The sequence below is a fragment of the Lepisma saccharinum genome, unplaced genomic scaffold (genome assembly GCF_977018435.1).
Source record: "Lepisma saccharinum unplaced genomic scaffold, izLepSacc3.1 HAP1_SCAFFOLD_654, whole genome shotgun sequence".
NCBI lineage: Eukaryota > Metazoa > Arthropoda > Insecta > Zygentoma > Lepismatidae > Lepisma > Lepisma saccharinum.
This window is the reverse complement of record NW_028143325.1, coordinates 1-131,880: the sequence shown is the minus strand read 5'-3', so window position 1 is coordinate 131,880 and position 131,880 is coordinate 1. Positions and strand designations below refer to the sequence as shown.

Sequence of the window (131,880 nt, the reverse complement as noted above, 5' to 3'; positions counted from 1 at the left end):
TATTGTATTTTGAAACTGGCAATATTTACCCAGTTTATTATTATGAAAATAGACAATAATGTGTTGAATATTTATGCAATATTAGAGTACACACATAAAGTTATTTTCTAAACTTTTCAAATTAGCAATCGTGTACACTTGTTTCCCTTCATCCAATACAACATGCAGATATTTTCAAAGTCATTAAGATCCTTGAGGAAGCCCATCTACAGTATAACGTGATTGCGTCCCGAACGTGGCTGAAGGTCACTCATGCGAGCGTACAAGACGTGGCCAAAGGCCACGTCGAAAGTACGCGAGTCCAATATACGAGGCGCATCCAGAAAGTAAGTTTCCCTATTTTTTTCCCGTGAAAGTAAACATCATGAGCCGTGTAAATTGCGCATGCGCAGCAGAGCTAAGACGTATCAATCATATGCCAGGCGGACAGATCCCGCCCGGCGCCAGTAGTGAGGCAGCAGTGGTCCGAAGTGGAAGCTCGTATTCCTTCTCACGCCGCATGCCAGTAGCGAGGCAGCAGTGGTCCGAAATGGAAGCTCGTATTCGTTCTCCCGCCGCATGCGAGGTTCGGTCGGTGATAAAGTTCCTGAATGCACAAAGCATTGCGCCAATTGACATTCATCGTCAGCTCTGTGAGGTCTATGGGCCGAACATTATGAGTAAGCAGATGGTGCGTCGCTGATGTCGGCAGTTTTCGGAAGGTCGTCAAAGTGTCCATGATGAAGAGCGCAGTGGGCGTCCGTCTCTCATCACTGATGATCTGGTTTAGCTGGTGCGGCAGCGCATCGTAGAGAACCGTCGCTTCACGATTACGGAGTTGAGTAGCCTTTTTCCGCAGATATCGCGACCGTGTTGCATGAGATTGTCACGCAGCGCCTGCTGTTCAAAAAATTGTGTGCCAGGTGGGTGTCGAAAAACCTGACACCCGAACACAAAATGAAACGTTCAGGAGCAGCACTGACATTCCTGCAACGGTACCATGATGACGACGATGATTTCCTCGACAAGATCGTCACGGGCGATTAGACGTGGATTTCGCACTTCACCCCGGAAACCAAGCAGCAGTCAATGCATTGGCGGCGTAGTGGATCTCCGGTCAAGAAGAAATTCAAACAGACGCTGTCGGTACAGAAAGTGATGTGCACCGTGTTTTGGGACAGGAAGGGCATTTTGCTCATTGACTTCCTCCCCAGAGGTGAAACGGTGAACGCTGACCATTACTGTGAAACATTAAGGAAATTGCGACGTGCCATTCAAAACAAGAGGCGTGGCATGCTTACTGCAGGTGTTGTGCTCCTCCACATACGGCTCGGCGCACAGCAGCTGTTTTGACGGAATTTGGCTTGGAGTTGTTTGATCATCCACCTTACAGTCCTGATCTGGCTCCCAGCGATTTTCACGTTTTCTTGCACCTCAAGAAATACCTGTCCTCCGGTGAGCGTTTTGGCAACGAAGACGTCTGTCACACGCTGGTTCCATTCACAGGCGGCAGAGTTCTACGACAGTGGGATCCAAAAGTTGATACCACGATACGACAAGTGTCTCAATTCTGGTGGTTGCTATGTTGAAAAATAGCTGAACCTTTGCTGTATCTGTTGCCAATAAATCGTTTCCTGAAACTGTGTCGTTTTTTTTAAAAAAAAATAGGGAAACTTACTTTCTGGATGCGCCTCGTATATAAAGCCCCAATCCCACCACTGACTCACTGACATAAATGTTCTCCATGAAGGAAACCCCGGAGGAAGAAAGTGCCCGATTACGACCCCCCATGAAATCGTCCCAAAAGACCGAGAAAATTCAAAAATCACTCAATTAGCCTTTTTTTAAGGGTGAAAATGCCCTTTTTTATGTCCTTAGCAACCGTTTCCACGGACTTTTTTTTTTTGCAGCACACATTGTTTCCTTCAATTCTTAATTGGGGAGATTGAGTCTGTGGTTACAGATGTGATTGTGTAAGTGATTTGTTGCAAAGATAATTTTGTGTTCTAAGTTAGAATTTGAGACTTTATAGTTTACTGTTTGAATATTAGTGTCGTTCTAAATATATGTGCGACAATGTGAACATTAATTCATGAAAAAATCTAAAGGCCGTAAAGCCAAATTTGCTGGTAGAAAACCAGCTGAATCCAACATGGACACGGACATTAGTGCCATGGAACTTTCCAGCAACGTGGAAATCATAACTTCTGTAGAAGAAGTTAATAAGTTGAATTCTCAGTGTAATAATATAGATTACACCCAACAAATAACTAAATCAAGTTCCAAAAAAGTTTATGAGCAACAGGTATTGAAGTACAGAAGTAATCATTTAGGTCCGTATGAAATATTTGTGAAATCTAAACATCAGGATGCCTCAGGTGGAAATGGCAAAGGAAACATTGGTCAACTTCACATTTTAAAATTAGGCCAAATAGTCAGCAAAGAAAATATTAGAGGTTTGAAAGAGATAGATAGCCTTGGGAAAAATCTAGATAGACTTACATTTACGACATCTAATTATGAAAATGATTTCCTTTCGAATCCATTACTGTTACAGAATAATTGGGAAGGTTTTGTTCCATCACACCGAGTACGAAGAATGGGAATTATGAAAGATGTACATCAGTCAATAAGTGAAGATGAAATATTGCAAAATATAAATTCATCAACAGCTAAAGTAATAAAGGTAAAACGCATTGTGAAGTATAAGTACGAGGAGGGTACTCGCGTTGCTGTTCCAACTCGAACGGTAATTGTAACATTCGACTCGCAATCCTTACCACAATATGTCACACTGTTTTACAAAAAGTTTGATATTGATAGGTACATTCCCTTGATTAAACAGTGCACTAATTGTTTTTATTATGGGCACTTCAGGGCTAATTGCAAAAGTAAATTAAAATGCAAACGCTGTGGTGAGAATCACGAATCGTCCTCTTGCACAAATAAGATCAAGTGTTTCCATTGTAATCAGGAGCACACTGCAATTGACAAAAACTGTCCTGAAAAACAACGCCAAAAGGAAATAATCAAAATTATGACAGTTCAGAATGTTACGTTTAACGAAGCTATGAAGAAAGTCCCAAAAATTAACTATATGTATGGATATGAACAGATATCTACTGGCCATGTTCAGGAAATAGAAAAGACAGTAATGCCATTTACATATCCTTCGATATCTAACAATTCGAGTAGCACCTCATATCATAATAATATAACACAAGATCAATACAGTGTATCTAATAAAAGGCCATTGTACAGTTCAAAGAAAGCTGGAAAATATTTGGAAGAGACTGAGTCTTCTCAAGGAAAACGCCAGAAATCTTCTCAAACATTGAAACCATTTGGACAAAATGAATATAAAAAGAGAATGACAAACCCTGATTATTCTTTGTCAGGATCTCGAAAAGACAATGCTCCGGATTTGTCGACAACATGCCAACAAATAAATTATTTGTTCTTGCAGAGGCGGCTCAAGCTATCCAGCCAAATCGGTCACAAGAACAAAATTCTACAAAATTCCTAAATAATTTTTCATTATTTATAGAACAATTATGTAGCCTAGCAGGGACTTTGATAACATTGCCAAGGCATCTGTACACCCCATACCCTTCCTAAATCCAACTTGAAGCCTTGAAAATAATTCCTGTCCCTCTATATGCCAACTTATTCTCTTTAGAATTAATTTTTCAAAAATTTTCCCCAGTACTGAAGACAAAGCTATCGGTCTATAAGATTCTCCTTTATGTGGACTTTTGCCAGGTTTCAATATTGGTAAAATCATTTGAGTGTACCACGATTGCGGTACATTTCCTGAATTCATTATATAATTGTAGATGTTACAAAGATATATTATACCACACTCCGGTAAATTTTGAATCATCGAGTATGTTATTCCATCTTTTCCTGGAGTTGTGTCCTTGGCTCTAATTATTATGTCTCTTATTTCATCGATCATGATATTGGTGTATAATCCTTGTGAATGTCTATCTTTAGGACTGAAAGAGAAAATTTCATCAGGGGCATCTGCAGGTTCGTGTTTATTATTACATGTTACCTTCATAATAAATTCATCTTTCCAGGTTTCTTTGAGTGGTATTAATCGAGGGGTATGTGGTTTGCGGATTGATTTAAATTTAGCCCACACGGTACTGATACTCTCTTTGTTATTTATGTCTTCACAATACTTTGCCCACGATTGTCTTTTTGCACTGATATAACTTTTCTTGGCCTGCGCTATTGCTTTCTTATAATTAATCCAAGTTTCCTGATTTGGTATTGTTTTATAAATTTTAGTAGCTTCAATTCTCTGTATTTTAAAATTTTGGCAATCTTTATTCCACCAGTGTACTATTGGGTACTTTTTTACAACTTCCTCTTTTGCCCTTGTACATGATCTGTCCATAACAATACTAACAGAATCTACAAAATAATCATATGTACTCTTATCAATATTATTTAAATCTGTATTTTTAAATAAGATTGTAAGTAATTTAGAATATTTATTCCAATCAGCTTCGTTAACTTTCCATTTTCTGAGCGGAATAGTGAAAGATCTCACTGAATTAGTATCAGTATAAAAGAAACATGGATAATGGTCACTGGTTCTTTGATCACTGTCTGTTTCCCACTGAAATTGACCACATATATCATCTGACATTAACGTTAAATCTATAGCTGTTGGCCGAGTACCTAATCTTCCTATATACGTAGCAGACCCGTCATTAATTACAGTAAAGTTGTACAAATCCATACATTCTACTAACACTTTCCCCAACTTATCTTCATCCTGATCTCCCCATATTGTGTGATGGCAATTGAAATCCCCTGCTATAATAAAAGGCTTTTCTATGCATTGAAACATTTGCGATAATGTATTTGTCGTTAATTTCTGTGACTGCACCTGTAGGAATATATATAGATATAATACTAACTTTTTGATTCATAAAAGCAATTTTAATTCCTACGACTTCAATTTTGTATGTGTCGTATATAGACAATGTATAATCAAAAGATATAGGTTCAAATGGAATGCTTTCATGAATCATAATTGCAACTCCTTTACTATCATCTTTAATCTTTTCATACATTATGAGATAATGATTTACTTTAAAATAATTTATGTTTGATGGATTCACAGAGATTTCCGATAAACATAAAAGTTCAGGTCTATATTCATCTATTAATTTTACCAGATTTTGCTTTCTTGCTTTCAGTGATCTTACATTCCAGTGTACCCCCACGAATGTTTTCCATTATTTTTCCTTCCACACCCTAAGGTGTCTCTCCAAAAATTTCCAAATCCTCAATAATTTTCTGCACCTGGCCATTTATTTGTGAGCATTCTGTTAGTATTTCTCTTATGCTTAATAATTCGGAATTTTTAGTTAATGTCGCCATAAGTTTCGCCATTAATTGTAACAAATTATACATAAGATCCTTCTGAGATGTTATGTGAGGAAAGTACACGATTTTTTTCTGTTCTTCATTGTTGTAGATTCCGATGTTCACCTCCTGCATGCTTCTATTTGTACTATCCACATCTTCCTCATTATTCCTTGTCTTAATAACAGTTCCTGTAGACTTTCCATTTAATTGTTTTTGATTACTTTGTAATTTCTTTAGAGAACCTTTACTTGATTCTCCTTCAGAATTTCCATTATAATTATTTGTTTGTGAATAGGAATTTAGTCTGAAATTATTTCCATATTTATTTTCAAATTTGGAATAGTCTCTATGATGTTCTGGAGGAACTCTTTTCCATGAAACATTTTCCAGGTATGTATCTGATTTTCTTTCACCCCAATCACTTAAGGCTTCAAATCTGTTTTGTATTGTTATGCTATTTCCTACAACACCAGTCTTTCTTGTGTTAATTTCACTTATTTGACTTTTGTTTATATGGTTTTTTATTTGATCAGCATATGAGTTGCCTTGAACAACATAATTGCTTGGAACATTACCTGTTATTACTTTCTCTCTTGCATCTTGCCGGGATAAATTATCATATGCCATAACTCTCATGATTTCTCTTTCCATTTCCCATTTTACACATGACTTATCAGTAGCTACATGTTCTCCTCCGCAATTTAAACACTTCGGAGTTTCATTACAATTTTCATGTTCCTCTCTTCCACATCTAGCACACTTAGCTTTATCCTTGCATATGGCTGCTGAATGTGCGAATCTGTAACATTTCTTACATTGCATCACATTTCTAACTTTAGGAGTAACATCGAAAATGTGACTAACCACTATAATCTGTTTAGGCATTTCTTGAGATCTAAACGTGATTGATATTAGCTTAGTAGGAACAAAATAATATGAACCATCATCTTTTCGAATTCTCTTTTTCATTCTTTCCACTGATATTACTGTCGGGTCTTCAATACTTTCCTTAATTTCCTCCTCTTCAAATTCAGTGGGTACACCATATATCAATCCTTCCTTCACCAATAAGGATTCTGGGATGAACACATCAATATTATTTTCTTTATGAAAATGCATATTTTTCATGAAATTGTTAGCTTCATTCCTGGTGTAAAAATAAATCTTTGCTCTATATAAACCACTTGGTTGGATATATCTGACCCTTATATCTTTCTTTCGCAATTCATTGCCTATTTTCATACAGTTAAATTTCTTTTCTGCACCTTTTGTACTAGTCATTATTACTAAATATGGCCCATTATGTGTATCATAATACATTTTACACTTGTCTACATTATTTTCTCTTCGACCTTCTCCAAACGTATATGGGTTTAACTCAATTCCAGTCACAAAATTCTCTCTTTATAAACAGTACTCACTTAATTAACAACTATTAATATTACCACAATATTACACAAACAGCTCAGTTTCCATCAACCACAGGCTATCCCTCATGTTGTTTAAAAGTAATTCGTGTGCACAATAAGAGATTCTAACAATATACCGTAGAAAATTATGGGCTGTATCTAACAAGTGAAGATAACATATATTTCCTTAATTTTTATGTAGGAAACACAAATGAACACTGATGTATAGTATGTTAGATATAACTAGAATTACCTTCACCGTAAGTTTGGTTTTAGGTTTTGTGCAGAATATATTTATTGTGTTATCTTAAAAATCGATACTAGGGAACTTAAAGAACATTTATTTTCACCCCGGAAACTACTGTAAGTGAATTATGCTAGACTTTTCGAATTTCAAAATATGAGCATCAGAATTTATTACAGAGGATAGATAGGAATTTAAGGGGAATGACGGAAAACAATTATTTTTCATTTACGTTCAAAAATGTGAAAATGACAAGAGACTTAAAATATTGCTTTTCCGATTTAGTGTCGCTATTGAATTCGTTTATACAAAATATCTAACTATCTTGAAGTGGATATTGCTTACCCAGTTTATTATTAAGAAAATAGAAAATACTATTTTGAATGCTAGTAGATACCATATTAGAGCTCGTACACACATAACTATGTTCAAAACTTTCCAAATCTGGAACCACATCGGCGAGCGCACGGAATGACGGAAGACAATTATTTTTAAATTATGTTTAAAAATGTAAAAATGACAAAAGACGTAAATACTGCTGTTCCAATATAGTGTTGCTATTCATTTCGATTATATGAAATATCTAAATATTTTGAAACGGACAATATTTACCCAGTTTATTATTATGAAAATAGACAAAAATATGTTGAATATTTGTATTATACTAGAGCACTTCCACACATAAAGTTACCTTCTAAGCTTTTCAAATAACCGAACTTATACACATGTTCCTCTTCATCCAATACAACATGCAGACATTTTCAAAGTCATTAAGATCTATGAAGAACCCCATTTATAACATGATGGCGCCCACAACGTGGCCGAAGGTCACGCATGCGAGCGTACAAGACGTGGCCAAGGGCCACGTCGAAAGTGCGCTGGTCAATGAGAATATGATCTATCTGATTATGAGTTTTACCATCTGGAGAAGACCAGGTATATTTATGGATATCTTTATGTTTAAAAGTGGTACTTTTCACAATTAAATTCTTTGAGGTTGCAAAAGTAATCAATCCTATACCATTATCATTACTTAATTCATGAAGACTTTCTTTACCAATCGTGGGTTTAAATGTTTCTTCTTTGCCAATCTGTGCATTACAGTCACCTAACAGAATTTTCATATCATACTGAGAAAATTTATCAAAGACCTGTTCTAACTCTGTATAAAAATCATCTTTAGTATTATCATCTTTATCTTTCGTTGGAGCATGTATGTTTATTAAAATAATTTTACACCACCTACCCTGTAAAACTGCATATGATATCCTATCATTAATAAATTCTACTATTATTTATGAAAAAGCCTGTTCCAAAATTATGATTTTCAGTACCACCATAGAAAAAAGTATAATTTTTAGTTTTACAATTCCCTTCTTCTGGCCACCTAACTTCCTGGACAGCTACTACATCTAATTTATACTTAACTATCTCATTAACTGTACACTGAAATGCCCCAGGCCGGTAAAGACTCAGAACATTCCAGGTGCCTAATTTGATCCTAATGTAGATCTTATCCTTAGTCCAGGGACCTCCCAAAGTAGTCCCCACCCGAGATCCGAATGGGGGACTATTTTACCTCCGGAATATTTTACCTTGGGAACATCCATGGCCTTATATTGCTGTTTCTTGACATGTCTTTTTACAGTGCAGAGTTGTCAGCTCTACGCCTAACCCCCAATATGAATGGAGGACCGCACCTGTCGTTGGTCAGCGGATCCCTCGGATCTAGCTGGGAGGATCACATTGTAGTCCACCAACCATACCCCACTTCTGTCGATTGTGGGACGCTCATAGAGCCATGACAGGACAGCTCTGTAAATCCCAACAGAGCAAAATGTTGACCATTTCACTCTGTTGGTTGACTAACTGCAGTGAACAAGTCAATGGGCGATGAGGTCGTCACATCCCTACGCCAGAACACGCTTACATAATACTGCTAACTCCAAAAAAATTAATGGATACAAACAATAAAACACTACTTGACAGAGGAAGCTCTCTAGTGTCTCTCAGAATTCATGCAAGTTGACAATGCAACTTAGAAACATGCACAACCGGCATGCTCAGTCTGGTTACACTAATTCCAATGTAACAATCAATGTGTTGTTTTATTTTTATTCTTAGTTTAAAGATGTAATGCCAATATAATAAAAAATGTGTTTTGTATTTTTGTTTTGTTTTAATGATGCAAGAACTATATACTATTTTGTATCTTGACGTTTTCCATTCCCTCTTAATCAAGGATGAACAGAAGAAAAATAAATAAATAACAGTGGCGTGCGGTGCTAAATCAGGCAGGGGAACAGGTCTCCGTTCTCGTCCTCAACTTTATGTTCTTCCTCCATTTTGGCTTTCTCTCTCTTTGCTTTCTTATTCACAATTCTCGTGCCCCACGTTGGGCGCCACTTGTGCTACGTCCCTCTAGTTCACTTCTTAAAATAAAATTATACCACGGCTACAGATATCTTAATCAGGGGATAGGTTCTTTGTTCTAGAATTCCAAATAAGAAAGCGTTTTATAGCCAAGAGGATATAGTTAAATGCGGATCTATATTCTGAAAACTATACACAATACAGAGAAAATATATAGCGAAGCTTATATATATATATGCATTCCAAATTTACGGCGGTTATATTCTTCTTAATTATATATGAATAATTGAAGGGAAATCTTCTTCTTCTTTCTTCTCGTAATTTCTGGTAAAAGGCTTCTTCTTCCTTCCTAACTTTGATTTGGGAAAAGGCTTCTTCTTCTTTCTAATTTTTTAGAAGGCTTATTCTTCTTTTCTTTCTTCTAATTTATTGTCTTTCCTTTTAAAGCGTAATCTTATTTATTACATATATGCGCTCGCTTTCCCCGTTTCTTTGGCTAACGATACAAGCTATACTTATAGAAAGAGTAGGGTCGACTAAACTGACAGTAACGCCACCTCCTATGTAACGACCAAAAGGGGAATAGATCAGGATCGCTAACAGCAAGCGCTGCCTATGGCCCAGTGCGTCTAATGAGAAGCGTCTAATTGAACACAGAGCCACCGAGGGACGGACAAATACAAAAACTGACGATGTTCTCCTCGTCAGAAGATCAAAAAGGAGAGAGATACAATTTCTGAATTCATTTGCTCACTTCTTAACTTTCCTAATTGTTTCATATATGAGCATTTTCTTATTTATCTTAATTTGCTATTTACAACATTTTATTCACTCCTTCTATAATTTTTATACTCTTCCTTTACATGTTTTGCATTTGCTATAATATATATAATCGCCCTTCTCCGCTCCAAATTTCTACAGTGAACTCTGCTTTTCTTTATATGGCTTGCTGCCATCTATCATCGCTCTCGGGAAACATTTATTCCTTGTGTTTTTCATTGTGTCGTCGGAACTGGCACGTGACATACTATAATGCACTACGGACAAAATCAAATTAATGATTTTATCTATAATCCAAATTAAATGGTTTTAAAATGTTCCAGATATTTAGAATAGAGTATAATTTGTAGTGTACCGTCAAACGGGGTAACTTTTGTTTTCAAACACGTTGTAAGATTTCAATGTTTAAAAACCAATTACAATAAAATAAGAATAAAAGAGGCACAAACGTTACTTTGGCAAGAGGATGTATTTTGCAATTCATACCATTTTGCGTGACGATCTTACCTCTTCATGGGGGTAATTTTGACCTGCTAGGAACGATAAGCAGAGATGACGAAGTTACCCCATTATCTGGGGTAACTTCGTCACGAAAATGCTGACGTTTTTGCCCCCCCCCAATATTTTGGAATTTCTTTGGGATTCCTTCAATACATTTGTAAAGGACAAAGTGTTCCTCGCGTATAATTTTCGTGTTGTCACTCGCCACGGATTCTGCAGGGCAAATTAGAATATGCCAAAATCTGTACGAAGTTACCCCGTTTGACGGTAATTTTATTTTACTACATAGTATATTAGTGCACAGCAAAAATGTACTTTACTGCAGTTACTATTATTGTTGTACTACATCATATCAACCTATTCAGTGTTATTTTACTTTGACAAGTACTCTGGCAAGTTGACTGTTCAACGAAAATAGCGAAAGGGCAATTTGTCTACTCCCAGAGAGGAAACATTTACGTCCTTCAAAATATTCAGCGAAAGGGGATTCGACAAAACGGGAATTCCCCTTTTACCGAAAATTTTGCTTGTGTCAGATATTTGTCTCTGAGGCATTCGTCCAAAGGGGATTCGGCGAAACGGGAGTAAACCAGTTTAATTACACCAAGATAGCCTAGAGGTTACAACTACATCCTCGGAAAGAGGACTTCCCAAGTTCTATATGCACGAGAGAAGAAAGTGGACGAATTCCTAGATTCGAATGGGAAGCAAAACTCTAGGACAGCTCCCGAAAATAAACCTGCTTAAAGGTAATCAAATTTGTCAAAAAACTTTCACATTCCCTATGTAGCCAACCCTTCGATTCATGGGCGTCCGCAGGATTTTTTCCAGGGAGGGGCAAGGAAGGTATTTTTTTCCAGGGGGGGGGGGCAAACGAAGGCAAATTTTCCCCAAAAATAGTGTTGTTCCCTAAAAAACATTGCTTTAATTTGAATTTATGGTGTTAATGCAATAATTAACACATATTATTGTGGCTAAAATGAATTTATATGTGTGAAATACATATTTTTTGTTGACTTTCATTTTCCAGGGGGGGGGGGCCACGGCCCCCCCTTGCCCCCCCCTTCCGGACGCCCATGCTTCGATTGCCTTCTACCAGCTACGTAAATCTTTTTAGGGCAAAAGGAGAGGGAGAGGTGCACTTCCTCATTCAGGAGAGATGATGCACCACTCGAGGGCGACTCCTGGATTATTTTGGGTGCAGGAAGTTAAGATAAACAGACCGAGGAAAATTTTCGAAGGCTCTCTCTGTCTGCCGTGTGTGAAATGATGACAGTTTTGCCAATTCTAACCTTCCTGATAAAAAAAGTACTGTTTTAACTCTTAAATTACGCTAAATACGATAAAATTATGCTAGTGTCTATTATTATTATTATACAGGGTGTCTCAAAAAGTCACTTAACACCCCCGATACAAGGCCACTGCAGCGCGGAACATGGAAATGGTGATGACCAATCGTTATCAGGCCAAGGGAGAACCACAGTGACGCCACCCGAGCGGTCGGCGGCCATCTTGATGTCCGCCATCTTGAATTCAACTTCAGAATTTTAAATGGGAAGGGGGTGATATGATATATCAAATCAGGCTATAATTTAACGAGAAATGCAATGGTGAAGGTTTTTCCGACGTATCTTTAACCAGTAAAAAGTTATGACTGAATTCTTGTACCAATTTGCTCCTTTTCGAGGTGTTAGAAAAATAACTTAAAATTTGTTTAGCGCATCGGTAATGCATCGAGATCAAAGTGATGTCTAGGGAGAGAAGTTCACATGCCATTGCACAAGATTTTAATCGGATACATCCACGAAGAGCTGCGCATTATGAATGGTTGTTGCAAACAATTTACAGTGTGACGCTTCCATTGAATGCACAGTGCTTGAAAAAAGTTGAAGAAAATTCGACGACGAGTAACGGCATCCGTTTGTTTTTATTTGTGACCCCGTACTTTCTAACGATTTCCTTTCATAAAACATTCCTCACTTGTTAAATCGGAGAGGATAAAGAAAATATTAAAAGAAGAGGATGTACCAGGGACTGTAAAAGCTTGTCCCTTGGTCGGCATACTCCTATTATTTAAAACAAGTTCGCTAGAAAAGTACAAACAAGATCTGGAGATTTATAAAAAGGATCATAAACCTTTTCCTGCAATAATTAGGCTGGAGAGTTCAATGAACAAACCGATCTCTAACTACGCACTGGTTCATGACTACAGATTTATAAAAAGATAAAAATATTTCCAAAAAGAAAAAAATATTTCCTCAAAATATCTTCATTATAATTCAATATCTCTGCTTCCCAGTTACGTCCGATTTCAAGATTCGAGTTCATTCAATTTTCATGCCAATGTGTGACATGAAGATGGAAGGTGGACTAAATGCACACAATTCTACATGCAATTATAGTTCAAAATTGGAGTATTTGTATTGTAGAAAATCAATATTTGAGGACTGAAAGTGGTAAATGTTGTAAGTGCCGAAAGCGAAAGTGTTGGGGAATCGCATCGTTCCGCACATCAACCCGTAAGAACGTGCACACTAGTGACCTCTCTACACACCCTTTGAACTACTTAGAGGGCTACCAGCCACATTTCAAGTTTACCACATTATAAAGCATGGCACATTTCACAGTTTAACCTTGTAAACGGAATTTGAATTATTGTGGCACTTACAGCTTTTACCAATTTTAGTCTTCATTTTATCACCATCTAAACGGAGCCATCTGTTGGGAAAATAATGAAATTACACATATTATGTGAAATTAAGGCAGTTAATATATTTCTGTTTTCCGAAGAAGAAAATAAAAGAACAAAAACTAGACGCGATGGGTAAAAATTCATTTCATTCTTGGAATCAGCATGCTGAAATTATTCAGAGACAACAGTCATTTCGAGACATTTATTTAATTTAATTTATTTATTTAATTTAATTGAAACACAACAGGCGCATGCCCAATTACAGTGTTCAATATGGGATGACACCATTACATAAACAAGAACATAACTAAGAAAATTAACAAGAAATATGAATGACGCAATATACATTTTACATTTAAAAACAATTGTGAGAAGAAATTAATTACTAGATTATAGAAGCAAAGGGAACACAGAGACAATACAATAATAAATGAAGCTAAACTGTTGGATATAACCTTACAAGCTGAATGAAAACCAAAATTCAATGAACAAAACAAAACAAAACATACAGAAATTCAGCGATTAGATCTTATGTTACAATTACATTTAAATAGGTCTACGCTTGGATTATTCTTAGAAACTGAATTAAATAACTTGCACATTCTCCTCATGGGTTCAGCTTCGGTCATTTTGGTTCTTCCAAGGGGGATTTGAAAGAGATCAGTTCTGGGCCTTAACATACAGTTTGGCACATAAAAATTTAAATTCGACAACAGATTAAAAGAATCTATTTTAGCATTGATAAGCTTGGAGAGAAAAGTTATTTGACTTGTTTGCCTCCTTTCGTCGAGTGACGGAATATTAAAGATTTCGCGTAATATGTTGCTAGGAGTGAGTTTTGGATATGTACCATCAAGTTTAAATAGTAGATATCTGAGAAATTTATTTTGAAGCTTTTCTAATTTTTCGATATCTTTCTTGAATTGCGGGTTCCAAACAAGAGAAGCATATTCGAGTTTAGATCTGACGAGCGTATAATATAGCAAGAGAAATGTTTCCTTTTTTCTAAATTGATGACCCATTCTCATTATAAATCCCAAATTTCTGTGAGCTTCGCTTAAAATGCGGGCAATATGTGATTGGAATGTTAACTTTTGGTCAAAAGTGACCCCTAGGTCGGTAACTAAATTCTCACTTTGTACTAACACATTAGAAATAGTGTATGAATGTTGAATAGGGTGTCTGTTGTGGGTGAATGATACAAGTTTACATTTCTTTAGGTTTAGGCTGACTTTATTAATTTCACACCACTGAAGCAAGTTATTCAGCTCTTCATGTAATATCGTACAGTCATCAGCGTTTTCGATATTTGTGTATATTTTAACATCATCAGCAAAGATTAATGTCTCACATTTTGTGAGTAGTTCTGGCAAATCGTTTATAAAAATTAAATATAGCAAGGGACCAAGGTTCGACCCCTGTGGGACTCCCGAACTGGCCACGAATTCGGTTGATCTGCAGCCTTGATACACGACATATTGTCGGCGGTTCTGCAGATAGGAAGAAAGAAGGGTGATAAGTGGAGGAGAAAGGCTAATGTTGGCAAATTTCTGTATTAATATATCGTGGTGAACTGTATCAAATGCCTTTGAAAAGTCTGTATATAAAACGTCAACTTGCCCTTTATTAGCTATACTGGGTGCAATGTAGCTTGTCAGTTCGACAAGATTGGTTACGGTTGAGCGTTTTTGGACAAATCCGTGCTGTTTGGGGGAAAGAATGGGTTTAATATGAAAATATATGTGTTTGTATATTATCTGCTCGAAGAGTTTTGCTGGTACTGACAATTTTGCAATAGGCCTGTAGTTACATATGTCAGCCTTATCAGCGGCTTTGGGAATCGGACAGATTTCTGTTGTTTTCCATATTGCTGGAAATCTCGAAGTTCTGACAGCCAAGTTGAAAAGGGTGTGAAGAGGGTACTTAAGAATTTCCGAACATCCTTTAATTACATAAGGGGGGATTGAATCAGGGCCGGCGGATTTTTTAGGTTTCAGTTTTTTAATGGCTTCCTCAATTTCATTTAGCGATATTTCAGAGATATTTAAGATACTAGGAAGTGAGTTCATGTTTACATTAGGATGCGGATCTTTGTAGATAGATGGTTCCTTGGAATATACGGATTCAAAATACTTTGCAAAGAGATCTTGGACACTTTCATCATCGTCAATGGTTTTATCATTATACTTAGTTGGCTGCACGGGTGGATTTTTTCTTTGATTTTTAATGAAGGACCAAAACTGGTTAGTATCGTGAGCAAGATTGACCTCTGAAGCCTCAATATAGTTTTGGTAAGCTTTACTGATCTCCCATTTTAATTTCGTTCTTAAGGTTTTATACTTAATTTCGTGATGCGTTACATTTCCCATTCTTTGTTTCCATTTTTTGTGGTGACGTGATTTTGCTTTCAGATTTTTAATAATTTCCCGCGTGAACCAACATGGGTAAGATTTTTTTACAGAGGAGCGAGAGCGTGGAACACATTCATTAAAAATGCTTTCGATTATTTCATAAAATTTATCAACGGCAATATCTACGTCTTCGCATTCTTTTATTTGGTCCCAGTCAGCTAATTCGAGTTTCCGATTATCGAAACCTATGTCGACCAGTGTTAGTTTTCATGCTAATGTAGAACTCTTGTCACCAACATTCAGAGAACTCGAAGCGCTTGTTTTTATTGAATACTACAGCTCTTGTGTGGTCTTACGGCGGACGGCCTACATACTGGCAAGGGAAGTGGGGAGCGGGAAATACGCCGCAGACCAACCAGGCAACAGCGGTGACGTCACCGGAGGAGGTGCTGCGCGTACATCGTTCTGCAAGTTGCTGTGTTTCTCATCACGCTGAATTGGTCGCTTCCCCACTCTACACTTTCCTTGCAGCATGTAGGCCGCCCGCCGTAAGATCAGACAAGAGCTATAAAAATTACTAAGTGCGGAAACACAATAAAGCCTTTATATTTCCTTCAATCGCGAGCGTATAAAGAAAAACCTTATCATATCAAACCTTGATAACATGTCACACTAATCTATAGTTCAAATGCAATCACTGAACGGTAAATTCCCCCGTCCAAGTTCATTCAGTGACAGACTAGCAGAAGCAAGAAATAAATATCTTCCTTCCAAGTTGAAATCAAAGAAGGTACAGGGTGACCTTAAGATGCATTACATTTCATTTAGACCCATAAAGAAAAAAAACACAAGTTAAAACGTATTCTGAGATCCATAGGAGTAACCTAACTTTAGTGCCACAGAATCGAACTCGGAGCTTAACTTTGGGGGCGGGGTGGAAGGGGGGTGCAGAATCAAAAAGTTTTCAAAACCATACAAATATCATTCAGGGCTATTTGAATAAATAATTGATTGATTGATTTGGTGCTTTAAGTTCACTTTGTGCATAGAAAGGCTAATCGGGACTAGACCTACAGTGGGATCGAAACCATTACGTGTCTCCACCGAGTATCGAACCCGGGACCCCTTGATTACAAAGCGACGACATTACCGCACTATGCTGCTTTTGTGATGGGTCCTGTTTAAAATTGAACACCCTATTTATGTATATTTGAATGTTGGATTTTTATTTTTACGTCGCTTTCTTGGCTCTTTAGAATAATCTCAACGATGAGGGTCAACGATGTACTTGCCCACAGCAGTACTCTATGTGGTCGTCAGTCGTGAGTCCAGTACTAAACCTCAAATTTATGAACAGGTTTAAAATTCACGACCACTAGGCCAAGGTACATATCACCTTTCCCACATTTCCTTCTGTGAAATTCCGTCGCATTGCTGCCCTTTTCTCAAGGGAGGCCCTTTTGTAGATGGAGGTTTGGAGCTCTAGCCCCCTTCCCTAAACTCGAGTCTCAATTTAGCTGCTGGCATTTCTACGACAAAAATATTGAGCCCTCGATTTACGCGCTTGTAAAATTGTACTCCGTGGGACGAAAAAAGTCAAATATACCTCATTGGGAAGCTTCAAGTATCTACTTTTTAATAAGCGTTATTTGAAAATTAATCTTAACTTTGTTTTCTTACTACTGAAAAGTGTAGTTTCTCTTCCAATTTTCACGAAGGGGGACTTAACACTATACAGTTCATAATCGACTGTATATATAGTTTTGAGATTTTGTGTACTTGAAGTTTGATTATTTTTACACTCTGTAGAAAATATCAAATTCATAATTTTACTAGTTACTTCAAAAATTGAAATTTTAGGGAAACGTGCAAACTTGAAAAAAACTGTTGATATAACGCATTTGATCAAATTCAAGAAGTTTGCCGTGTGTACCTCAAATATGGTTCCAGATATTAATTATTCTTTCGCACTCCTAATATGGTAAACGGGTGCATGACGTAGGCCGGGTACGGCCAATCTCAGACTCCGCGGGCTGCAGGCGACTTCCACAGCGTTGCCGTTTCGCTGCACTTAGCTGCGAGAATCGCGCAAGTGCGTTCCGTCCAGCCGATCCAAAGTATTGTCGCAGCATAAAATAATGAATGAAATATTTCTCATATTGCAACTGGAGTACTGCCGTACTGCAGTTTTTTTTTTTGGGGGGGGGGATTTCCTCTAGCTGTTAACTTCATATGAACGTCTTCTCCTTCGATACTTTGTGGAGGTACATAGTGGTTCGGATCCCTTTTTAAACTGTAAGTCCAGTCCCGATTAGGTTACCTATGCATAAAGTGGACTTAAAGAAAGAGAAAACAACTCCACTCAGCTTTATATGAACGTCATTTTCCCAGTATTATTTTATGTCGCACATTTAAACAGATATATTGAGTGCAACGATGTTCGATGGGAGATCCAGTCTTCTTTGTATACAATAATAACGCACCTGCTGTGTACAGCGATTTCATAAGAAAGGAAAACAGAGCGAGGTCGTACTAGTGATAGCAACGCATAAAACTCGTATTAAAAAAAAAATGCCAATTTGAAGACTTCACGCCATCTAACATTTTAAAATATATTTCGAGTAAAAACGCGTGTAACTTGTGTTTATCTCGCAAAATTCACTTAATCATTGTATTGATCACTAGTGGTGGTGGTTTCAGCATTTAACGTGTTGTTATACATTCCACCTGAAATGCTTTTATATTTTGGTCTGTTTCACAGCTGCAACTCTTGTAATAAGCAAGGCATTGTGCGTTCATTAAGAGAGACAGAAGGGCTAAAAACTAATAAATTTTCAATAAATATAATGAGTGAAAGGTAAAAGCATAAAATGCTGTTGAGAATGCATTCTGTTAAACTGGATAATTAAAATAAAAGTCGTGTATATTTCTTCTCACCACATGTTGCAGAACTCGCCCAGTAAAATATTGGCTCGATGCAAATTTTTTGTTGTTCCCTTTTTCTTTACATATGTACCTTTTTCACTGTGCTGACGTAACCCTCAAACACTCCGCCGTGCACTTGACACCTTGCTTTATGTCGTGAGATGAGCCCATTCGTTTCTCGAGCCCCCTCCGAAATTTTTCGATTTACACTAGATAAAATTAGGTTTTTGGCTTGTGTGTGTGTGTGAAATAAAATATTCTGATTATAATTTAAGGAGAAATATAATTATCGAGGAAAGGCGGAGAATGTTCTAGAACCCTGAAGGATAACCCTGTTATTGATAATATTGTATGTAAACTTTTCTTGCTCTTTCGGTGTTGTTGCAACGAACTTTAGCATTATATAAAGATTTGTCAGCATTTGGAAGTTGCACAACAAAGTACTGTTGAAGGCAGCGCCATGAGTCGGGCGATTCGTTGCATTACTACAAAAAAAAGTGCGGAACATTCCAGAATATAATATAGATGTAAATACGCGGATTCAATTTCACAGTTGGTCTGTACAACAGAATAATTCAATAAGACTTCACGTGTAAGTGTGACAGTCGATTAGTGATCAGTCAGTGTCCATTGACAGTTTTATAAGATGTAGAGATTCGGGGAGGGGGGGGGGAGAGGACTAGTGACACATTTTCCTGGAAAGTGCTGAAATCTACCACTATTAGTACAAGTTCGGATCCAAAGCTGAAAACATTGCCGACAGTGTAGTGCTAGTTTCGGGTCATGAGCAGAAGAGATCGAAGGTCTCTAAAGTAAATATTTCAGCAGTAATGGGAAATTGGAGCATCATTTCTTTTTTAAAAAAAAAGGAAATAAGCTGCACAGATCGACTGAAAATCTAAGTTTTGAGTGACGATTTATTAGTGACCGGACCAAGTTTCCTGTATGCAGTCCGAGAGTTTCGTGTGTTAAAAAAGGACTTTTAAGTCAACTGTTTTGGAAAAACACTCAAACACTAACTACCACAAAGGGGCAGCCATGAAGGCCGAAAATTTTATGAATGTCGAGAAGAGAAAGCAAGAAGATGTTGCATATGTGGAAATTTTAGCGGAAAAAGCAAGCTCGACCATGACTCGAAAACCAGGGTCTCTGGCATATACCGTGCCATTCTTTGTTCTACCGACTCACCCTTGGCTTCGCTTGATCTTTTGCTCTCGCTGTAGAGCAATGGAACAGTATGCATGGTGGAGTCAGCATTTTCCGCTAAAATTTCTGCATAGCACATCTCTTGTGTATGCCAAACCGTGAGATGTTGCCTGTTTAATTAACAAGCGCAGAAAAAAGAGATAGAATAAAACTAAGGGACATTCCCACCGGTTGACAAGACATTTTTCTTCTGTGGTCAACACGAGCTGCCGTTTCAAGGTGACAATGAGATTGACCCACCAGGTTTCACACCGAAGCTACAAGCTATACGTGTCACTTGAGGATTTCACAAATCGAACACAGGCTTGTGCAGCGTGTCGTGCCGCTACAGTGTGAAAAATTTCTGTTGATTGGGTCACCCATTGCAAACGGCGTGTATGTGCCTTCGGTCTGAATTTTCCTAAATCTTGAAGATCCAAATCACAAGGATAGAAATTTAGGATTTTTGTTAAGGTTATGTTTCGAAGGCAGGCGACAACACCATAAACGATCATATCCAAACCAATGGATTGTCCATTGCATAACAGCTTCGTAAAACGGACACACATACTGGGATCGTTTCGGCACAAACACAACGTTTGTACATTGAAACAGAGGAGTCGAGTGATAAAAAATGTCCCGATATCATGTTCTGAAAGGGAAAAAAAAGAAAAGAGAAAAAACAGCAGCTTAAACAGTGGCAGATTTAGGAGAGAGTTGCTCTCCAATTTTGGCCCCGCACTATGGCTCTAAATGCTAACCTTTGTGTACCAAGAGAAAGTAAACTTTTCTTGCCCCCTCCACCGTTTTGGAACTGAATCACCACCATCGACCTTAAACCCTGCGATGTTCTATCTATACCCCTGTAAAAAAAATGATGTTCAGCCCCCCCCTCCCCCCCGAAAAGAATTTCTGGATAGGTGCCTGCTTGGCACTGACTATCATTTCTTGTGCACCACTATGGTATTGCCGTCTTGCCATTTTCATGCAACAAACAAATCACTTCACAGAACCGCCATCACTCAATACTGTGTGTACGAACAAACACTCGAACTTGTGAGAGACCGACTGCCTGGATAATACACTTAAGAATTATTATGGATATGTGGGAGTTCAAGCAATAATTCATGGAAGGAATGTAAACACATAAGTGATAAAATAAAATTTCGGCATCTCTACAATGCTTTCCTTTGCGCAACACATTGTTTCGGCTCATTTCCCGTGTCAAAGCTGCTTGGACGAGGAGTTTAAAGGGCAAGCGGCAACGCTTGGCAACAAAGCTACGTGCGTTCTTAGCAAGGATGTGAATTGCGCGGGAACTGGTTGCCAAGAAAAACAATTATCTCTGTTGTTTTCAATTTGCACAGTGTGAAAGATAGAGATATGGAAATTTGTTTTTTTTTTCCCACGGCCATTATTTTGATATGCATTTCATGACCATTGGACTGACCATTTCCGAGATTGCAACATCATAATTAATTATTAATTGTGGCTGTTCCACAGATGATAGTACCATTATATTTGACTGAGATATTGCCACATAAACGAGCTTCAATCACAAAAAAATATATTTTTTTTTACTACGGATTTACACTAAGCTACACACAAATGAATTCGACATATGTAAAAAATACATGGAAAAATGACACTTTTACAAACATTTTTGTCTAAATAGAAAACAGACAGAGTTAAAATCACTTTGTCTTACTTTTGTCTAAAAGCAGACACTTGTAGCTTTCAAATGAGGTATATTTGACTTTCTTCCTCCCACGGAGTACAATTTTACAAGCACGCAAACAGAGGGCTCAATATTTTTGTCACGGATAGCAGTTAAGTTTATAATTCGAAATTTTCCACGACTAATATTCAAGCACGAAGCTTGATGTGATGAAAATCAACCTATTTCTGATAAAGCTCATTATAAAAATATTAAGTCTGATGTTTGTCAGATACAAACGATCTAACTCTAACTCTCTAGCCTTCTTAAACCCGAAGGTTCATGGCTGCAGCAACACAGGCCTTCCATCTGTCCCTATCTTGAGCAAGATCTATATACTCTTACCCATCCCTACCGATTGCCTTTAGGTCCATCTCAACGTTGTCCCTCCATCTTCGTCTTGGTCTTCCTACAGGTCTCTTACCATCAGGTTTCCCAACAAGAATCCTGTAAACTCCCCTTTCCTCTCCCATTCGTGCCACATGGCCTGCCCACCTAAGTATTCTTAAGGGTCACGTTGCAGTTGTGCTATAGCCCACTCACAAAACTTCAAACGCCTGTCTGGATCGTCCTCACTAAGGTGCTGCTGCAGCTGTATCTTATACGGATGCCAGTGGTGGTCACGTACAATCCTTTGAATTAAACCCCTGCTGACACCGCTTTCCAGCGCCAGTCTCCGTGTGCTACGGGTTGGGGACTTTGCAAATGATGCCAACACCGCTACAGCAGTACCCTCATCCGTGGCTGTTTTCGGACGTCCATGTCGCGGCTTGTCATCCACAGATCCAGTATCTTGGAACTTTGCCAGCAACTGGCTGACGGCCACATGTGACACCGGTTGTCTTGCAGGATTGCGGTTATTGAAGTCTGCGGCAATGTCACGCGTACTTCTCTCCCCTGACATCAATATGATGGCAATCCGTTCCTCACGTGTTAGTGGCATTTTCGTTCAGATCAGTGAAAAAGGAAATATGCTACTCTTGACACGATCAATTCACATCATCACTCTTTTAAACTTTTATGTAAAGACAAAACACAATCGTAATTCCCATGCCAACCAATACTACAAGATATGTACATACCGGTAAGTCAATATCCGGACATTTTCAGTGATTGGTCTAACAATAAATACCACATAATCACATACTAACGATTATTTGAACAATAAACATTTAAGCAAAAAGGAAAGGACGTGTCACTCTCCCATGCGGAAATCGCCCTTAAATTTAAAGTTAGGTGAAAACAAATGTCACAGTTGTTTTCCTGGTGAAATTCTAACCCATTTTGATATGTCGCACGACCCCCTTCCCATTTAAATTTCTGAAGTTGAATTCAAGATGGCGGACATCAAGATGGCTGCCGACCATGCGGGTGACGTCAATGTGGTTCCCCCTTGGCCTGATAACGATTGGTCATCGCCATTTTCACGTTCCATGCCGCAGTGGCCTTGTACTGGGGGTGTTAAGTGACTTATTGAGACATAACTTTGTGGTATTGTTAACTCTGCAACAATTAACGTTAGGTGAAAACAAATGTCACAGTTGTTTTCCTGGTAAAATTCTAGCCCATTTTGATATGTCGCACGACCCCCTTCCCATTTAAATTTCTGAAGTTGAATTCAAGATGGCGGACATCAAGATAGCTGCCGACCATGCGGGTGACGTCAATGTGGTTCCCCCTTGGCCTCATAACGATTGGTCATCGCCATTTTCACGTCCCATGCCGCAGTGGCCTTGTACTGGGGGTGTTAAGTGACTTTTTGAGCCACCCTGTATAATTTATCTCTTTTGACCGAATCATATGCATTTTTTAAATCAATGAGTAGCTGATGGACATTTTGATTATATTCCCACTTTTTTCCAAGTGTCTATCTGATGTGAAAAATTTGATCTGTAGTTGATCTGTTACGTTTAAATCCACATTGATAATCACCTATAATTTCATTAGCATTTGGGGCTAGTCTTGTTAAAAGAATGTCAGATAATATTTTATATGCTGTTGAGAGTAGAGGAATTCCACGGTAATTATTGCAGTTAATTTTATCATCTTTCTTAAACACAGGAACAATTATGGATTCTTTCCACTGTTGAGGGATATCTTCTTTATTCCATATTAAACAAATTAATTTATGAATTTGACATATTAACTGATAGAAGTTAAGAAAAAGATAAAATATTTTAGAAGAGATACTGTGAACAAGTCGAGTTGGAGAGAGATTGTCTTTTGTCTTTTGTCTTTGTTAAATGTATTTCATGTAGTTTATATAACATGAAGCTATAATTTAAATAAATGTTGTTTTGTTCGTTAACTTTTGGCCTAAATGAAGATCATTACAATTGGCGACGAGGATAAAAATGAAACGAAGGTAACAAGAATAATGTGTATAAGAAGATTAGTCTTATTATGAATAAGAAGCTATGAATAATGGAGGTTAGTAATCATGTACAGTTTTTTGAACAGTTGGATGTGGAACGTGGCAATATTCAAACATACATTGAAAGGTTTGGCCAATTCTGTTTGGCAAATAATATTGCAGCAGATAAAAGAGTTTGTACATTGATTTCTGTAGCTGGCGGAAGAGTGTACGATATACTAAGCGATTTAGTGGCACCAGCAAAAGTTTCACAAAAGTCATATGAAGATTTATGTTCTTTATTGCTAAACCATTTCAGGCCTAAAAGAAATGTCATAGCTGATAGGTGTAAGTTTCATTTGTTGAGACAACAGGAAGGGCAAACGTTATCTGAATTTGTAATATGTTTGAAGCATCAAGCAGCTAATTGTTCATTTGGTACGTTTCTTAATGAAATGATGAGAGACCAATTAGTTTTTTGCATACGTAGGGGAACCTGTCCTAAAATGACATACTCAGATAAAATGACATACCTTGAGTTTCTCGTTACTGCCGCAAGGGGCAGTACTTTTCAGTCTCTGATTGTGTACTGTAGTAGACAACAAAGAACCTGTGTGAGTGGCGGTGCCATTGTGTAAAGGATTTCTGAACAGGAGCGTAATCCTTAAATACTGAGTTGTAAAAGTTTGAGGTGATCATTGTTTGATGCCAGATTTCTACAATTACAATAAGCGGGCCAACATTTGTATAAATAAGGTAAGGAATTAGTTATATTGTGCATATTATAAACCCATTGTAAAATCTTGCAAGTATTCATAAACGCGAGAATTTACACCCCTGTTTGAAGTTATGACAGAGGGTAAAATGGCATACTCTTAACGCGGATAAAATGACATAGTATGTCATTTTACCAGAGTAAATATTTTTGTGGACCTACACATTTAATAGGAATTCTTTTATTGCCAAGGCGTAAAATATGTAAGTGTTGAAAGTTGTTCAATGTGTAAATAATATCAGTGATGGCTACAGTTAATTAAATAAATCACTTTTGCAACTGAATTATTGTAGATATTATTTATTTATTTATTTATTTAATTGTAGTTGTCTCCAACAGAGAAAGCTTCTCCAATTATGGGAGACTTGCATACAGTTTAAATATACATACATAATTAATAATATATAAAAACACACATACACACAAATAAAGAGATACTTCACACAAATAGATATTTACAAGACAAAACAATACAAAGCCATACCTACACTCATAGTAAATGGTAACAATATACCTATCACCCATGATATATATACATGTTTAGAAATCCCTAAATGTCTGCACTTACAAGACAATAATTTCTATAATTTCTTGCGCAAACCATAATGATTGAAATTTTGTCTTGCAAACATTCAGGGAATACAAAACAATACAAAGCCCTACATACACTCATAGTAAATGATAACAAATAAATATCTCACCTATAACATATATTTATATTCAGAAGTCCTAAATATTTGCACTTATAAGACAATAATTTCTATAATTTCTTGTGTAAAACATAATGATTGCAACTTTGTTCTATAAATATTCAGGGAATACGAAAAGTCTAACTCATTATCTATCATTGATAACTTATTGTACAAATCTAACATTTGCTGTAACGGAGAGTTTTGATACTTCTTAGTTTTAGCCATTTGACAATTCAGCAAGTTTCTATTTCGAAGATGACAACATGTAGTATTAAAAGATATTTTGCTTAAAATTTGAGCATTATCAATAAGGCCATTAATTATTTTATACAAAAATAGCTGTTGCATAAAAATTCTCCTTGACCTTAATGATGGCATGTCGATTTCTTTTTGAAGTGTATTGGTAGATAACATTTTAACATTACAATTCTTACCATGTTTTTTGGAATACAAATAACGTTGAAAGCGTTTTTGTATTTGTTCTATTTTTTATATATATATTTTAGCTATTGGTGACCAGATTATAGATGCATATTCCAAGGTACTCCTAACCATTGCATTGTATAATAATGTGATTGCATCCAAATCCTTTAAATATTTTGACATTCTAATTACAAAACCTAATTTTTTGTATGCAATATTTACCATTTGTATTATATGAGTGGAGTACGAGAGATCCTTGTCAATTATTATACCAAGATCCTTCATAGTATTGACTCTTTCCAATTTTTGGTTGTTTATGAAGTATTCACATTGCACGTTCGATTTATTTGCAGATAATACCATGTAATAACATTTTTTTATATTGAGATCAAGTTTATTTTGAATACTCCATTGATAAACACGCTTTAAATCTTCCTGCAATTGACAAGTATCTTGCAACTTTGTAATTTCTTTATATATTTTGATGTCATCTGCATACATTAGACAACTAGATTTATTAATACTTAATGGTAGGTCATTCACATACAGTACAAAAAAAAGAGGCCCTAAGTTTGATCCTTGCGGTACTCCAGAGTTTACATCATATTTAAAAGATTTTGTCAACCTAAAATCTACATATTGTCTTCTATCTTTCAAATATGATTCAATCAGTGATATCCAGTCATCTGATAATCCATACCATGTTAGTTTATGAAGAAGCACTTTATGATTGATTTTATCAAATGCTTTAGTAAAATCTAAATAAATAGTATGTACTGTGGATCTATTATGTAACATTAAATGAACTTCTTGTGTATAATTTAATAGATTCGTGATGGTCGATCTTTTTGCTGTAAAACCATGTTGACAATCTGTTATCCAACATTTGACATGATTATATATTCTAGTGTAAAGAATTTGCTCAAGTACCTTCACAGGGGAGCATAAAATTGAGATTGGTCTATAATTTTCTATTTCGGATATTTTATTCGTTTTTGGTATAGGACACACCTTGGTTAGTTTCCAAATACTAGGAAATGTTTGCGTCTTCAATATTAAATTGTAAATTGTGCATAAAGGATATTCTAATATTTCCGAACACGCCTTAACGATATACGGCGGAATCCCATCTGGTCCACATGACTTCTTTGCTTTAAGATTCTTTACTGCATTATAATATTCGTCTTTATGAATTTTATTCAATGATAATGTTAGAAGTGTATTAGCTTTTGTATTTACAACTACACTAGAATTATCTTCATTTTGTTCATTTTGTCTATATACAGTGCTAAAAAAATTCGCAAATTCATCTGCGATACTTTTATTTGAATCTAATATATTCTTACCTGATTTCATTTTCTGATTATTAATTTTTTTAGTGTTCCTCTTACTTTTTGCAAATCGCCAAAAACCTTTCATATCAATCTTAATATCTTCCTCTAATTTTTTAATATAATTATTATAAGCATTTGTAATTAAAGTTTTCGATCGCTTCCGTAATTCTTTATACCTATGTTCACTATTGCTATCATGTTTCTTGCGTTTCCTATAGTATTCTTTCTCCTTTATAATATTAATAATTTCTGCATTAAACCAGTAAGGATATTTACTATTGAAGGTGTGTTCTTTTCTTGGTATGGTACTATTCAATACTATATTAAACTTATCGTAAAACCATTTTACTGCATCATCTACATTATTGTAATTCTTTAATTCTGTCCAATCTATTAAGTTGAGCATTTGATATAGTTTTAAAAAGTCAGCTTTTTGAAAATTATAAACATTCACTTTCTCCTTTGAAACTCTATCATGAATAGAACCCAGATGAAGTGTGATGTTTAAAGCTGGGTGATGTAAATCTTCCTTTACAAAGGGATATTCTTCTCTATGTATTAATATGTTATTATTGCTATTAGTAAGTACCAAGTCAAGGGTTTTATTATTCTGATTTTTAATATTATTAATGGAACATAAGTCATAGAGATTTATAAAGTTAGCTAGATTGATGCATGTGTTATCCCCATTTAATAGGTTATATGACGCATCACTTATTAAAGATAAATTGAAATCTCCTATAATGAGAATATTACTATTTTGAAGATATGTATATTGTTCGAATATATTGTAAAAAGACCGATATGTTTCCAAATTTGCTTGGGGAGTAAAATATACTGAAAAAATATAATATATATTGATACCCAGTGTCACCTTTACACATATAAACTCTACCTGGCTACATATGTCTATAATACAGGAATCTATGTATGGAAAGCATACGGAAAATGCTTTCTTTTATTATTATTTTAGGCTACAGAAATAATGGTTGGAGAGTACGTAAGAAAAACTGACAGACAGTCATGGCATAAGGACACACTGCAACGTGCTATAAATGCAATAAACAATGGAGAAAGGGATTGGCAACGTGCATCCATTGGGTCGTTACCAAACAACTTTTCCGCCGGTGGGAAGGTGGGACCCAGCCAGGAATTGATACACCTGAAACTGCAGCCGAATCATCATCATTTCCAGCTTTGACTCCTGTAACCGAAATTGCACAATCTTTTCCTCGGCCATCTGCAATGCCATCACCCTGTGGTACCACATATGTAACTGCAACTTCATTACCCTCATTGCTCAGACCAATCGAAATATCACCACTACCCTCTACATCCCAGGCCAGGTCTTCCAGAAAAAGGGAGCATGAGGGACCACAAGTCTTAACAGGTAGCCCTTATCTCGCCGAAGTGAAGACAAAAGTTGCAGAGAAGAAACTATTAGAATCAAGACGGGCAGCTCGACAAGCCAAGATTAAACTTCAGTTTGATGATAATGACGATGATGATTCTGAGCTACATGATAGTGATGACGATGCGCCATGCATGTATTGCAACTACTTATTCAGTCATTCGAAACCTAAGGAAATATGGCTGAAGTGCATACAATGTTCAATGTGGGCACACAATGAGTACACTGGTGTACCAAAGACATCATGGACATTTACTTGCGATTTATGCAAGTAAAACGTTTCAATTACGTGTTATAAATGGGTATGTCATTTTATCTAAGTACCTCAGGTAAAATGACACACTGTTGCATTTTTCAAAAAACCTTTGTAAAGAGCATATAACATAACATATATTATTTTTAACTGTACCATATAAAAGGTAATGCTTTGAGTTCTTAATATGTAAAAAATAAACATAGAGTTGCAATTAATACACTTGCTACAGCATTTTTTCCTTACCATATGTCATTTTAGGACAGGTTCCACTAGTGAAGTAACAAGAAAGAAATTATTAGCTGAACCAGAGCTTGATTTTGTGAAAGCAGTATCTTTGTCATCAACCATGGAAACGGTAGAGCAAGATGTGAGGTTGTTTTATCAAAAAGATAAGATGGTATTCAGTAATGTACATCATGTTCAAAAAGATAGAACAGTTAGTCATCAAAGTAAGAAAGCTGCTCTTAAATGTTCAAGGTGTAATAATGTACACGAAAAGTACAAATGTCCAGCTTGGAATGTACATTGTTTTAAATGTGGATAAAAAGGTCATTTTCAGCAGTGCTGTAAGAATAAAAACAGCACTGTTATTAGGAACGAAGCTTCAACTAAGGTGAGACATGATGTTGATACATCTATGAAGCACTTTGTTGTTAAACGGCGTACATGTGGAAGTTAAACAACCAGTGTACGGTAATAAGAAAAGTAGGTTAGACTTAATGAGTCTTAATGATAATTCAAGTGACCCTTCACATGAGAATAATGTACATAAGAATCAATTATATCTACAAAAATCGGATGTTGAAATGAGTAGCTCTAGAAGTGAAGCTGATAATTGTTTGGTTAGGTTGATGTGCAATGGCAAAGAGGTCCGATTCGAAGTAGATACTGGGGCAGCAGTATCAGTTTGGGATGAGGAATTCCATACAACGAATTTTAGGAACGTTCCAGTTATAAAGAGTGTTTTCACTTACGGAATGCAGATGGGAGACCACTACCAATAGTAGGGAGAGTTATGCTGGATGTGCAGTTAGAAAATGGAAGATTAAAAATGCTCTTGTACATTTCCCGAAATAAATTGAAAACACCTATTTTAGGAAGGACCTGGTTGGATGAATTATGGCCAGATTGGAAATCTTGGTTTCAGTTAACGATTTTTAGGGACACTTGTTTGTTAACAGTATCTAAGCAACTAACTTTTAATAATCAGAAAGTTGAATACTTAATAAATAAGTACAAAGATTTTTTTTCTGGTAATATTTGTGAGCCTATTAAGCAATTTAAAGCTACAATACCAATCAAGGAGGGAGCAGTTCCGATATTCAAAAAAGCATACGAAGTTCCATACAGTTTACAACCGAAAATAAAGGCTGAATTGGATAATTTAGTTCAATTAGGAGTTTTGTCACCTATTCAGTATTCTGATTGGGGTACACCTCTAGTGGTAGTAAAGAAAAATAATGGTGATCTGCGGCTGTGTTCTGATTGTAAGGTAACCGTCAATAAAGTGGTAGAAAAAGTAACATCCGTTGCCACGAGTGGAAGATTTACTTAATTCTTTAGTGAATGCAGACACGTATGTAGTGTTGGACCTGACTAAAGCATATCTTCAACTATTACTCGACGAGAGTGCTAAAAAGTTATTGGTTCTCAATACTAAATGGGGATTGTTCACTTATAACAGGTTACCAATGGGTTTAAGCTGCAGTGCACAGATTTTTCAAAGAACAATGGATCAAGTACTGCTAGATTATACATTTGCCAAATGCTACCTGGATGATTTGATTATAACAGGCCATGGAGAAGAAGAATGTTTCAATAACAAAACTAGTTTTGGATAGATTGGCATATTACAATATAAAAGTTAATCTCGAGAAATGTCAGTTCTTCAAGAAAGAGGTAGACTATTTAGGTTACAGGATATCTAGTAATGGTTTTCAACCTTTAATCAAGAATAAGACAGCAATATTGAATTGTCCAGAGCCAACAAACGTTAAAGAGTTGAAGTTATATTTAGGAATGATTTCATTTTATCATAGAAGCATGCCAAACTTTGCTATGAAGATAACACATCTTTATGAATTGCTAAAGAAAGGAGCAGTGTGGTCGTGGACAGATCGACATAAAGCTGAATTTCTTGAATCGAAAGAAGCATTGCAAAAAGCTGAGATATTAACTCCATACAATCCAGATCAAGATATTGTATTGATTGTGGATGGAAGTGGTGTAGGAGTTGGGGCTCAGTTGTGTAATAAGATTGAGGGTGAATTGAAAACAGTTGCCTGCACTTCGGCGACACTAGCGCCATCAGAGAGAAATTATAGCCAATTTGAAAGGGAAGTGTTAGCTTTAGTGACAGGCATAAAGAAATTTCATAAATATCTTTATGGAAAGCATTTCATAGTCTATAGTGATTCTTTACCTGTAAAATATATTTTTGGCGAGGCAGCAGCAATTCCATTGTTAGCATGTTCACTTTTACAGAGATGGGTCATGTTATTATCACAATACTCATACACAATTGTTTACACAAAACGTGTAGATGTAGCAGATTTTTTATCTAGATTGCCAATAGAGGAAGACACAGGGGATGCTGAGGAATCTTTAAATTATATTGACACCTTTGAAATAGAACCTCTACTGTTAGATAACATAGTAAAGAAAACAAAAGAAGATGACATTTTACAAAAAGTTGTACAATGGGTTGATGTTGGGTGGCCTAATTCACTTCCAAAAGAATTTCAAAATACTGTGATCTTACATTATTACAGAAGGAAGAATGAAATAACAATGAATAAAGGATGTCTTATGTGGGGAAGACATATAATAATTCCGAAAGAATGCAGGGAAACAGTGTTGAAGCTGTTACATGCAGAACATGTAGGTACACCTAAAATGAAGATGATGGCTAGGGAATTCTACTTAAATAGCCTTAAATAGACGAGGATCTTGACAGGTTGGGAAATGAATGTGTAGAATGCAATAGTTTTCAAAGAAATACATCCAGAAACAAATATGTCGGATGGAAACAAACAGAGATTCCTTTTCAGAGAATACATGTTGATTTTTTTGAATACGGAGGAAGGAAATTTTTGCTATTCATTGATAGTTGTTGTAGATGGACAGAAATATGGCAGGTGCGATTGACAAATGGAGAAGAAACTATAGAATGTTTAAACAGAAATTTCCAGATATTTCGTTATCCTTCTGTTATTGTGTCAGATAATGGACCGCCTTTTAGGAGTAATCAATTTGAGAAATTTTGTGAAAAGCATGGAATAAGATTGGTACATTCACCGCCTTGGAATCCGGAAAGTAATGGTTTAGCGGAAAGGTGGGTACAGACTGTTAAAGGCTTATTAAGAAAGAAATATTTTCAAAGTAGAAATGAGGGACGTAGAATTGACTGGAAAAAAAATATAGATAGTATTTTATACTATCTAAGATTTTCGAAGTGGCAACAATTAGGAATGTCTCCAGCAGAAAGAGTTATGAGTTATCAGCTGAGAAGTGTATTCAAGTTGCCAAATTGCCAAATAGATGAAAAGATAGAAAATAATAAATATGAGGCAGAATCTTGGATGCCAAGTTCAGGAGAGATAGTTTGGATAAAAAATTTCCCATCCTTAGTGCCTAAATTTATAAAAGCTCAGGTGATTAAGAGAGTAGGAGCAAGGTTTTTAGAAGTGAAACTTAGAAATGGATTGACAAAAAAGAGTGCACAGACATCAAGTGGGAAAGCTTAAGAACAACTATAAAGTTCAGAGATGGGAGGTTGAGAAGAAAGAAGAGGAGTTGGATGATTTTTGGACGTTTCCAAGGTATACAGAGGCAGCACAAGGACATGGGGAACCAGAGGCAGCTGTACCTGCAGAAGCGAGGAACATAGAAAACAGAGAATTTCGAAGATCGTCTAGATACAAGAAAGAACCAGACAGACTACAACTTACCTTTGATAACAAGACCTACGAATGATTTTCTTTTGTTAGAGGGGGAGAATTGATAGAAGTTAAGAAAAAGATAAAAGATTTTAGAAGAGATACTGTGTACAAGTCAAGTTGGAGAGAGTTTGTCTTTTGTCTTTGTTGAATGTCTTTAATGTAGTTTTTTATAACATGAAGTTATAAGTTAAATAAGTGTTGTTTTGTTGGTTAACGTTTTGCCTAATTGAAGATCATTACATTAACGAATTTCCACCATATTTAATTAACTCAGCTGGTATTAAATCAATGCCAGGTGCTTTGTTATTCTTTAGCCTTTTAATAGCATATTTAACTTCAGTCAAGTTAGGTTCTGGAACTAAAAGTTCTGCTGTGTGTACAAACAAACAGATACAAACGATCGAAAATCAATTTTACCACACTTCTTATACTTGGTTTAATTTGAGAATTGCACCACGTGGTATTTTAACACACTGATCATAACAATAATCAAGGTCACCCGAAGGGGAGGGGGTTAGTTCTTGTAATTCGAATGGTGAAATTGTATACATTTTATTACAAGTATGAATAATATTGTTTTCTGCGATTTACAGGCTCTCAGTTAAACCATTTAAACTGCCATGTAAAACAAAATAAGGAGAAAACGTTTTCACAAGAGGCATTAGAATAATGTTGACTGCCGTAACTGGGGTGCATGAAATGGAATTGGAAAAGAAATATTAATAATCATGACGTTCAAGACTAAAATAATTCTCTGTTTCCAGATCACATCTGTAAATTTTCGAAATCTCCTGATGTGGTGAAAATCTCGAATTGCATACATTATTTCCCCTTTAAGTGATTGTTTTTTTGTTTTTAAAAAACTGTTAATTTCAAGAAATTTCAGACACTTATAGTGCAGAAAATTAACCCCTTTTAAATACAATCCTTTGGAATTTCTCGCCTGTTCGGGATTACGGAAAATCGGGATATCAATTCTCAAAGATTGGATATCTGATCATGCTATTTCATACCATAAATGGGGGCCTCCCCGATGGTGCAGTGGTAGCGTCGTCGCCTTGTAATCAAGGGGTCCCGGGTTCGATACGCGATGGAGGCACATAGTGGTTCGGATCCCACTTTAAACTGTAGGTCCAGTCCCGATTAGCCTTACTGTGCATAAAGTGCACTAAAAACACCAATTCAATCAATCAATCAATAATTCATACCACGTCATTTTCAATTAATTATTACTTTTTGTTTTTTTGCAGTACATTTAAGCAACTTCAGCGCGTAAAAATATAAATCAGAGCTACTATGAAGAACAATAGATTAAGTGGTCTCTGTTTGATACCTGTGCTTTGTGAAAAAGTACAAAAAGATAAAGAACTGTTCATCAACAAAGTGATAGAAGTTTATGTAAAAAGGAAGCAAAGCGAATTCAGTTTCTATCTAAATAGTAGACTGGAGTCTGAACTTGTATACAACGCCAAGGTATTTTAAATTCAAATTGAAATTTATGATTTACAAAGCAGTAGTTAGTAGTAGTCAGTGGCAGCGATTGTGTTCCAAAACCCGGGGGTTGGGAAGCAAGGTGCCAAAATTGGGGAGGCAAAGGCAGTATACGCGTATTCCCCTTTGTAAGATAAGGTTTAGCATAGTGCGGGGGCAAAAGTGACGAAAAGTAGGGGGCAATTGTCCCCTCGCCATCACTGATAGTAGACTAGTAGCAGTAGTAGTAGTAGTAGTAATGATAATAACAATAATAGAAGTTTGTTACTGAAGGACAATATATGAAATCTTACTCTCCCCCACCCCCCGAAAAAAAATCAGTTCACTTGTTGTACGAAATACCTAGCAATTATTTGTATTGTTTCTCTCTGCATTGACAATACTTCTATTGTTGCTGTATATCGTTTCCGTGGAATTGAAATAATTTGAAACAACATATTTCACAATAACTTGTATAGTGTTCACATATTAATATTTTTGGCAACTGAATCTCTCCTTTATCAAAAGTGTGATGCTGGAAAATTCTGTATGTAAACCACATTTTACACAGGAATGGCAATTACAATGTTATGCTAATTGTGAACTATCTATCAACTAGAACGAATGTGTTGCCAGGCTTTATTTGCATAAAATTTCCTAAGTGCTGATTTAAGAAATGCTAACACATTAAAACTACATTAAAGACGGAATTGAAAGCTGAAGTAATTCAGCTAACACACGTTACTTTTCTGTTGATAAACTTGTATCCTCTCGTCTAGAAACTTGTCAAAGAATGTAAAGGTTACATGATCCTCAAAGTAGAATACATGATCTCTCAAACTGAAAAAAGGAATGTAAATTAAGAGTTTCTGAAAATAAAATACTTAGAACTAAAATCAGGTGAAGACAGAGGTAAATGCTTTATATTTGTCGCCTAATGCTATTAATTAGTTAATAATTAATTTACAATAATTAAAGAATGGACCACATGGCACAGATGGGAGAGGAAAGAATGGAAATACAACAGAGGTGATTCAGTCTCCAGAGCCTCATTAATCTGAATTAATTGCTGTGAAGATATTGATATTTCATTGACCTTTTAAAATGTTCACTCTTACATCCTACTAATCATGTTCCAGATAGTAAATGATGTATTTATTTCTATTTACAGATATCCAGCCATTCTACATGAAGAAACAGTTCTTTTTGGCCCAAGTTGCTATTGTTTTATTGCTATGTATGCAATTTTTACATGGTTTCATTTTGATTTATGTCTGTTAACACATACTGCAAAATTTTAGCGATTACTTGCTGTCTAAATATTTTCTAATGAAATGTTCTAAATTACTTCTACATTCATTCCCATTAGTCTACGAGGTTTTTTTCGAAATCCAAATAGTGCACAATACTTTAAGGAAGGTTCAAATTTCGTGTGACAGTCATTGCCAAAATTCTGTGATATCAATCAATCAATCAATCAATTAGTCTTTCTGCTAGGAGAAATTGAAAAAAAATAATCATGAAACAATCGGAACCATTACCTTCATTTCATCAAATATGTTAGATACAACCCAAAATCTATGTTGGAAATATTCTAAACACCCACAAAGTTAAGGTGGGAAGCAAATTGCCTATGTTTGCATTTGATCACTTAGCTTACTCAGTCGACTGGGTCAAGAATTGAAATCAATGTTATCAGCAGAGAAGAACATGCCAGTTTTATTGCATTAATTCTAGTAAAATAAAATTATATTCATATAATAATATAGTACAGTAGAGCGTCGATTATCCGAACGTCGGTCAACCGAACGACCGCTTAACCGAACTGTGTACTCGCTCGCACCTGTTACTCTCCCACCCTACCGTCCATCATCCCCCTCACTCCCAAACCAAGTTTCCCACAGTAGTCGCCGCACTGAGCCACCGCTGGCGGAACATTGCTTCTAATGGGGCCTTCATAAGGTGCTGCTGACCGGCCAAGCCGCCAGTCGCTGTGTTTCAACAATCAGCACACTTCTGTCGGTGTATGTATTGTTCATGCAAAATGCGTATGTAATATGTACATATTTTTGTTTAATAAACTGTACCACATACTATATATTCCTACTAAAGTTGCCTTTGTACGTTACTTTGTAATACTTAAGGAGATGCCTGTTTTTATGAATAAATTTACTGTACAGTACTTCTTTTTGGCAAATGAACATGTACAGTTCGATTATCCGAACAAACCAGTTTTCCGAACACCCATGTCCCCCAATTACTTCGGATAATCGACGCTCTACTGTACTTCAAGTTAGACTGATTAAATTTTAAGGGAGAAATGAAAAAAGTAGCACTTCTGGAAATATTTGAAAATCTATATTTATTACTATTTCACAACTGTACATTATGCATTGAGCATTATCATTAAATATTTATATTACAAGATTTCATTCTTCATTATTTCATCACAAACATTTAAAGTTTAATATTAAAAATAACACTTCTTTATTTAGAGTATTTTGACTGATTCCATCATCAACCAAGAAAAGAAATGTTCCAAAAAAATTCTTCAGCTTAAAAATAATACTGTAAGATAATCCAAAATATATTTCTAATTTGTAACAACATCACTATGAAAAAATATCTTCTTAAGTTGAAAAATATCAGTGTAAAAATGTTAGAGAGCATGAAAAGGAAACTAAAATTATTGCCGCAAACCTGAATTTATAACAAAACATGTATATTTCATTTCTGACAAGTGAAATGAAAACTTAAGAGCATGGAAATGCACAATACAATCCATAAGTTTGTGTAATTACTCTGCAAAATGCGTTAAGGGTAATCAAAACAGAGGCACTTCAACTTTATCATTACATGTCAATTTTTCAATCACTTTGGGTTTATGAAATATTATCAGTTTGACACTGAATGTTTCTTTTACTATACATATCTGTAATCAAGGTGTATACCTTTCAGTATGAAAGCTATGTGCATTGAAGAACTGATGTCATGTGTGCAGTTTATCATAACAATTATTTTATAGAATATATTTTAAATGTGTGAATTCAAAGAGTGAACATTTTGTTATGCATTTATTGGCAGTAGTACTGATTCTCTCCATCCATGATTGGTTCATAAGACATTATTACTTCCCCATTGCCAGTCCTTGTTGAGTACTAATTTTGGTACTCTGAGTTCAGTTTGTCTTCTCATATCTAGTCTATTTTTGTCAAATTGAAGAATAGTATTGTTTGCAGTATATAAATATTATTATCATTGTAAGAAAAAATATTTGGAGAGGTTACAGTGTGCACTTTATATTTATCATAATTTTTTTTAGCTGTATAAATTCCATAAATAACAATCGACTAAAACAAATAACACTAAACGACTAGATCTTACTTAATAACCTCATTCTCGAAAAAGTCATGGTTGTCTGCATGGTTAGTTGTTTGTGATGTACTTGAGCTTCCTTACAGTGTTGCTAATTTTGAGAATAAAAAAAATCATAATTTTCGTTGTCCTTGTGATTTAGACATTATCAGTCTTAAATAGGTTTAATGTTCGATTCGAGAATTTCTATAATCTCTGTCAAGTATTTTCTCAACAAAAGTTTACAGGTTATCCAAACAGGAATTATTGAATGTCGTTTGTTTTACATGTGGCTCCCTCTCCTTCCCCCTAGTTCTGGGTCTCTGAAGGAGACAGAGTTCCTCATATTTTGTAACTGTAAACCAGCATTATGGATGTCATCATCCGAGCTGCCATCATACGCTTGATTGTTCACTCCCCCACTTGCCACACTTCCAGGGCCATTGCTGAAAAGATTCTGGATGGTGGAGTTTGTTGCATTGGATATCCTGTGCCTGGGTTTTGCAGCAGGGGCATAATCATTGTTGGCACCAAGAGTCTTCATCTGAGATTTCCTGCGCTCGGCAAGGACAGAGTTCCTCCTCACTTCAAGGGCTTTGATTGTCTCTCGCCTCATTGTCAGCTTCCTCATGTTGCCCAACACAGGAGTGCCTGCAAGGATTATAAAAGTCTCGGTTAATATCGCCTGTCATGTTACCAAAGTTACATCGTTCAATTTTGTTTTCAGGATTGCCTTTAGAAGATATTTTGTAATTTCTCAATATTCTGATGTATGTGTGGTCATGGTGTGTCTGTATTATACAGGGTTAGTCAAAAGTATCGGGACAGGCCAGTAATAACGAGACCCGTGGACGGAGGAAAATCACATGTTGCAAGTGGTTATTGGTGCGGAAACTGCATTGAATGGGGGTGTGGATATCATGACAGCCATCTTGGATTCCACCATATTGGATATCAGACAATGTTTTCAAATGGAAAGGGGTATGTATGACACATCAAATTTATGCTAGAATTGTCCCACAAACGACAATCCAAACTCATTTTGGACCTATCGCCATTCATGGAAGAGATAGGGTGTACTACGTTAGACTGCAAAAAATGAGAGTTGTCTGAAAGAATTGTTTACTTTATTCTTGAGGGTAACTGTACACTGCAAGTAAACAGAGAGCATGAACAAGAAAACATGACATTGACTTACAGAATGCCTCAAAGCAAGAGTTCACACTGCTTGCCGTCGACTGTCTGACAATACTATGTCAACTGATCGGAAAAACTGCAAAGTGCACGTTGTAGTAATCCAGCATTTAGGCAGCAAAACGGGCTTTTTTGAACGACTGTAGCACCGAAACGACACTCCAACGAGAAAAATGTTACTGAAAAAAGTTGTTTGTTTTGATGTCCTGTATACGTTTCCGTGGTCCGTGGGCGCCATTAAAATGACACCCTGTATAATTACAAAGTGTAAGATTAACAAGGGAGGTTATCTAAGTGTCCCCCTCCGATTTCCATGAAACTTTGCAGGTGTATAGAGGGGCCCAAAGGAAGAAATACGTGTTTTTTTTTGTTTCGGCTAAAAAACTGTTTTAGGGGGAAAACCACCTCAAATGTCAAAATTATGAACAAATTTAAGTGGGCATTTGAACCCTGTGTCCCCCTCCAATTTTCATGAAACTTCGCAGGTGTATAGAGGGGCTCAAAGGAAGAAATACGTGTTTGTTTGTTTCAGCTAAAAAACTGTTTTAGGGGGTAAAACCCACCTCAAATATCAAGATGAGGACAAATTGACGACGTGGGGATCTGACCCCTGTGCCCCCCTCCGATTTCCATGAAATTTGGCAGCTGTATAGAGGGGCCCTATGCCCCCTGTTTCTTCCTATGCCATATTTACGTGGTTTCGGGGTCAGATCCCCACTTCAATTTCTCCTCATCTTGACATTTGAGGGGGGGGTGCCCCCTAAAACCGTTTTTTAGCTGAAACACAAAAACACGTACTTCTTCCTTTGCGCCCTTCCATACAACTGCCAAGTTTCATGGAAATCGGAGTGGCACACAAGGGTAAATTCCCACTACAATTTGTCCTCATCTTAACATTCGAGGGGGGGGGTTTGCCCCCTAAAACAGTGTTTTAGCCAGAACAAAAAAACACGTATTTTTTTCCTTTGTTCCCCTCCATACACCTGCCAAGTTTCATGGAAATCGGGAGACTTAGACCTCCCTTGTAAGTGTATTAATTACAAATCGCGCACACGCGCGCACACACACACACACTATATATATAAATGTATGTATGTATATTATATATTTATATATATATATATATATGTATGTATATGCATATGTATGTATGTATATTAGCAGGTAACAAAATGTTATAAACACATTCTTACTTTCCAAAGAAACACTCATGTGGGATGGCAAAACGGATCAACAACAACTGGCAGAGAAGTTAAATGTTGGTCGCCAAACCATATCTGATCGTCTTCATGCCATGGGAAAGATCCAGAAGGCAAGAAAATGGATCCCACATCATCTGAATGACAGACAAATGGAAAAGCAAAAAACGGTGTGTGAAGTGTTGCTTTCTTGGCATGAAAGAAAGTCTTTCTTGCATCGGATAGTAACTGGGGATGAAAAATGGATCTACTTTGAGAACCCAAAATGCAAAAAGTCATGGGTTGACCCCGGACAACCTTCAACATCGACGGCAAAACCGAATCGCTTCGGAAGGAAGACAATGCTGTGCATTTCGTGGGATCAGAAGGGTGTGGTGTACCATGAGCTTCTGAAACCAGGTGCAACAGTGAATGCCTTTCACTACCATCAACAACTCATCAATTTGAACCATGCTTTTATCGAAAAGCTTCCAGATTGAGCAAAAAGACAAGGAAAAGTGATTTTGCAGCACAATGCCTCATCACACACAGCGAAAGGCGTCAGAGACACCATTTCTGCACTTGGCTGGGAATTCTTGCCCCACCCGCCATACTCACCAGACTTAGCCCATTCCGACTACCACTTGTTTTCATCGATGTATCACTCACTTTCTCAGCAACACTTCAACAATTACGAAGATGTCGAACAATGGCTTGCTGACTGGATCACCTCAGAATGTGAACGATTTTTCTGGATTTTTCCACAATTTGACGAATAGATGGGCACAATGTATAGCTAGCGATGGTGCATACTTTGAATGAAGCATTTGTTACCTGTCCCCCCAGATACACTTGTTTTCTTTTGGATCAATTAAGAATTATTAACTGGCACACCTGGTACAACCGTAATTTGTCTGTGGTAGTGGGCCTTCAAAAATACTTTGTGAAGTAAAGACGCAGTGAAATTGAAACTAAAGTGAACATAGTCATCATTTCCATGTTAAAATGTATTTTAGCCTATCTTACCAATACATAGCAATATATGAAAATGAATAGATGACTTGGGCTGAAACTACCAGCACAAATTTTATACATATATTTGTAGGATTATTGTCACATTGAAATGATATTTGATGTTCTATATATTTGACCAAATCTCGCTCGAGCTTGAGAGATTCGATCGAGTTTGAGCGAGCGAAAGTGGTCCAATGCAGTATTCTAGTGTGTATGAAGGAAATAGGAAACACTCACTTGAAACTGGAAGACTTCAAATTTTCCCACAACCAGTCAAAATGTGTAAATGATGGTGTGGGGTGTAAGGTGAAGGGCATATAGGAGGGGTAGTGATGGGAATGAGGGCGGAAATTTAAGCTGGTTTGAGCTTGGTTTTAGGTTGGGAAAGTTACTGAGTGGCCTTGTTTAGGCCAGGGGATATGCTTACATTCATGGCAGATATGTAAGCTTTCTTCCAGACTTTTCGTACTGAGGTGTAGGACATAATTGTACAATGCTGACTTCCCAGCATGATGATGTGGCTCACTGCCAAAAATGATTGAAGTTTTCCAGCTTGTGAGTATTTCATATTTTCTTTACATTTTTTATACTATACTCTGTCCCAGGAATCTGCAGAGCAAGCAAATTAAAACGAGTCATCTGTGTACTAGTAGGGACTCAGAAGGCTTGGCCCAATGCATGAGAGGGAAAGGTGGTTAATGACAGGGGCAATATAACAGCTATTTGCAGCAACATGCACAGCTTTGCTCTGCCCACTCACTTTCGTCCCTTCTCTACTGTTATGCGCAACATTGCTCCAGAGATTCCTGAGACAGAGTATAGTGCTTGTGGCCTTTTTCCATTGATATTGAAAAATAACAGTACTGAAAGATAATTTCATATAATAGGGGAAGGGGGAGTTGGTACCCAGATAGTCTGTACCAGGATTGGTAAAGAAAAAATCCTGATACTGACTTTAGTTAATTGATTTCCTGACTTTTCAAGATCCCAGACACTTGTGAAATTACAAAACATCGTGCTTAAAAGCAGTTAATTTTCAATGTTTTCTGTACTATAAATGCTTAAAAATTCTTGGAAATGCCAGGGTTTTTTTTCTTCAGAATTTTGAAAACAACGAATTGAGGGAGAAATAGTGTGGTGAATTCGGAATTTTTACGATGTTGGGAAAATCAAACATTTCTCATTCTGAAAATTTGCCAACTTGGTCGGGATTTCTAAAACAAAATCCCATACAGATCCTTTCCTGATCAAAATAAATATTGCCCCCTCATACCTCTAGTATTTATATATGTATGTGTGTATCAATGTGGGAAAAAAATATGTAGAAACAGAAAAGGTTAGTGTAACGAGTCCTTCTTAGCTTCGCATAAAAAGAGAAAACATTACCTTCAGCAGCACCTTCTGCAGTAATTGCAAAGAATCGTTTCTTGAAGGCCACATCCAGTGTTCCAATGACCCTCTTCTTCTGCCGATGCTTGTCCAAATTGTGGATGATGCGCCGTCTGGCAAGGCGGTCAGCCCCTGACCCTGAATCGCTTTCATAGTCACCATCCAGCCCCCGTAACCGTTGCAGGTTTCTAGCTATATCAATGGCATGCTTGTCAATCAGAGCATCAGTTGAGGTTTCTTCAATCTGTAATATAATTTTAAGAGAAAGTGTTAAACGATGTACATAGCTTCCATGGATTCCATTTTGTATAATCAATGCAACATTTTTCCTCATGCACAGGTAATATGCTATAATGGTTTTGATGAAATGTAGGTGTAATTTATTTCAACTGAAAACATTTAGGAGGGGGGAGGACACAAAGTTATCAAAAGTAGGATTTGCAGCTTTCCTGCTGACGTGATTCGAACAAGTGTTCTTGGATTGTTAGCCAGGTTAAATTGGCATTAGCATCCACTTTTCTCATACTCAACTCCATGTTTTGAGTGCATACATTGCTCTCATTATCAGGGAATGTTGATTAGAAATCAAGAGTGAGGTTCTACTCTAACTTACATCCGACTCTAACATTTAAAAGCATACATTAGTATGGATAGCTTAACACTTTGTGGGTAATGTGAAGAAAATTACGTAGATGGTCAAGCATGGTGCCAGAGACTGAGTTTTTAAAATGTTTTCAATTAAAGGTGTAAAATGCAACAGCCTTAAATTATTACTATTAATCTCTTTTTAAAAACATTTGAGAATCTATAAAACCATGAAATGTACATTCTAGTTAATCAAATAAATTCACAGGACATCATAAGTAATATTGCAAATAATGAAAATTTCAATGTTACATGTATGACCATAAAATTGGAAAACATATTTTTTAAGGTCTTTGTTTTAAGTACACTTTATGCACGGAAAAGCTAACTGGGACTGGACCTACATTTTAAAGTAAGTAGAATCACTATATGCCTCTACTGGGTACCGAGCTTGGGACCTTTTGACTACAATGTGTAGTCATTACCACTGTAACATCGGGAGGCAATTTTAAGAAAATAGTTTCTTTGCATATAAAATAAGTGGTGATTGAAAATATTTTAAATTTTTCATGGCACTCTTACAATGTCCTATGCTGATAGGTCTCAATGGTCATCTGAATCAAACTGTTCATCTATTGAGTCACTTTCCCTCGGAATTGATCCACTCTTCTTCCTACATGATCATCTTATTACACCAACTATTCAGTTATTGCACAATCATCACAGTTTAATAGAAATCACAAACAAAAAAAGGCACTCTTCGTTAGTCGAGCATGGAATGGCAGACCGGATTTTCAGTAAAAACTAGGTACACCGATAGTTGTGTGCTGATTCAGAGACCGGAGTGTTTCAACGAACCCTCCCTAGTGGCTCAAAGATCTGACTAACACTGAAAACAAAGTCGTGGTGTAAAAGAGGAAGGTCAGAAACTCAACTAGACAGAGGGAGGGTGTTGACAAAACAATCATTAATAAATGGCAAATGTTAAAACCACACACCTGGAACTAGAGATCATGCACGACAACGAAGGGTTAATAGACATAACAATTTTGATTGTGGGATCACAAGCAAAAGAGCATGAACAGAATAACATGCCATGTTCATCTTATTCGCGTGTGTAGGGGAGGGGCAGAGTGCACTGGCCTTCCCCGTTTTCTGAGCTGAAGGAATGCAGGAGAAGATGCATGAAGGTACTATTGTTTGTGGTTGCTCTATACTTTCTTGTAACTACAGGCACTTCTTGGTTGCAACGATCCCTGCTGACTTTCAAAAGGGTCCATACAGCCCAAGTGCCTTGATGGCATAGTGGTGACATTGTCACTTTGTAATCAAGGGACCCCGGTTTCAATGACAAGTGGAGGCACATCCCACTTTAAACTGTAGGTTGGGTCTAAATTAAACTATATGTGCATAAAAGTGAACTCTAACAAATCTTACAACCCAAAAGTGTCTATGACTGAGATGGTGAGAGATTGATGACATACAATTCCAGCTTTTATTTGAAGTACTTGAGGAAAACTACATAAAGCTTGGCCAAGATGGCAGACCATGATGAAGATTTAAAAAATTATAACAATAGAAGAGACAAGTATCATGCTTTGGTTGGAATTCAGAATCTCTGAGTATTTATCATCGTTCATTTAATTTTTATGGTTAACCAAGTTCTAGTAATATTAATTTAATTTATTTAAATTGAATAACAACTCTTAAAGAAAAACAATGAAAAGATTCTTGAGAATTTCTTACAAATATTTCAATTTTACTTGTCTGTATTTCATACAAAATTATCATTCATAATAGGAAGCCAGTATGACCAATATTTTTTTAAAATAAGATCCATGAATTTCATATAATTGTACAATACAAAGTAATGAAGACCTACCTTTTTATTACAATAGCAAACTACTTCCGTAGATGCTAAAATGTGAGAGAGGGTTCCAAATCGATGGAAGAGCATAGCACTAAACTGGATAACTAAGATGAGTGCAAAGAAGAATACGAACACTAAACCAATTGGCTCGAGCTGTAGGTATTCTTTCGAGATCAGAACCTAGTAAAATAAATCACTGTGTTAGAAACAAAAAAATATTCAAATGCTTTACATAGTTAATGCACATTATTAAAAAAATAAAAATAAAGCAACACTGCTACAAGCTAGGTTTACATGACTGAAGAGAATATGTTTCAAATAAGATATTACTTTCTGAATTTTTTCAATCAATTAAATTACATAAATATATTTATATTCATAAAAAAGTTTGTATGTATGAATACTAAATTTTTATATGCATTAAACAAAAAATACACCTCAATTTAGTTATCAAAATGAAAGAATACTTAAAAGAAAACTTTAATATTATATGAAATATAAATGTCTACTTAACTAGTAAGTTTGTATGTACAATTACTTCCCATTCTATACATATTATAACCCTCCAAATAATAATATGTACATACACAGGCATATCACCTTCATTCACACTACATCAGTATTCAGTCACAGTGAAATTCAAGGTACACCAATATGGTTATTATAGGGGTGTAGATCCTGCCCCCTTGGAACATCATTTTTCAGAATAAAATAGAGTAATATAACTAATTTGCTCTATTTTCTTATTCATAATTGCATTGAAAGAATTTTCGCCAGTTGAATACAAATATTAAAAATAATTCTGTATGCACCTATAGTGAAATTCTCCTTAGTATGTCATTTTTTAAAAAAATAAGATTACATTTTTAAAAAAATATTACAAAGTTGTCACAAAATTGAGTAATGATCTAGCAGCACAGAATATACAGCTGTTGTTGTGCATTACTAGTGCAAATTTGTAGGATGTATATTACATTCTTCAATGTTGAAATATTGCTTTAATCTTCAAAATTAACTTCTCCAATATCAAAGTAATTCGCTATAACAGATTTTAAATTTCTTTTAGTAAACAATGATACTAATTTGATGTTTATTAAATAAAGAAAGGATGGCTAATTGAAAAGAAAAAAGGATGCTGAAGGAAACAATGACCCTTCTCTAAGATTTATAGAGTGCACATAGAAGAGAAAGCTTTATTATATTATCAGGTCAATGATTGGCCTGTTTAATGTAATAAATCTATATGACAGGTCAAATTTCTTGATCTTTAAAGAAACATCTTGCAGTGATTCACAAGCTGTGATTTAATGGTGACAAAGCTGTATGATGCTGTAAAATGAGAGTGTAATTTCCACAAAAGCTTCTTAATGATCAGTGATTGTGTTTTGTTCATGTGTTTTAGCATATATGTGTAAAATTTTCATTAAATCATATACTTGCCACTAATCAAATTTTCTAAATTGTATTGCACATTGTTTTACGATCAACTTCTACAATTTATTTAAGTTAAATATAAAACTTGTAAATAATTAAACAGAATCCACAAGGATTCACTTTACTCTATGTGCACAATTCTAATATTCACTATTCTACAAGTAACTAATTTTGTGCTCAAAAAAATAAACCAAATCATGGAAACTAAGTTGTTTTAATGGTATATTAAAGTGTAATCAAATATGTACAAGTTATGTGTTCCCATCAAATGTCTATAACTATTCTAGAGTGAGTCAAAATCATTTGGAGCTTTTTGGTAAGAAGACATTGTAATGACAATGCAAAATCACACCTGTAATTTGCTTTAGAGCTCACAATATTATATAATCTTGATGTAAATACTTTTTAACCTGGAGCTAAATTTCATATGCAAATAAAATTCTCCATTACTCACATATAAAATTCTACCAATAAATAAATTCACTCCTCAAATTTTGAGTGTAGAATCTCATTTTTAGAAAACATTTTTCTTTGCAGATAATTAAGTACCCTTTCTTTGTAGCTTTACTGCAATTAATAACTTTTCTTATAATATCTTAGCAAGTCTTGAAAGAAACATGTGAAATACAAGTGTTGATTAACCTGAAATAGCATTCCAATTTCTTCCCTAAGATTTTTAAATTCCAAAAATTTCCATGATTTTGTCAGCTGGTATTTATAATATTTGAATATTTATTCTAAGTGCAAATCATAATTTTTCAATTTTTGTAACTGAATAAATAGATCACACAAGTATACTTATGTACTGATCTATATGTAGTTTCGTATTTTATATACGGTATGTATAATGTGCTATGAAGTCAGGTTCAAATCCTGGGTAAGGCATAAATGCACCATTGTGTTGTCAATTGTTGTTATTCATTATTAAACCTCATTGTCACAATTACTCATGGAGGTAAAAAGTTATAAAGTATCACTAACCCAAATAGAAATAGAGATATCTGAATATGTTCTCTATTTTTCATTTGTCAATAAACGAACAGCATTAGCTAAGTAAAATCCCACATGGAATGTAAAGAAAATGCAATATAAATCCTCATGTAGAATAATTCATTATTATGTACAAAAGTGTTTCTATTATGTAGTCTCATTTAAGTTGTCCTAAAGATATTAAATTCAAACAAGAAAATCGTCTGTTTAGTCATCTGTTCAAACTAGAATAATGCAATGTATTATACCCAATCACAAAGCAATATCAAGTAAGTGTGTGGTCTATTTCCATTAGCTTTGCAGTATTTATATTTTTATATCATTGTATATCTGCTTTACAAATTCAATTTTGTTATATACCTGTTGTACCTGAGGATTAGTTATAGTGTTGCCAATGAACAAACACTGGGGAGTCACATATTATATCCTGTATAATATATTACAATATCCCTGTGTATTTATCATATACTTGTTGAAATAATGAAAATGAAATCTAATCTGAATAAGGTCTCATTCTACATTGATGATAATGAATGAATATGAATATGAATTGAAGAACGAAGTAGATGGTCCAAATACACCATTTTAACGAACTGTAAAGTTTGCGATGAAAGTCTAATAATTGCATTCTTTTCAATTCTAATGCACAAAGGTTCACTATAAATATTGCACATATGAAGTATTTTCATTTATTTAAAATATTACGGTATGAGTTTAAAAATTTGTGTTGCTTTAAATGATGAATATCTTTGTGATTTTCTTAAAGAAATTATCTTTGAAACTTATGATAATGAAACATCTGAAACCTGCAAAATGCCTTCTTCCAAAATGCTCCAAGTTCTATACAAAAGGGTCACTTACTCAAAGAACCCTTTCATGCATATCTTACAGAGATAGGAATGTGACATTAGCTAGTGAATATGTTACGAGAAAAATTAAATTATCCACAGCAAAAATACAGATCTCATATTAAAATGCTAATTGGCCAAAAATGAACAAGAAATTAAAACAAATTATGTGAAAAACAATCATTTTATGGCACCTAATTAGATTTAAAATTTCAGCAATGTTATGTTCATACAATGAAATATTTTTCTCTTGTTACAGTTATATATTGTGTGATTTATTAAATTGTGTGATGATATGAGGTAATATGATATGATGATTCATTTATGTAATGATGAAAATTTGAACCAAGTTATATGATTTATTTTTAATGAAATCATGACTTGAAGATGATGAAATTGAAAAACCAATACATATGAGAAGGAGTGATTGTTTTGAGTTCTGTTTTTATGCTGCAGATCTAACTCTAAATCTGAACGTTCCATCCACAACTTCCAAAAACCCCTGTAACTGACAGGTAGAAGGATGTGTTAAGTCCCGAGGAAAGGTTCTCATGCTGCTCGTTCAACTACTCTCAGGACATTTCAAGCTGAAAGGTTTACCTCAGATGTTTCCTCTATGTAGGTGATATTGGTCTTGACCCCTAGAGGCCAGTCAACATGTAAGGCGTCCTTGTTCAATTGCAGCAAGAACACAATAAGAACAAACAATGCATTGAACATGAAGAAAGCAAAAACAGATTTGTTGCGCAGCTCAATCAGATCAGCTGCTACCCTCGCCTGAAAAGACAAAGCATAAAACACAAAGCATTTACCATCGTATCACATCGCATCGAAACGCGAGTGCCTTAACCATACTCCTTACCTCCTGGGTTTCTTCTATATATGTTATATTAGTCTTCACGCCCAACGGCCACTTTATGTGTAGGTTGTCCTTATTCAGTTGCAGTAGAAAGACAATGAGCACAAAGAGGGAATTCATCATAAAGAAACCGAAAACAGAACGATCTCTCAGATCCCTAAGATCACTAGCAATTTTTGCCTAAAATGAGAGTAGCAAGGATAGCAACAAGAAATGAAAAAGATTAGTATAAACTGGAAAACATTCACAAGCAAATAGATAAGTTCCTTTAGCGGAAAGCTGAAAAGAAAGAGTAAATATGTACATAAGTAAAGAACAGACATAAGCATACTTATTACTTTGTGCAACAGATCAGGAAATTGTGCAGAGATTTAGCTACTTTTGTAGGACATCCGTTTATTATTATGGTATGTCTTCTTTGCTTCTTCGTTATGTACTTAACGTTGTGTTACTGATGTCTTGTTAATGTACTTTAATTTCAAAATTTTAAAATTTCCTTGTTTATGAGGAAAATAATTGGTCTGAAAATTTTTATTTTTAAAATTATGCTTATGTGGGTGATGCAATAAGGATGTAACAAGTGTACCATCCCTATTCCCATAACTGCATTAGTGTTTTCTTATTTCTTATATTTTGGTCTTCATGTGCCATTCACAGCTTTTCCAAAAAAAAAAAATTATTATTCTTAACCTTTCTTTTTTCTTCTTTTACTTGTAGGCTTATATATATTAATGAGTTAGCCTTTTTCCTCATTTCAAAATTTGAAGATGTATGCATCTTTTTATTAAATATTCAATAATTTTTGTTATTTGGATCCGTTATTAGTGATTGAAAGAATAAGTTACATGGCATAAGAAGATTGATTGATTGAGTTGGTGCTTTAAGTCCACTTTATGCACAGTAAGGCTAATCGGGACTGGACTTACAGTTTAAAGTGAGTTCCAAACTACTATGTGCCTCCACCGGGTATCGAACACAGGACCCCTTGATTACAAGGTGATGATGTTACCACTACTTGATCGAGGAGGCTGGCATAAGAAGAAAATATCAAGGCATGCATATACAATGTTGGTACTTGGTAGTGCAGGGGAGGTACCAAAATACAATCCTGCCTAGGGTGCCAAAATATTTAGCTGTGGGACTGGCCAGACGTACCAATTTCGAACCCTGGTCAGACATTTTGTTTGTCCCATTACTAGAGGTGCCAACTTAGGATATATTTGGGGGGCAAGGTAAATTTGGGGGAGAGGCAAGATCGACATAAACATTACTTTATATATGTAAATATACATAAAATGTGTTCTTCTGCATGAATTTTGGGAAGGCGGAAAGTGTCTTGCACATCACCCATTTCAACAGTTCATAATTCATCTTCTTATTGCAATTAACCTTAGAAACTGAAAATCAATGTAAAATAAAAGTCTAATTTACAAATACTGGAATCTGGTAATGTTCTTCAGGATCAGTGTTTCTTCTGATCCAGATAAACATGTAGGTATATTAGGTGCTCCTTTCGTGTGAAGAATAATTTCTATATCACATATTTCTAGGGGTGTTAATAATAAAAAAATGACAAATATATAAATTTTGTCATGATTTACAATTAATTATTATTAATATCAACATTTTTAAAGTATTTAATGTGATGGTCATTTGTTTTTGAAAACTTGAAATACATTTTAATTTATATGAATAAGGAACCAAAATATTTGTACTAGATAAACATTTACACTTCTGAACATCAAGTTCATTATTATTTTGCATTATGTATTATGTTAATTGGAGTTAGGCATATATATATACATACTTTACACACTCTTTCTCTATAAAAAGTGTCCACAATATGTCTTTCTCAAAATATTTGATTTAATATCATTATATATTATATTTAAAAAGCAAAGAAATATATTGTTAAGAAATAGTTAAACCAGTAATAATATGTATATTTTACACAGAAGTATGCATTACATTTAACCTAAACATGCAGTTCAATTACAATATTCATTTAATAGTAAGTTTGTATTTGTTTTACTATAAACTATAACATTCGACTTAATAAGGATGAAAGAATTTAAATTAATGAACATCATTATTTACAAAAGAAATTAATTTAAAGGAGAAACTTAAATAATTTGATAACTCCATAGTAGTTAATATGTAATAAAAAAATATTATTTGAACATAAACCAGAATACTGTTAATCATAATATAATACAATTTGGAAACTTTACATCAATCATGCGTACTGTAAGATTTGGGTAAAAAGCTGTAATTATCAAAAATGCAAGTTAATATTTATGACTGCAAAGGACATTTCAAATGTGAAGCAATACTAAGATGCAGTGAGAGTTTCAGAACAAATTTTAATAATTTGCCATTAATGTAAATTATAATTTTTTAAATATAAAAACAGAATCTGGAAATCCTCACACAGAAGGTTAAACTCTTACCTCCAAAGTGTATTTTAATGTTGCTCAAATATATGTAATTTCATAAACAGTTTTAGCACATGAAATTTACAACTGTGCAATAATAATATAAATTTAATGCAAAATTTTAGCTATTGTTCTAAATTTGAAAGCAATCAGCTACTTGGAATGTATGAGCTAATAATTACTTACTATGGCCTCTAATGCTTTCAAATATGATGAATATTAGAAATTTGTGAAGCAAGGATTGCATATCATCATGTGAGAACCAGAGCAGCGTAACTCCAATTTATCAAATTTGCAGGAGAGAGGAAACAATGTTTTCTTAGGAATATATACTACTTTTTTTTTTTTAAAAAAAAAAAAAATGATCATTAAACTGGAGATATGTGACTCAGTCTTACTGCTAAGGATTAGAAGTGGAGATATGTCGATCTAACTCAGAGGAGATACATTAAACAAAACTGAAAAATGCAGTTTTGGAGTTATGGTCCTCTACTTCTCATACAGTAACATATAAAACACGTCAAATGATGAAAATATTATTCACGTCAAAAACAAATTAAATGTAATTTTACTCCATGCAAAAAAATTAAATTATAATTCACATTTATATACTTGTAACTTAAAAATAAGACATGCAACAAACCTCTTTCTCCTTGTTGGAATCAATGGGGTAGAGATACTTATCAACCAAGTCTCTCCAGAACTGGATTTCTGGATTGGACAGATAATCCACCTCTCCACGCTTGATGTCTTTGTCCTCAATCCAGTAGGGATTAATCAAGTCATCTCGTTCCTGCTTTGGTTCTGTAAAATGACATGTACATTTCTATAATTATACAGTGTGTGTCCATAAATTTCTCAGTGAATTTCAAACAATTTTGCGGAAAATAAATGATGTGTTCAGAAATTATTGAAGTGTCATTACTCAAGAGATGTGTGTGAAACAGAATCTGTAACAGAAGAATGGATTGGCCAAGGATGTAAATTCCTGTGCTTCCACCAATTTGCCACATATTAAACCACTTGACTTGCTTTTGAGTCATGTGAAGGACACTGTTTGTAATCCACCAATTACGAGAATTTCTGTCATAAATATGAAGTGATGCATCACTGATGATAGGCCAGGCCCCGTGGCAGAGTGGTTAGCCAGGGGTTCCAGGTTCGAATCCTGGATGGGGCATGGATGTTTGTGAGTGTCCATTCATCAATTTTCGTCACATCATCACTCATCCTCATCTTTGCAAATTAGCCAAAAGTGGCACAAATGTGAAGTAAAATATAGCAATGCAATGAAATCATCACTGATGAAATCATGGTGAATGGTAATGGTATTATAGATGGATATAGTAAATATTCTAAGGTATGCACAAAGCACCTTGGTTAACCTCTGCAGTGAGGTGGTTAGCACAGCACACTATGATGCTAGGTGGCCCGGGTTTGAATTTCAGAATGGCCCGTTTGTGGTCTTTATGATTGCCCTATTATCATTTCCATTATATCATCACTCATTCTTATCCATGGGATTAGCCAAAGTGGCAGAAAAGTCACGCTAAATAACAAAAATCATCATCAACCAAGCACCATGGCAAGAACTTGGATATCAAAGTTTTTGTACGTCAAAGGAAACACCTAACGCCTTTTGACTCAAGATTGAACACATTGCAAACAGTAGATCTAGTACGCATTAAACTAGTACTTTCTTAAATTTTGGCTCAAGTAGATTCATAAAAATAAGTTGTTCTCCTTTTTATTTAAATTTAGAACCATCCTGAAGGCATAGTGATAACACTGTCACCTTGTAATCAAGGGATTCCATGTTTGATCAGCAGAGGAAGGCACATTGTACAGAGTACAGATTCAACTGCAAACTCTAAGTACTGTACTGATTAGCTAATCTGAGAATAAAGTTGACTTAAAGAAAAAAAGCAAATTAAATTAAATTCTAAATAATATTTTTCTTGTAAATATTTTTCCAACATTGAATAAAAATCAATTGATTTCTTCAATTGAATAAAAATATTAAACAAAATAAAATTAAGTTTCCATTTTAAAAATTGAGTGATTTTCAAATGAAATTCAAAATGCCCACCTATTAAAACATACACAATGGCATTCTCTTTCCCCTTAAAGTCAATGAACTTTTATTTGAAACATGTATTTCGAAAAAGCTTCGTTTGTAAGATATTTCGAGTTATCAACTTATGAGGTCCACCCTGTGTATAAAAAATTTCAATTCATGTCCAAAAATATTATAATTAAGTGAGGTAATTATCATTGCCAATCCCTAGTATGTAGGGTGTATGATGAACAAGTAGATCAGTTTAACAGGGAAAGACAACTATAAGAACTCACCAATGCTTTCGCTCTCCTCATCATCATCTCTAAGCTGATCCTCCTCTGCTCTGTCTTCAGATACAGAAGCCAGGTGATGGTCTGTCCTGCTTCCTGCAGACACTGATCTACGCCGTCCCAACATATGTCCATGAGGATCAAGTACCCTGGTAACAATGAATTTATGATTTTAATGAACAATAAGAGCATAACTGCTGTACACAGTTAAGAAAACATTCACAAAAGATATAACCAATTAATTTATGTTCTAAGTAGGGCAGTGATGATATTACTTTGAATCAATACCGATACTGATACTCTTACCTATTTCTGCTGACACTGATGCTTCAAAATTGTAGCATTTAAAACTTGTTCAAAATATTGAGTATTTGCAATGAGTGAGTATTCTATTGCAATAATAAGCACCAATTTACAAAGAATTTTGCATTAAAGTATTAAAAAATTACACCAGAATACTAAAATACACATAAATATTGGTGGAAAATAAAAATAAAGTTTGAATTTTGCATAATTTTTATGAAAATTAGGCTCTCTGAAAGTGTTTTTGCAGACCCCAATCTCGGAAAAGTATCGGCCAGCATCGGTAAATGAATTCCAACAGATACTTTTCAATCTGATACCACTGGTATCGGCCAATACTGATCTGATACATCGGCATTGGTATTGGCTCAGTCCTAGTTCTAAGATATCTCTTTCATTGATATTTTTCATTATAAAAAAATAAGGCGATTTGTAAGGAAAAGGTAATTTTCTACCAATCTGAAAGTTATTTAACATATTTCAGGGTTTGTCAATATAGCAATCATGATAACTGGTAGCTTGTGGAGATATTTTCAACAGCTCGTCAATGGCTGGCTACATCACACTTCAGTTACTGTGACTGTAATGTAGGCAGTTCTTATGTACAAAAATATTATCATAAAGGTAAAATCAACCACAGGCGCACCCAGGAATTTTCTATGGGAGGGGTTAAGAAAAGAAGTGTTTCTTATTCTCATGCTACAATTTTGGTATGGGATGAATTGAAAGTCCTATAAAAGGGTGCAACAAGTGATAAATGCTGCTGTGTTGTTCCAAACAGTGATCCTGTTTTTAGAAAATGACAGAAGAATGAGATTTTTTTTATAAAATTGTGAGGAAAAGGTAATTTTCCGTGTAACATGATGGCCCAAGGGGGATGGGGGTTCTGACCCATACAACCCCTCCTTCAGTATGACCATTAAATCAATCCTTGGTAATCAATGTATTTTAAAATCTCGGAAGTAGTTCCATGATGAGTGGAGTTTGGTAATCTATGGTCTATTTCAGTAATGATATCTTTTCTCCATATTGTGAACAACCATTCTACATCTAAATTAATTTGGTTTATTTCACATCACTATTGCCGTTGTAAAAGTTCCAATAAAAATTGTGATGGAACGGAAATATTAATGTTCTGTGTGAATATTGAATATCTTTAGAACTTTTATTCAAAGATAAAGAAAGCAATGAAAGATGAAAAAATACAATAACAATATTGATAGAGCTTGAACACAACCTTTGCAAGATTGTGAAGAGGTATGCATTTCTACATGAGGAAAATTAAAATTATTTGTTAATTATTAAATAATTATATACTATAATATAGTGAAATCAACTCTATTTTTCACACCATGCATATAGCTACCAAGAAACTATTTAAAACACAAATCATAGAACCTTTCAATAGTTTCAAGTCGTCTTCCCAGACCATCCAAGGATTCGGCTATCCTTAGCAGCTGATGCTTCTCATCTACTGATTTGGGATGTGTGCACAGCATGCATTTGAAAAGCCCAGCCAATGAAAATTCAATGGAGCCTTCATCACTGTCATCATGGCCTGCACCATTTATCCAGCTAAGTAGGTTCTTCTGTTTTGCTTTCTTCTTTGCTTCTTCGGCATCTTTTTTTTCTTGTTCCATTTCCTACAAAGAATGGAGAAACAGATGAAAGATTTATCAACAAACAATTTGTTTGTTTGTTTGTTTTTGTTTTAAGTTACTTTATGCACAGATAGAAGGTGATGAAGTTACTTACCATGCTATGGCAGGGAGGCCTGTCAACGAACAACAATAATCCACCCATCAGACACATTATGTTAATAAGGACCCTCCTGCCACCTGGTAGTAAGACAATGAACTAACTTTCAAAACAAAACCGAACATTTTCAGTGTTCAGACAATGTTACAGTCACAGTCCCAAAACTTTTCTGACAAAAGTAGCACAAATCAAGTAAGTAACAGTCAGCTGCTCTTTCCTGTACAATGGTCTTGCATAGATAATGAAATAAGTAAAATGTGACGGATCAATACAATGGAAACTTACAAAAAAATACAAATTCTTTTCATTTATGCTGTATATTAATGGTGCATATTTTGGGAAATGAGAGAGACAGTAGTAAATAGATATAAAGAGCTTGAGTACTCAGCCGCACAAACTGGGTTTTGTTCTGTTCTTTACAAGTGCTGCTCCATCTCCCCTCTTGATAACCTTGGTCTGTATGATGCAGAATGCAATTTTTTTCAAGAATAATGACTCAGATTCTGCATGGCACGTATATGTTTTACCAGCTTGGGAAATTACCTATTTTCAAATGGACTCGTCCTGTACTTGTCTTACTGTGATTCATGTCCTTCCAATAATTGTTTCAGCAGTAACAGTTGTTTGATTGATTGATTGATTTGGTGTTTTAATTCCACTTTATGCACAGTAAGGCTAACAGTTGTTTGATGACATTGTCGCTATGTGTGGAAAGTTTTTACCACACACGCACCTGTCTACTACCAGTAATTGTAGTTTCCGTTTATTCTTGCATTGTCGGATGTTAAAAAGAACAATGGGAGAAGGCTTAGGGATAAATAAATTGAGGCTGTCTTGAAGCATCAGATAATGAAATTGTTAATGGAGATACTTTTTTATCAGAGGAGGATCATGACTCTAACTCAATACAAAGTGCAGAAAGTGATCAAGATGATATCATGTCAGAAAATGAATGAATCTATATAAGTAGTTAGTGTTATTCATATTGACAAACAGTGTGTCCTACAATTAAAATAATTTAAGGGTAAAAAATTACCCAATGTAAGTCCTGTTGTAGGTCATGTAGGTGGGAGTGTTCAGACTGTCTTTCAGTGAAGTGAAAGTATGCGTAGGGTCATGTAAGGGAATACTGTCCAGATAGTTTCTAGGTGGAGATGAAAATGTTCCAAAGAGTGTAAACAAGCACTTAGTGCAATTTTTTTAAAAATAAAAGTTATTCGTAATGACAAGTAGTGTGTATTAAAAAGAAAATAATTTAGGTGTAAAAAATTACACCATATGAGTCCTAACGTAGGTCATGCAAAGGTGGTGAGTGCTCAAGGGTTAATGGCGTTCATAAGTAATCTTTCTTCATAAATCTCTCTAGATGGAAGGGCCATAAAATACTAAACGAAGTAAAAGCCTGACTGGTTCAATAAACTACCCTTACTAGAGTAACAAGAAATCTTACCTTTCAGTCACTGATATTATTACAATGCTTTCTCTTTTTCAAAATGACATCATTACTAACCTTCTTTGTCTTCTTGGTCTGCACTTCTCGAGTACCCCAGGATACCACATTCAGGTTGATGATTGAGTAGAGGATGAGGAGGAGGTACATAGAGGGGATGGAGAGCAAGTAGATGATTCCAGGGACGATGCACCAGAACTCCTGAGGGTGTAGCAAAGCTGCTATGAAGAATGACCCTGACAGCGCTATCAAGAAAATGGCTGATGGAGAGCCTATGCCGTCCTCACCTAACTGGAGTGCCGTACCCACAATCACAGCCATCATGACAAGTGCATATGCTGTCGATAGTATCTGTGCCACAAGTAGCTAGATAGAGAATGATGCAATGCATTAATTACAAAGAAATAAATACAACATAAAAAACATTAAAAATCAATAACATTATTCTTATTTTTGAAATATAATGTAAACCATTTCACAAGAGTTGCAATGTTGCATTTTGTTTTTCTTTTAGAGCTGAGAAGATACCACTTTCAACCAATACTGACGCTTATACTCTCACCGAATTCCACCGCAAAGTGTCACGCTGCACTTTTGACCCTTTGAATGATCAGTATGCCGGAAAAGTATTGGGAGGTATCGGTAAATAAATTCCAACCAATACTTTCCGACACCAGTACCACTGGCATCGGTATCACCTCATCCCTAGTTTTACTTCTTATTCTCATTTCCACATCACAATTATATCTTACATTCTCTTACTCATTACAAAATTCACAAAATAAAACTCATATTACAACACAGAAGAAAAGGGAATTCACTATTGTTGTACTATACCAAACATACATAGCTACTTTACATTCTTACATTTCTCACTAGAAAACAAAGTTGGAGGATATGAGAAAATATGTTTGGAACAAATTCTACTTAATTAGATATTTTAGACGAACTGAAAGCATTGCTTCCCTAGATTTATTTAATATACGTAGGTACTCACGTTTTCTGCGAAGCTGTTTTAAGTAATTTTCTATTAATTTTGGAATTCCAATGAGGGTGGTAGCAGTGGCTACCTAAATTAATAGAAAATTACTTAAAACAGCTTCGTGGAAAATGTTAGTACCTATATTATCTATTCTTCTCTCATTCTCATAGCAGGCATAGATATATTTGTAATAAATTCTCGGCCTTGTAATAAATTTACTGATGCAATTCTTTCAAAAGTGACAAAATGCTGGTAATGCTGTGATACATGAATTTTTTGAAAGATTAACGTTATATTATAGACTTCCTTGATTCTGTTAAAATACAAACTTGTTGTCTTTTGAATGGCAATATGTAAATAAAGAACACTTTATCAATCTCTATGTGCAGTGAATCATTGGAGAGCTTATTCATTTGCGCCATTGAATGATTATATTTTTACAATTGCTGTTGATTTGATTTGATTTAGTTTATTTTACTTCACTTTTGTACCACTTTTGGCTAATTTGCGAAGATGGGGATGAGTGATGATATGATAAAATTGATGAATGGACTCTCACAAACACCCATGCCCAGGCCTGGATTCGAACCATTACAATGTTTCCATGGCATTGTAGCATAATATGCTAACCACTCCTCCACGGGGGTTGGCAATAGCTGTGAATATAAAACAAACTTCTCTTGATGCTAGTAGATATAAGTTTTATTTTTTCGAATCAAAATAGATTATTATGTGCAGGCAGTAATCATTAATGATAGAATATCAACATATTTAAGTATTTTAAAATTTAGGTGACTAACATATTTCATATGCACATCAGAAAATTCGAAGCTACGAGTGCTGATATTCAGGAAGCATATGTACACAAGGGATATAAATAAAGTATGTCAAGTATTTCCCAAATACAACCACACTTAATTTATCAAGTGTATAGATTCTACTTACTAAACACAACAACAAAATATAATAAACAATTTATTTTAGCCCACTGTTATAATTAACATAAACCTCATATGTTAAACTTCAAGCCAGTTGCAAACTGACAATTTTCATGTCCAAGTATGTACTAAGTTATTGAAAATTGTTGCAGGTAAAATGATACATGTTAATTTTTTATTGAGACCAGGATCGACGAACTATTGAACCCAGTGTTTTGTTACCAATAATTGTTCGTCAGACCTTCAAGTTTTGGAAGGCTGCTCTTCAATTGTTTAAATGGAGATTTAGTTGGCCTCTAGTTTCTATTGCATAAAAGTCATTGCAATGATAAAAGATCAGAATAAAGAAGGTGTTCGGGTTGGATTTGTCTTTGTCAATGGTATCTGCTGCCTTTGACATGTTGAAAAGTGAAAAATGTTTGACTTGAGGACCAAGGGGGCATGTTGAATGATAAGGGTGTGCTGGATTTGTGGGGCTTGAATATTGGTTCAGAAATGAGCTGTGATCATGGGGAATTGGTGTAAAAAGAAGAAACATCAACAGAAACTACTATGCTGGTTATTCCATTCCATCTTCCATTATGCAAAACTTGGGGGACAAGGTGCCAAAACTGCGGGGGTGGGGCAAGGACAGTTTACTTTACCCTGTTAGATAAGGTTTAGCATAGTGCAGGGGCGCCCCTAATAGTACATCCCCTAATCGCCACTACTGATGCTATCATACGTATTATGTTTCCTGCATGCAGTATTTGCATTTAACCCTTTATGAGTGTGGTGCCAGATTGTAACGCGAATGGTCCTGTGAACCACCAAATTGAGTTTACTAAACATTATCGAACATTTTCACAAATTATCATGTATTTTGGACCATCTTTATATAATCATTATACACTTTTATCTACTATTTCTGTTATTGCCGTTTTTATTACTCAGTTTATCTAACGCAGCAAAACTCTGCCACATATTTGTAAACAGCTCTATTAATATATTGTCACATGACTGTAAAATACAAAAAATGATTTAGTTGTTCAATTATTACAGAACATACATGCAGTTACCCAAACAAAACAAAATCACTTAAAAAAATCACCGAAAAAAATTTCTGCACCATGTCAAATTGAGGGGAAAAGCTCATTGACCAGACACATAGTCATTCGAAATAAGTGCTTCATTATCACATTTATCAAACTCCAGATCTAATAATTCACTTCTGCTTCCAAATTCTTCAAATGTGTCAAGAATATTTCCACTAAAAGACGGATTGTTATACAGAGGTTGTTTCTGATCTATGGTGACGATTTCAAACTGCTCCTATCTTAAGAGAAACCATGTCGTCCCACTATCGAGAGTGCTCCATTTGGTGCCCGTGTAATTGCCCGACAGCAAAGTTTCCACTGTAGGAGACTGGCACGAAGTGTCATCATGTCCAGCCTCAACCACTCCTCCTGACAGGCTTTCCACAGCCCTTCAATGGTGCGGGGTCTCCTGTGAGACAAGGCTCATTTAAGTAGACTGAAGGTGCAAAAGTCCATCGGTGAGGCATCAGGTGACTTCACTGGAATGTCTGTGAAAGGAATGGAATGAATTCCAGTTTCTTCTGCCATTTGTTGGAGGAAGAGGCGGGTTGAGCGAGATGTGTGACTTGACGCCTTGTCTTGATGCACCCACACATGATTCTGATCCCTCCTGTAGAGATGGGGAATGTCATGGTGATAAACAAGTGTCGGGACGTTAGTCTGATAATAATCGGAATTAACCTTCGTATTTTTGGCAACACGATGTATGGTCAGCTTGCCATTGTACGAGTATCCAGCAATGATCATGAAACCTGTGCCAAAACTTTCCTTATATTCAGTGAACCATCTTCGAAAGTCCCTCAAACCTGTCGATTGATAAAAAATTGCAAGTGGTTTGTGACAGTCATCAAGATAATCATATGCCTCATCCAATGTAACAACGAACTTCCACTTTTCACCTGACAGGTGCTGCTCATAAAGCTTGTGACAGTTGGTGCGACGTTCCTGGATGTGTTTTGGCAAGAGCTTATGAACATGCCCCTTGCATCTCTTTTCCAAACCCAAATTGTGGTGAAAAATGGCGTGTGCTGTCTTCAGTGATATTTGTAGCCGGTTTGCGATACTTCTCTGTGTGGCTGGATTCTCCCTGGTGACCAGCATCCTGACATCACAAATTGTAGGTGGTGTGCAGCTAGTGACAGGCTGGGGGTTAGCCTGTTTCTGCCACACAGGAATCATCCCATGCCTTGTCTTACCTGTCCCTTTCAACACCCATGATATGCCATTTTGAACAGAGTGAATCCACACTCCTTGCACAGTTTATAATGACACTAAAACTGTAGTTTACGTTGGAAAGTGCAGTTACGTAACCCTCCCAATATGCACTGATTTTCTATGGCATTCTTCCCGATATGCAATGACCACACCTGTCACGCACAGTCAACGGTCCAATGAGCCCACATGACTGGCAGCTTTGATCTCTTCCCGTTTGGTAGTGCTGCACAAGGTGTGCAATTTCGTCACCATAGATTGGAAACAACCTCTGTATATGATTCTCGCACCAGGTTGTATACCGAAAGACTTACGCAAAAGGCATTATGTGGTCCGTGGGACTCATGAGTGTCTATTGCTCTGAAACTAAAATGCAGTGAGTGAGGTCATGCCAGGGGATTACGTGCTATTCCAAAATATGAAGCTACCGAAAAGGAGAGCAATGTGCATGTTATTTTTTCTGAGAATGAGAGCATTGTTCTTGGGTGTGGTTCCAGGGACTATGCCATGCCCATTACGGGTTAATAACAGCTTGGCCTTTTCTCTCGTTGTTTTCAAAACTGTCTGTATGTGTTTGCCATTCACCACAATATTGTCAGGATAAGCAATGCACTGTGTGAGTGCAGTGAAAATTATTCATCTTGGGTTTGTAATTATAGCTTATATAAATTATATACAGCTAGCTACATAATCAGAAATTGATCATAACATAATTTTAGAAACAAAATTGTCTCACACAAAACCTTAATTTATATCATATGTCATAATTAAGTTCCATACCCATTCTTACCTACATAATTTTTCCTTTATATAAATATTTTTTTTTTTTTGCTGTTATTTCTTGAGAGTTTCTCTTCCATTCAGAACTCTGATTATATATTACATTACTAATTCCATGCATAACTCTACCTTACCAACTGTTATGGGTAGCGGAAAGCGATCAAACTCTTTCCATTATGGCCCTGGTGAAAGGTCTATGTCCCAAACTCATTATTGCCACCCAATATTGCTGACACCTACCTCAGTACAACCACTCTCTATATGATGAAAACATTGATGTGAATTCCATATTGTTGAAAGCCCATATACTTCACCTGGATATACTAGACAGTTTTATTTATGATTTTGCAAACAAAGGAGATGTAATACTTAGAAATTTCAGTGAAAAATGCAGGCCAGACCAGAACTCAAACCAAGATATTTGCCATACCCTGCCATTTTTGTACCACACAGCGCCAGTGATAATTCAGGCTAAGCCAGGCTCAGTTGGTAGGGAAATGGGACAGTATTTCAGAGATCTGGGTTCGAGCCTTGGTCAAGCCTGCATTCTTCATTGAAATTACTATGTTGTTATGAGACCTTAAAGAATTGAATACTTCATTTATATACAATGAAAATAAAATTACCTGTAATTGTGATTTACATAGGAAGCAGACAGCCATGAAGAGCAGAATGGGTATAATGTTGTAGTAGAAACTAGTCCAGTTGTCTATCTTGAATGCAGCTACAAAAGCACCAACCAACATAAGAAATATAGTTCCTGGACCCAGGATCGTACCAGCCATCAACATCATCTGAAAATATACAATCATTTAAGGTAAATTTATGCTCATTTTATTTTAAAAAGGTACATTTCAATAGCATGTACAAGGGGAAGTCAGTAAATAGGTCACAGACTGATATTAGATAGCTGAAAAAATAGTAAGTAGTTTCTAAAGGTGTCATTCGATGGCACTTGATGATATTCAGTTAGCATTCGCTAGATAGCAGATGATGGCATGGCCAGTTTAGTTTTAAAATGGCGACCGTGCTCGAAGAGTGTATGTGGAGATGATTCAAGCTGACAGGTGAGTGACAATAGACAGCATAGCAACTGCGATAGGGTGTTCTCATGGTTTAGCCTACAGAATAATGCATGATGTTTGCATTTCCGAAAAGTGTGTGCATGGTGGTGGCAAACGTTTTGTGGATGATGAGGATGTTGAAAGTGAGGTGTGACTTTGGCTGGGACAGCAGCCCAAAGATTTTTATTCAGCAAGTTTTGGGGGACTGATAAAGTGATGCAATAAGTGTATCAATGTACGTGGAGAATATGTTGAAAAATAAAATGGTTTTCAAGTCACTTAGCACATTTTTAATAAACATTTGTGACCTATTTACTGTCTTACCTATGTAGGATAGGATCGTTGCCTTGTAATCAAGGGATTCCAGGTTCAATACCCGGTGGGGGCACATTGTGGTCCGGATCCCACTTTAAACTGTAGTTCCAGTCCCGTTTAGCCTTACTGTGCACAAAGTGGACTTAAAATACCAACTCAACTCAATCAGTCTGGGCCATTTTCTATAGCCCGTGCTCTATCACCTCCATACATTCGCCATGTGTGTACAGTGATAGTAATGAATGTGCCTAGTCAAGTGTGTACATTTTTTGAAGAAGTGTCACTTGCCACATATTATTTAAGTGTGAAAGCTCCAATTGGGATGTCTCTTATCATTTGTCACTTCACTGTGAAAGCCTTTAGAGATTAATATTATGATACACACTTTTTATGATGCAAAAGCGTGTGGTAAAGGAAGACAGAGCAAGCGCCATTTGGATTATTTTCTTAAAAACAATTTTGATATCTTAAATTATTGTTTTCAAAACTTGAATGCCTTTATACATCTTGGAGTGTAATATATCTACTTTTACATATTTACATATGTAGACTTCTCATTTTCTGTCATATTGGCTGCAAACATAAAGGTGCCACAGCCTTCGCGAGACTTGGCAATGCGGCACAGCTGATCCATGTTGGAAGGAAGAGGACTGCTCGCCTTTCTCCCCACTTTTCGAGTGACCTATGCAGTTCTTGCATGGTCATTGGTCACTGTCCTTTCTCCTTCATCAAAAAAAGGGTCGACTGCAAGCGGTCCGCAGCCTGCTTCGTCTTTGGCAAGGGTGTTGAAAACACCTCGTCCAAGCTGGTCACATGTGTTGCTAACTTCCAGAATTTTATATGCATCCATAGCACCACCTAACTCGGTGTGATTGTTAACGTGTGAAACTTAACAGTAATGAACAAATTAGCTTAGGAAGTTAGTCAGTGAGTACCGGTCGTATGGTATGTATGAGAAATAAAATCACCAGTCAATACTGGACATATCCGTCATATGGTCAGTAACTCTGAAAATATAGAGGGTATGTAACAATCCATATAGGGTGAGGAAGAGGGCGCATTTGGAAGCGTGGAAGTTGCAGATACGTGTTTTCTTTACTGTGACCATTGTTCTGTGTTATTCTGTTCCTTCGTGTGGTTTTTCCCTGTCTTGTATCTACATTGAAAATAACAACCAGGGTTGACAAACAAGATGAGCCATCGATTTGGGGTGGTGAATGTAAGGACTGAATTAAGGATCTTCTTGGAGGTACTGAATCATGGAAGACCATGTCCTGAACTATTCATAACCAAAACAAGTACGAAAAACAGGAAAGTTTTCATTAAGTAGTTAAAAGTGTCTCAGTAAAACACAATATTATGTTTGAATTTGTTTAAGTCCACTTTATGCACAGAAAGGCTAATTTTGACTCAACCTACAGTTTAAAGTGCGATCCAAACCACTCGACTGATTATTATCTAATCTGAGGCCCGTTCAATACAAGGACATATCCGTCATGTTGTCAGCAACGAAGTTATGTATTGTGTGGTTATTATTTTCTTGTAGTTTACGGTTATTACAAGCATAAGAAAACTGTTTTCTTATGCTTGTAATAACCGTAAACTACAAGAAAATAATTCTATAATGCAAGCAATGCGTACATACAAGAAAAACTATTGTGTGGTTATGTTGTAGCAATGCTTTTTATAAATCATTTTGTTGGAACATGGAACTTTACAGGCCAAAATGACTTCAGTAATTTCCATAATGCAGTGCAAAGATATGAACCTCCCAAAATCACACTCATGTAGTGACGTATTGGTAGGGGGTCATAACCCCTCTTTTGCACAATATTCCTTAAAAAAGGCTAAAAGTAGGAAAAATATGACAAAATACACATGGTCGGGGCTGGGTTAGCAGTGGGAAGTAAGAGCCTCCTTTACAATTTCAGACCCCTCCTGTGTGTATACCAGTGATTTATCCATGCACACCTCACCCCTCAAATTTTCTCAATACCCTCCTAAAGTTTTTGGGTAATTTTGGCTCCAAATTTACCCTTGCCCCCCTATATTACATTTGAAAATGTTGTAATTAGCTGAAATGAAAAAGTAACCCATTGCTTGCCTATCACAAAAATTCACGGCACACCCCTGTTATGATGTCACCTTGATTTCTATACACAAGCAGATTAGCACCCCCTTCCTCCCCTAACAAATTTACTTTTCATTTTATTCAAGATCAAAACAGGCCGATTTAAAGTTTACCATACTTTTAAACATTTATTGCATATATATTACCAAGCACGCAAATTTGATTCGCTAAAATTGTATGGCAATGAATGAAAGCCAACACTGCATCAAATATGGAAATATTAAAAAAGTATCACTGCTGTGAAATGATGGTATCTTGAAAACAATATGGCCTTCAAATATGTCTTCGATATAATTAAGGTGACTCACTCTCTAAGTACATTACTGGGAAGAAAGCTAGCCAATGGCGTATTCAATACAAATTGGAAGTTCCATTTGGACTGCCATAGAGTTTGTATGTGTGATTGGCAACATTGCCAGGTGATGGTTCTTATCATGAGGATGGAACTTGGTTTGTGGATAGTGTGTGTGAGGCTGTGGAATGCCCATAGAAACTCAATTGCTAGTAAATGCTTCGATGTGTAAAATAGAAATGTGCACATAGAGACAGCCATTTGTGCCATCCTACTCACAACACTGCTAGTGATAGGTGGTGTGGAGATGAATCTGGGTCCAAATTTCAGAAACGAATGGACTGCATTTTAAGCAAACTTAAAGCACTGGACAGTGTACCATCAGCTTTCTAGAAAATAAAAATAAACGACACTGCAAGAGGTGTACGAGAAGATGGCCAGCATCAAGATGAGATTAGCATCGATTGGAAGGTAGCCCAAGGAGTTCAAGAGAGAACTGTGATTTGTGTGAGGATTGGTTGATTTGGTGTTTTAAGTCCACTTTATTCACAGAAAGGCTAATTGGGACTGGACCTACAGTTTAAAGTGGGATCTGAACCTCTATGTGCCTCCACCGGGTATCGAACCTGGAACCCCTTGATTACAAGGCAATGACGCTACCGTTGTGCCATAGGGGAGGCCCTGCTTTGTGTGAGTAGAATGGAAATCTATGGCATAGGCTTTGTGCAACAGAGGCTGATGTAGACAAAATTTTTGGTCACTCGAAGAGAACAACCTTATTTTCGAGGCAACAGAGCAAGAAAAAATCAGGAAGCTGGCGAGGGAAAAGATGGAGATAGAACTGAACCAGAAGGTACTTGAGAGAGCTCACAAACTTCATTATAAAGTTGCCGGGTGCAGACCATTAATAGTGAAGCTGCACCATTACAAAAAGAAGAAGTAAATACTGTTGAATGCACAGTTAAGGGCTTGTATAAATGGCAATAAATATCATATGATATATCATAACAATATAAGCTATTATGTATTACATTTACATTAAACTGGCAGACAAACCTGATAAGCAATGTAAGGCATGGAGATGTTGTCATTGATCTTAACAGTCCTTTTGTAGTCCACAAGCAGATCCATTATGTTAGCTATTGTCGATGGAACCCATCTTCGACGTTGGTTGTAGAACTCATTGAATCCTTCTGGGCAATGTGTGTAAGCATCGCTAGCAGCAGAGTATTCTACTCGATACCCTCTCTGCAGCAGTAGAGTACAGAGCCATCTGTCTTCTCCTGTTGAAATGAAATATTCATGCATTAAATTGTCTACAACTGTGGATATACCGTATTTCTTCAAATCTAAGGTACAGGGTTTTGTCAGATTTTAGACATCCAAAATTCAGGTTCACCTTAGATTCGATGGCGTCTTCAATTCGATGTATGTACTACAATATACATATTTCATGCACATACAACATAGAATCTATTGCAGTCTCTAATACTGGCAGTTACAAAGAGTAATTTTTTTCTTAACTTTCCTTAAAATTACCGGTAGTTGCAATACAACAATCAACATTTCATGAGAGCGTGAGAGTGAGAGTGATGGTGAAAGTGAAGAGACTGATTGACAAATAAATTATAAAAACAGAAGTTACCGATGTTGCAGGGTAAAGTACCGTATACCATATTTGTAAACAAATAAACATGTACCCTATAGCAGGGGTCCCCACAGGGAAGGATTATGGTGCAGGTTGCACCATCGAGATTTTTGGGGGGATTTTTCCCTTCAAATAATATAAAATTCAACATTTATATATTTTCCAAAATATATGAAAAATTTTACACCCTTAAATTCTGAATTAAACTTTGGGGGGGGGGAAATTATCCAACTCCAGATCTTAGATTATGACGACTACTTTAGTTAGAGGGGGATTGAGCATTAAATTTAAGGGGGTATCCAATTCTTGTGTATTACTATTGTCTTAGACTGTTGCAGAAATTCTGGTGTGGAGACTGAGAATTAATTTTTTGGAGGAGGCAATATCCACTCTTCAATATCAACAGTAAGTCTCAAACTGGCATGGAAATTTTGTTAGTAGGATTGAGTATGAAATTTAAAGGGGGAGAAGATAGAAAGCTCTCCATAAAGTGTTAAATCTTAGATTGTCAAGAGATTTCTGTAGTGGAGTGAGAGTTTGAAATTTACATTTTGGAGACTGTATTTAGCGATAAGGCATCCACATGTTTTCGATCCCGAATGTGCCAAAGGAAAATACTAAATATCTCAGGATCTTAAGAAAGTATTGACACCCCATTAAATTTATATTCTTCAAATCCTGCAAAGAAATGGATGTAAAAATTTTCTTGCTCGCTTCTCTCGCAATAATTTGTTGCTACGATGTGTGTTTGGTGCTTTAATGATATGAATATGAAGTTTTTATACTAAAGCTGCATTACAAGACAAGTGATATTCTTCATTGGTTCATTAATTGATTTGGTGTTTTAAGTCCATTTTATGCACTCTAAGGCTAATCGGGACTGAACCTACAGTTTAAAGTGGGATCCACGCGATAATCTTGATTATGATGAACGATTTTAGGGGTGGTCTTTAGTGATGGTACCCCTGTTTGGGGATGAGGGGCAGATCAATTACAATGTTCAGTAAAGCTAAAGAAAAGTTACTTTCGGTAGACACGCTTTCGTAATTAAATATTTTGTGGCAATTACGATATGGTTTAAGGGCGCGAATGGTATGATTTGGAGGGGGGATGCATGACATGATTTTTGGGGGGATGTGCCATTGGCTTTGGGGGGATGGGCACCCCTGCCCTATAGATGTTTAAATAAACAAAAAAATGTAAAAACAGAAGTTACCGATGTTGCAAGGTAAAGTACCGTATACCACATTTGTAAACTAATAAACATGTATCCTATAGATGTTTAAATAAACAAGAAATTGTGAAAACAGAAGTTACCAATGTTGCAAGGTAAAGTACCGTATACCGTATTTGTAAACAAATAAACATGTACGCTATAAATGTTTAAATAAACACCACAAAGGTTAAAAGGTCTTTGTGCATATTCCTGCACCTTAAATTGGAAGATTTTTTTCTGGAAACAATGAGGCGAAAATTCAGGTGCGCCTTAGATTCGATGGCATCTTTGATTCGAGGAAATATGGTATTCTTATTTTAATCTTGTATAAATGAAGATGATAGTGTGCCTATCTTCATTCTAGTTGCGTGGAGAAACAACTGAAATCTTACATATATGATGAATTGTTTGCATTTTTCAAATAATGTTAAATATCCTTTGCCATAATGAAAAGGAACACATCATCATAATCCCTAAGGTTTTGCATTTATAAAGACATTAACACATTTAAAAATTTCAACATATTGATATTTTACTTTGCCTGTATACTTTGTTCAAAGAATGTTACAATTATAATATTTTTTGAAGTGATATTTTAAAAATATTAACATTGCAATTAATATTTTGAACTTTTAAAGTGGGATCTGAACCACTATGTGCCTCCACCAGGTATCGAACCTGGGACCCCTTTATTACAAGGTGATGAGGGTACCACTGCACCATTGGGGAGGCCAACATCATTATGATAAAATCACAACTATCTGAAGAATGACAAAAATCATACCACAGGAAAGTGAATGACACTTTCTATAGTATGCACTATATATTTTCAAACTTTGTCTTGAAAACACTTTTTTTTCATGGTTATATCTCATAATACCAAGTTGAGCATTTCATTTGGTCTAAGACTAAGCTTTCCCCTAAAGTAATGGGATATAATGAACTATGAGGTGGGGAGGGAGGGGTGATGTGATGATGTCAGATGGAGAGGGGAGTGGAATGGTCAAATGTACGAGAAAAAATTATAGTTTCAGACCAATTGAATGAGATGAGGTGGGCCAGTATTTCATACCCAACCCTGGATTATACAGTGCATCTTTGACCTTCATATTGGAGGCTTGTTTTAAATGAAAATTACTAAGAGAAGCACATAGAACAAGTTTATAAGGCTAATAATGTTTTGAGACTTAACGTAATAGAAATAATAAACAGAGTGAAGTTGAACTGTAAGTTCTCAACAACATATGTTAATAAGTACACTAAAATGAAGTACTCACTTATCAATGAATGTGTTTGTGTGTGTGGTGTGTGTTCTATTAATTTTGGTGGCACACATATATACAAAAAACAGCTTCAAGCATACTTGAATACTTCCTTTTAGTGTACTAATTTACTAGAGCATATTTCATTCCCAAAAGAATGAATGAGTCGAAAAAAATTAATAAGAAAGAATGTAGTTTTTAGTACATTAAAATGAATACTTTAAATCCTTTGAAAAAAACCCTAATTAACAAGTATTATAATTGATTACGAAAATTCTATGCAGCATAATGGAATATTATAATTAAGTTGTAAAATGCAAATACAATACATCTACTTATAAGTACTTGTACTTACCCTGATCATACTGTACGTAGTGCCTGGCTTCATCTGAACGTGCAGTGTATCTGCGCATAACATTGTCATCCATAAGGGCTTTTCCACGGAACAAGGAGAAGCAACCAGGACTACAGAGAACGCAGCCTATCATATGCTCTGTTGCCTTCTGCAGCCAATGACCAATTGCATACTCAAACATCTGATACCATACCATCGGACCTGAAGTCAGTAACAACAAATGTAAGGTGTTTGTGAAAATTATTGAATTCACAGTGAAGAAGATGCTACAAGCATCACTTGATGTGTTATTAGGACATTCTGATTGAAATATCTATTATGAATTTTACTCTGAATTTTTCAATCTCTGATAATTCTTAGTGTAAAATAGTTTTACCGGTAATTGAAACTATGTTAAATTATTAAAAGCAAGACAGGACATAGGAGTATGCATATGCAAATTCACCTTTGCTTTGAATAGTTTGACAACTAGTTTTACCTGATCCTATAGGATGAATTCTCCCGCAAGCAGCTCCCAGGTTTCTGTTCTTCTTCATGAGATCCACCAACAATTGCACAGCTACAGGTTGGAAGTCGATGTCTCCATCCAGAGTCAAAAGAAAAGTGTTTTCAGCCATTACTTCCTTCCGGTCCACAGGGATTGGCAACTCCATCAGTCGGTGCCCCAGCAAGTAGTACATGTACATTACCTGAGAGAGAGAAAGTACTCTTATAATTCTCTGAATGTTGGTGACAATGATTCTACATTAGCATGCAATGTCAATTGGACATTATTTAATTTAATAGTGCTTTAAACCAGTGGTTCCCAAAGTGTGCGACACAACACTTTGTGCCGTGGTTGGCTTACAGGGCAGCCACGAAATGTTCCAATATTTTCACTGAAATGAGACTACGTGTTAGTCTACGCATGGTTTTAGAATTGGATCATCACATCAATCCAAATATGTGTTTATTTAGTACTTTTTACATGTGAATTTGAAATAAGTGTTTATTATTTAACTCAAGGCAAGCAACCTAACCACACTAATGAAGCATTGCAAGTGCTTTGGCCACCTCGGAAAAATCTTGAAACACTAAGGGTGCCGTGAAACGAAAAAGTTTGTGAACTTCTGTTCTAAACTATACTTATTCTAACACCTCTTCTCTCATCTTCAGGTGAACAAATATATTTTTGCTGGTGGGGAAGATTGAACCTGCAACAGACCTGTGATATTTCTACAAATCCAGTGCTCTAACCAGCTACTCCATGGCACTCCCTGGTATTCTGTACTCATATTTACTCTATTTAAGCCACTATTTCTATTTTTTTTAATCATAAATGCAGCCCAAAGAAGTTATCTATCATATCTCCACACCCCTCCATTTCAGATCACTGACTTGAATTCTGTGCTTCATTGTGTCACTATTTATAAATGCTTGATCATTAGAAGGATTCCAAAACAAGGCCTTCGCAGCAAGTGCACGAAACTATTATTCCGATAATAAAATTATGTCATGTATTAATGCTTATCTGATCACTACAATGAAGATACCAACCTACTTACGAAATGTTTATAATTCAAGCATAACTTTGCTTTGAACATCTCACCTGGCTCCATCGTTTCCTGTGTCTAATTTTGGACTTGTCCTTCAGATGAGCAATCATTTTCGTTTTACCAGGCAAAGTCCACACCAAGCGACCTCCATAAGGTGTTGGGAATTTCTTGGGCGGGCGGATCCTGATGCTTGTTTCATGGACGTGTGTGGCTGCCTCGTCAATTGTCTCCACCAGCAACTTCACGAATCTGTTAACCACATTCTCATCTTCATTCTCATCACTCAGCTCAAAGGCATCGTCAAAGAATATGTGCGCTGAAAAATTAAAAAATATATTGATATGTTGATTTAAAAATATTGCTTCATGATAATATAATGGCACAAATCAAATCATCATCAATAAATATAATTAAAGGTGTATATTCTGAGGGTATTTGAGCCTTTTGCCACTTGACTTCTTTCAATTTTAGGGTGATGATTGGCAAAGCTGAAAAAAAATACCCTTACATACACGTTGTGTTTGTCGATGTCAACATTTTGTATCTCAGAAACTCCCTTAGCCATTAAAGACATATTTTGGTAGACCTACCAAATAGTAACTCAGCACTCAACTGTCTCATATATCTGGCCATGAGATACAGAAATCAATCTAAGTAACCTGCTAATATCTCAAAATCTAGCAAATATAATTTTTTTTAAATTCTACAATTGAAAAACTACCAAATATGACGTAAATTGAACAAACTATTTTGACTTGGATAATTTATAGGAGCTCAAGAATCAATATAATTGTAATATTGTGATATTTTTGAGTGACCTGTTAATATTGGGCTTTCCATTAGATTGTTCCAGTCAACAACTGAAATCAATCGATACATATACATCACAAAGACACTAGCAAAGATGGAAATACAAAATTTGTGCATGAAATACCTGAGATATACAATATTAAATGACAACTTTCAACACTCAAGTCCTGTATAATAATTGCTTTCCAGAAAAAGGAAAAGTAACCAATATAATACAGTATCATGGGCGTCGCCAGAAATTTTTGTAAAAAGTAAGGGGGAGGGATTCAGTCCATTGATAAAACTTGAATAGTAGAAATAGTAACAATAATGAATATTATTATTATGCTTATGATTATTATTAGAATATGATAACTAATTGCATTGCAATAAAAATAAACCAATTCTGTTTATTATTATTATACCATTTTAGAGACTCTTCTACTTGATACACTAGATGAGTGAATATAGAGCACAACTGTCTTTTATGTTTTCTTTTACATTTCTTACAGCTGGTGTACTGAAAAGCATAATTATTTAAATTTGTTTTTAAAATTTACACACCTCGTTCAAGAAAATACTTTAAAATTAAGGGGAAAGTTTAGTCGTAGTGTTTATGTTGTGTTACCTATCAGATAAAACTTTATTTTACTTTATTTTGAAAACTGTGAAACCATTTATTCTTTGGTTCAAATGATGAAATATGAAACATAAATTGTTCCTGTACTTTACACTCATTTTTTATTGATTTAACACATTTTTACTTTGTCAAAATACTGACTAATTGAATAATAAAAACAACAGCTCTCTAATTTTTTTTATAACTTTGCATGAACAATGCCAATTTCCAGGGGGTCAATGGACCGGTTCAATCCCCCTTCTGACATCCATGTACAGTATATGAAAAACTAGGGAATATTAGTAAATATACAAATACATTTAAACAGAATCAGGGACAAGGATGCTAATGGAGGTACCCTTCTGGTAAAGCACTGAAATCTAAATCTCTCTTCTATGCAATACAACCTGAATGGCATTTTTGTGGATTAATGAGAATGTTATGCCTCGACCCACAACCAGAATAATCCTCTAAGGATTTATATTGTGTTGTGTCCATGCATGCTTGTGATGGTGTTTTTATTTCATCTTATACTGTCTAATCATCATTCATCATCATCACAATTAGTCAAAAGTGGCATGAAAGCAATACAGAATGACCAAATATGAAAAAAATACAAGAGGATGTTAATAAGCAATAGCTTACTCTCAAATTCGTAGTAGTCAGGATCGACCACCCGGAGGTACTTCTGCGCCACTCTTCTCGCTGATTGGTCCTCATCCATCCTCAGTATGGACTTAAGCATCTCCATCATCTCCTCCTTGGTCTCGTGCCACATGGTGGCACAGGCATAGATGCGGGTGATGTGGTCGGAAGATTTCACTGTCTTTGGCGTGGAGCTGCTGGCATCTGTGTGTACGGAGATTGTTTCATAGTACTCGTCATTTGTCGGGTCTTTGTCCAGTTCCAGATCCTGCAAGAAACATGTGTTCAAAACAGGTACCACAAAATTAGCAAAAACAAAGATTATTTAGGTGTATTTTACATATAGCCACCATGGTATACTGGATGTTGCTTTCACAACCAAGAAGATAAGCTCGGTTTCAAAATGGAGCTGGAAGAAGCAGTTGTAAATGCTGTTGGTATTGCAAAGAGCAAAACTTGATGAACTGTGGTCTGAGTTGCAAGAGCAGGCAGGGCCAGATTTAGCCCCAGCAAACCAGAGCCTTGGGGTACACTAATTTGGGATAGCAAATTTATACCAGAAATTGTGAGAAGCCAGGAAAGTGTCATGCTCCTAAGTAATTTTGACTGAAACCAAAGGCTATCAGCATGAATTAGTCTGATGAATAAGTCATTCTTAATTTACATACACTTTCTGTTCATCTTCTTGTAAGATAAAAAGCTGTCCATTAGGACACTTAGGGCACCAGGGAGTATTTGCCCTCCGTGAGATATCTGGAAAGAGCTCATATAATTCAAAGGGTGAAATTCTGGCATGAAAACATGAACAAGGGGTGCCGTGAATAACAGTAGATTAAGTGCCTATGCAAATTATCCTAGTTCTGGGGATGGTTTATGAAAGTTCTCTTAACTGGGGGGGAGGGGGGAAGCATCACTCCACGTTTACCCCACTTTAAGCACTGCTGCCCTTGAGAGAAAACCTGCGGGTGGCCTCCTAGGACAAAATAATAAATAAGTAAAGAATTGAACAGCAGGGGTCCATACCTCTGTTTTAACATCTGCCTCATCGTCCCTTCTCCTGTTGAGACCAAGAGACTGGTCCACCAGAAGGGCGCTGTACATGGGAGTCACAAACAGCTTCTCTGTGGTCGCCAGTCGCTCGCACTTTGGAGTCCAGATGTGAAGGGTGATCCACGTTTGAGAGAGTAACCACAGTAGCCATACCCATGCATGCTGCAATGAAATTTAACTCCTTGAATGTACATAAAAATTTATGTGTATCGTTAATAATTTAGAATTAGAATAATGCAGTTATGAATAGATAATTTCATAAATAACATTACATATTTAGGCAACCTGCTGAAGGCGATTCTCTTGATGTGTTTCTGGCATAAGCAACAACAAATTTTGATCGAAATTTAATGCCAATTGACACAGAGGAGATTAAAGCATGGGCATGAATGACAGCATGATAACATTAACAAAGTAGTTGCCTCACCCTGGAGCAAGGAGACTGGTGGTTGGTTTTCTTCAATTTACTTATTATTAAACTTTCTTATGAATATCCACTCACCTGCTTGGAGATGAAGTCGTTGAGAAGATACACAGGTGGTGCTTCGAAGAACAGGTAGTCGGGAATGTAGCCATGGAAGAAGCAAGGGTCACCATTTCGTAACCCACAGGCGGCAATCAGGAAAGATATTGCAACAGGAATAGTGAGGTTCACAGGGAAAGCAAAGCTGAAACCCTGAATCAGAATTTTGCAAGCAAATTTTCCTGAAATGGAAAAACACAATGGCATCAAGTTACCGGCAGCCTTTAGAAAAAAGAAATAAAACAGCATATGTTCCAGTAAAAATAAACCATTGTGATAAGTACGTATATGCAAGTCATGTATTAGTGTTGGCATTTCATTAATTCATTTCTCATTTGTTAAGAAGATAAACTCCAGAAACCATTACAGCAATTTTATTGGTTTTCCTTCAGGGTTTGGAAACTGTTACATTCCAAGGGATGTAGTTAGACTGATGTGTTTTTTTTGGGGGGGAGGGGCAATATACTATTTACAATTTTTCTTACATAATATTTTAACCACACACTCACACAAGTTCTGTATCAGATTAAGTTTTCATTAATATATACTAGTAGCAGTTTTTTAAATCTATATTACATTATTATTATTATATTTCTATTTAACTTAGTTTATATCCCACCAAGGATAATAACAAGAAAAATAATAAACTGAATTGGATCTACATGCAAAGGTTTGAAAAAAATATTTTATGATTTTTTAGAAAAAAAATAGTTTTTTCTGAGCTGAGAAAAATCTGGAGGTGGGGCATGTGGAAGTTTCAGGGAGCCAATGAACACCGAATCACGTTACGACATCTATGTGTATCATATTAGTGTATCTCAGTTATTTGTCACTTGATACTGCTGGTGGTTTCTGACAAACATACAGTTGAATAATTTGAAAGTAGAAATATGTATGACAAGCACATTTGCTGGCATGTATGATATTCTTTGTAAAACCATGAATACAATGAAAAAATAATCATAACAAAAATAATATTTTGTGGTGCACAGGTATAAGTAATTAAAATCAAATAGCAACATTATTTTTCGTGGCAGGTTCTACTTCTTGAATGATGTGTAACTCATTTTTTTTAAGGAGGGGGGACATGAAAAGAGATTTGATGACTTTTTGGTCTATGTCAATATCAGATACTGATCAATACAAATGATATGAACCAGAAACCCTCACTTTGATTCACAGTAGATCTTACATGTTTTTGCATTGATGCAACTTATTGAGAGCAATTAGGAAGTTACGTGAATCTACAAAAAATACGTGACTGCAAATGTATAATGTCTGGAAAATTGATTATGAAGTATTTGATATATAAATGCTCTTGTTCCCCCTCCCACTCTTGTAATACAACAAATATTCCTCAACATATCTTTAATGACAATGAAACACCGATTTGTGAATATTTTGGGTGAAAATTTTGTTTGCATACTAAACTTTGTTGAATTCTATAATGAAAAAGTCATGGATAAGTTAATACAAAGAGCCACTATATATTACTCACAGATGGCCTTGAACAGCAATGCAACTTGGGATCTAATACCTTTGTGGGGGAGGGGAGGAGCAGAACATGAACCTTAGGTTCAGGAACCTTGAATAAGAAAAACTCCTAACATGTAACTTTTAATAATTTTAATAAACCTTGAAATTTTTGAGGATTGAGTGCTCTCCCCCCTGTCAAGTTACAGCTATGGCCTTGAACCCTCAAAGGGACTCGTGTTCAGGGATATAGTGTATGGATTTTAAAGTATTTATGCATAATCATGACTTATAATTGTGCATATGTAATCATCAATCCATAATGATAATGATTTATTGTGAGGATTCGATTTGTCATATTAGAGTTTGTTGGAATTATATATTGTACCAGTGTTTGTAATAGGTGTTTTGTGTGATTCAGGTTAAACGGGTAAATATTTGAAAATTTTTGTTGTCACAGCTAAGTAGTCAATGTGTTCTGTCACCAAGATATATAGGTATAGATTATGTATTACATGTGTATGTGTGTCTGTGTGTGTAAAGGAGGGAGAGTGTGCATGTGCGCATGTACATGTTGTAAATGTAAATGTAATATTGTAATACTATTTTCTGTAATTTGAGACTTGAATAAAGATTGAGCAGGTAAAAAATTTACATGTTCATTATTATTGTTAGCATTATATATCGTTTATTATTACTAATTGTACTTCCATTAATTCATTTAAAGTGATAAGTATTTATAATCAGCCTTACCGAATACATAGCAGAGGTAAGCTGCAACAACTTGAATGATGAGAACGTAGATAGCAGCATTGTAAGAAGCCTCAACCATGACTGTGTCGCCTGTGGAATGTGCCTCCAGAAGATCTGGAAGAATGCTTCCTCCCAGATCGGATTTCACCTGCGATACAATTGCATTCAATGATTAAACTATCCAAAGATAATTCATAGAAGCACATACCATACACTAATATGCTGAAATTGTGAATTATTTAATAACAGCCAGATTTCTTCTTAAAATTTTTTAGTTAAGTTACACATTACAAACTATAGTAATTGCAAAATTATAGCAACAAGTTTGTATTGAAGTCCAAATTGTTGTAATTTACAAAGGTAGAAATTTCTGTTTCAAATTAGCACACTTCACATGGAAACCAAATAATAAATCCATGTTAGTTGAAAATAAATATTTTGATAATTCTAATTTAGATGTTGATCTATGCACATGGACGTGTTATTATCAACTTTTTTCTACTTTCAACAAATTTACAAACATATAAAAATTATAACTACTGTACTTTGAATGGTAAGACACAATTCTAGTTGTATTTGACTCAGAACCCACTTTATAATTAGAACTTTGGTAATATTTCTTATGTCGAAATGAAATATTTGTATCTTTTTTTCAATGTAAAATAGTTATTACACATAAACACTCAGCCTCTGTGATAAATAATTACTATTTCCATCAACTGCAGGAACATTAATGTAAACATAACCACATCACTTCTAAGAAACAGTTCCATTCCCCTGAGCTAATTCCTGGACACAGGAATTATACACAGCTATCATTTGACCAACAAATAGGATTTCTCAGAAGCCATGTGTATTTGTTTTCATTTACTTCATCCTTACAGTGGACAGAGAATAGTTAAAGAGATTTTCCTTGTACCTGTGATGTCGAAATGAACAAGATTAAAATAAGTGGATAACAGAAGTAAGTATTATTCTAGTACAATGTTTACAAAATCTATAATATGTTATTATAATACACTGCTGAATAGAAGAAAGTAGTCACTACATGAAAGAAAAAGAACAGCAAGTGAAAATTTGTTTAATAATAAAAGAACAAAAATGACATTAAACTTAACTCACTCTGGGTTTCCTAACAACGCAGAACAGTGTTCACATCAATAATATCCTTCATCTTTTCTCTGTTTTGATGGATTTTGTTAATTTTACTTTGCTTTGGCTAATCGTGAAGATGAGGTTGAGTGATGATATGATGAAATTGATGAATTGGCACTCACAAAGAAGATCCATGATTTGATCCCATTTCTCCATCTTGATTATTACTGAGTACAGAGTACTCTTGAAATCAGACTACTCTTGAATACAGACTACTCTTTGTTCCATTCAGTACTGCATAAGCTATATCTTACCTCTGTCACTTCAATCTTATGGGAAGAGAATCCAATGGGGAACATGGAGAAGAGGTTGGGGATGGATTCGCCCTTAACATACACGATGAACAGGGTGGAGCTCATGAAGCAGACCATCTTCCACAGGGACACAAAAATGTAGGTGAAGTAGCGGGTTCTCTTCAAGCGCTCCTTGATTCTTCCAAGAGTCTTCACAAAACCTGGAAGAATTAATTATTTTTAGTTGATTTGTATAATTAGATTATACTGCTGAAAGAAGCATACAGCACACAAGGACAACAGATGCATTCAAAATTACACCAAAACATTTAAGTCTTCATTCCCGTGAGCAATTAGAAAGGAATTGCAATAAAGTATGGATGTTCTTAATTAGTATTCAAGGGAGCCTAGTTCCTTGCCTTAGGTGATTCCATGAAAATCCTTTCACCGTATCATCCAGAGAAGACACAAGGTTGGAAACAGAGATGCTAAGTTTAGCTTTTCCACAAGTTACAAATATTCAAGTTATCAATTTAAGTGTCGTAAAGTAACTGTTGATAATGTTACTTCTATTGCAGAAAAGTAACTCTGTTACAGATACAGCTATGCTTACTTTTAAAAGTATATGTTACAGTGAGATTTCTAAAAAAAGTAACTTATTTGTAACTGTGTTACAAGTTGTTACTTCCAAACTTACCCTCCCCCCATTCTGAATAAAATCCTGTCTGGTAATCCTAACGTAAGACAAATCACTTTTTGAAATCAGAAAAAATGTACCTACCCACTGGAGAATGCTTGGTGACGTAGTTCTCCCACCAGCCGCAAGATGTCAGCAACACCGACACAGGGATGAGCCAGAGACGAGGGTGCTTTCTCCCGTCGAGTAGGGGCCAGACGACGAAGGCCGTCGCCTGAGCAGCGATAGCTACCATGTCGACGATCACCTTAATGTACCGCTTCGCCTCTTTGTCGTTTCTAGACAGCAAGCCTGAGAAACAACGCAAGACAAATGAAAATAACGAGAAATAGTGTATTTTCCAAAGTTTTATTACTGTGGGCTATTAGTCAGTAATATGAAACGTCTTGAATGATGAAATTGATGAATGGACATTCACAAACAACCAAGCCCGAGCGGGATTCGAACCCGGGACGCTTGGCGTCACAGCGCGATGTGCTAACCACTCGGCCACAGGATCCGGCTAACTGGGTTCGAGCGCAATACCAGGTGCTATGAAAATTACTGATAAAAAGGAAACCTGATTGACTAACCAAAACATTGGTGACTTGCTCCATAATTGTCCCGCCGACCCTCCCAAACCACACAATACAAAACAATGATAATAATGTTTAAATTAAAATTATTATAAATATATTAAATTAATTAATATAGTATTAATGAAGATAATTAAATTAATTAATACTATATTTTTATTACATAAGGATAATGATATAACATCACGTATTCATTATCTAGCTTACGTATAGTTAAGGTCGGCAAAATTTGTAAAATTTGTAAAATTTGTAAAAAACACAAAAAAACAACTGCCCTGACAAGGAAATAAATTTCAAATACTTGTAAATAGAGATATTAATATTTATTGAATATCAAAAAAAGGATGTTAGACCGAGTTAACGAAAAGTGAAGTTCCTGGTAATATTTAATGCATTAATAAATCTTGCATAAGTCTTCTTTGGTACTGTTATTGAAAGTCGTATGGTCCCAATATAATTCTTGCCATCCAATAAATTTGGCGGAAATAAATAACTCTCCATTAAACAAGAAGTATATTTTCATTATTTAATTTTAGTTATGTTATTATTTCATTATTTGACTTTTGTACTTAGTAAGTCTTTCGGGGGGATCCGGACCCCTGGCCTCCCCCCTAAATACGTCCTTGGGCAAGAGAGATGGCAAGAGCCCCTGGATGTATGACTGTGACATCATATACGTATGTGACGTCAGTCGTCATCAAATAGAGGGGGCCGAGGTAAAGTAGGCACCAAAGGAAAAAATGTAAAAAGTGATCGTCGCGGAACACTGTGTAATGAAAATATTGACGGTCAGTTTAATTAATAATAATATGAATTATCAGTTTGCAAAGAAATAGTTCTAAAAAAATATTTCTCACTCCGCTCACTGTGCAGCCATTTATTTAAGAGTAACGTCAAATCTGTAATTGTTATTACTTCAGAACAGACTCTGTGTTAATAAATTGTCTGTATTATGCAAAATTGTAGTCTATGGTAAACACAAAGACATTGTAAATTAAATTATAATAATAATACCAAACGCGCATTTGGGACTTTTTATCAATGTAATTGCTTCCTATACGGAGGGAGATACTGTGGAAGAAAACACGGTCCATCGAGTACAAAAATTGGGTACACGATTCGTGTCCTGGCCTCTAAACGATTTGCTTTAGTTGATTCATTTGCTTTATTATACTTAGCTTTTTGTGCCACTTTTGTCTAATTTTCTAAGATGGCGATGAGTGATGATATAATGAAATTGACGAATGGACACTCACAAACATCCATGTCCAGGCCAGGATTCGAACCCGGACCCCTGGCGTCGTAGAGCGAGGTACTAACCACTCCGCCACGGGGGCCAGCGCCTCTAAAACGAATAACAACATTTCTTCATTTGTGATGTTTGCAAATAAACGACAGTCCAATGTTGTGTTTACTTTTCCAGCTTCAAAATTAATGTCAAGAATGCGTTTACTTGCTTATCATTTTCCATATTTCTTACACTGAAGAACTGATATTTCACATACGTTTGGAATGATTGTGGCTCTAAATGAACATACTGTCAACTTGCCACAGTATTTTTCAGTTTTGAGCCTTTGAAACACGTTCTTTCTCAATCTCTTAAACACAGGTGCGATTTGAGCTCCCTGTGGTGCGATTTAGGAGACCAGTTGCCAAAATCGCACCATTTGCAAGGGTTTGGAATTTCACATTTTTCTGGCACTTCCAATTGAAATAAAATTTTCCAAAGACATATGAAGAGAGGTAAAAGTTCCTTTACGAGCTGGTATATCAAAAACTATTTAAGTCACGTTACTTGTTTTGCAGCCACGTTCATTTATTTGAAAACTGGTGTGATTTGGGCAACTTTCCCCTGTATATATGAAATGGTTAGGAATTTCACATTTTTCTGGCACTTCCAATTGAAATAAAATTTTCCAAAGACATATGAAGAGAGGTAAAAGTTCCTTTACGAGCTGGTATATCAAAAACTATTTAAGTCACGTTACTTGTTTTGCAGCCACGTCCATTTATTTGAAAACTGGTGTGATTTGGGCAACTTTCCCCTGTATATATGAAATGCCAATGGAAATCCATTGTGTATATATGTGTATATAAATAAATGCGCACGCGCGTGTGTGTATGTAGTGTTGTTTATATCAGACATACCACCTAATAATGTAATTGAAATCAACACTATTGCACCCTACCATACACGTATATTATATGTGCGCATACAATGCATTCCCTTTGACATTTCATTAATTAACTTGGACCTCCCGAAGTTAAACTCCGAGTTATGCCTGTGAAATGATAAACGTACCAAAGTTCTTTGTATTTTCATGGTGTATCTATAATTTGATCCATCATGATTAATGGGTAAATACCAAGACAGAGTAACTTATTTAAGAAAGACGTGCACATTACATTACACATACAAAACACAAGGATACTGCACAACTTCTACAGGGAACAAAGAAGCATGCCTCACCGAAGATTCCTGGGACCGTGCACACGGCGTTGGTCAACATGGCTCCCTTGACGACATCCAGGTCCGGAAGAATGATGAACATGAGCATGGCGATGCCTACCGTGTGCAGAGTCTCCATGAAGAACACGACCATGAAGTCGCTAATTTTGGGCCTCCTCCACGACTTGAAGAAGCAGATCCTGGCGGATCGGATAAGCGTACCAACTTCTGGCACCAGGTAGGCGAAGAGAAGGCACCACATGAACACTATGCGGTCCTCTTCCGGAAGCTTGGTGACGAATTGCTTGCCTTGACCTGGAAAGAAGAGAAATAAATTAGAACATAAGGATTTTAGAATTAGTATTATAAATTCTTTATTTATGAGCTAAGTTAAGCCTGTGGCTGCTCTACCGCTTAACCCTAGCTTAGCCAAGGAAGTTGGGATGGGGGCTGTCAGGCCCACCACCTCTATTTTTTCGATTTTTGAACTATGACAGTTTTTATAAAAAATTGAAAATAAATTACATTGTTCCCTAAGGTGTTCCCACTATTTCTCTATTACTTTTGTTCATAAAAACACCAATGTAATGTAAATAGGAGGTAAAATGCACTAGATGGGCGTATCAGGCGCCAGTTTTGAATGCATTTCATTCAAGACACTCGTGCCAGTGAGAGTGTACAATTACCTGATATGATGGTAATTTTTGTAATTATTATAATTAATAAACCTCTATAAACAAATAAGCATTAATGAAAATGATTATGTTTTTTGTGAGTTTTAGTGAATGGTAAAATATGTGTGTGGCACTCATCCAATATATGGTTATTATTTCTTATTAATGATGGAAATTTTTGTAATTATTATGATTTATAAACCAACTGCACATATATAATCAACAAAGCAAGCAGTGATTCAAAAACAAAATTATTGCTTAAATTTTAATAATAAAAAAGTGTGGCCCTCCTTCTCCCTCCCCCCTTCAGGTAAGTAAGTTTCTCGTACCGCACGGGTAAGCTAGGATTAAAACGCGAAACTTGTAGTCACGGCCACTTCTGGGTTGTAATGATTCCATTGAATGTCAATAGGTTTGTTACAACCCAGAAGTGTCCGTGACTGTACAATCAAATAAATCAAAATATAATACTACTATGATAGATACAAGAATTGAATTACAGTTATCCCTACTAAATACAGTAACACTATAAAATATATTAAAAAATACGTATTAACACAAATCAAAAGTTACAGGTTTATTTTTCAAAATTGAGCATGTATTTTATTTCGATTTTAAGGAAAGCATGCTGTCATATGTACTGCAGCACACAAGGTACCTAGCATCTGGTAATAGTATGCAGAGGCAACTTCAAAGATAACAGGAACGTAGATTTTAAAAAGTTGTCCAGATGAAGTTTTGTTGAGTTTCGAGTCGTGTACTCGTAATTGTGTATTTCGTGTTTAAATTGGTGTCTGTCGACTGTCGTATAAGTATTTCCAGTGCTTCTTTTCTGCTGCCCTACCGGCACCTTTTCATAGGTGCAAATAAAGCTAACAACATTTTATTTTAACCACAGAAATGTGTGTGTGTGTGTGTGTAATTATAGAGATAAACGGTCATTTATGAACATACCACAATATTTTGAGTACATTGAGCGCAATAAGGGATCTTTCAGACCGAAGCGACAAGCGACACGCGACAAGTAACAAGTGTCACTTGGAAACGAATCTCACAAATAAATGCAACCTTTCGTACTGAAGCTACAGTAAAATAAACACGTCCCTCTTGTCGCTTCAGTCTGAAAGCGACCTTACAAACCAACTTGAAGAGTATCGGAAACTTTCTATGCAAAAAAAAAAAAGCACTGAGTATTTCAATGTCTTTGTCTGCGTAATTTTACATATTGTACAGGCCAGATGTAGTTTTCTACGACGCATCATGTTAAGTAGCGCAATATGTGTGATCCCTACTTTTAAATCAAGTGTAAAACGTTTGCAAGTATTCTATATTTTTGAACAATTTCAGCATTCATTTTTGTTAAATTTACCCCATGAACCACGTCACAATAATCAAAGATGGGCAGTAGTTGAGACTGCATAAGAAATAATAGAAAATATGTGTTTGCATATAATTTGCGATAAATGCTATATGTTTCAGAAATTTATTGAAATTTATTATGAAGAACTAATGAAAGATGCTTCGTTGTGGCACGTGTATGCATATTTGACCATTTTTGCACGACTGGGCATATTTTAACCATTTTTGGTTACATTCAGCACGTTTTCGCTCTTTTTCAAGTTACAGAGAACTTCGTTTATACAGTTTAGTTAATCCCAAAACTCATTTCGATCCTTCTTCCACGTTCGCTCAAGTTGTTCAATTTCTTAGAAGTATGTATTCTCAGCTTTGCGATGTGTCAGCTGGGAACTAGAGGAGAAGAGTGGACACGATCTGATGGGGTAAGGAAACTGCTACTGTTATTCTAATGTTAATGTGACATGAGACGGTAATTTGACTGTCTAGTCTAGTGAAAATAAAGTCATCTGGGAACCAAACGCAACATAAATTGTTTCGGTAGAAATAATCGAGAAATCTTATTCCTAAGGTTTCCCGCCATCTTGAAAAAATGGCGCTAAAATTGACATTGAAAATAAAAACAAATAATAATATCTTGAAAACGGCTCATTGTACACAAAGAAATTAGGTATAACCAAAATAAAAGAGAATAACATTTGCTAATTGATCGTTATTTTTGTAAAAGTTGGTTTCAGATACAAATAGTTGCAAATATATGTGTTATTTATAATGTACCCCTGTCTCCTCGTTCCAGTGGCCAGTGCTTTAAGCAATATTGAATTTTTACGATTTACCACATTTAAATACTTACTTATTGTTTTACTGCAATGCTCAACGACTTTATCTTTTTTGATGTGTGACGTCATGAAGAGGACAGCCAATTTGGCGACGACGCCCGATCCAAGGACCATGATGAAGGTGAAGAGGTAGGCCACAACTTTGAGCACTCGGACGGTGATCTCCATGCAGCGCTGGTTGGCCATGGACCCGGTTTCCGATTCTGGAGGAAGGACTCTGAAGACGTCCCATCCTTTCATCTCCTGGACGGTCCTTTGGCTGTAAGGAAAGAAAGCTCTGCATTAAGATCCAAGCTCATTTTCTTTGGAACACTCGATGCTATAATGACCAAGTAAAAATTAGTGACGGCGATAGAATAAATTAGTGGGAATACAAAGAGGGTATTTCGGGACAGTCTTGATTAATATACTCCTAAATACCATACCAAGATTTGAGCAAGATTGCTCTAGTCGGTAGAGCGTCTGACTGTCACGCGGGACCGAGTTCGATTCCCAAGGTGGGTGATCTAAGGTCGGATTTTTTCCGGCCTTGTCTCCGCAATAAATCGGCTGTGGGGCTCACCCAGACTCGAATCAATGGGTACCTGGGGTCAAGCCTGGAGGTAAAGGCGGCCGGACGTGGTGCTGATCACATCACCTCCAAATGGGCCCCTACCCTCACATCCTCTAAATGTGCCTTCATGCTATATGCTTCATGCTATATGCACGGGAAACTTTACCTTTTTTTTTACCATACCAAGATTGTATATTTGAACTTTTTGGCTATGGGAGGGATGTTAAGGGGCGGACAATACAATCGGGGAGACCACCTGCTATCCCCTCTTTGGTGACATCACTGAAAAACTATGATGGTTGAAAGTTACTGTAGAGACATGTAAAGACTTTAGTAAAACCATGAATTTCATGACGGGGGGGTTGTTCTTTTTCGCTCACATATTTTACTATCACGAATGGAATTTGATTAACTTAGGGATCAATTATTATCTTCAACCCCGCTCTGGACATGCTATTACACAAAGAAATATGTCTACGGCTTGTAATAAAAATAAAAGTAGCTACACTTACCTAGATGTTTTTGTAATGGTAAAATTTGAATTGACTTCTTTCAGTAGATCACAAGACTTAAAACTGTGCTCACATGTGAAAAAGATATTCTGAAGTTTACATTTCCAGTTCTTAAGTGCTTGGCGATTAATTCAAAGGAGCCATACATAACACAAGAAAAGTTAACAAAATGTTCTTACTGGTGTTTGGCATAACATATATTTAATTAACTATTAGGTGTTTATTCGCAAATAAATCATTGTTTGAAGAATGAGTTACATTTCCTCACCTTATAATACAGTGTTTGTTTCACTTTACCATTAACATTGGTACATTTTACTTCATGAAGCTAATTAATTATGCGACATTGTAAATGTTTTTTCAGTGGGCTGAAGTTAAAAATATTACTATTACAACAAATGGTGCTGCATTTTATTATAGGCTATATTGAGTATTTATACTTCTCCTTAAGATTGTATATGCTCTTAGGAGCAGTGCAAATTCACGCGTTTAACATGTTTGTGTAGTATAGACTATAACGTTGGAGCCGTAATGGGCATAATGACTTTGCAAACAGAAAACTGGAGCAGAATTCTGAAAGAAACTTAGCCTGTTTTCCAAGGTTGCTATGTATGGCAACCTTCTTCAAATGAATTGGAAAAAATATAGGTTTAATAAAAGTTGAAAGTCAACAATAGAATTATAAAGTTCACATTTTCATCGTAAAGGTTTGCACTGAGTGGTTTACAATCACGCTCTTTGATGTTCTACAAATTCGTACCAAAGGCACCGTGAGAACATTTACCATGCAGGATTTGACACTTAGCACGCAAACCTTTCTTGATTTGCAGAAAATTGACCTCCATAAGGAATTGAACAAATGCCACATATATTCGGCAGGGATTGGTGAAGTTACAGTTGATAAATAGTGAATTGTCTGGTGCTGTGTATCTAATCTTGGAGATAATCAAACTGCTTTAAAAATTTAGGACATAAAGTGTATTTATGCGAGCTGTCTATAAAGCACTTCGTATTTCTCTCTTCCTTGGACCATCTCTATGGTCGAGCATTTGAGTAATGGAATCACGATATCGTTATCGAAGGTCATCGTTGAATGTCTCTTTATCAATTTTATTTAATCATCATTCATCTTCATCGTCGTGATTAGCCAAAAGTGGCAGAAAAGTAACACAAAACAAGAAATATGTAAATACAAAATATCTTGTTACGACCGAAACTAAACAATATACGCGTCTTTTTTGTTGTCATTATAGTATCAGACATCATTCGTCTTTGACAGCTAGTTCTAATAATAAATTGTATCTTACGGTGTTTTAAGTGCAACAGACGGATGGTGCAATTTGAACTTTAAAATTCAAGGTTAGCTGTAGATTACTTGACTGTATCATTTAAAACTATGTATAATTTTTGGTTTGAAATTACTGCGATTTAGGCTTATTATAGTCACAATTTTTATTGCTGTGTAATATTACAAACTTGATAGGAGCATACCCCGTTGGCGCAGTGGTAGCGTCGTCGCTTTGTAATCAAGGGGTTCCGGGTTCGATACCTGGTGGGAGCTCATAGTGGTTCGGATCCCACTTTAAACTGTAGGTTCAGTCTCGATTAACCTTACTGTGCATAAAGTGGACTTAAAACAAACTTGATAGGCATTGCAATTGAATTACCAAGATAAAAAGTATTATGGAAATCAAGAATATAAACCCTAAGATACTGAAGGAAACAATGTGATAAATTGTGAAAGGTTACAGAGACTTTAAAATTATAAATGTTTTTTGTTTAAGGACATGTAAAGAAGGTTGATGATGAGAGATCAAGATATATATTTGATTTGAAGTACTGTTAAACTGATTCAGTAGCCTATGCAATTAGGAGCGTTACTTGAATGTCTGGGAGTTGCAGTGTGGAAGGTTAGAGGTTTAAGGTGTAAAAGAGCGAAATGGAATATAGGAATGTATTTTAATAGTTATAGTAAGACCATACGAAACATATATTTTTATATTAAGAAACTCACAACTTGCAAGATTAATGTTTGGACATAGTAAGGGGAGAAAGTGACTGAAGTGATTCTTGGAAATGATTGATGGATTGAAATACAATTTTTGGGTGTGTCAACACTTGAGTTATTTGCACCCATCACATTATATGAGACCCAACCCCTTACCTTTCACTTGTCTCTGAGGACTAAAGTCTCCTTAAAGTTGAGACTCTAAGCAGGTATTCAGCACATACAAGGACAAAACACAGAAGAAAACAGCCTTACATAGGATTATAATCACTGTGCGAATTAAGCTTTTTTGCTTTGAGAGGGCGGATGCCCACTAAGTGATTTAATTTCTGGAGGGTTTCTTCCGTATGGAAATTTGTATATGTTACCAGTTAGTACAACTAAACTCTTGCCTTGCGATTCTAAGTACCTTAGAAAATTGATTCTAAGCTAAGTTATTAAATATTATGATAACATTTATAAATAATTTAGAAACAGTATATTTACAATTTAAGAAAACTCAAGCCCAAAAAGAGTTTTCGAACTAGTAACACCCGAAAACTTGACCAAATTTATATTACCAAGTTCAAATTTAACGTCCATCTAACCTGCCTACAATTTTTTTGTGAACAGTTCAATACTTCAAAAATATCAGCACTATGCCATGAAAACTTAAATGGAAATTCTCTCGGCTCGGTAAGGTTGGTCAGAATGGTGTCCTTCTTGAATCCACAAGGCTGCCTACTTTTTGGCAGGGAAAATTTTGATGACAAGACCATTAATGGACACGATTGATTTGGTTTGTTACATAGCTAAGAAATGGTATAATATATGCTTTCAATCCTATTTTCTTTGAGAGGTAAAGGTAAAGTAAAGTGTTCCCCTGTGCATAGCACCACGCCATGAAGGCGTATAGGGGGTGTGGGGGTAACGCCCCACACTTTCTTGATCCGGTCATGAGTGGGGATGATGTGATCAGCATCACGCCCCTGACCGCCTTTACCCCCCAGGGTTTCCCCCAGGTACCCATGTTATTCGACGCTGGGTAGGCGCCGGGGCCGCTTCCACCGTTAGAAAAGTTGAACCGGCCGGGGATCGAACCCGGGACCTTTAGCATGGTAGTCAGACGCGTTACCGACTGAGCCACCCTCTTTGAGAGGGATAAAAGCAATTATCTTTTGCCGGGGGTAAAATTTTCTGTGGGGGGATCCACGGCATTCCCCCCGTTAATTCGCACACTGATTATAATGACGTATGTCCAGACGCCAGAGCCTCGTTGACCTGCAAGACTGCAATGACCGGGGCTATTCTTGAAATAATGAGATGGGAATAATTGGAGAAAGTACGAATTCCCTTGAAGACGAAGATAAACAAGAAGCCAAGGAGGAACTGCAATTTATAAATGGCTAGTTGATTGCTGGTATATTGTGTTATGAGCACGTGTGTATTCATATAGATTATAGTCTCATAAGGTATCGTTACTGTTGCATGAAATGGAAAGCAAAAAACAGTTCATTCTGCACCTACCGATTAGGTCCCAAAAAAAATCGTTAACTTTCTGTTCCACAAATAACCAGTAATTATGAGTTATAGCCTGTCCTACCCTACTATAGTTTCTGATGAGACGCCCACTAGAGAAGTGATTTACCGTTGTCACATTTGCTGTATTGATCCAAGGTCATTGACACGACAGTCAAAGATAAAGGAGGAAGCGTTGAGGCTGGCCAGCTATGAATATGCATGTCGAAATCAAAAACCGCCTACCTCACCATTCTTCATAGATTTCGCCGAAGGTGACGAACCCACTCCCCGCAGATAAATTAGTAGATAACAAGGTGCATGACACTGTAATCCGTACAGGTATTATGTAAAGACAGCTCTAGAGTACTGCACATAAACAGGGCATTCAACCCGCGAACAAAGAGAAGAAAATGTGTTTTTTATGTCTCAGAGGCTGGAGGCTTCCTTTGCCACTTTGCCTCGCCTGTTTGGAAACGCGCTTCTTCCTGCACCTATGTGGTCGCATCCGGTTTGAAGAGACCAGGTATCGGTTGCCCTTTGGTCACCCACGCAGCCGGCTTTAATTCCGAGATTGTTGTGACAATCAAGTGGTCCGTTGGGAGTCAATGACTTCCACACTGGTGAGTTGCACTGCTCAACCTTCTTCTGTTTCATCTCGTTGGGTTTTATACAGAGCAAGGACGCGCAGGAGAAGGAAAGGCTTATTTTGTATTCTGCATTTGATTTTTTCTCATTTAACATCATTTTCCTACTTATGTACAGTCACCGGCAATACAAATGGGACATGCTCATGAAATACTCATTTTCCTTAGAAGCGTTAAGTGTTTTGCCTAAGTCTACGGCGGTGGTAGAAGTTGCCATTGAAAATTTGCTATTAAAATCTACTTATGGTCATATAGTTATGCAACACACATAACACTTTGCAGGGTACTGAGTATTTCAGGATCTAAGTGTCCCATTTTTATTGACGGTGACTGTACCTTCTGTCTCTGGAATCTGTGGAGCAACGCCACGCATAACAGTAGAGAAAGGAAGAAAGCGGGTAGGCAGAGCAAAGCAGTGCCCAGCGCTGCAAACGCGTTATCCTCTCCATCTACTCACTTCCCCTCTCATGCGTTCAATAGCTACTTGCGCAGATGACTTGTTGTCGTTCGCTTCCTCCAGAGATTCCCGAGACAGGGCGTAGGTTAATTACCATGCAAACTTAAAACATGATGAAATGGGTTGGGAAAAAGAGAAACATCCAAGAAATGGAGATATATTTTTATGATCTATTTTTCTACCGGAAAAAAAAATTAAACTTCAAAATTTTCTACTAAATTGTTGAATAAATGGTCAACATGTAAGTACATATCCTCAGTGATGAAACTTACAAACTTATTCCTTGTAAAATACATATTATTTTTCTAATAAATTGTTTTGAAATTGGAAATCTTGAAAACTATGCTCACACGAAATCCATTATATCATATTAAATGTATATGTTATGATCAGAGTTAGGATTTTTAGGTGCGCACCTTCTTTTTGTAGTGAAAGTGAGACCTCTGGAAGGACTCAGTGTGGGAAATGTTGCCTCAATGTGAGAATGGAGCTAATTTTCCAGCACCTTTTCCCCCCTTTTTGATAAGCTTTCCCCTTCCCTCTCTTTTCTGGGACATTTATCTATTTTCCCCCTTTTTCGTGTTCTTAATCGCTCTTCCTCCCCTTTTTGTGTCCTTTTACTGGTGTTTTAAATATATTTCCTCAGCAAATCATTGAATTTTTCTTTTCTTTTTTCGCGACACTTTTCTCTTTAAGGTGTTTTCACATTGTTAACTGAAATTGAATGTATTTAAACTGTGCTTGATTGTTGCCTATTTGAAATCAACAATGGAAAGACCGCTACTGATATGCACCAGAGATTTAAGATAGAAGGAAGAAGGAAACGCAGTTTGGTCTTGGAAGCAGTCAAGCAACAATGTGTTTCTGAAGTGGTGGGTTTCACGTTTCATGTGTGCGCAGTGGACAGATATTGTTTGTGGATGTAAGTTCCTTGCCTGCTTTTTCACTCTGTTAGATCCTGTTAGTGCATGCACTTTACCATGCCGAAAGTGTCCAGATCCCGATTTCTCAGTCTGGCTCAAGAATTTAAGCACGAGTTAATAGTAAGTGATGGAACTGTTATTCTATGCACGGTTTATCAGCACCTTTTTTTTCCCTAATCAGCACCTTTTTTTGCCCCTTTTTGGGTCTTATTTTAGCACCTTTTCCCTTCCTTTTTCCCAATGAAATTTTCCCCTAAAAATCCTAACTCTGGTTATGATGATATTTTAATGTATTATAACCAGGCACAGTGGCAGAGTGGTTAACGTAGTGCTGCGGAGATACAGGTTTTAGGTTCTAATCCTTGTTTTGGCCCTTCTAATTTATCAATTTGTTATTCATCCTAATCGCGATGATTAACCTAGATAGGTAGAAGATCGGTATAAAGTAATAACAACATGCATTATATTGCTGCACAAACGGAATACAGAAAACTATTTGTGATTATTATTGAATGTATACGCGTTTATGAATTCCTTTCTAGCAAATTAATAGTGGACTTTTGTACACTACAATGTTAGTCTCCTTGACCTTGAGAACGAAAGTCCATGACGCTACAGTCGTTTGAAGACCCGTCGTCACCTTGTAATCAACGGAACATGAGTTCAATAACGGATGGAGTTGCATAGTGGTCCGGATTCCACTGTAAACAGTTTAGAAAAAAATGTTAAATAATAAAACATACTTTCTATGATTTTTTTAAAAAACGTGATATTCTCAGTCCTGTCCGGAAACGATTAACCTATTTGTGCATAAGGTGGATTTTGAAACAAAACTCAGCTTAAAAAAAACAACAACAACAACAACAACAACAACTTTTGAGTACCATGGAGTGTCAAGCGGCTTTTCATTGTGTGTAGCTAGATCAATTGCCGTAGTTTTTCGTAGTGTGTTCTAACCAGGGTTGTTAAAGGTGCAAGAAATTTTATATAAATTCAATTCCGGTCCAAGAGAGAAAATAAGCAAGCGTAAATGGGTTCTGGACCGTAAAGAACCTATTTATCTGTAAAGTATTTAAATTCGGTCCAGGAACCTTTTTTGCGGATGAATTTAAATCCGGTCTAAGTTTTGTTCCGAAATGAAACAAGACGGAAATTGGACCGAATTTAAATTGTGTGAGAGAAAAGGTTCCGGTCCTTTGCGGAACCCAATAGAACCTATTAGAATTTATGGGTTCTTGGACCGTTAACAACTCTGGTTCTAACTAAGAATTTTAGCTTTTCCAGAAACCGGGCCTTTACACTGTTTCTGAGAAAGTTTTTAATGTATCCTAAACTTTTTAATGTGTTGTGTATGCCCTGTGGAGGGCCCCTTGACAACCTTGCTCCTTTAACAATTCTCAAGTGGCTCTTTGCGCCCCCATTTTTTTTAACAATCGTGTAAGAATTTTAGATAAGGAGATTTCTCGCCTTATTCTTTGAAGGGTGAAAAAAAGCAGAGTGCGCTACTAATGCTGTGAAGCAGCTCCCGCACTGTCCTCAGGATAATGGTTACCCAACTTTGGAGGCCACACCGAGGATCGAACACGAGACTTCTTGCATAAAGTCAAGAATGGTTCGGTTACGAAGGAGTTCCTTCGTAAACCCTCCAGCATGGAAGATTGTACTATAGTTGATATAGAGTGAATAAAATTAGTCTTTCTCGTGCCAGGAGACCCAGCTACTCCAATCGACAGCCTCCCACAAATGCGCAGTTACTTTGCGGTTTTGCAAAGACGTAATCGTCTATTGTCTCCTCCCTCCCCCCAGGCTCCGAGGCGAACGCGGGTGAAAGTGGAGGCTGAGGTAAGAAGTATAACTGGACCAGCCCACGCCTTGGTCCACGTTGCCACGTCTTTGGAGGCTGCTACGTGGAGCTGCAAAGCATTGTCTTCTTTAGGAGAACGGTCTGCCGCTTTTCCATTGCAGGAGATTCAGACGAGCTTTATCCGCAAGGACAATGTTGGCTGCTTCTTGGCACCATTCGAAAACAAAGGAAGTTGGATTTTTAGCATTGTATGTATCATTGAGTATTCATTGGTTAGATTCATTTTAGGGCAGATATAGAGTCATTGCTGATGCTTTAGCCTGTTTTTATGACCATATCTCTTCATATGGACTCCGTTTTGTAACTTCGACATCCGCAGCAAGGTATTTTGGAGGGGGGAGGACAAAGAGTCATATCTTCTTCCATAATAGCGTTGTTACCCTCAAAAAACACATCTCCAGTTTGAAGTTAGCATGCCCCTGCAAACGTTCTTATGATGAGATAAATTACTGTGACTTAAATGTGCAAACACATGTTTTTAGGCTGATTGATTGATTTGCTTTTCTTCGATTACTGCCAGTTTTGGCTAATCGCAGAGTTGAGGATGAGTGGTGATATGATGAAATTGATGAAGAGACACCAATTCCAAGTCCGAGATTCGAACCCGGGACCCCTTGTAACCGTTCCGACACGGAAGTCGGGATAATTTTAGGCTGAAATTAATTTACCAGAAGTAACGTGGCTCTCAGCTTGTCCCCCTTTCTAGGACATTCATTATTAGTTGTAGATATTAATTAATCTGAGTTCCGTCGACGACTTTCATGCGAGACTACATTTTTGTTTAAAGTATATCTGATTTCCGTGGATGCGTTTTCTTTCTATTCTATGAATATTTTTTTTTCCAATCACAGTTGTAAATGTATTTTGGTGGCAAAATTTGGTGGAATTTGGAGCCTCTTAAGCACAAACTGGGATTTAATATAAGCAATAACCAAATATCCATCAAACCTTATCGATTCGCAATAGGGATGGTATGGAGACAAACTCCAAAGCAGATCCTTTGGAACTTGTTGAGATGAGACCGTAAACAAGACAGGCCTGAAGACGATACCGAGACTTATTGTCCGAGACCAGTCGAACCCTCGTTCAAAACTGGCATGAACAATTTACCTAAAATGCTGCTTCTGACATGCGCACGGACATCTTCCTGATACTTTTGTAGATAAAATATTTGGTTTATACTAAAAAATGAAATTGATCCAGGAGTCGCAACTGTGAGTTTGCTCTGCATGGTTGCATAAGTACTCGGGATAAAATTCCGTTTTTGAGCGTTTGTAGCGTAGAAAAGAGAGGGCAAATGTTATAAAGAAGAATTGTTTGCTTTAATGACCTACAGGGGCGGCGAGGGGGTGCTTCAGCACCTCTTAATTTTGTTCGGCACCCCCTTCAGCACCCCCTACGTTCAACTGAAAACACCAACCCTTAGAGTGTCGTATTATGTCATGTCGTCATATTGACCGCCGAATGTTGGATACTGAAGTAAGACCGTTATTATCGTATGCAACAGACAAGCACTTTTAAGAAAGTGCATATATAGGCCTATATACTTTTCTGCACTGGCGGCAGCTTCTATGAAGATCAGCGGCAGTTCTTTTTCCTCTCGTCAGCAGTGTTGTTATGGATTTTTTCTTCTTTTTGTTTCTTCAAGTGGTATGTTTGTGGTTTTCGATAATTGCCTATAACTTAATGTGAGTTATGTTTTGTTTTCTTGTTCTTTACTGCATTGTTGATAAACAGTTTATTTTCCGCCTACTTGTTCTTCCTCACACTGGAGCAAAAAATTGAGCTGATTTCAATTTCATTTCAATCAGTAATTTATGTTGATCAGTGGCGGCAATTAGGGTAGCACTTGCCTCCCGTTTTTTCCAATTTTTGCTCGCACTATACTAAACTTTATCTACCAAGGAAAAGTAAACTGTATTCGCCCCCCACCCCAAAGTTTTGAAAGGTTGCATGCGTGTCTAATGTTTTTCTTATTTTCAACATCGCACCCTCTAAATTACTTTCTGCACCCCCCCCCCCAGCACCCCTAGATGATTAATCCTGTCGCCGCCGCTGCCTCTACACGAGGTAAAAGCCTGTACAATGACACGTTATGTGTATGTTGTTTGTGATTGGCTCTATATTTAGAAACTCGAAACGAAACTAGCCGACCTCCGTGGCGTAGTGGTTAGTACAACACATGGATGTTCTTTGCAAGTGTTCCTCCATCAATTTCATTCTCATAGTATCGATTATCCAAAAGTTAGATTGATTGATTAATGCTTATCTTACTTTGCTTTTATGTCATTTTTGGCTAATCACGAAGATGAGGATGAGTGATGATATGATGTAATTGATGAAGGACACTCACAAAGAACACCCATTCCCAGTCCGGGATTCCAAACCGAGACCTCTGGCGTCCAAAATTTAGAGGAAAAGCGACGTAAAATAACGTAATTCAATTCCGTTTAGGAACACATGAAGTTGAGCTTTTTCTTGCCCCTTTACATATGAAATGCCAACATTAAAATGTGCATCTGTTACGTACATTTCTAATTCCTTTCGGAAATGTATACCAAACCTTCGACATATTTTAGGAATATGCCAATACATGCAAATTTTGACATTCCGATAGTAGTTAAATGAGCTATTAAAGGAAATTTGGCTCTTCGTAGAAGGGAAAAAATATATCTAATCCAGAGACATTGAAGATTTCTTGCGTAACATCAGGAGTGCCACTAGAAAATATTGAGCGGGCCGATAAAAAGGGTATTTTGGTAACTTAATGTGAAGTATGATTACAAACATATATATATACAACCTTCATTATGTACGAATGCGTGAATAACACACAAAAATGTATTTTTTAGACTCATAGTCAGTGTTACCACAACCTAAGAGCACAATATCCCATTTATAAGTGCTAAATATCCCCATCTGTCAATTTCTCCTTCATTTCAGAAAAAAATTAAGTGTGCAATCACAAATTTCGTCTCGTTGGCTGTTACCATTATTATTATTATTAGTTCAACCATAGATAACATCAATTCACATAAATTCTTGAAGTGATTCAATGAAAAATGGAGATTAGTGATTTCAAATTTCACACTTTAGAATAATATGCAAAATATGAAAAAATATAACAGTTACAATTAAGTTGATACTAGTTGTGTTATTATATTTTCCAAAGTTGGATAAATGGAATTTTCTCCAGGGGCACGTTTCCCCATAATAGTGGAAAATAAACATTCCTTCAGTTTGAAGTTATCATTTTCCTGCAATAATGATAATTAATATAAATTGAAGAGTTATTAAATGTGTGAAATATATATTCTTGTAAGTTGGCATTATTTCTCAAAGGATACTGTGTTTTCCTTTGCTGCCCTACCACATGTACATGGCTTTGTGATAATAGCTCCAGGACATAGCTTAAATTGGTGACATCATATGCAACTCGAATATTTTCAAAATTTTTGCTTAATTTACTTTTGTCAAACCACACAAAAGAAGTAGTTTAAGTTTCAAGTACGTAATATCATTTGAAGTTCTGTTTTCCTGATTTAGAAAATTTCGTTGATATTAACATGAGACAAGGTCATTTAAAAAATAGTAATAAAATGGCCAATATCATCAATATTCATTAATATCATGGTTTAAATACTTTATCACGATTGCTTTGAAATTAGATTGACATATACCTATTTCATGACACATGAGAAATGTGAAATTCCTGTAGGTAGGTAGGACCTACACTCGGGGCTAATCGGGACTGAACTTACAGTTTAAAGTGGGATTCGAACCACAATGGGCCTCTACCGGGTATCGAACCCGGGAGCCGACAAAGTCTCACCTTTAATCAAAGCGCCCCGGATTTGATACCCGGTGAAGGCACATTGCACAGTGGTTTAAACTGTAGGTCGAGTTCTGATTACCCTATCTGTGCATAAAGTGGACTTAAAACAACAGATCTTCATATTTTATAAGGTTGAACAAGAAGTGTGTGTGTGTGTGTGGGGGGGGGGTGTGTGTGTGTGTGTGTGTGTGTGTTTGTTTGTTTGTTTTTTTATATAGTGTAGTAGTTGTGGTGTGTGTGTGTTTATATTGTGTTATAGTTGTGATGTGTTTGTGTGTGTCTTGTGTAGTAGTTGTGATGTGTTTGTGTGTGTCTTGTGTAGTAGTTATGCTGTCTAATGTGTTTGTGTTCGTCTTGTGTAGTAATTGTGCTGTCTAATATGTTTGTGTTTGTCTTGTGTAGTAGTTCCTCCATTCATATCGGGGGTTAGGCGTAGAGCTGACAACTCTGCACTGTAAAAAGACATGTCAAGAAACAGAAATATAAGGCCATGGATGTTCCCAAGGTAAAATATTCCGGAGGTAAAATAGTCCCCCGTTCGGATCTCCGGGTGGGGACTACTTTGGGAGGTCCCTGGACTAAGGATAAGATCTACGTTAGGAATAAGGATATTAAATTAGGCACCTGGAATGTTCTGAGCCTTTACCGGCCTGGGGCATTTCAGTGTACAGTTAATGAGATAGTTAGGTATAAATTAGATGTAGTAGCTGTCCAGGAAGTTAGGTGGCCAGGAGAAGGGAATTGTAAAACTAAAAATTATACTTTTTTCTATGGTGGTACTGAAAATCATAATTTTGGAACAGGCTTTTTCATAAATAATAGAATTATCTCGGCTCTTAAAACAATAGAATTTATTAATGATAGGATATCATATGCAGTTTTACAGGGTAGGTGGTGTAAAATTATTTTAATAAACATACATGCACCAACGGAAGATAAAGATGATAATACTAAAGATGATTTTTATACAGAGTTAGAACAGGTCTTTGATAAATTTTCTCAGTATGATATGAAAATTCTGTTAGGTGACTGTAATACACAGATTGGCAAAGAAGAGACATTTAAACCCACGATTGGTAAAGAAAGTCTTCATGAATTAAGTAATGATAATGGTATAAGATTGATTACTTTTGCAACCTCAAAGAATTTAATTGTGAAAAGTACCACTTTTAAACATAAAGATATCCATAAATATACCTGGTCTTCTCCAGATGGTAAAACTCATAATCAGATAGACCATATTCTCATTGATAAGAGAAGGCATACTAGTATAATTGACGTTCGTACACATAGAGGTGCTGACTGTGCCAGTGACCATTATTTAGTAATTGCTAAATTAAGAGAAAGACTCTCAGTGATAAATCATAAGCAACAAAATCTAAAAGTTATAAAATTTGATACAGGAAAGTTTGCTGATGAAAGAATTAAGAAAGATTACCAAATTAAACTGTCAAATAGATTTGAGGTTTTGCAGGATTTAAATGATGATGAAAATATAAATGAAACAGACGTAAATAAGAATTGGGAGCACATACGTAATGCAATAGAATCAGCAGCTAAAGAAAGTATAGGATACCATAAACCAAGAAAAAGTAAGCCATGGTTTGATAATGAATGTCATAATCTAATAGAAATAAGAAATCAGGCTAGACTTAGGTGGTTAAATAACTCGGATGATACAAATCTAAGCAATTATAATAGAATAAAGCGAGAAGTTAACCGCACGTTTAGAAGTAAAAAAAGAGATTACTTGAAAAGCAAAATTAACGAAATTGAAACAAACAGCAAAAATAAAAATATCAGAGATTTATATAAAGGTGTAAATGAATTTAGAAAGGGGTGGCAACCTAAAGTAAACTTGATAAAAGATAAAGACGGTGATTTTCTAGCTGACCCAAGCGATATTCTAAATAGATGGAAGAACTACTTTAATGACCTTTTAAATGTCCATGTAGGAGATAAAGCAGAAGTAAATGAAGTCCACACAGCAGAACCTTTAGTTCCAGAACCTAACTTGACTGAAGTTAAAGATGCTATTAAAAATCTTAAGAATAACAAAGCACCTGGCATTGATTTAATACCAGCTGAGTTAATTAAATATGGTGGAAATTCATTAATATGTCAAATTCATAAATTAATTTGTTTAATATGGAATAAAGAAGAAATCCCTCAACAGTGGAAAGAATCCATAATTGTTCCTGTGTTTAAAAAAGGTGATAAAATGAACTGCAATAATTACCGTGGAATTTCTCTACTCTCAACAACATACAAAATATTGTCTAACATTCTTTTAACAAGACTAACCCCATATGCTAATGAAATTATAGGTGATTATCAATGTGGATTTAAACATAACAGATCAACTACAGATCAAATTTTTCACATCAGACAGACACTTGAAAAAAAGTGGGAATATAATCAAAATGTCCATCAGCTATTCATTGATTTCAAAAAAGCATATGATTCGGTCAAAAGAGATAAATTATATAATATATTAGTAGAGTTTGGAATACCTAAGAAGCTTGTTAGTATGATAAAAATATGCACCAGTGAAACAGAAAGTAAAATTCGTGTGGGTAATAATATGTCTGACAAATTTATAATTCATGATGGGTTAAAACAAGGAGATGCATTATCTCCATTGCTCTTTAATTTTGCCTTAGAATATGCTGTTCGGAAGGTAAAAGAAACTAAAGAAGGACTAAAATTAAATGGTGTGACTCAGTTGTTAGCATATGCAGATGATGTAGACTTACTGGGGGATGATATAAATACGATTAAGAATAATGCTAAAATATTTTTCAAAACTGCTAAAGAGATAGGTTTGGAAGTTAACAAAGAGAAAACTAAATATATGCTTACAGGCCGAAACCAAGTGTTAGGTAATAATCAAAATCTAATTATTGATAACAACTCGTTTGAACCAGTTTCCAAATTCAAATACTTAGGAGTAATATTAACAAATGAAAATTATATTAAAGAGGAAATAAAAAGTAGGCTTAATTCAGGAAATGCATGTTACTTCTCTCTTCATAAACTTTTGTCTTCTCGTTTAATATCTAAGAAACTAAAAGTTAAAATATACAAAACAGTAATTTTGCCTGTAGTATTATACGGGTGTGAAACTTGGTCCCTTACATTAAAAGAGGAACATAAATTGAGAGTATTTGAAAATAAGATTCTTAGGAAAATATTTGGACCTAAAAGGGATGAGGAGACAGGTGAGTGGAGAAGGTTACATAATTTAGAACTACATAATTTGTATTCATGTCCAGATATTATTAGAATAATTAAATCAAGAAGACTTAGGTGGGCAGGCCATGTGGCACGAATGGGAGAGGAAAGAGGAGTTTACAGGATTCTTGTTGGGAAACCTGATGGTAAGAGACCTGTAGGAAGGCCAAGACGAAGATGGAGGGACAACGTTGAGATGGACCTAAAGGAAATCGGAAGGGATGGAAAAGAGTATATAGAACTTGCTCAAGATAGGGACAGATGGAAGGCCTGTGTTGCTGCAGCCATGAACCTTCGGGTTTAAGAAGGCTAGAGAGTTAGCTAGTTATATGCAACTCGAAACTCGAGCTATCCGTATTGTTAGCCAACTTTATTAATTGCAACATCCACCGTCTAAAAAAGCTAACTAAGTGGTAGCGTCCTTCACGAACAGACAGTTGCATTGATCTCGAGCGAGGACAAGCAAGTAGAACGGAACTCGACGAACAAAGATGGCACAGATATTGAGAGCCCTTCACTTTTACCTGTCTTCCCAATTAGGTGACCATCCTTCTGTGCTGCCACCTGCTTCAGTTCATTTACATCAAGCGTTTTCCTTTTTCCAATTGCCACTTTTCCATGCTGTAGCCACTACATCTTCCAGGAGTCGTGTCGAGTGGCGAAGAAATGAACTTCGTTAGCATTTATCTCAAGTGATATACTCTTATATGGTTCAATATATGATGTAAACATTATTTGCATGCCAAAAAATTGCATAAAGTTAATGTTGTCATCAACCGTCAACGTAATTAGATATCAAGAATGTAGAACCTACCTTGCCACAAGCGAAATCAGTTCTAGTATCTAGACTAGAGTGCTACATAACGGGCGACTAGTGGTTACAAACACGCTTTATTGTGCATCATACAATGTGGCAAATATTATAGTGAACATCAGACTGTATAAACGGGTCCCGGTTTGGAGTCTGTGGTGCAATGATTCGCATAACGGTAGAGAAAAGGACAAAGTGAGTGGGCGGAGCAAAATGTTGTGCGCTACTGCAAACGGATGGTAGCTGCAGAAGCTCCCCCCCCCCCTTTCCATAATTTTTCTTTTCTTTTTGTGTCTTCATTCCTCGCTTTCGTTCGCTTGCTCCAGTTTACAGAATTATTGTTGGGAAAACTGAAGGTAAAAGACCTGTAGGAACGTCAAGACGAAGATGGAGGGATAACGTTGAGATGGACCTAAAGGAAATCGGTATGGATGGAAAAGATCTTGCTCAGGATAGGGACAGACAGAAGGCTTGTGTTGCTGCAGCCATAAACCTTCGGGTTTAAGAAGGCTAGAGAGTTAGTTAGCTTCCCAGACTCATGGGACAGAGTATAACTGAACATGAAGTGGACTTACAAAAATTCAAACAAGCAAGTCAAGCAGACTGAATTAGAGCATAAATTTACGTTTTTCATATCGAATAAAACAATCTACAAGCCTTTTACCCCTTCCAATATTATTCGGTAACCTCCCCGATGGGGTAGTGGTAATGCTGTCGCCTTGTAATTAGCGGTGCATAAGTTCGATCCCCGGAGGAGGCACATTGCTTAGTGGTTCGGTTGTGCTCCAGTCCCGGTTTCAATATCTGAGCAAGAAATATACTTAAAACAAAATTCGACAAAACCTTTGTACATGAATAAGACTGACCTTGCTATCGATAGATATCATGCAACAATGGTGTTTTTTGTGTGGCACTACTTTAAAGTTAATAACCATTTAAAATATATCCTCATCTACCTCAGGTTTCACTTTAAAACTGTAGGTCCAGTCTCAATAAAGCATGAATAAACAGGGACCAATTAGTTTTCCTTGAGACCACAGTAGCAACAACACTTTTGTCTTCCAGTCATTTCGTCTGTTATTTGCTTCGGTTCTGCGTGACGTCAAACGGATGTGCTTCTCTCAAGACCAGAAAAATATGTTTTGTTAGAGAACCGTCGTTGCTCGCATAAACACCTCAGGCGTTGTAGTTTATGTAGTTACCACTTACCAGATCCTGCATTTGGCAACGTGGCAGAACGTTTTCTCAACCACACCCAGAACGGAAACCAGATTTGCAAGCTGAGCCATTCGATCTTGTTAGCTCCCAGACGATGTCAATTGCTACGCTTCATAAATTCAGCCTTTCCCCCAGGAACTTTCCGAGGTTGCCTTTGCAAATATTTGAACCGACTAGACACGCTTGTATTAACAAGGCACGTGGAAGCTTTGAACATTAAACGAAACTTTCGCTATACTTCATAACATATGGTACAGATGGAGCCGCTCACACTATAGGCGAAAGGAATAACTAACTCTTGACTACGAGGAAGCACAAAACTGTTTATTGCAACTATTCAGGGCATCTGTGTTTCAGATTGAGAAACAAATATGTATGGGTTTATATGGTTTTCAGGCCTTTTAATATCATCTAAAAAAAGAGCTTATAATTTCTGTCAATGGTGTCATCGCTGGGTGGGACAGAGTCGAATATAATCTAGAGTGAAATAATCTTGGCCTCTCTGTTATCAGAATTATTTATAATAAATCAAGATACACACACACACACAGAGAGAGAGAGAGAGAGAGAGAGAGAGAGAGAGAGAGAGAGAGAGAGAGAGAGAGAGAGAGAGACAGACGGGACTAAAAAGAAACGAAATACAATAAATGAGTGCAACAGAAAGAGAGAGAGAGAGAACCAAAGGAAATTGTGAAGGAAAGATAGAAAGAAAGAGGATCAGAGTAAGAAAAGGCAGAGAAGCAGAGCAAGAAAGTAAAATAGAAAAAGAGAGAAGCAGGGTAAGAAAAAGGTACAGAGAAAGAAAGAATTAGGAAACAAAACAAACAGAGGCGAAATGAAGCAGGTTTAGAAAAAAAGAAAAATAGAAGGAAGGAGAGAAGGAAGGAGAGAAACAGAAGAAAAAAAGGAATGAAATATTGAGAATGAAAGAGGAACAGAAACAAAGATTGAGTGGGACCAACATAGAAGGAGAAAAGAAAAATGATTGCATAAAAATCAAACTGCCTGATTGAGGAAAAAGAAGACAAGAGAAGAACAGATGAAGAAAGAGAGGGGGAAGCAAGAGAAAGATGGATGGAAGGTGGAACAGAAAATTAATGGCAGAGACAAACAGAGGAAAATAAAGTAGTGAAACAGAAAGAAAGAGCTGTGGGAGAAAGAAATAAAATTGAATAAGGAGACTTAAGGGGTGGCAACCTAAAGTAAACTTGATAAAAGATAAAGACGGTGATTTTCTTGCTGACCCAAGCGATATTCTAAATAGATGGAAGAACTACTTTAATGACCTTTTAAATGTCCATGTAGGAGATAAATCAGAAGTGAATGAAGTACACACAGCAGAACCTTTAGTTCCAGAACCTAACATGACTGAAGTTAAAGATGCTATTAAAAGGCTAAAGAATAACAAAGCACCTGGCATTGATTTAATACCAGCTGAGTTAATTAAATATGGTGGAAATTCATTAATATGTCAAATTCATAAATTAATTTGTTTAATATGGAATAAAGAAGAAATCCCTCAAGAGTGGAAAGAATCCATAATTGTTCCTGTGTTTAAAAAAGGTGATAAAATGAACTGTAATAATTACCGTGGAATTTCTCTACTCTCAACAACATATAAAATATTATCTAACATTCTTTTAACAAGACTAACCCCATATGCTAATGAAATTATAGGTGATTATCAATGTGGATTTAAACGTAACAGATCAACTACAGATCAAATTTTTCACATCAGACAGACACTTGAAAAAAAGTGGGAATATAATCAAAATGTCCATCAGCTATTCGTTGATTTCAAAAAAGCATATGATTCGGTCAAAAGAGATAAATTATATAATATATTAGTAGAGTTTGGAATACCTAAGAAGCTTGTTAGTATGATAAAAATATGCACCAGTGAAACAGAAAGTAAAATTCGTGTGGGTATTAATATGTCTGACAAATTTACAATTCATGATGGGTTAAAACAAGGAGATGCATTATCTCCATTGCTCTTTAATTTTGCCTTAGAATATGCTGTTAGGAAGGTAAACGAAACTAAAGAAGGACTAAAATTAAATGGTGTGACTCAGTTGTTAGCATATGCAGATGATGTAGACTTACTGGGGGATGATGTGAATACAATTAAGAATAATGCTAAAATATTTTTCAAAACTGCTAAAGAGATAGGTTTGGAAGTTAACAAAGAGAAAACTAAATATATGCTTACAGGCCGAAACCAAGTGTTAGGTAATAATCAAAATCTAATTATTGATAACAACTCGTTTGAACCAGTTTCCAAATTCAAATACTTAGGAGTAATATTAACAAATGAAAATTATATTAAAGAGGAAATAAAAAGTAGGCTTAATTCAGGAAATGCATGTTACTTCTCTCTTCATATACTTTTGTCTACTCGTTTAATATCTAAGAAACTAAAAGTTAAAATATACAAAACAGTAATTTTGCCTGTAGTATTATATGGGTGTGACACTTGGCCCCTTACATTGAAAGAGGAACATAAATTGAGAGTATTTGAAAATAAGATCCTTAGGAAAATCATTGGACCTAAAAGGGATGAGGAGACTGGTGAGTGGAGAAGGTTACATAATTTGGAACTACATAATTTGTATTCATGTCCAGATATTATTAGAATAATTAAATCAAGAAGACTTAGGTGGGCAGGCCATGTGGCACGAATGGGAGAGGAAAGAGGAGTTTACAGGATTCTTGTTGGGAAACCTGATGGTAAGAGACCTGTAGGAAGGGCAAGACGAAGATGGAGGGACAACGTCGAGATGGACCTAAGGGAAATCGGTAGGGATGGAAAAGAGTATATAGAACTTGCTCAAGATAGGGACAGATGGAAGGCCTGTGTTGCTGCAGCCATGAACCTTCGGGTTTAAGAAGGCTAGAGAGTTAGTTAGTTAGTTAAGGAGACTTAAGGGGGGAAGGAGAGAAGGAATGAAGGAAAGGATAAGAAAATATAGAAAGAAAGACAAACAGAGGAGGAGGAGATGAGAAAATGAAGAGAGATAGAGAAAAGACAAATGTAAAGATGGAAAGAAAGAAAGATTATAAGAAGGAAAGATAAAAGAAGATCATAGCAGACTACCTGAAAGAAATATATAAAAGAGACATTTTCTGCTGATCAACAGAAGTTATGGCCATAGAGTAGTGTTCATTACATCATCTCCACTAGGGTCGAGATCGAGAACATCGAGAGTAGCCATTTTGGCTCAACTTCCCTCACAATTAAGAATCGACCTCACCTTCACCTCGCTCTTGCATGCTCTCACCTTCACATATCTTCTAGAGGGTATCTGTGATTTTGAATTGTATTACTATATTTTTCTTTATCTGTATTAGATAAGTATTAATATTTCTTATAACATTCGTAGTGCAGAAATTTGTTCCGTACAAATTCAATAATGCAAGTACAGGCTGTCCAAAAAGTGACGCAATCGAGACTTTGGGCGTCCGTAACTTTGTACAAAAAGCGTACACATGAACCTTGCACTGGGTATTAACTTTGTATGTGTGGATTTTATATAAACATTAAACAAGAAAATGATTCTTTATACAAACATTCAGTATGGGGAAAAGTTACTAAGGTGTAAAAAAGGTTTTGTGCAAAGTAAAAAGAAACATGGATAAAAGACAGCTATGGAGTCGATTGCAATAATTTTTTATGGGTATCGATGGTCTCTGTACATATTTATCGAATTGAAAAAAGAACAATAACATTTTAGGCATTTTATACATTATAGACGATTTATAGGGTTAATTCTCACATATTCATAAAAAACTTGTTTTTTTCCTCGAAATTACGAGGTGTACTGGCAACATTGGTCACGTCAGAGGGTAGTACTAGGTGTGCCCGACATCTGGCTATGTTATTATTAAAGAAAAGAATTGAACTAACCTACCTATCTTATTTGTACGATAAATGTCAACTATTTTCTTTCATCCGAGCATTAAATGAATAACATAGCCAGATGTCGGGCACACCTAGTACTACCCTCTGACGTGACCAATGTTGCCAGTACACCTCGTAATTTCGATAAAACAAGTTTTTATGAATATGTCATAATTGACACCACAAATCATCTGTAATGCATAAAATTTATCGTTCTTATATCCTTAAATATCCACGGAGTCCATCCATGAACAAAAAAATGTTTTGCAAGAAACTCAACATCTGTCTTTTGTCCATGTTTTTACTTCATACAAAAACGGTTTTACACCTTAGTAACTTTTTATCCACACTGAACGTTCATAGAATCATTTTCTTGTTTAATGTTAAAAAAAATATCCACATAGACAAAATTGAAGACTAAAATAGTTAAACGCTGTAAGTGCCACAATAATTCAAACACCTTTTTCCACGTTAAACTGTGAAATGTGCCATGCTTTATAATGTGGTAAACGTGAAAAGTGGCTGGTAGCCCTCTAAGTAGTTCAAAGGGCGTGTAAAAAGGTCACTAGTGTGCACGTTTTTACGGGCTGATGTGCGGAACGATGCGATTTCCCAACACTTTCGCTTTTGGCACTTACAACGTTTACCACTTTTAGTCCTCAATTAATACCCAGTGCAAAGTTTATGTTTCTATCGCTTCTTGTACAAACGTTACGTGCGTCCAAAATCTTAGTTGCATGACTTTTCGGACACCCTGTATAAGTACAGCATAATGGAAACAAGAGTTATAACAGGAAGTTGAGTCCCTGTGTATGCGGATGTACAAATACATAAATACAAATATATATAAATCGCAGTGATTCTTCCCGATGGGATGAACATCGCACCCATCGTTGCGATAACAGCACCTATTCACATACCAAATCCTAGCGTCACTGAAAAATTATTTGTAGATATACACCCGATACTGTAGCCCTCGCAAGCCCCACTTAAATTCTAAAACTATTACTCAATAACCGTAATCAGAGCGACAGAAGGAAATCAATAACAAACGAACATGTAATATAAGTCTTGTGTACAGAGAAAGCTACATTCGCTGTAGAAATCGTGAAAGGAAACGCAAAAACGGCGTGAAAGTCCCCAAACGGATGTACGCACGCATAATCTTACGTAATGCGTAGTGAAATGACATCTGCTCTCTAGGGATGTGGGGCTAATGAGTTCCCCTTGCTGCTTAGCGTATTCGTACTAAGGCAAATGTAAATGGTTTCGTCGAGGAATGCTCGCGAACAAGACTCATTTGTTTAATGGGCTACACTTTCCTCAAGGTCTATTTGCCGTGGACACCAGGTGAGGTACCAAGGGGGAGAGGCAGTGGACCATGGCGCATTCTGTCAAAATGAAAAAAAATTGAATGAAAATAATGATGAATATTGATTGATTCATTTGGTTTATTTTACTTCGCTTTTGTCACTTTTAGCTATGAGTGATGGGACATCCATGCGTAGGCCTGGATTCGAACCCGGAACCCATAGGCCTACTTGCGAGCTCAACCACGGAGGTCGGCGTAATGATAAACATTATCGGAAACCAAAAAAGATTCAAGTTAGCACATTTTCAATCATAAGCGTAACTTGGAGGGGCAAAGGAGAGACTCGCCCCCAAATTTCAAAGTTGATTAAATGTTCAGAACACGTTAGACGTATTGCATTAAACCTTCTGGAACATGAGGTTCATGTTGTAATAAAAGTGCAACATCAAATTTAACTCCGTAGCTTGATGTAATCTACTCAGGAGTAACACTAACAAATGAAAAATGATATTAAAAAGGAAATGTTACTTGTCTCTTCATAAACTTTTGTCTTCTCGTTTAATATCTAAGAAACTAAAAGTTAAAATATACAAAACAGTAATTTTGCCTGTATTATTATATGGATGTGAAACTTGGTCCCTTACATTTAAAGAGGAACATAAATTGAGAGTATTTGAAAATAAGATACTTAGGAAAATATTTGGACCTAAAAGGGATGAGGAGACAGGTGAGTGGAGAAGGTTACATAATTTAGAACTACATAATTTGTATTCATGTCCAGATATTATTAGAATGATTAAATCAAGAAGACTTAGGTGGGCAGGCCATGTGGCACGAATGGGAGAGGAAAGAAGAATTTACAGGATTGTTGTTGGGAAACCTAATGGTAAGAGACCGGTAGGCAGGCCAAGACGAATATGGAGGGATAACGTTGAGATGGACCTAAAGGAAATCGGTAGGGATGGGAAAGAGTATATAGAGCTTGCTCAGGATAGGGACAGATGGAAGGCCTGTGTTGCTGCAGCAATGAACCTTCGGGTTTAAGAAGGCTAGAGAGTTAGTTAGTTAGGTAGCTTGATGTAATGCATGTTTCATAAAATTCCAACAATAACACACATTAAAGATGGAATACACTGAGAACATTTCTGTAAGATAATTCAGTACATTTCAACATTACAAGCCAATTGATACTAATAATAATAATAATAATAATTTCAATAAGTAGTGGTACTAATGGAATTACTACTAATACTTTTTTCTCTCCCTCTCTCTCTGCGTGTGTATGTGTGCGCACGTGTGTGAGCAACATTTGCTCCATTCATGTCCTTAATTTTAAAATAGTCATTGCATTGAACGGAAATGTTTAGAAATTATAGAAGTTCCGCATGTCCAGATGTTTTAGCCATTAACAAATTTCAGACAAAACATTTGTTTTTACGAAAAATCTAAAACCTAGTATTTCGCAGATATTTTGTGCTTATTTATAAAACTACGTCATAATGAGAAAAGAAACCTGATCTATTGTAATCGAATTGAAGGACAGCAATCTTGCATTTGAGATAATAATATTCCAGGCATAGCAAATTGTATTGAAAATGAAACCTTAATATTCTTGGGAAAGTCCACGCCAGTGTGTCTGGTTAGAATATCGACCAATGAAGCGAAACGGAAGAGAAAGTTATATAAAAAAGGAGGGCATTCGCCATTTTTTTCTGATTGGTGAATGACACGACTTTCAAGGTTTCTGGATAAAATTACTCATAATATCGGGAGATTTCCTGTTTCGTGATGGAACATAATTGGAATGCCTCGAGAATGAGAAAAAGAAGAATTCTAATTCATGTTTCCTGTCATCGTCTTGACATTTCTAAATGAATCAGTTGTCACTTTCCTGCAAAACTCTTCTTTCTTTATAGGATTGGCCATTACTAGATAGGTACGTGTTCGATGACTGTTTCACTTTTACTCAGACTTATTTTCTATTATTTCTGGAGCAAATTAAACGAAGATATTCACCTTAAATTGCAGTTTAAACTTTCATCTTGAATAAATAAATAAATAAATAAAATATATTTACACTAAAGGAAATTTTCATGACAATTATAAATCTAAAGATTTACCTTTAAAATAATAATAATTTCATTTTTCACTAATTTTATCCCATTTTCTGCTCCTAAAATTTTCAAATATAATATTTTTTGTACTGATTACATCATATATTTGAACATGATTTGAAATTGCCAGTTATATAAAAATAATTTTTACTATAATGTTGCCAAGCAAATTGTGGACTTCCTTGAAACCATAGTGGTTAACACTATTGCCTTGTAAACAAGGATCGCCTCAGTGTCCACGAGCACTAAGTGGTCGAATTTCAATCTTACCACCGAAAGTACTGGGTTCGAATCCCAGTCTAGGCATGGGTGTTCATCTGATAATCACTAATCAGTACCTCCACGATGGCGCAGTGGTAGCGTCGTAGCCTTGTAATCAAGGGGTCCCGGGTTCGATACCCGGTGGAGGCACATAATGGTTCGGATCCCACTTTAAACTGTTAGTCCAGTCCCGATTAGCGTTACTGTGCATAAAGTGTACTTAAAACATCAAATCATATATATATATATATATATATATATATATATATATATATATATATATATATATATATGCAGCTAATCCTCATCGTTGCGATTATAAAAAAGTGGCAGTAAAGATAGGTATTATACGAATATACATTATAATGGCGGGTGCAAGGTTTGATACGTGTTGGAGGAACATTACATAGTGGTTCGGAGCTTATAGACTTTATCTTCACATAAGCCTATCTAATAATAAAGTAAAACATACTTTGCTCAAGCAAATTGAATGCTTTTATTTTGTCTTACTACTTCAATAATAATAATAATAATAATAATAATAATGTCATACGATATCAATGTAATATTTGAAATGATTATAATACTATCCCTGCTCGGTGGCCGAACGCTCTATAAGGTCGATTTTGCTATTCGCCACCGAAGTTTGCGGGTTCGAGTCTCGACTTGGGCATGGGAATTGCTTTTGAGTGTCCTTTCATCAATTTCATCTAATCATCACACATCCTTATTATGGCGATTAGCCAAAAGTAGCAAAAAAGAGATGCTAAAGAATAAAAATACACAATAGAAATGCAGATTATAATGACGCCGAAATAAAGCCTGAATCACACGGAACTGGATTTCCAGTAGGAATGCCCTAGTTGGCGCTGGACTGGCTACCCATTTGCTAGTTTTCGTCTCACACAATACTTGTTGTTACGGTACTTGTTTGTTCCCATAAGGCATTGCGCAGAGCAGTCAATCTGTAAAGATGGACGAGTAATTTGAAGAATGTTGTAGGAGAATTACTGCTTTGTGTTTTTATTAAATAATAAAAAAGAATAGACTAGAGATTGGCTCTAAAAAATATATGGTAATCAGTGCGTACCGAACAAGCGTTTTAATTATCTTGGGTACCATATTCATACGTGAGATTCGCAGGATTTATTCACATTCACATAAATCAAACATTTAATGTAATTGTAATAATAAGGATTTTCGGCTAATCATATCTGTCACGTACACATCTCATCGCTTTTCATAAATACCTAAATATTAATGAACTGAACAGGAATGCACTGCATGTCATCTCTCTCTCCTCTTTTTATTATCGAGAAACTAACAAAAACAGCCAACGCACGGAAGCCAAAGACAAAAAAACTCCCCTTTGCAAACTCACAGATTATCTTCCAGCCAGGCAGCCATCACATCCGAGCAGGTAGCCAGTTCAACGCCAACTAACTGGATATCCAGTTCCGTGTGATTCGGCCTTTAGAGATTTTCGACATGAAGTTACAAACACAGATCTGGCTAGAGGAACTGGCGGAAAATGAAATGCAATAAACGGAAAGAGCCATTATATAAACCGCAATGATAGAGAGTGTTTTTCAATGTTCGGTTCCAAGAAGTTGGGTGATAGCCAGGTAGATAGATGCCTTTCTGCTTTCTCAATGCAAGGCAGTTTCAGCTAACGGTATGCATCGTGGCCTCTCAAGGACGTCCACTCCCTCCTTTTCCTTGCCGCCAGAGAACCTGAGCAGAACAAGATACAGAGGGCGTAAGCGTAGGAGCTCACGAGGGTGGAATGATGACGGAATTGCTCTTTGGTAAAGCACCACCTTCACATTCCTACAGGAAGTATAGGTGTAGCTGCCAAAGGGCGCTCCGTTCCAATAAATGACAGATTATGTCGTCATAAACGATTGAATTTGTGTGCTTGGTACAGTCAACATAACATCCAAAGTGGTTGTGGTTCTTGCGAGGAGGGAAAGGCAATCTTTACAAGACCTCGGAGAAAAAGACGCCTCAACTTTGTAATAGTTTAGTAGCAGTCCAACAGATGTCTCTATCTTAGGCATTGTCTTGCTCCTCCTGGAAATTCTGTTATTGTTATTTGCCTCAATTGGTTTTGAAGCAGGTTTTAAGCACAAAATACGTAAAACGTAAATTGTCAATCTGACGTGTCTGTTAATATAGACGTATGTGCGTCTGTCCTCTCGCAGTGATTATCTCCCGTAGGCGCCATTTGGAAGAAAAAGGAATCAGTCAATCACATTTAAATGCCTAGAGTCGTCAATCAGAAGCAGTCTCTCGTGTACTGGTCGGAGGTAGTATCGCGCTTTTTAAGAGATGGCAGACACCTTTTTCCCTCCATCGTCTTTGAAGCACGCGCAGAAAACAAAAGCTACGCCGCAAATACACTGGACTGCATACTGCAAAAGGATATATTTTCTTAGAGCCAAAATGTAGATGAAAATACAATTTTGAGCTCCAGAATAATCTATTACAACCACTTTTGTTAGCAACTGTACTGTATAGGGTCAACGAAGTTAGTAATAAGATGTGTTTTATACAGCGTATATTGATGATATACTTGTATGTTAAATTGTATCTTCTGCAAATATGCTGTATAAAGAAATAAAATGCCGGAGTACTAAGTGAGGCGAGTGTCAAGCTAAAGACAAGGTACTCTGAACTTTTGGCGTTAATTTTATTTGAATTTTAATGTAAGGTTGCGACAGTCAGATTTACCGTCATTATTATTATTATTATTATTATTATTATTATTATTATTCATGTCTGTAGCGGTAAAAAATGTGTTGAATCAAAGTGTTGAGTGTTTTAATTTGGAAGAATACATATTTGATTTTGCCAAGCCGACGGCAGGAAGGAGACGTTCGCGTGTCTTAAGGGTGAGCACCTGAAGGGTCACGTTATGCGTCTAAAGCTTAGGAAATTCGACCGTAATGACAACCATTTAAATATCTCGGTTTCCAGCGGTCAGATTCATGTGAAACTTATACCAGCGCAGCAGCATGTGTGCAAGGACGGATGTGTGGAGTTTCGTCGCGATCAAGCAACAATTACGGACGCCAGATCAAATCGGTTGTAATTGATCAGTTTGTGGGCACCGATTGCAATTGAGCTATGGGCGACAGCAAGGCGGAAGCTTAATCCGCAGAAACCGAACTTCGAGCACGGCCCGTACAAGTTGGGAGACAATAGAGCGAAGTGAAATGACTTCTCCGGAAGCGTCCCTTCAACGAGCGCCTAGAGTCCTTTTTCAAAATCCAAATAAAACGAAGGACATGGTTTTTCGATACATAGTCTTACCGCGATCCTTGTAGCGAGAGCACCTCCGTGCTACCTCTCCGTATACAGTTTTGCCGCGATTCTTGTAGCGACAGCGCCTTCGTGCTACCTCTCCGCATACAGTGTACCTTGTTGTGTTTTGCGAACACCAGTGTGTGTGATAGACAGTAAGTCTACACGAGTGCGCTTACCTCAACTGCTGGGGGAAGTTGAAGCGAGACTGTGTTTCCGTGATAATCTGACGCCGTTTATAGTTTTTGTGAAACGAGGAACATCGAAAACTATGGCGGGCTAGAGGAAGAAGAGAGATGAGGGCGTTACCGTCGATTCGCCCGATGTCAGACGAGACTACGACCCATGCCTACAACATGCCAAGAAACGACGAGCCACGCCGATGAGGCCTACCCGCCGCCACGCAGAGAGAGAGAGAGAGACGACGAACGCCGCCCTGTTGATGCCCCGACGACGCCAACCAGCCGCCACAGAGAGAGAGATGTTGAACGCCGCCATGTTGACGTCCCGACGCCCAGACCACGGAGATGTTCACCGATCCCGAGGGGGAGAGAAGCCGAGGAACCAGATGTATGAACGCACTTCGCATCTTCAGCGTCGCGACCAAGGAAAACTTTCGTGTGAATACTATGTGTTTTCAATCGCCCATAAAGACGCCAGGATGCACCTCGGAAGCTGAGAGATGGTAATGTATTCATCTGTGTGATTGTCAGCACGTGACGGCCCGATTGATTTAGAGAACGCCCTTGAAATTCGTCAACATTTTGAAAACGCCCACACAACTCGAAACTTCATACCAAACTCCCGTCGCGCTTGTCATTTGTAATTTATTCGTCTCAGGTCAATTTTTCTTATTGCTTGTGACATTTTTTAACGATCTTAAATTCGTTGTTGTTTGTGCTCCTTTGTATTTGTTTAAAGTGCGTACTATTAGAGTAAAGCGCCGCCCACTTAATTGTTTAATCTACTTGAGGTTTGTTCCTTTTTTATGTGTCAGTGCTGTGTCGCTGCTAGCTACGTCAGGTCGCATATGTGATTATTTGTTAAAGTATTTGCCTGGTAATATGAATTGCTCGTCGCGGCGAAGTGTTTAAGTCCCGCCTGCTAGAGAGTATATGTTTGCGTCACTCAACGGAGGTTATTTGTTATGTTTGGAACCACGTGAGGTCTTGTAAAAGGAAAACGTCCGCCCACGTGAGCGTAATTGCCGTTGAGACGCCTTTGTTTATGCCGGACACATAATGTATTGTCACCGCGCCGACCTAGTTTCTATTTAAAAAGATGAACTTAAGTAAGGGCTGGCTAGGATTTGAGTAGCACTGGAGCAAAAATCAGAAATGACCTGATTAGACAAAAATTCAAGGTAAATTTAAATATGAATGCAATCATTAGGGCTTATCGTCATAACACCTGTACATGTCATGTATCATTTTCTGTGTTGATGACCCCGAGAGGACTGAATGTGTGAATGAAAGTGAGAGCGTGAAAGAGGGGGAGATGTAGTAAATTGATTTTTGTTGGTTATGAATAGAATATACTTTTTATTTTCATGTTAATTTTGGGCTATATCATTTCGTACGCATGTCGCTACCCGTGATTTTTCAGGTATGCAGCTAGCCGCTTCCCGGCTACAGGTAAAGAGGTGGTAATTTGAACGTATATATGTTTTTTTGTTTTTATTCGATATGGCTTATCACTATGCACTGTTGGTCACCGGTTCCTACACACGAACTTAACCTGGACCATAACGCTATTTCGCTTGTCCGAGGGAGATTTTGCCGCCTCTATCTAGGTAGTGGTAGCATTTGTTTTTCCGGGCAAGGGAGGGCGTTTCAAGGTTTGTTTGTAAGTCCATTACAGGTTAATAGAGACTGGACCTACAGTTTAAAGTGGGATCCGAAACAGTATGCGTCTTCACCTCGGAACCCAGTACCACTTCATTATAAGGTAACAGCGTTATCTCCTCGCCATCGAGGAGGCTTGAATGAAAAAAGTCGAAACATGCTATTACATGACGATGAGGATGACAATAATAAAGTTCAACGGAAGATTTAAAGTGTAATGTAAACAGTAAATCACTTTGTCTCATATCGTATTTAGATACTTCCAACATAACAGAATTAACGGATAACTTCTCCGTAGAGTAAATCGACAATAATTACTAAGGATAAAAATTACAAATGTATATATAACAGGAGTCCTTTTTCTGTCCGTGAGCAATGGCACCACATGGGGCAGGAGGGCGAATGCCCCCAAATACAAAATTTCCTCATGATATTGTAGGACATAATTAAATGTGATATCTCCTTTACTATTAGTGAATTAGGCACAATTAAAATATTTGTAAATTTCATTTCAGCGCTGTCTACTAAATTGTTCCTCCATAGTGTTGATGAAAACCGATAAGTGGTCTCCCTATCACATAGAGAGTGCTAAAGCTTCATTTCCTTCAATTTCCAAAAAGCTTAAGGCTGGACAGGACCTTTGGCAGTTGTAAGGGCGATTTTTAAACAAAATATTCCTTTCATTCGAAAAACTGCTGTGATATTCCAAAATATGAAAACTTACACACGTTTAGAATTCCTGACAAAGGATTGACGTGGATTATCGTATAGTTTGCTTTTGCTGATATGTAGATATATTCTCAGAAGTTTAGCGATTACGTAAGATCAACTGACATTGTACGTACGCACCCTACACTTCGACTTATTGAGGTCCGTGCGACTAAAACTTCGAGTTATAGAGGTGATTAGAATTTAATTTCGACTCATAAAGGTTTTCATAAACCGTACAAAATTCGTCTTATCAAGGTTTAATTCGAGTTGTTGAGGTTCATTTAGTATTGAGTGTTATGGACAATTCAAGGTGATTTCAAAAAATTCGACTTATCAAGGAATTCGAGATATTGAGGTTCGAGTTATGAAGGTTTCACTGTAGTATGGGCTGCAGAACTTACTACGGCTTGCATTATTTATTTACTTTCATACGTGGTGATTTTATAAACATAAGCATATGCTTATGTTTATAGAAAAACAACAAAATGACATAATTTTTCACTCAATTACATGTTTTTTTACAGTTATCGGGTCGGTAGAATTTAGGGTTGACCCTATACCATTTTGATACGCATACCGATGCTATTATCGATTTCCACCGATACCGATGCTTGAAAATTGTAACAATTAAAAATTCTTCATAAAATTGATTAATATTATTGGGTGAGTGTTCCACTCCAGTTATAAGCATAAGCTTTGAAATATTAAAGAAAATGCATTAGAATATTAAAATACCTGTTATGTAATCACAGAATACAGATTTTCACATAACATTGGCGTCAATTGAATGGAAAATTTGAATTTTACATAACTTTCAGGATTATTAGAAAAGAACTGATTGGTTTCTATTAACAAAACAGTTTTCATCAAGCTTTTTGCCCACCAAAAACAAAATATTTTTCGTAACATTTACTAAATTTGGTGATTTTAACAACATTTTTAGAAACTCTAAACAAACGTGCACGATTACTAAAAAAAAATGGTTCTGGTGAACAAATATTTGTTTGTCGCCAATTAATACAAATATTTATTTACAAGTTTTTTTTTTTTTGGTTAATCCAATTTTTTTCTCGGCCTATACCTAGGGTACCAAGAAATATTTATGCAGTAAATATACAAATCCTATCCCTAATACAAATGCAGCCATAACCAAGGTGAGAAACTCTGAACGGTTTCAAATAACCTATAGAGATGTTCCGAAAGGGTAAATACTGTAAATGAAAGACTTCTTACCTTCCGCCATAGATGTCTTGGGTGAGCGGCGTGAGCTCATCGTCCGAAAACCTGTCGTCGTCGCTGTCATTGTGCATCGCCTGCATCGCCGGCATTTTGACCCAGGTTCACACCTCCTGGTGCCTGGAAATAGAAAAAAAAACAGGTCAGAAATAACTTACGCAATTTCAAATCTTATTTCTTAAAGTTTATAAACATTTTAAGAATTATTTTGAACTTAAGAAAATATGTTTATCCTTGTGCTCCATGGATTTTTTAAAGATATCATAAAACTACTTCAGGGTGTAAGAAATGTTAGGCGTAGTTGATCAACATGTTGATGTTTCATTTTAGACTACAGTAAAACCTCGTTAATCCGGACCTCGATAAGCCGTACTTCGCTTAATCCGGACAAGCAAAAGGCAAAAGGCAAAATAAATAAATAAATAAATAAAAGCCGAATGCAAGGTTTTAATTTTGGTTAAAAGTCAACAAGAGAACTTCCCAAAGAAAAGGCAGGCAACCACTAATGAAATTCTATTTCCCGCAGACTTTGTACTGTACAGTGTATTTAAGCATATGCCCTTTATATACCCCATAATAAACGTGTTTTGTTGGTATAAACGGAATTTTAATGCACTTTCTACTGTTCTTTTAGGTTATTTCAGTTAATCCGGACTTTCGTTAAACCGGTCAACTTATCCCCCCATTAGTCCGGATTAACGAGGTTTTACTGTACTTGAATTTCCAAGAACATCTCCACCATTATGTGGAAGAACAAAATGTAATAACGAATAGAGGAATTCGGGTTTGTAATGGTGATTTAATATATCACTGTTTTCTAGACAACAATAACAAATGCATACTTATATTATTGTGGCGTATTTTGTATTAATAATCGAAAGTCTCCAATACGATCCGGTCTCCAATACAGCCCAGAACGGTTCGCAAAATCCTCTCTACTGGCTGCTTCGGGGAGGAGTGTTTGAAAGGTTGCCGCCGCTTGTTTCCCAAAGAGAGGGGACAGCGGTAGGTCTAATTGGCTGTTTGACTGCGAGTTCCTTCGTGGGAAAACGCGGTAACAGAGGACCACTGCCATGAAGGCGGTCCCCGCGCCGGCTATAATGGCGGCGGGAGTGTAGATACAGTTGTGGTATAGATCAGTGGTTCTCAAACTGTGGTACGCGTACCCCCAGGGGTACGTGAATGACTTGAAGGGGGTACGCGATCAGCTTGGAAGAGAAATGTCGAGAATATCCACACGACAACATTCTTGCTGCAGGTGTATAGAGCAGACTTCATAGCTTTCACGCTCAATAGGAAAATCAGGCTGATTTTGTCACTGACACTCTTATCTTTGTATCATATGTTTTGAAATAAAATACTCGTTCGAAAGCTGTATAATAGACAAAATTTGAAGCCGAATCTTTGCTTGAAAGTTTCAAGTGCACAACCAGACAGCAAGAAACTGTGCCAGGCTATGCAGGCACACCCTTCTCACTAGAAACTCTGAGGGTTTACAATAAAAACTCCAAAATTGTGAGGGACAGTTTGTTGTTCTGTACTTTTTTTAAATAACTGAAAAGAATATGAGATTTTTTTGTATGCTTCTTAACATACATGTGTTTCACATTTTTATTCTTGGAACTAATCATAAAGATTGTAAACGTAGGATTCTAATGTTTATTTCTTTACCATCTTTCCACATACAGCCCGAATGCCATTTTGCTCTATTGCAGATATACGCCTCCAGAAACGCTCCACCAATCAGGAAGAAGAAAAAAAACTACCAAAACCCACTCTTCGGAGAAAACCTATGCTTGGGGTACAGTAGACGTTTAATTACGACTAAAGAAGTACAATGAGGAAATAAGTTTGAGAACCACTGAAATAGATGATTTGCAGCTTATCGGTGGTAAAGCTTGCAAACTTGGATCATGAAACTTGAACTAAGTCACTTAAACTGAATTTTTTGGGGAGTCACACGTATAATTTATTCCTCTCTCTTGTAAATTTGATTAAGGACATGCGATATAGTCTCCACGGCACTCTTCCCAAGCTCTTCCTTAAGCGGCAGTGTGCCAACTTTGCTCTCTTGGAGCCAGATCTGGCTCTTTCGTGCACCCATTCGGCTGTGAACTGGAACACCCACACCAGTGCCCCACTATGATGCCATCACTGGTTCCGGCCCACGTAGACCAACTTCTGCCATAATTATACATTTTGCACGTGACGTGATATTGTTATATTGGATACGTCGCCTCACTTTCTCTTATATCCCCGGCTACTTCTTTATAGCGCCGGGTTTGACGTGAAGTTGACATTTAATTGTTATCAGGGAATTCTTTATTTTCGATTTCATGCGACCATCCGTGGATTATTGAGATGGGCGATGCTGCCGGATCTAGACGTTGAAAACTAAGAATAAATTGTCATCAATTTAGAGTTAACGATAATGGCAGTGCTCCCACTCCTTTGGCAACTAACATTACCCTAGGAAGCACTTCATCCAGCCTTCGTAAATCTAGCTCCATTAAAGTCAGTTTTAACTCCATTTAAGGTGAAATTTAGTTATTTTATGCGCATCAGGTTTGGTTTGGAGGCAAGGAGAAAAGCATTGATCATATGGGAGTATATTATATTCTCTTGGGAATATAAAACTTCCGATGGAATAGAAAAAGATGTCAACGGGAAGAGAGCAGTTTGAAGATGTTTTACGAATAGAAAAGTCAAAACTTCCCTTTCATTAGCCTTAACTTGATGTTGAAGTTGATTCCCCATAAGGAATACATGGGATTCCGAAAATTCATATTCATCATATTTTTCAAACATCGCGTCCAGCTTAATAATCAACATAAAAAAATAAAAAACAAACTTCCACTTGGAATATGGAGGGAAATTCATACTCTTGGATACACCCAGGTTTATTTTAGTAGCAGTGCCCATTCGGGCGATATTGAAATAAATGCACAATTGGTGCGTAACTGTTTATCTTCCCCTTAAGTGGACTTACGTACATCCCACTGGTTCTCACACGACAAAATTTTACTATTGTTATGGGGGTAAAACTGTCTCTGTTACGGATACTTGGGTCCATTAGTGGGGGGAGGGGAGGATGTCCATAGACCCTGGTTATGTTGTATTCTGAATATTCAAAGAAGAGTGTACTCAAAATTTCCATCACCTCATTTAGTCGCTTTCTTTTTGTGCAATGTCCGAATCAATAATTTATATAAAGCGAAAGCAGATGATACACCATTAACACATCCAGAAAAAATCCGACGTTAGTGTATAAGGTAAAAAAGAAACTACAATCGGAAGTTACAAGCATTTTACTTTCACGTATCTTTGAACTTGCCTGTACCACCCAGAGACTGTGAGATCGGATCGTTTATCTGAGGTTTGGACTTGAAGGTTGAGTTCTTGGAGGGGAGGGAAGGGGGGAGGGGTGCTGCATTCCAAACGTCAGCTGAGCAGCGAGGTTTATCTGTTGGAAAGAAAGTGAAACCACTTGAACACGCTTCTGTGAGGGGTCCCCAAACCCTTTCCCATTGTGCACGGTTTTTAAGCTTGAGGGCGACTTGGCACCATTGCTTTAGCCACGTGAATATGTTTTCTTCATCCTTTTATGCTCAAGTGTGTACGAACAAAGATGTTGGTGGATGCTTTCAAAAGAGTTCAAGATGGAAAGTGCATCCATGCTGCTAGGCAGTGTTGCCATATGAAGATAAATTTCTCTTGATGCAGGGAAGTTCAAATAATTTTAGATGAAAGGGTGGAATCTTCCCATTGTTATCTAACTCCTAAAATCTTTGCAATAACGCAGCTGGTATAAACTTAATGTTTATGAATTTTCACTTTCAGTCAACCCTAGACCGGGTCCGAAAGGTGCAAGACCGTACTTGAAACGAGCATTCTTCGATTGATTGATTTGTTTTATTTTATTTTACTTCCCATTTTGTGCCACTTTTGGCTAATTTGCGAAGATAGGGATGAGTGATTATATGATGAAATTCATGAATTTACACTCACAAATATCCATGTCCAGGCCTTGATTCGAACCCGGGACGCCCGGCATCGTAACGCGATGTGCTAACCACTCCGCCACGGGGGCCGGCGAGCATACTTCGAGAGTGGTCTCGCAATGCGGTCCTGAAGTCGTGGACTGGAAGTGTCTTTCGAACTGCACTTCGACTGCAGCGCCAAATACGATCAGTAGATAAAACTGAGGACACGTTGTTACGAGCGGCTAGGGACAGCATTAGCACCTCGAGAAATATATGCTAACAGCTTATTTAATCTATTGTATGCATACGTGGATAGGTTAGGCAAGTCAGGTTTGGCACTGTTATCATGTATTTCCAACGCTCCAGCGTTTTAAACACTTGTTTCTCACCATAAAATCACATAGCATTTAAAATACTGTCATACACACATTTCCAAACATTAGAAGAACTTCAACCCACAACTTGCTGGCTTTCTACCTCTGTGATTTCAAACCAATGAACAACGAGCGCACGAGTCACGTGCTCAAGTCTACTTGCATGCGTGCTCCGTACTGTGGTCTCGATTGCTCGTTTAATTGGCTCTTTCGAACTGCACTAGGTGACGTCACTTCCGACAAGACCACACATGAAGTCTCCTCTTTGTACCTTTCGGACACAGCTCTAAATTTTCTGGGAATTAATGTTTTCTATGAGTGAATAGAAATACTGAAGATTCTACTACTGCCTACGATTAACATATTTATTTCAACAATAACAATTATAACATTGATAAAGTTTCGTGTTCACAATTTAAGTTTTTCTAAGATGAGGGGAAAATTTAGATGAAAATATTTAACTTTTCACCTTGAATAGGGAACTTTGTGCATTTTGGTTATGGCAACATTGCTGCTTGGGTATCACTTGAATCCAAATTCATATGCAAACACAGCTGTTTCCACGTGCAGCAGGGACTCTTTTTTTCGCTTTCTAGCAATTGAACGAGTATTGGCTGCTGTTAGTTTGTTGAGAAACATGAACAGTCAGTTCACGATGGAATGTCTGTGGTTTTGTGTTGATGCGATCAATTATTAGAAACAACTTTCAAATGCAGTTGGCTTGCTTTAACAGCTGCTTCTTGAAGTGCGTTGGAAGTTTCACTTCGCATACACAATGCGGTTGACAGATGTGTCTTAACGGCTCTTACCTTTGCAAAGTTTATTGACTGACACGTGAAAAAATATATCTTTGAAAGATACAGGAGTTCTATTAAGTGAACAACAAATGCATCCAATCTGATCGAAGTAATGACTTCATAGGCATTAACTATATACATCAGTGACGTCATTATTACGCGCATCACTCGAAATGGATCAAAGCAAACACTTTTACTGCATAAATCGACAAAGTTAAACGTGTAAACTTTTTGTAACTTTTATGCTCCTAGTACATGAGAGCCTTCACATTGCCAGCTTAAGGTACAGCGTGATTCAAAAAGATGGACTCAATTTCGAATAGCTGTATTTCCTGAACTATACATTGTATGTCAATTACCTACATAACATTTGAAAGAGTAGATCCTAAAGTTTCAAATACCACCGCTAGAGCGCTCCCCTAGTGCAGAGCCGCCGTGCAACAGCGTCAGTTGTGAGCAGAATGGCTACTATGCAGCACAAGATTCTTTGCGTTCGTGGGTGAGTTTATTAAAACTGAGTCTGTGACTAAGATGCAGAGTGCGTTTCGTCTTCGTTTCAACATTGACAACATTGAATCATCTGCAACAAGTAAATGCACTTGTCGTTGGAATTGCTAATTTGAACAAACAGGCTGTCCTGGCGCTTTAGTTCAGGCCCTCACGATCTCCTGATTTCACACCCAGTGACTTTTTCTTGTGGGGATTCGTAAAAGAAGCAGTTCATGTACCACCTCTAACAACAACTTTGGACAACCTGAAAACCGTATCGAAACTTAGTGTGGAACGAATTCAGCTACCGTCTAGATGGTACCCGTGTGGCCGGAAGGGGACACGCTGAACATTTATAATATTTTTTTGTGAGTATAATCAAATACAATTTGAAATTTCAGGACCTCCTCTTTCAAATGTTATGCAAATCATTCACATACAGTGTATAGTTCAGTAGCCGTACGAAAGTAAGTCCATCTTTCTTAATCACGATAGAATCCTAACAACTGTTCAATGTACCTCCACCGGAATAGAATCCGGGACACATTGATTAATGCTGACATTATTAGAAATTTCCTTGAAGATTGACGAATCTTTGAGAATTCACTTTCTCCGACGAAACTGTCAGAAACATTGGAAAAAGGGGCCATATAAAATACTTCCACTTTCCAATATCTCTTTCACTATGTTATTCTTTGAGGACCTAAAGAATTCCTGAATTCCATTTCTGCCATCTATACATTTCCAGTGTCCAAGAGATTCAGTCGTTATTTACATACTTGTGCTAAATTTTCTTATTACTTTACTATTTGATCCCACCTCCGTGAAGGAGTGGTTTGCACAGCGCGCTACGACGCCAGAGGTCCAAGGTTCGAATCCTTGCCTGGGCATGGGTGTGAGTGTTCCCTCATCGTTCTTATCGTCACGATTAGCCAAAAGTGGCAGAGAAGCGACGGCAAATAACAAAATTGAATCAATAAATCCAATCAAATTCACTGTTTGGAAAAGGGTATCACTGTAGGGAGCTATTGAAGGATTCAATTTTATGTTCGTTGGGAAATAACGATACAATGATTTTTCATAATATAATTCCTTTTGGGAGGGATACTTGCCCCCCGTATCCTCGCTAAATCCGCCAATGTTAATGCATTTCTGTGTGTAATTTGATACACCAATATATCAATATATGTACTTTAATGTGTTACTGGAGACAACATATTTGAGTCAAACTGACACATTTTAGGTGTGGTGTATACTATATTGTATATGGTATTAACTTTCGTACTGGTGAGTGTTTTTGGGTAGTCCCTATCTGGCACTCTGACCCCCTTCCAGGAGTTTACCCAGCATTTTCAATTTTGGGGGTTTTAAGTTCATAACTATGGGCTGTAAGTGTAAATTTAGGGCCTAAATGGCCACTTGAGTCCTTGTGAAAAATTTTAGTGAGTGTTGAGGGTGTGTGGATAAAATACTGTTCCCTTCTAAAATATTTCTGCCGCTGCTACTTGCTTCAAGTAACTAAAAGGAACCCCTAGATAACACAAGAATTTATTTTATGTCATGTAACACTTTGCAGAATATGAGAAGAGGACAAATGAAGAACTTCCACATATGTTATTGGTTTACAGCCAAAGAAAGTTTCTGCCATAGGTCAAAGGCTTTTCGAGCTGCCGCCCATCCAGGTCAGGGCTGGGAGGAAGCTGGTTCAAGGTGAAGCAGTGTTACGCCCCTCCGATGCTGCTGGGAGATCTTTCATCCAGCTTCTATGGTACTTATCCATCGCGGAGAAATCATGCGTTAGAGGATATGGACATCTTACAACCTCTTGAGGCAATGTACTGTATATCTTTTAGGATGGCAACACATGTTGTGTTCTTTGTTTTGAGCAATTGTTTGCCACTTATACGGAGTGTCCGAAAAGTCACGCAACCCAGTGTTTTCGACCGTATAACGGAATAGCGAAACGGAATGAGAAGAAACGCTTTCTGCCAAGAGAATGCCCTGTATATTGGGAAAATTTAGAGAGACAAACATATGTAAGAACATGCATGTTTTAATAACAAATAAGCAAAGTGTTGCCAAAGGCGGAAAAAATGCACAGAACCCATTGAGGTAAATTATCGCAACATTTCACAATACCAACGAACAATTTGGATGGCCATCTAATGAATTTGACAGAAAAAGAACTTTGACGAAGTTTCAAAAACATTGCAGACGGGAATAAATGGGCTGTTCCAAAAATCGATGTTTTCACAATATTACGCAGGACACTGGCAACACTGTTGGTGTCACGTGTCACCAACAGATGTGTTTCACCTCAGGCTATCACACTAAGGCACTTTTAACGACAAAGGAGAAAGTTGGTTATTCTCGAACATATGCAATAAATTACATACACCTTGCAACCCTGAAATGTGGGTACAGAAGAACATGTATCAATTGTTATGTGTTCTGTGCCTTAAGTGGTTGCTGTTTGTCGCGAACGGCATTCCAGATTGTGTCTACTTATGCTGACATCGTGTGTGTGTTTTCAAAATGCCATATTCTACACAGAAAAGAGTGTTTATTGTTGATGAATATATCCGAACATCGTCATATTCTCGCGTAAGAGATGTATTTTGGGATACCCACATTTCAGGGTTGCAAGGTGTATGTAATTTATTGCATATGTTCGAGAATAATCAACTTTCTCCTTTGTCGTTAAAAGTACCTTAGTGTGATAGCCTGAGGTGAAACACGTCTGTTAGCGACACGTGACAGCAACAGTGTTGCCAGTGTCCCTCGTAATATTGTGAAAACATTGATTTGTGGAACAGCCCATTTATTCCCTTCTGCAATGTTTTTGAAACTTCGTCAAAGTTCTTTTTCTGTCAAATTCATTAGATGGCCATCCAAATTGTTCGTTGGTATTGTGAAATGTTGCAATAATTTACCTCAGTGAGTTCTGTGCATCAATACACACGATTTGCAAATATTTTTTTTCCGCCTTTGGCAACACTTTGCTTATTTGTTATTAAAACATGCATGTTCTTACATATGTTTGTCTCTCTAAATTTTCCCAATATACAGGGCATTCTCTTGGCAGAAAGCGTTTCTTCTCATTCCGTTTCGCTATTCCGTTATACGGTCGTAAACACCGGGTTGCGTGACTTTTCGGACACTCTGTATATACTATCCCAGTCTAGCTCGCTGCACTTTTTTGACACTTGGTGTAGTGCAGGTGTATCCAGGGTGTGAAATCATTGAAAACTGGGGGGGGGGGAGTTCTTAATCTACAAACCCCCTCCACCACATATGTGTATTATTAAAAGTAAAAATAAATTACTCATTAAAAATATATTATTATTATTATTATTACTATTATTATTAATTACATAAAGGAAATTAATTTCTTACTTTTATACATATCAGATATTTCAAAGCAGCTAACTAATTCCTTTAGTAACTGGTTAAAGATGTTAATAAATTATGAAATACTTGAAGTGGGTTTCTTTTATTATTATGTGTAAGTTTTGGTTCTGTTTATGCTTTATGTTAATATAAATCAATTAGATTTCATAGTTATAATTTTCTTGCATTCTTGTTTTACTTTAGGGGCCTCCCCGATGGCGCAGTGGTAGGGGTCTCGGGTTCGATTCCCGGTGGAGGCACATAGTGGTCCGGATCCCACTTTAAACTGTAGGTCCAGTCCCAATTAGCCTTACTGTGCATAAAGTGGACTTAAAATAACAAATCAATCCAATCAATGTTTTACTTTAATTGTGCGTATTGATGTAGATTTGTTAATGATCTCTTGAGAGAGAATGAATTCAATACTCACAACTACACTAATTTGTGTGTGTTTTCGTTATTATCCTTAGTAAAGTATATTTCAAATTAAAAGTAATTCCTTATCTTTTGATTGTTATAAAAGAAACTCTTACCCTCGGAAATTTTTGGTGGGGGGGATTTTTGAGGCTAAGCTTGTTGGGGGGGGGGGGAATCCCCCCGTGCCCGTCCCCCAGGATTTCGCACCCTGGGTGTTTCCCGGTGTCAGGTTGGTGCAAGGAAATGACGTTCAACCAAGTAGACGAATAGCGGTGTTCAAGTTCAAAATATTCAACAAATGCTTCTCTTCTGCTTTAAATGTCATTATGATTAGTTAGCACGCACCACGTGACCATTTACCACTCTTGCACCGGTCCGGAAGGCAGTGCAAACAGTGCAGACACCAAATACACTAATTCAGGCACGTATCCAGAGTGAGGGCTAAGGGGGCTGAAGTCCCCCCCACCCAGAAATTACACAAATATCAAATTTAAATATAGTGTGTAATGGCAATTAATTTTACTTCCTTATCAGGATTAAACATCGTGCATAATAATTTGTAATATACTGAGAAATTATCTTCAGGGCGTCTAGCCCCCCTCTTCATTTCACCTTTAGATGGCGGCTGCTGATAATGGATGAGTCCCTCTCGAAATAAAATCCTGGCTACGGGCTTACACTAATTTACACCAAATGAAGGAAGTATACGAGTCGGTGTTGCACCGTGTTACCAACTAGACACGCAGCGCAGAGAGAGACAAAAATGGCAGCGAACTAGAGGAGGCTACTGGATGTTGTCGTATGCACAGACAAGAGCTTGTAAGGTACATTCAAGACGAACAACTTTTCTTGAATCTTTAAGTCTGCGCTGCACATTTGGCCAACATCCCAATCTAACCCTTTCCGCATTGGCTTTGCTATGCTACAACACTTATCTGCTAAGAAAGTAGGATGGTGTCTGTGCAGACAATTCAAGTCAGTATCTTGGCGGGTTGTGTTTGTATTCGAGTGTCAGCCCTTGTTGGGGGCTGACTCATTACTTTCATTGTACTGGTGACGTGGCAGGATTTTCCTTATGTTATTTTAGTCCTCTCCGCAAGTGTCGCGGTTTGGATTTCCTTGCTTTTCCCTTCATGGCAAAATAAGATGTAGCAAAGGATAATATCCCTTCATTTCTCGGACGAAATGCATAGATTTCGTATCGACCAAGTCACAGAATATAACTCCTGTGCAGAGGACATTGCATGGTGTTACATGTTATTAAAGGCGGTATTATTGACGTTGCAACCAGTGGCAACGATTAAGGGGGGGGCAGTTGCCCCCCCCCCCCCACTTTTTGCCACTTTTGCCCCAGCACTATGCTAAACCTTATCTACCAAGGCAAAGTAAACTGTCCTCCCCCCCCCCCCCAGTTTTGGAACCCAATCGCCGCCACTGGTTGCAACAATCAATTAGAATAAACAATCGCAGGAACCATGCTGCCTCATGTGTCATGTTGCATCTTCCACAACAAGGACAACTGAAAGTCACCTTCCGAGAAGCCTGTCTTCACCCATAAATCTTAAAAGTCAGCCATGTGTAGCACGGGCATTCCTAAATTCACTCTTAAATAAACTCATGTGACAAATTTACAATCGCCAAGTAAATGGCAAACAATACAGCTTCCATTTCCACATGGTGACATAAGGAACTGCAGAATGGAAGAAATTTGTCGTGGAACACTTCTCGGAAAAAGGAAAGGAAGAAGACCGCGAAATTGCCCAATTGAACAATGCGCCTGTCACCAACAGATCTTATGGAGTAGTATACTCGCCATTTCACTACTTGTTATTCCTCTATGTACTGTCGCCATCGGGTTGAAGAACCTGCGAGAAATACAATGCTCAGAAGCCGCAAATTCATATGCAAGTCTCGTAGGGAACATTTTTGTTAATTTATAAGAACAGAGTGAAGGTAGGATGCCTCCTTCAAGCTTACAAAGAAGAATACAGAAACAAAGATGCTTTAAAATTGTTATTGCTTTACTCTGCAGGGCGCCGGGAGTGGCAAAGTGCCATTTTGGAGGGAGAAGTGGCGGTCTGTCTGAAAGGGCTTCAAGTGAAAAAACCGGTTCTATTTTCACATTGTTTTATCCATTGTATTCCTAATGAGATTATTCTTCATCCTAATAACTTGTGTGAGAGAAGGAATGATGATCAATTCACAATCTTCTTAAGAGTCTATTACAATAGGGTTTAACAGTTGAAGTATATACCATTTCAAATTACAACAGAAAATTTTCATTTGCCGTGAGAACACTAATGTCTACACTTTATATCGCACAGAAAACAGGAGCTACGGTGAACTCTAGATTAACTTTGACCTTGAGAAATCAACTCACCAATCAAATTAAACAATTCTAATTCCAGCAGCTCTTGGACCATTTAACTCTCTCTCTGTCTGCAGAACACTCGTTACTCATCTTACTCTATCTCTAGTAATAGTATCCTCTCAGAGAGACTTAGACATTATTTTCGATCAAAAGTTCGCGTTTGATTCATTTGATTTATTTTGCTTAGCTTTTCTGCCACTTTTGGCTAATTGCGAAGATAGAAATGAGTAATGATACGATGAAATTGATGAATATACAGACACTCACAAATATCCATGCCCAGACCGGGATTCGAACCCGGGACCCCTGGAGTCGTAGCGCAATGTGCTAACCACTACGCCACGGGGGCCGGCAGCTCACATTTGAGGATCATACTGCAGGCACCAGTATGATCAGGTTTACAGTATATTTTTACTTAAATTAATGATATCTCAGTCCGCGCCTCATACTTCAAGTCATTCGTTTCGCCAATAACAAAATACTGTTCTTCAGTCTGGTCCATGACGTGTCCCACTCAGCTCTATAGAATCAATTCCACTTTTCCCTAGCTAGAAAGATTATCTTCTACACAAGTCCCATCCAATATAATGAACCACCATCAAAACAAATACTGTTCAATAATATCAAACAGTGGCAATGGTTCTTTATTAGCATAGAAAGTTAATTGGACATTATCCATTATCTAGTGCGTTTACCTATACTTATTCTAACATTACGTTTTCCAGAGAATGTTACTGTTAGAATAAGTATGATTAAAAAGCCACTAGACAATAGATATTGTCCAGTTAATATTGTATGTCCAAATAGCGCCATATTTGTTTTATTTTGTTAATTTTTTATTGTGCTGTTTTGTTATTTTTATTGTTGACGATACTATCTCTATTTGTGCAAGGTACATATCTTAATATTAAACCACGGTTAATGTATCTTCAGGGTAGGGTTCTTGTTTGAAAACGAAACAAGACAGGAAGTCTTCCAATGGAGACGTTTAAACGATTATATTATCTCAACTAGGATACATGGATTTATATATTTACATAATTAGATACGTATTGCTCAGATTCTGATTCAATTTGTATGCTTTTACGAATTTATTTCTTCTTTCTAATTTGTATAATCTTCTTTAGTATGTGCTTTCTTCTGTACTTCTTTCTGGGCTTCCTTCTTTGTGGGGATTCGGATTTGACTGCCTTCTGAACTTCTTTCTTTGTGGAAATTTGGATTTGGACTTCCTTCTGGACGCTTATGTAATCCCTGGAACGTGGATCCTTTATTCCAATTCTGGTATTTTCATATGTAGGTTTTCCCTCTTCACTAAGTTCTATTTTCACAAGCTGGTAACACCTCACTTTTTCTTCATTCACACCAAGTCCTAGAGGGTTACGAATTCGAGTGTTGATGTCTACGCCGCCTATTTCTACTCTCCTCCCTTGAGGCAACGACTGGAACGCGCCAACACTAAATAAGTCAACAAAGTTTATACTTGATGCCATACGACTGAAAGGCGCAACCAAAGGTAATGTGGTTCGAGACTGGAACGCGCCGCCACTGACGGAAATGGTAAATAAGCTAACAGAAAATACACAAATTTGTATCAGTGTTTTCACTTCTTTAGTTTTCCAGTATATTTACATACGAGCACCAATTTAATTTATTAAGTATTTACATTAACTTAATGTTTTTATATCTTTTCCTCATCCTCTTATAATGGATTCTATTGTTGTTCATCTTTTCAAATTACTCTGCGCTTATTTACACTGCCATTCGCGTATTTCGTGTTAATCTTCAATCTTGCACACCTTGTGCTGCCATCTCTATTCCACCTCGGCAAACCGTTTACACAGAGGCGGCGCCAGCGGGGCGCGAGGAGGTGCTTGCGCGCCTCTTAATTTTTTTCCGCACCCCCTACGTTCAATTGAAAACACTAACATTAATATGTAATATTATGTCATGTTGTCGTATTGAGCGCC

General features: G+C 36.6%; 1 protein-coding gene across 2 annotated transcripts; it reads right to left on the bottom strand.

The window, feature by feature from the left end:
- Nucleotides 1-36,586: 36,586 nt before the first annotated feature.
- On the bottom strand, nucleotides 36,587-118,205 carry LOC145983109 (chitin synthase chs-2-like). Of its 2 annotated transcripts, none has more exons than XM_083116386.1 (22): nucleotides 118,087-118,205; nucleotides 85,860-86,104; nucleotides 82,998-83,291; nucleotides 80,037-80,243; nucleotides 79,277-79,476; nucleotides 77,868-78,015; nucleotides 75,621-75,823; nucleotides 75,092-75,280; nucleotides 74,069-74,336; nucleotides 72,069-72,331; nucleotides 70,959-71,169; nucleotides 70,481-70,681; nucleotides 67,056-67,282; nucleotides 62,824-62,991; nucleotides 57,270-57,575; nucleotides 55,400-55,644; nucleotides 53,702-53,847; nucleotides 51,993-52,153; nucleotides 48,918-49,094; nucleotides 44,796-44,963; nucleotides 42,326-42,572; nucleotides 36,587-38,204 (listed from the first exon to the last, which is right to left on the bottom strand). In XM_083116386.1, exons 1-22 carry the CDS (start codon nucleotides 118,179-118,181, stop codon nucleotides 37,837-37,839), a joined length of 4,737 nt encoding a protein of 1,578 aa, XP_082972512.1. In that variant the 5' UTR covers nucleotides 118,182-118,205; the 3' UTR covers nucleotides 36,587-37,836. The 2 variants fall into 2 exon arrangements, with proteins under 2 accessions (XP_082972512.1, XP_082972513.1); XM_083116387.1 differs by lacking the exon at nucleotides 48,918-49,094 and adding an exon at nucleotides 48,656-48,832.
- Nucleotides 118,206-131,880: the final 13,675 nt, after the last annotated feature.

What these genes read in the sequence shown, in the direction of transcription:
- LOC145983109 (XM_083116386.1), bottom strand. Translation starts at nt 118,181, where the DNA reads ATGCCGGCGATGCAGGCGATGCACAATGACAGCGACGACGACAGGTTT. An exon ending in CTACGTACAGTATGATCAGG is followed by an intron (nt 67,283 to 70,480) that starts GTAAGTACAAGT and finishes TCATTTCAACAG; the next exon opens with GAGAAGACAGATGGCTCTGT. An exon ending in TGAGGAGAGCGAAAGCATTG is followed by an intron (nt 52,154 to 53,701) that starts GTGAGTTCTTAT and finishes GTCATTTTACAG; the next exon opens with AACCAAAGCAGGAACGAGAT.